The 144,179-nt window shown below is 40.6% G+C and overlaps 5 protein-coding genes across 25 annotated transcripts in view; 2 read left to right on the forward strand and 3 right to left on the reverse strand.

The window, feature by feature from the left end:
- Positions 1 to 5,679: 5,679 nt before the first annotated feature.
- Positions 5,680 to 12,365, reverse strand: wnt2ba (wingless-type MMTV integration site family, member 2Ba). 2 transcript variants are annotated; one of them, XM_081717486.1, is made up of 5 exons: positions 12,155 to 12,365; positions 9,125 to 9,345; positions 8,046 to 8,323; positions 7,512 to 7,776; positions 5,680 to 7,099 (listed from the first exon to the last, which is right to left on the reverse strand). In XM_081717486.1, exons 1-5 carry the CDS (start codon positions 12,160 to 12,162, stop codon positions 6,870 to 6,872), a joined length of 1,002 nt encoding a protein of 333 aa, XP_081573612.1. In that variant the 5' UTR covers positions 12,163 to 12,365; the 3' UTR covers positions 5,680 to 6,869. The 2 variants fall into 2 exon arrangements, with proteins under 2 accessions (XP_081573612.1, XP_026874989.2); XM_027019188.3 differs by having other exon boundaries at positions 11,864 to 12,365.
- A 3,107-nt stretch (positions 12,366 to 15,472) lies between these two features.
- Positions 15,473 to 31,203, reverse strand: cttnbp2nla (CTTNBP2 N-terminal like a). 3 transcript variants are annotated; one of them, XM_081717483.1, is made up of 6 exons: positions 30,854 to 30,883; positions 25,866 to 25,973; positions 25,665 to 25,739; positions 18,351 to 18,623; positions 17,952 to 18,059; positions 15,473 to 17,696 (listed from the first exon to the last, which is right to left on the reverse strand). In XM_081717483.1, the coding sequence occupies exons 3-6, from the start codon at positions 25,683 to 25,685 to the stop codon at positions 16,500 to 16,502; spliced, it is 1,599 nt and encodes a 532-aa protein (XP_081573609.1). In that variant the 5' UTR covers positions 25,686 to 25,739; positions 25,866 to 25,973; positions 30,854 to 30,883; the 3' UTR covers positions 15,473 to 16,499. The 3 variants fall into 3 exon arrangements, with proteins under 3 accessions (XP_081573609.1, XP_026874987.2, XP_081573611.1); XM_027019186.3 differs by lacking the exon at positions 25,665 to 25,739 and having other exon boundaries at positions 30,854 to 31,200; XM_081717485.1 differs by lacking the exons at positions 18,351 to 18,623; positions 25,665 to 25,739 and having other exon boundaries at positions 30,854 to 31,203.
- A 743-nt stretch (positions 31,204 to 31,946) lies between these two features.
- On the reverse strand, positions 31,947 to 52,524 carry phc2b (polyhomeotic homolog 2b (Drosophila)). Of its 5 annotated transcripts, none has more exons than XM_027019205.3 (15): positions 52,423 to 52,524; positions 44,609 to 44,909; positions 42,488 to 42,646; positions 42,196 to 42,273; positions 41,811 to 41,972; positions 41,384 to 41,533; positions 40,925 to 41,210; positions 37,035 to 37,399; positions 36,747 to 36,912; positions 35,116 to 35,318; positions 34,627 to 34,756; positions 34,329 to 34,455; positions 34,095 to 34,215; positions 33,469 to 33,745; positions 31,947 to 33,259 (listed from the first exon to the last, which is right to left on the reverse strand). In XM_027019205.3, the coding sequence occupies exons 2-15, from the start codon at positions 44,846 to 44,848 to the stop codon at positions 33,105 to 33,107; spliced, it is 2,619 nt and encodes an 872-aa protein (XP_026875006.2). In that variant the 5' UTR covers positions 44,849 to 44,909; positions 52,423 to 52,524; the 3' UTR covers positions 31,947 to 33,104. The 5 variants fall into 5 exon arrangements, with proteins under 5 accessions (XP_026875006.2, XP_026875004.2, XP_026875002.2 ...); XM_027019203.3 differs by lacking the exon at positions 52,423 to 52,524 and adding an exon at positions 47,484 to 47,613 and having other exon boundaries at positions 41,811 to 41,939; XM_027019201.3 differs by lacking the exon at positions 52,423 to 52,524 and adding an exon at positions 47,484 to 47,613.
- A 25,994-nt stretch (positions 52,525 to 78,518) lies between these two features.
- Positions 78,519 to 94,047, forward strand: slc2a1b (solute carrier family 2 member 1b). Its single transcript, XM_027019195.3, has 10 exons — positions 78,519 to 79,105; positions 86,291 to 86,386; positions 88,963 to 89,123; positions 89,290 to 89,530; positions 89,781 to 89,943; positions 90,147 to 90,334; positions 90,579 to 90,683; positions 90,802 to 90,903; positions 91,132 to 91,335; positions 91,489 to 94,047. The coding sequence occupies exons 1-10, from the start codon at positions 79,091 to 79,093 to the stop codon at positions 91,678 to 91,680; spliced, it is 1,467 nt and encodes a 488-aa protein (XP_026874996.1). The 5' UTR covers positions 78,519 to 79,090; the 3' UTR covers positions 91,681 to 94,047.
- A 9,740-nt stretch (positions 94,048 to 103,787) lies between these two features.
- Positions 103,788 to 144,179, forward strand: part of rap1gapb (RAP1 GTPase activating protein b) — a 51,699-nt gene continuing 11,307 nt past the window's right edge. For 3 of the 14 annotated variants that reach the window (XM_081717183.1, XM_081717187.1, XM_081717189.1), the window contains exons 1-5: positions 103,788 to 104,088; positions 108,454 to 108,604; positions 127,238 to 128,441; positions 131,712 to 131,747; positions 142,408 to 142,504. In XM_081717183.1, coding sequence (XP_081573309.1) covers positions 128,398 to 128,441; positions 131,712 to 131,747; positions 142,408 to 142,504 — 177 coding nt within the window. In that variant the 5' untranslated portion in view covers positions 103,788 to 104,088; positions 108,454 to 108,604; positions 127,238 to 128,397. Of the gene's footprint in view, positions 104,089 to 107,625; positions 107,685 to 108,453; positions 108,605 to 127,237; positions 128,442 to 131,711; positions 131,748 to 139,682; positions 139,793 to 142,407; positions 142,505 to 144,179 lie in introns of those variants that run through there. The other 11 variants (XM_081717193.1, XM_081717195.1, XM_081717194.1 and 8 more) reach the window with 9 other exon arrangements.

Here is a 144,179-nt window from a genome sequence, read left to right on the forward strand (position 1 = left end):
CGCTTCTGGCCAACCCCTCTGTACCAACAAACACCTGAAACTCATCCAGAGTGCAGCTGCATGAGTCTACTGGTTCCCTACTAGCTTTAAAACACTGATGATTTCCTACAAAACAGTGACTGGACCAGCTCCTACATACCTAATATAATGACTCAGACCCCATTCTGCATCATTCTGCCTTCGAGTCACTGGTACTTTTAGACTTTTAACAACCATAACTCAAGACACACAAGACTTCTCTGTCCTAGGAGTGTATACAGCTGAGTCAGTCTGTCTTCAAATGAAGACGGAAGACTCCCCTCTTCAAAGTCACTAAGCACTTAAATATGCATTTATTTATTTTTTTAAATAATTCTTTTACTGTCTTCTTTTCCATTTTAGCCTGTTAGTATCCTTATTACTGACCTATCTTTGGTCACAGGAGGGTTTGTAGTTGATGGAGACTACCAACTCCTTGTTCAGAGTGTCTTACTGAAGTTTGTCTGCCAAATGCTGTAACTGTAAATGTCAATGTGTTGGGAGTGTCTTCCTGGCACACATTAGGACCTCTGTTACTTACTGAAGCACATCTAAGCAGAATGGGGTCTCTGAACATTACTGCTGCCTTACATAGGCTGAAGTTCATCCACACTTCGACAGACGTTTCCACCATGATAATGCACCATTTCATAAGGCACACATCACAACTGCATGCTTCCAGAAACATGACATTACATTTTGATTGCTTCACTGGTCTGCAGGGTGTTCTGAGCTCAAGCTTGGGAAGCATGTTTGAGATTAGGTGGAGTAGGCTAGACTGCAGCCAAAGAATTGGCAGTAACTACACACAGAGTGAATTCTTGCTCACTTACCTAGTTCACTACTAGATAAGTGTACATGATAAAACTAGCAAAGCAGTGTATTAAAGTTAAAAGGGTAAAGAAACTAATTCAAAGCTTTTACTGAGTTCCACTTTAATGGTGTAATTTAGGTGAAGTCAAAGTTACTTTAACCATATATTTTGTGTAACTGAACTGTGAAAGAGGATTATCGCAGACCCATCTTAGATAAAGATTATAGAATAGGTTACATATGTGACAGGCTACTTCAAACATGTAAATTTGGCAACATTAGCATAAAAAAAGGTAAATTATTTCCTACCTTGATCATGTTTGATTAAATGCTGTACTTGATATCCAAAATGTTAATATGCTTGACACTGCAAGTGGCACATTTGTGTTCTCACAAATATCCTTTTTTAAAATTGCAAAATTAAAGGGAAATACTCCTGTAAGCATGTATTTATTACTGGTTGGGTACTCTTTCCTTTATCTAGATAGAGCTGCTTTTATGCACTGACATACACAAGAAAACTACTTATGCCATCAAAGTTCTTTGTATTACCTGCTGTTTCTGGCAGCCCTCAATAAAAGAGGGTCCTACAGAGTTTGAGTAACTGGCACGACCATCTTCTGTAAGATTTCAAATGAGCTGAAGAGGAAGAGAAGACAGTGTTAAACAGCATGCATGCAAAAAAGAAGAAGTATGGATTGTAGTAACTGGATGTGCATGCTGAATCTCACACACGGTAATGCTTAACCAGTGGTCTATTTACAAACAAACGCCATTTCAAGAGGCCAATGTCCTAGGAAATCAAGCCCAACGGGCATACTGACAAGGGCCTGTAAAGCATGAAGATGTGTCATCAGCCACCATTCTAAGTTTGTTTACAGCAGCTATGTCATAAATGGGGGATTTGGAACCTATCTAGCCTCTGAGCCTAACGTAGAATGAAATCTACTGGAATTCTAGAAATTTAGCTCCACTTGAGTCCAGAGGCATTTTCAGAGTGGCCCTTATTTACAAACTAAAACAAATTTTATGTGCAACACACAACTTACTAAACTTACTCTGATACTGCTCTCAAGGAATAGTAGTTGTCCTAATAATTGGTGAATTTTATATGTATACTCAAAATTCCATTGAACTTCCCAAGGTTTCCAGAGAAACAGGAGGTTTCGGACAGTGGTCCTTCATCAGCAAGCAAGCAAAGTACAGTTTGCAGTTTGGTACACCATCTTTTTGGATTTATATTGGAATTAGAGTACTGTTGTCATTGCACAGCAATTTATATATTTCTTGCATTGCCTCGCAATGACAATAAAAGCATTCAGAATCTAAGAAGATTCCAGGTAAGTAACTGCAGTGTGCTTTGCCTGCTGTGTGTGTGTGTGTGAGAGATTTTATATAAAAACACCTGTTAACACCCCAGATAAGAACCCCAAACTGTTTCTAGATTAGTGGCTGCTGTATGATAATCCAGCACTGCTTGTTTACAGGCCACACGTGTTCAATCTCCAAAGCCCATAAGGCCGCTGATGAGGAAAGTAAAGGCCTTGGATTCTTCTGACTACAGCTCCCTTGTGTCTTTGTTTGGCAATGGGAATACACATAGAACTGCATTCTTGCCAGATGACTCAGATAAGTCTTTTTATATGTTAATCTCAAATCGCCAGCCTGGTAAGATCTGTCTGACACTAGGGATGCTTAAGCTCCTAACTGCTCACCTCTAGGAGCCGTTCAATACCTAGAACACAAAGTTAATGTATATGTTAGATTCAACTCCTCTATATTTGCACCCAGGAACAAGCATGGGCTGGCCGAGTCATAAGATCCAACCATGAGAGGGAAGCAGTCTTCCCAAGGGGCCTTCCTGCTCAGATGCCAGTACAAGAAGAAAAATCAGTGGTGCTTATAAATGGGCTGATATTTCTGATGTGGCATCCACAAACAAACTACAAATATCAAAGGAAAGGTTTAAGATACTAAATAACAAGCATTCATAAACAAAGCAGTAAAAAATATTTTAAAATTGTTCAGGTGCAGTAATTTGAATTTCAATATAGCAGCCTAGTCAGAGGAAAACATTCAAAAGCTTACTTCAGTATCTCCAAGAAAAGATGTGAATTCATAGATATATCCTATGTGTCGTTATGTTATGATTGGCTGAACTGAAAATAGCTGTATGTACAGGAAATAATTTAAATGTAGTTACAAGGACCACACGAGGACATATGGACTGTCCCTTTACGTATTTATTGTTGTTACTTCAATCGAAAAATCAACATTAAAAACCAGGGATTTAAACTGAAATGTCTTAGCACAATTAGTGAAGTCTTTTGGCGAAAAATATGCTAATTAAATGGTGGGTTGTTCTGTTTAGGAAGATGCATAGGTTTCAACACTGACTGAACAGTACCAAGAAGACCACTTTACAATGTTCAAAGATAAACACCCTGACATGTTTTCCTCAAGTCTTTCTCAACACAGAAACTTTGACAAGAAGAGGTGTGAGGTTGGTCTGTTGAATGGCAGAAAATGTAAAAATGTATCTTGGGATGAGATCCTGAAAACAAGATTATGTAAAACATATCCTAATTTAGGTAGAGTTTGCCTTAAAGTAAGCACTTTTAGGGGACAGCATTCCTAAAAAGTTAAGTCAACTTAGGTTGAGAGACCAAAACACATTTTAATTTTAATATATACAACTCATTTATATCTGGCCCTAGAGTTAGCACTTGCTTATTTATTTATTTATTTATTTTTTTTATTTATTTTTTTTACAAGGACTGTGTTGTTTATGCCAGCATAACCAATGACAGTGTAAACCCAGCCATCCCCTTACCTGACAAAAGGTTCAGGTTGCTGTCATGGTTGATTGGCAGGCTAGCAGGAGGAACACGCCTACTCCTGCTAGGTATCAAACCTCTTACCTGCCCTGCTCACAGTCTCCAGAATACTGATTAGGTTCACCTGTTCCCTAACTGCTTTCCCCTTTATTTAAACCCACAGTTTCCAGGAGATGGGGCTGCACATTAGTGATCCTACGACACTTCAGTTAAGAGAAGTCTCTGTGTTCCCATTAAAGGAAGATTGTTGTTTTTGTTAAGTGCGTCCATCGTTGAAAGTCTGATGCAAAATAAACAGCATTACTTCGCAACCCCGCCTCTCACTTCCTCTGAGCAGCCAACGTCACAGACATTACAGTTGCTTTAGATTAATGGCGTCTCCATTTTGGACATGTATTTTTCTCCCAGCATGCCAAGCCAATGACTCCACATTCATTCATCTGTCTTAACTGCAAATTTAGAAACAACCATGTTGTCACACCAACGTATGTATCTAAACAAGTAAAATGAATGCTAGCCATGCTGTCCTGGTTATTTTTACTGTTCAATTTCAGTAAGCTATCTTGTTTTTACAGCAGTGATTTGACATTTATTATTGGTTTCACATAAGAACATCAGGATATATACACTGAAAAGGATAATTCATCTATAATTTTCGAAGAATTAATGTGGCAACTTTTACTATCCAGCACATAGTACATGATACATTTTATAATCTTATTTCATAAGATACAATGCAGTCTGTAAGTAACTGATCAGTGACATATTTTGCATTCTTATGGCTGTACATTCCAGCACATTAGATTTGGACACTGGTAGGGGATGTATGTCCATATTGGTTGAACAATGCAACAATTGTTCCCATTTTAAGAAAACTAATGGCAATTGGCCATTTAGGTGCAGTTGTTTCACGTCCAGATGTGTATCTTTGCATTCTTAGTACACTGTGAGGCTAAATAATCAGTATAATTCAGAGACATTGCCACATTTAATGCCTGAAGCTTCATACTGTGGTAAATCTTTAAACCTTCTGAATGTGACATTTTGGCTGAAATAGTTGCTCTAAGAAAGCCTTAGACATGGTCCAGCCATATTAAATATTCAAGACACTTCTCTTCAAGGTGAAAGGCTTCCCTGCTTGTCAATTAGTTTACACATACACATAGTACTTATAATGACAGGCTAATTGCTAAGAGTGCATGTCCTTGGAGGCAAAGTCTTTGGAGAAGTTGGAGGTTGTGGGATTGAAGGGATAGGGTGGACTCCCTCTGTGGGTAAATCTGTCAGAAAAAGAAAAGGCTGTACAGAAGCCTTAATAATTGCAAGGACACTAGTGAGTTTACAAAACAATCTGGAAAGCTACAATAGTGGAAAACCAAAAAATACTGCAGATCTTGAAGAAGACTGTCAGTGCTATCCTGGATTTAGTCATAGATAAACTAACACAAAGATGAGAATCATTAACATGACTGGTAAGATGCAAACCCAGAACAGAAGGGTCAGGTTATAGTATGCTAAGAAGCACATTTAAAAGCCTGTACAGGTCCAGGACAATGTTTTATAAGCAGATTGATATTAAGAGTATTGTGTCCAGAATGATGGAGTGATGAAAATGGGGAAGAAAAGCAACTACCCATGAGTCAAAGCACTAGAATCTCACCTGTGAAACAGTGTGCCAGTGGCATGTAGGGCTGCAAGTGGAGCAAAGTGAGTTGTTTTTAATGATGTGACAATGAAATTGTGCACCTTGCAGGAGAACAATGACCCAGTACACGCTTCCAGAGCAACTAAGGAGTTTTTCAGGGCCAAAAAGAAGGATGTCATCCACCCAGCCTATACCTGACAGAGCTAGAGTTTACTCATTGAAGACAAATCTAAGGGCAAAAAGCCTCAGTATAAAGACAAATGAAAACGCTGCAATACCAACCTAGCAAGATGCTCAATGCCTGGTAATATCTATGGGTTCAGACATCAAACAGTTATCAATTACAAAGAATGCGCAGCCAAGTACTACAAGTGGCAATTATATTTAATGTCATTTTGCCCACTTATTTGGGTGCACACATACAATAGGGTCTGCTGATATGGAGACAATGTATAAAAAGGGCTGAGGTTCCTATATGGTTCACCTAGTGAATGTAAATTCATAAACTAAAGCTGACATTGTACATTTAATCTCATAGTCACTGTTTCATTACAAATCCAATCTGCTGAAGAGTCAAAAATTAAGAAGCAAAAAATTGAGTGGGGAGGCGGTGTCCCTGTCCAGTTACAGAAATGAGATGTAAATGTAATCATCTTAGTGGTGTGCAAATTTGGAGTTTTGCATTTGGGATTTGGGATTTTTATTATTATTATTATTATTATTATTATTATTATTATTATTATTATTAATAATAATAATAAAAATAATAAAATAAAAATAAAAAAATAATAATAAACACTACTCGGGTAAGACAAGCCTGAAAAAATATTTGCTTGATCATAGACTTACCTAAACCACTACAAGAAAACAAACCTAGAAAGTGCTGATACTTAAAGTTTAAGTGTTTGGATATTACATTTCATTAACAAAATATGAAAATATATCCAACATCTATTACATAATAACAAAGAAGGTATGCTGAAAACGTCATCTTTGATCTATATGTTCCGTGTATTTGTCCCAGTCAAATATATAAAAATAAACAAATTAGAAGAAATACAACTATAGCATAATTTCATAATATATTACTGTGTCCCTCAATGTAGACAAATGAGTTACTTCTCCAGATTTGTTATTGGTACTGGACAAATCCATGCTGTGGAAAGAGTATGCTTCCAGTCAATTTTCAAATGGAAAATTTCAGTCCATTTTTGTAGAAGCTTTGTACCATTTCCAGTGTCTAATAGTCAATCTCATCAAAGAGTATAACAAATACTACAGTCTGTTCTTTTCAAAGAAGAAAATTGTATATGTATGCATGTAACACATATTCTGGGAGGCCATTCAAACCTAGCAACAGGAAACAAAATATCTAATACACTTTCTCATGACATGCAATGGCTAGTAATGTTCCAGATTTAATAATAGCTTCACTCCAGTCCAACAAGGTTCAAGGTTCTACAAAACAAGGTCAGGAAGCTGGGGCCATGCTTCCCATGTTGAGTGGTGCACTCGAAAACCTGACGAGAGTTTCGATGATTGGCAACACCCATGCGTCAAGTGAGATCCAACCAATCAGGTCGCTTATGTGGCTTGCAGGTGTGAACATCCACAATGTCTTCACAGTCCCTGCACTCCACTGCACAGCACCACTTGAATTTGCACTCACATTTGGTGACACGTTTGAGGCGCATAGTGTCATAGCCGCGGCCACAGCACATGACTTCACAGCCGTCCATGCCCTTGGAAGATTTGTTGCACACCCTCCCTGCAGTCCCCAGAGAACCTGAAACAGAAAAGCACAACAGGATCACGATAATGTGACACTGACATTAATTAAATGACATCAGTGAATATACGTTATTATCAGTTCCAAGTAATGGGTAGGCCATTCTGGCATGGCTGTGAATGAAAGATGGTTGTATGACATTTGAGAGACATTGTTGTTGTGGCCTTTGTTATGGCTTTTGAAAGTTTCCAGGCCTAAGAGATCTGTGAAAGATTTATGAGTCCTGTGTTCTTACATTCAGTAACAGATGCAGTTCCTTAGGTTAGCTCTCACAAACAGGACCTCCAAATCCTGAGATTGGAGCTTTCTACCTCTTGTCCAGTAATTCTAATTTTCTTTATCAATAAACCACAGCCATCCAAGAAAGATACCACAGTGTGCCATGTATCTCATGTAACTGTTCACCTACCTGCTGTTCGATCCAGAAGGCAATAATCTGGAGAGTTTTCCACATACACCAGGTCATTTTTGGTCGTTCCTTTGAAGTTCCTGTCAGCAGCCATAAATCCTGTGCCATCCTGGTTCATTGTGACCTCTACTGCTGTGTTGTACTTCTTCCTCAAGTAGTCTCCTGTGCGATGAAAATCCGACATAGCCAGCCAGCACGTCCGCAGGGAGCAAGAGCCGCTGACGCCATGGCACTTGCATTCCAGTTTCATGAAGCGCTTCACTGCCTAAAGAAAATTATGGTCAGTCAGTGATGAATACATAACTCCACACAACCAATGAAAAATTATTTTAATCTTGGATCTGGACTGGATCAGAAGAAGTAAACGCCCATTTTTCATTTGTCCTTGGCAATTCAGGGAGCATTGGTCTCTACTGCACTTTTTCCATCTGTGCATATTAAGAGCATTGGTTCAATATGAGGCTGAGAAGAGCGGTATTTCTGTAACTACCATCACCACGCAAGCCTCCCCACAGCCTTCCATACTCCCCTCACCATTCTGCCACAGCGGTTGTTGTGCAGGTTCATCAGTGCCCGGGCATCTTTTACCATCCTCTCTCTGGCGTCCACAAAAGCCTTGGCAAACTTGATGCCGTAGTTGATGTTGTCACTGCAGCCACCCCAGTCGAAGTCTCCCATGTCATCGCTGGTCTTTCCTCGCTTTTGGGAGTCACAGCCGCAAATCTTGAGCTCCCCCTGGCTGCAGGCCTTAGTGATCGCATAGACCACTCCCGCTGAGGAGATAGCATACACAAACGCTGCCTCTCGGCTGCCTGGTCAGGTTAGAAGGGAGAGAGAGGAAATAAGATCTGATCACTACAACAATAACAATAAAAAAAGAACTGCAATAGTCATACTGCTTCACCCAGATCTCTGCAGAGAACAGCTCCATTTACTGAATCATCTAATGCAGTTGATTTTTCTCATTTTACTTAATCATGAGCATGCCAGTAAACTTCTGCTATATGTCCCCACTGTGGGAAGACTACTGGAACCTAACCATCATCCTCTCAGATTTAAGCTCTTCACCTTCTTGGGCCCTGCTGGAGTGCGGGAGGCCCACCCCAGAGTTTCCTGCCATCAGACTGATTCAGAATGACAATTCTTCACCTCCAGGCTCTGGATGATTGCACTCGCAGCCTTGAGGTGTGTTTTTTTCCCCCTGTAGCGTAGCGCATGATGACCCCCATTTCCCTCATTTTTCATCCTCCCGCTTACACACTTAGCCAAAATAGAGGGTGATATGTCAAAGAGTGCAGCTTTGTCTGTCTGCCAGAGTCATCTTCACAAATATTTACATCTCCTATTACTGTTTATACATCAGCCGTGCAGTCCCCCCAACCCCCCCTTTTTGACCACTTGTATTTGGAGAATATCCACTCTCCCTCTCAGACCCTCTCCCATTCTTGGAAAGTTAAGAAACACCAGCTTCTTTCCTCACTTTTCGTCTGGCACAGCTTATTTATAAGCAAAGCATAATGCATCTCTGCACATGCTTGGAGCATTTTATTGCTGTCGTTCATGTCTTATGATTGTGCTATGGAGTGCCTAATGTAAACAAAGGTGGGACAAACTGCGGAGGATGACGCGGCCAAACACAGTGTGGTCTCGCTCTGGCGTGCTGCAGTTCCACCGGTGGTGCCGGAACTGGTGCTGGCACTCTCGAATCCAATCCTTGGCTCCCTGGCCAATGGCCTGCATCAGGTCTGGGTGCCTCTGGCACAGCTGACGCTGCTTGTTGACCAGGCCCGGAATGTTGTCACATATGACCCGTGCTCCCAGTGCACCAATGTACCTGTGGGAAAGGACATCCACAGAGAGGAAGGCCTTTGAGTCTGTAGGAATGAATTGTTACTGGAACAGGCTGAAAGCAATGCTGTAAACATTGTGACATACACATAGGGGATATTTGCCAGTGAATTTAATAATTATCAAGGTAACTAGATCAGTTAAGGTAGCATCGAGCTCAACACACCTCCAAAAAGCCTATGAGTTGAACTGAAAGTTCAGGAAAAGAGGCTGAACAGTGTAGTCATATTTTTTCCAGATTAAGCATTTTGATAAAATCAATCCATGCATGGCAGCATTGGGATTATAGTATCCTCCCAATGACAATGTTAATTCAAGTCAACAGTGCAGACACACACTGTGTGGTTTACACTGCGCTCACACAGCCTTGTGTCTTTCCCTGATCTCACGATCCAGTCAGTCGTAAAAATGTTTCTGAGACAGTGCTCAAATGAACCCACCGCTCAGTTTCCACTCCTCTTATGGACGTCCTTGTCCATATCACACGTACATACACACACACTGCTCCACAAGACTTATTCTTCTCCCCAGGAACACCAGGGAGGGCCTGCCTGCTCTGTAAGGCAGCCCTGTTTATCCTTCACACACACTCACTCACACACACGTACACACACACACACACTCACACATATTGTCTTTTTCTGCTGCAAAAGACTTATCAGCTGCATGCGCCTGGAATTGGGAAGGACTAATTCCTTTGAGCCATATATGCACTGTGCTTAAATTGATTGCTATAATAACAACAATTCCCATAATCTCATAAATTACTGGGGGATGAGGTGTATCACCACTGCTGACACGGCTTCGGGCACATGGTCATAGCTGTCTTACCGGCGAAACCTCACACCACCAGACCCCAACCGCATTATGTGGGGCAAAGACAACCCACCAAGACACCGCACTAAGACAACGCTGTATCTGGCCATTCATGAAATAGGTGTGGTGTTGCTGCCTGCTTGGTTGAGGGAGGGAACAACATTCACATTGGTGGCAGTGGAAGTGGTGGGGAACATCCACACAGAGAATCTAAAATTGGGTAGACTACTGAGACTTGTGCTGTTTACACAGCTGTAGGACATGGAGCAGCCGGCAGTAATGTGGTAAGATGTTTGGGGCGTGTTGATATTGCTACCACTGAGATGTGATGGAGGGCCCATGCATGCCGCAATTAGTGACAGTAAGAAACATTTAATTGAGAAATCATGCAATATTTCATCACATCTGTTGTTACAAAACAGAAAAGTATGAAGGAGATGAAAAAAACAACATGTGACCAAACTGAGATGTAGCCTTGAAATATGTCATATATGTCAACACACTGAAGTTGAATGCGTTTTTTCAGTACCAGTCAAGGCTTTCATTTATATTTTTATGAATGTAAATTTTCCACCCTAAAACAGGATGGATTACATTTTCCACCCCATTTCAAAGCAAGATTCCGTAATTTTGCAGATGCAAAAAGCAAAAAGACCTCTCCAAAAAAGAAATATATGATCTCATGTGACTTATACAGTTAAATAAGGCTTAACCACAATGAAAATGCCATGAATCATGAATTAGTTAAAAATATCACTTACATTTCATGGCAGTATAATGGTCAGGATAATGGTATCATTGCAAGTTTCTTCAAATGTGTTTCTGAAATACTTTGTAGTTAGGATATGTAATTAAAAAGTAAAGATTTATATAAGACTTAAAAATATTGAGTTACTTTATTATGTATTGAGTTAGATTATTTGGCATTGATGTAGAGGTAGATGACTTAATTCCTGGGATTTCCTTTAAGATAACTGGAGGTATTGGTGTTCACTTCTGATACAAGACTCGGTGTACCCGTGGTCGTGGTTTATTGCTACTTTTTGGCTAAACATTTTTTTAATTTTTTCCTATCAACCTTACTGTTACTAAGACATAATATTTATTTCAACACATTACTGCTTATGCATGTCCTATGCGAGCTCACGCTCTCTCTTAACCACAGACATGCTTGTGATCTGACGCCTTGTATTACAGCAAAAGCCACAAATTCTCGGTTTGACAGAGCGAGTGTCAGAAATGATAGTATTTACGTAGCTTTGCGCATAAAACATGAGCTGTATGCAACAAGGACAAACTCAAAATACCAGAATTACTTTTCTGATTGCAATGTAACCGCACATTTCCAACGTCATCAATCTGCATGTACGATTTGGCAATTCCTTAAAGTTTGCTATGTCCTAAGTCGATAGGCTACTGTATTAATTGTCACCGTTATTACATATTTTTTATTCGGGGAAGAATTTAGAGCAGTTTTGAATTTATGGTTATTGGTAATTATACACTTGGTTATTGATCAAATATTTTCAGAAAATAGAACTTTATTTGGTTCTAATGACATTGTATTAATTAGGTCTAAGATGCTTATGACCCGATTATCATACTACAGAAAAATAATATTAGCAAGAGCACCAGCCTTTGGTTGAGAGAGCTTGTTCTAGTTTTGCAGAATATTATCATGGACTTACCACCAGGACGAATCCACGCTCGGTGTGAACATCAGAAGTAGTAGGACAACTGGAAAGTATATCCTTTGTATTGTTGCATTTGGTGTAGTGTACGACGCAGATCCGTTACGCGAATTGTGAAAGTGCATACTTGCTGAACTGCCCGCGTTCGCCATTGAAGCGCACTGAACTTTATCAAGGGGGATGTAATGTTAAATAACACGATTTTTTTCTCTTTCCCAAAGCGCAAATTCAGCAGTTCAGTGTTTTCTTTAAATACTTTAGTTTTCCATCCTTCGTGTTTTAGCCCACCTGTCCATTATGTCCTTGGTGAAAGAAATAAAAAACTCCAGGATACTACTGGGAAAAGCGCACTAGTGTCCAAATAAAAACGGGAGCCCCTCCACCAGTGAGGTTAAAACATTACTTTCATAAACGTCTCTCCGACTTGTGATAGCTTAAAATTTACTTCCAGAGTAACTCAGTAAGCGCAGTATATCTGCGCCAACATCAGATTCAAAGGAATATCTGGCTGTGGGAGGTGGGCGCAATATTCTCCTGTCCGTCTGCATCCCCTCATTGGATAGATCAACACTGAGTGACAGGACTGCGTGTGAATAAATAAGTTCGTGTCAAGAGTGATTTCCTGATATTGTCACAGATAACAACTGCTTATTCCGCGGGGTCTCGCGTTAGCGCCTATTACTGAAATGGAGGAGTTTAACAGGATATTCATGTGCACTTGATGTGAAGCACAAGTACTAAAATGAAAGCTTCGTCCAAGGTAGCCACTAATGCCATTCTATGTAGTCTAGCCCGGTGTTTCTCTAGGTATCAACACGCCTAGAGCTTATACAAGTCTATATTTAGTGCAATGAATACATTCTCTGCGAAGATGGTTGACATTGTTCATTTATTTCTGGATGTGACATTGTCATTCTGTATAATCACCCCAACTCAGTGTCAGTGTTGTAAGTAGAAAAGTATTCTGCTGTACATAAAATAAATTCATATTAATTAATTATTAATTAATTAGAACTGAATTAAATATTTTGTCAAAACTTGGAAAAGGGACATTCACTCACTCACTCACTCTCTCTCTATCTCTGTCTCTCTCTCTCTCTCTCTCTCTCTCTCTCTCTCTCTCTCTCTCTCTCTCTCTCTCTCTCTCACACACACACACACACACACACACACACACACACACACACTCACACACACACACAATACAAAGACTAGCAGATAACTTATGTAGTATGTCCTCTGAGGTTACATAACTCTTGATTTGATGGTTTACTTCCAGTACACAAACTGTTAACTTGTGACCACGTCTTATTTTGGCCACATACTAAGCTGTAGTTTTACTATGATATCTCTTATAACAAATTGTTTTGTGAGGCGAGTGGGACATAATAACCATTAAACCCCAGTAATGTGTCTGGCTACATTGAGAAGAAGCATCGTAAAAGCAGTGAGAATATATACTAAAGTTTTATATATATTCTTTTTTAATTGCCCTTGGATTTCTAACCTCCACAATATACTTTTACTTTGCATTCTGCATCTTGGTTGCAGAAGGATTGGGCAATGTCAAGGATTTCATTAAAAATGACCAGACATGATTGTTGCATCATAATATAGAGCTGAGCTATTTGGCTTTGTAATCTTTGTATGATTGTTCTCTCCTGAGACTAGTCAGGAATGAACACACTGGTGGAATCGTACTCTTCAAAGGGCTAGCAGAGGAACATGGGGTTTGTGGCTGGGCTCAGTGTCAAATTATTTGCAGTACTCACTGCTAGTCTAATCCATGGAGACTGGGGTCTTGTTATTATCAACATTACAAAAATGCTCAAAATCTATATTAAAAGAATGCTTCAGTGTTAAACCGCAGTGCTTGGTTTTAGAGTTACAGATGATGCTGAAATCGTTCCCTGGAAATATGCCCTGTGAAAATCTATGAGAAGTCATTTTTTAGACCAATCTCTAAAACCAAGAATTTGATAAAACACCCTACACTACTTTAAACAACTTTGAATCCTGAATAAAATGTCTTTTGAGGTTTAACAATAAAGTATCCCTTTAAGTACCACGGGATCTGTCAAAAATGTTTTTGTTTGTGATTATGAGAGTTTTGAACTTTACCAGAGTTCATCTGGTAATGGGGAAATGTCAAATAGCAACTAATAAGATGCTCAGGTACAACAGCTTTGTTTTCCACTGCAGTGCTATTTAGGGAAGCAGGGACGCAGGGAGGGTCTTATTTCAGATCCAAAAAACAAACTCTTTTCTGATAGAAAATTGTCTTATCACAGAGGTTTAAGGAGGCAGGTATTACAGTGTATTTTACAACATTATTCCTGTATGTTGTGCCATTTAGTTCAACAGTGCAATGATGCAAGATATTCATGATGGTTGGGACTTACTGTGGCTCCAAGCCTAGCACTTACATGCAATGCCATGCTGACTCCTCTACACAACTGGCTCAGACTACAGTATTCTTCTGGCATCTTGATGATCCTTTGTTCCAGTGAACAGCAGGAATGCCAAACCCCGAAGATTCCAGAGTAAGTGTCCAAGTTGGGCTTTGACATGCTATTGGCATGTCCTGCTTCTTCCCAACAGATGTGGTGATGGAAATCCTCTTGGAGAGCCCAGCCGCTCCCAGCAATGGGAGGAAGGCACTACAGGCCAGGCATGCATCTCCGTTGGCCTCCCTGCCCTGACCCACTGTCCCCAACAGGAATGTTAATTGGTAAAATCCAGCAGAGGAGGTGACCACATCTTAATAAAGGACATCTGCTGAGAAACCGGACAGTCAGCAGAAATATGTGGTGTTCAGATTTTAACGAACAGCGTTGCGGTAAAAAATATAAATAAATAAGTGAGTGTAATGCGGGAGGTGCCATGTGCTAGAAGGTGTCAATGCACTGCTTGACTGTGATAGTTCCTCAGTCCAGAGTGAATAAGCTGGATGTTTATGCACGACTGGTCCTTGCTAACACTGCTGTGGCTGGAGGGAAGAGCAGCACATACTTTATGCATGTTTGCCTCTCTGTCCCCCAGGCCACACACACACACACACACACATACACACACAGTGGGGATTTGGGTTTGAAGGCGAGGCTGCTGCCTGGGTAAACTGTGATCCTCATCCCTGTTGGTTTCACATGGATGCCAGTAAGGTTCACAAATGTTTCGCAAACATAGCACCACCTGAGCAGCACTGGTGCAAGCGTAACAGTGAGGTGCTGCGTGGAGTGTGATCCATTTGCTCAAGGCACCAAAAAGGCTTTCAAGGACAACACAGATTACTTTCAATAATTATCAATTATATCACTCAACATTGTGAAGCTGTTCAATGGAAAATACAACAAGAAAACCTCATCTGATAGTAAGGAGTGAGCTACAACTGCCATGAGCTAATCAAATGGCGCCCCCAAGTGGCTTGATGTAGGAGGTGATTCCACATTTATTCAACATTTGATGATACGGGTGAGTGACATGCCAAAAATATGTCGCGATATGGCTGTACGATAAATGATATGCATGACATTTTGTTTCTCTGAGGTTTGTAAACAAGTTGGAACACAATTCTCCACCAAAACAAAGGTGCCACATTCAAAAGTGTCTGTGTAAAACTATTACCTTTTTATTTAATGTTACAAAAATAAACTATTTATAAAAGAGAAGGAGATAATATAAAATGGTAGTTAAAAAAGATTCTGGCATAACAGACTAACAACCAATCAGCTACTTACCAGTATGCATGTTTGACATGTATCATTCCACTGTTTTTTGTCTAAATCTTTTTTTTAATGGGACATGGAATTATCCTAAATATGACATCTGTGATATGCTCAGAAAAGCACATTCTGCTGCACAGAATCCAGTCATATCCCCCATTCTTTCCCAAGGGCGTGACGGAGTAGGTCTATTTAATATGCAGAGGAGTACTAAATATAATTTTTTTTATAACTCATATACAATTAATACAAGCACTGATATTAAAGAATATTGTGCGACCAGTGAAAAGATTAAACCACTACCAGCAAAGTGTATCACAAAAATAATACACTAATATGAATAAATCTCTGAGATTAACCTAATCAAATATGATAGTAAAGTCATGCATCATCATGTAATCTAATATTTAAAGCACTGAAAGAAAAACTGAAGGAGAACTTGAGAGTTAATAGTTGGCAATTAATATTTCATAGATACACTTATGCAAAAATGTTGTGAAAAAGCATGTCTGTCCACACATGCAATCTGTTACAAACATTACAGTGTATAAACTAAAAAACATTTGGGCAGGGGTAATATCCAGTTATAAATATTCAACTTTGTTCATAAAAAAGTTGTGCTATTAAGCTGAGCTTTAAGAAGAACTGATAAACGGGTTACTCATAGAGGACCTTATAAAACATACAAGCCTTTGACTCAAAATCATATGCAAAAAAACATAGTAAATGGTAAGGTGAAGAATGTTCACGCTGACAAAAAAGCTCAACAATATCTTAAAGTTTTCAGTCTGTTAATGTTGGGAAGAGTCCCAAAGTACCAACACACAGAAGATCAGCAGTCTGTGTCAAATGGACATATTTATGTGTTATTATATTATCATGGCATGAAGTTTGCACTGTCAAGCTGTTAGCTAGCCACTGGAGGACATCAACAGGTCTGGCTCTTTGGTGTTATCAGACGTAGTTTTATGGCCACAGTTGGCTGACATCTGAGCCAAAGGGGCTGCTCGGAGGGTGGCTGGGGAGGGCGGGGTCTCAGCCAGACCTGGTTTCTTAGGTGGGATAGGAGGTGGGTTGCCCCTCTCTGCTCTGGGGATAGTTGGGGAGCGAACTCCTGGAGAGAGGGCTCCGGGTGGGGCCATGGTGCGGTAGTCTGTGCCGAAGCCTGAGCTGTTGGAGGTGGCTGCTTTGCTGGGGCCTTGATGGGAGCTGAAGCGACTCAGGGCCTGTGTAACAGTGTTGCGGGCTGCCTGTTTGGAGGTGCTCCCCTCTGGTGGAGGGGCTGGTATAGTGTAAAGGGAAAGGTCACGTGGGGAGCAGGGAAGATGAACGCCAGACTGCGGGTCTTGCTCTGCAGTGGACTGGAACTTGTGGCGTGCCGCATGGAAACGTTGGTGGATGCCAGCCTGGTAGGCAGACTGTGGGTTTGGGGAGGAGGAGCCTGGGCTGCAGCATGATAGGCTATCAGTAATCTGATTAGCAAGCAATGGCGAGCTCCCATTGGTCAGTGCACTGTGGCCGGGACTAAAGGCAGGAAGAGAAGCTTTGTTTCCCTCCCCAATTTCTTCCTCCCGCTTCTCGCCACTCCCTCCATCTACTACAGTAGTGCAGTGGCCGTTCACCTTCACCTGGCTTGGACCTGGTGTCTCCCCAAACCCCGCCACAGCATCATCGCCCCCCAGCCTGCCTGACTCTGCCCTTCCCTCCTCCCCCATAAGCCTTGGCACCTCCTCCCTCAGCTTCTCTAGTTCTTCCTGGAGGCGGCCGCTGCGTGCCTCCTCCCTCCTGAACCGCAGCGCCAGCTGCTCGCGCTCCGTGTCGAACTCGGCAAGCAGCTCCTCCCTCTGCGCCTCCATCTGCATGCCACACCTCCTCTCTTCAACCAGCTCAGCCTGCAGGGCCTGAGTGGCAGCGCGCTCCCGTTCCAGCCGCCGGCTGAGCTCAGCAGCGCGCTGTGCCTCCTGGTGGGCACGCGAGGCTGAGCGCTTGCACTCACGCCCCAGAGCCAACAGCAGTTGCTTCTGTTGCCCACGCTCGTCTTCCAGCTGCTCATGCAGGCGCCGGTTCTCCTTCTCCATGCGCGACACTTTTGTACGCTCAAATTCCAGCTGGACACAAAGCAAGGCAGTCCTTAGCCATCTTGTCTAACTGCTGATCTGAAATGTTTCATTTAGTGTCATTTGTATGTTTATCTTATAAATAACTTTCTATAGAAAACAATGTTGATTTGATTGAATTAATTTCAGTTGGAATAAGATTCTCAATAAAACAAACTAAATGTGTAAATGACTTTCTTCCAGTATAGCATGACAGTAAACGAGCCTGTACAATGACAATTGCTCTATTGCCGCAAAGCTCTGTACCTGCTGTAGGAGGCGCTCTCGCTCCTTCTCTAAAATACAAGTGACATCATCTCCCTCAGCTGTATCCTCAGCATGCCTTCTCTTCTCTTCCTCTAAATCTGCAATAACCTGTCACCAGCAGAGAGATAAAACAATAGAAATCAGTGTCAGCCCATTAATACAAAAACCTCTCCTTGAAAGTGAATTCTCTTCTTGCCTGTCAGCCCTTCCCAATTCAGACTTCAGTGGGGAAAGGTGAAAAGTGTTACTGTGTCCATCACATTGATAAAATAGAGATGCAAAGACATCAGGAAAACTTGACATCCCTGAGTCAATATAAATAGCTTTTAAAAAAACCTTATGTATATTGGAAATTATTTCCATCCATCCATCCATCCATCCATATATCCCCACCCTTACCCTTCTGTGCCTGCTCTCGGCGGCCGCTAGCTGCTTCAACATCTTCTCCTGCATCCTCCTGCAGTGTCCCACCACCAGCCTGAGCATGGCCAAGGGATCAGAGCGCCCAGCAGCCCCACGTGCACTCTCCCATTTCTGGGGTGCACTTGCCCCAGCTCCCCTTGCCTGACCGGAGCCTTGGAGCACCTCGCCATCCCTCTGTAGGGCGAGGAATGGATCGCTGAGGTCGTACCTTCCGTAACGCTCCCATACATACGCGTCCCTCCGCTGGGCCTGGGGGGCCATCAGAGGATGAGGATGAGGACGGAAAAGAACAGCACAAAGTGCAGCACATATGGCAGTGTTTGGTAGCGTCTACCGTCAGAGAATATGACGCTCAACTTCTCAATACAAGGGATTTAGCATTTCTGGGATTATTAATGTTAGGGAAATTCTTAAGATTTTATCTAGCATCGAGAGACATATTTTTACAGAACACTTACAGATCTTGTACCAAACTGTAGCTACAACCTTGTTCGAGGATATAGATAGCATTTTAATAGTCTTATCTCTCTCACACTCTGAGCCTCTCTTTCTTCCCCTCACACACGCTTCTCTTTTTAAACAGGAAACGTGATGATGCAGAGCCCATGACCCTGCCAAGAGGAACATAAACCATCCTCTGAAACACAGAGTGTGTGGGTGTGTGTATGTGTATGTCCGCAGTCTTCTATGTTCATTTTGCTTAGACCAGGCACAAGCAGAAGCTCCACAGGGAGGCTGCACTGCGCCCTCTGTAGAATAAGGGGCCCCAACAGCATCACTGAAGCTGGCCCTCTGCTGTGACGAAGCAGCTCAAGCCAGCTGACCACAATGGCACAGCTACCCAGATGACCAAGGAGTCAACAGGCCATAAAGGGAGGCCTAAGAAGACATGCTCAGGAAAGAGGATGCCTCGGCTTTGCTTTAAGCTCTGCACATCATGCAGACAGGATTCAGGCCATAACACAAAAGTCCACCTAAGAAGCATGCCCGTGTTGGTGGGCTCACCTTCTGACCCTGTCTCAGACCAGCTATAGAAAATCAGTCTCTATTGCTGTGCTGGCCAGAGCTAACTCTGTGGCCAGATCTGGGAAACTCAAAGAAAGCGATAAATGCCTCTCATCATGAAAAAAACAAAAAACAACTTTACATGAATACTAAATGTTTTGTGGAATTTTGCCCATTGTAGAAATCATATTGCATTTATTTTTCCAGCTTTCTGATCTATACCTGAAAGGCACATGAAGACTTAAGAATGGTGATGAGCCTCCCTTCCTTAATTGATTGGCTAGTCAACCCTCCTGGCCCTATCTCTAGAGCAGATAAAGCAGGGCCTGCAGTACTGACACATACAGAGATTGTCCCTAGTATGGAAGAGAGGAAGGGGAATGAAGAGTGAGGGAGACAGCAGGCCCCATGATGCTGATCATCACAGAGGAGAGCTGAGATGGTAAGTATAAAAATGTAAATGTAAAATGTAAAGAGACATTCCTGTGAGAGCTGTTTCATATGTGTTCACGTGTTCAGCACAGTAACTGACCTGACCTTACCAAATGGTTGAGAGACCTGCAGATAAAGAAATTCCTTTTCAAAACAGCAGAAAATCATAAAGCTAAAGATGTCAGGTAAGTGGTTCTGACAGTTGTGCGAGGGGGTGGGTCCTTCATTTCAATGTGAGCCAGTCACAAACAGCAGATGGGAAATTCCGCTTTCCACTTAGATTAACAGCATGCAGTGATAACAGTTATCCACCTCACAGTGCCCTGACTTTGCAGAGTGTCTGAAAATTCCAAGGCAATTTCAAGTCCAAGGTAATTATTTTTTCACTCAAGTGAGGTGGACGAGACTGAAGCTCAATGAGATGAGGGTGCTTTAGACCACTGGCAGAGAGGCTTTAGACATTGCTCAGTAACATGGGTCTGCTCACACACACAGATGAGATATGCTTCAGACAACGTCCTGAGAAAGAATGTGGCATGACATTGTGATTTGACCAGCCTTAACTGAGCTATGGTACTCTTCAATGTAAATGAGCAAAGACTGCTCATTATATAAAGTCCCCCCTGGCCTGAAAACATCTATACAAAAGAATTCAAGGGGTGATAAGAAAATAAGGAAAACTATTTCTGAGGAGAATATGGTATTGTTGAAGACAGAAAAGACCATATGTCCCTTACACAAGTACAGGCATAATAAAATGTCTAAAAGTTTGTTTATGTTCAACCAGAGATGGTAGAGAGACAGTACAACTATTTGCTTGGCTATAATTATGTATACTGTAAAAGCTCTCCCTGTGCATTCTTTAGTGAAAGCTCTCTAACTTTATACAGAAGGAAAACTAACTCCACTGCAGGTCCGTGCATTAGGCCTTTAAGCTATAGCAACAAATCAGAGTTTGCTGTGCCTTGTCTGAATGAAAACGCACATCTTCATCTCACATCCTTTCACAAAGAAAACACCATGGCATCTGAAAGACCTTGCTGAAGTTCTGCAGTTGTACACCACATCACACCTGCCTTGCATCCTATGAAAATCTTTTTTTGCTTTTGTTGGAAAGTCAGATACAAATTAAACAAATAAAATTCAGTTTCCAAGTTTAAAGTCAACATAATTTTTAGCCTAGGTAATAGAATACAGACCTAAGATGAATAAAATGTTGCACTTCCTGTTGAAACCATTCTTCCCCTGTTTGAAAGGGAGCTATCATATGTTTGTGTGGCTCAGCGTCTCTGGACATGCCCTGCTGACTGACGTCTCTTATCAGTCATTCCTTTGTGATACTGTGCTCGACAAGCTCAACAATGGTTCAAGACTCTGATACAAAATCAGGAGCAGAGGCTTTCACCAAATCAAATCAAGTTAGCATTCAGTAACTTGTCTGGCGGAGATTAACCTTCTAAATGATTCATAACTGGTTGCTGTGTTTTTCCATGACACATCCAAAAACAAAATGTTTTTGTGTTAATTAAGGACTGATCTCAAAATTTTGTGACTAATTTTAAAGGGCTAAGAACTAGATAACTGATAATATTGGCCTATTAAACTGACTACAACAGTTTTTGTTCAACAGTGCTCTACTGACTCATATGATTAAGTTGTCAGGTGTCAAATACAATTACTGTGGTTCTCAATAGAAGCAATACATATATAATTTACAGAAATATTTTAATATTTTATGCAGAGACATTTTCATTAGTGCAGATAAATCTGTGGAACCTTAATAGTTGATTTTATTGTTATATCAGATGTTATATCAGTTGGGCCATGGTAATAAATGGTGCCTTTAAAGGGAATCAGTCAGTACGTGACTTTGAAATGGTGAGCTGGTTTTAAGCAAACACTAGTAAATGGTGAATTACTCAGATAGCCTCACTGGATGAGGCTGCCTCGGGGATGCCAGCACGGACCACACAGGGTGTGACTCGAACCATGACAGACGATGGCACACAGGATCTTTTTATTTGTCATTTATCATAAAGAAACTATGATATGGTCACATTGTAGCCTTTTGCCAAGAGAGCGTGACAACGACAAGGTTACCCCAATAAAGACCATGATCAACACAGTCTGTATTAACCATCAGCTATAAAGGAAGGGCCATAAGACCTGTCTCATCTGTTGAAGGCATCAGTGTTCGGGGCTGTATTTATAAATAAGACAAAAATGGAGAGATAGACATACTAAGCACTGACACGAGTGAAGTATTCCGGGCTCCAACCAGATGGGAGTGTTATACATGTTGCCTAGCAATCTCTGATAGCTTTGTAAATTCAACACTTTAAACTCTGACAGGAACTGAGTAATACAGCTACTCAACATTTAGTTAAATGTTGTGAAGTAAAATGCAGTACAAATCTTGCCATTTCTCCTTATGGAACAGAGGTGTTAGGAGATGTGGCACTGCTGTCATGGAAGAAACAATGTACTTCTCGTTTTTCCTTTGGTCACTGGTTGCTATAAGAGCTAAACATAAGGGTCAACAATACCAGAAAAAGACTGTTACTTCCACTTCCTTTTTTCACTTCCAGACAAGACATAAGGATTACTTCCACAGTCACACACAGGCCCAGACTTTTTGAGATCTGTGTTTCCTGTAGTTTTAAGGTACTGATTTGCAGAAGAATAATGTGTGTGTAATTAGTAGTTACTGGAGTATTATCAAACATGTCCGTGAACAAAGAAACACACAGACAAAAGTGTGATGATAAACCCACAATCCCTCTTCGCTGAAAGAGATACCTAAAGTCTCGAGTGCAAAAGTCTGTTCTGTGATCTGGTGGCTTCATATGCTGTTTTTCAGTTGTAAGTAAGCTTCTTTGTACTTGTGTGAGGGAGATGACAGAATGGACTTCAGTTTTCCCAACCAATGTATGGCAATGTCATGCCAGCATGCTGGAACATGTCCCCTCAAAGGCAACAGAAAACCAGTGAGGACATCGCAGCCAAGTTACCACGGACTCCATTAGTCAACTTGTCTGAAGATATAAAAAAGTAGCCTTTCTGACTGGTTATTTGATTAACAGGCCTCACAAGGCCAAGGAGCTGACAGGCAGGCATGCATGTACATAAATATACTGCTCACAGCAGTCTGCACCCACAGCTGAGGGAGAGCCTTCTGAGGAATTCATTTCTTTTATCCTTCCATCTTAGGTTCTTGTCACCATGCAGTCCACACACACACAAATACTAACAAATCTTCTCAAACACAAATGCCATTTATTGCTCCCCATATTCTCAGCACTCCTAAGCTTTTGCAAATGCCCAAGAAAGAACACCAAGCCAGGGAGGAAAATTCAGAAGTTCATCTGGAGTGCCATCTGATGACGTGTCTGAACACAAGTAGAGACATGCCGACATGAACTGGCAGCTACCTAGCCAGGCATGTTTACATGAAGCTTTTAAGAGAACAAAACTCCCCATTCTGGTGGCCTCCGTTGGAGGAAATAGCTGTCAGCGGAAAAGCTTCAGTACGGACTCAAAGTTCATTTGCCGAAGTCATTAGTCTCTCGCCAAGTTGTCCCTAAAGTCTGCCCCTCGCAACTGAACAAACTAACACCCCTGCCCCTGCCCCTGTGTGAGTCCACATCAGCGTGGAACTCAAGTGTTTTGTGCCTGGCTACTGAGTGCACATCTGATTCTGGCTGCTGGAACTGAACTGGGCTTTGGAAGCTGGTTTCCGTAAGGAGTGCAGCTTTGGGCCAACAGCTTAGCTGGAATGTACTATACTTCTTGGAGCGGGGGGATGACACATGGGAAAATAAGCTAAAGTCTAATTAATGACTAATGAGTGTTTTACAGTAATAAAAAAAGGAGAGCCATTAGATCTAGAATGCGGTAAGCAGATCAGCATTTCAAAAATGCTATGGGCAATTAGCATTAGGATACAATATTTAACTGTAGAATACAGTATCTAACGATTGTGCCATTTAGCCTTTATGTTTTACATTATATTCATTAGTCTTTAACATTCTTGCTGATGTGAGACAATTAAGTTAATAAGTTAGTTTGTTCTTGCCAGAGTGTTCTATCAAAAGAGGTACTATCATCATTTCATCCAACAGACACAGCTTTAAAAAAATCTTATGAAATGAATGAAAAGATGAGATGAAGGCAGAATGCATGGGTAAGTCCCTTCCAGATGAAGAGTGAAGAATTAAAACACAACAACTTTTCTTCTGCAGTACTCGAGGTTACAGATGTTGTGGCAAGCCACATGGCCATCCACGTGACAAGCCATGAGCCAGTAATGCAGATGTGATGAGAGAATTGCAGTGCCAGGTCTATGTTTACTGAAGATTTGAACAAAGTTTTAAGCAGACCAAATATGCTACAGCTGGATTGTGCTATGAATAAATACATAGTTGTGCTGCAGAGCTGAGGTTTAAAACCCAACCAGGATGTCAGCATTAACATACGAAAGCATGCAGTTAACAGATGTGCCAGATACACATCTGGATTTCATTGAGTGGTACTGCGGTATCTCTTCAGGCCATCCTGCATGCCATATTGTGCTCTAAATATGTCCGGTAACTATCAACTTAATGTCACTGAGAATCTGCTCATACAGTCTGAAAATCAAACTAGGTGAAATTCTAGCTCCAATCGCTTTACCGTATGGTGATGTAACTTCATCAACTACTATAATACTATAGTGTATTATAAACACTAAAAGTCTCTACTTCTTTTTCAAAATTTGAGGCTAGGTTTCAGTCCAGACAGTTCAGTTGGAACTACAAACCAAAAGTCTGGAGGCAATGCTAACTAGTATGTTTATTAACAAACAAACAAAAGGTATAACTGACTCTTCATTTGTTTTTGCTTAATATATATGCTGACTGGCCATAACATAAAAACCTCCTGGCTAATATCATGTAGGTCCCCCTCATGCCACCAAAACAGCTCTGACCCACCAAAGCACAAACCACTCTGTGGTGTCTGCCACCAAGACATCAGCAGCAGAGCCTTTAAGTCCTGTAAATTGTGAGGTGGGGCCTGCATTCCTTGTACTAGATTTTCCAGCACATCTCATATACTTGATCGGATTGAGATCTGGGGAATTTGGAGGCCAAGACAATACTTTGAGCTCTTTGTAAAGTTCCTTAAACCTGAACAGTTTTTGCAGTGTGGCATGGCCCAGTACATTGCTAAAAGAGCTCACTGTTAGGGCACACTATTGCCATGACACAGTGTACTTGGTCTGCAACAATGTTTAGGTAGGTGGTATGGGTTTAAGCAGGTGACCCTTGTCAAATTTGGCCCTTGTCAAAGTGGCTCAGATCTTTTTTGCTTGCCCATTTTACCTACTTCCAACACATAAACCAACTGTTTATTTGCTGCCTAAATATCCCACCCCTTTACCTCATCTGATTGGCTTTTCTCACTAAGTGCTTAAGTTCATCCCATAAGAGCTTAATCAATAAGAGTCATTTTCTATAGTATATGTATCTAAATTGTTCTGATGTTTTAAGTATGTTTTATCCTATTGCATATTAAACCTCTGTCTACTTATTCACATTCGGGAAAATCTGTGCTCATATACCTTTATACTGTAATGTACACTATATTAGGATAAGAATTATCTTACATTATCTTATATTTATCATCAGTGTTGAAGCTCTGGTCAGGTGTCACTGCACTCAGAAGACCACTTTCTGCAGCAACAGGCTTCAAATACCAGCGATCCACCCTCTGAAGCATATGACAAGTGTTCTCTAAGGACTTAGCAAATCATGAGGTGGCCGTGGTGCTGTTTTAGATACTCCTGACTGTGGTCTGAAAATGGAAATTACCCACCATGAATATGTGACACCCCATCCCCAGCTTGCCCACAGCAGTGCAGGGTCATGAAAGGCCATGGAGCATCTGGACCTGGAGGATGTGGAAATTCACCCTAAGGGCCTGAATGATGAGATCTCAGAACTTACCCTGAGGGCCTAGAAGACAAGGTCTCAAAACTCACCCTATGGGTCTGGATGACAAGGTCTCAGAACTCACCCTGAGGGCCTGGATGACAAGATCTCGAGCCTCCAGCTCTCCTTCCAGCACACTGAAGAGCATCAGCAAATCCTGCTTACTAAGGGTGTCCACATTCAGCCTGGACTCCTGGGAACATGGCACACAAAACAAGGGCTAATAAGCCATATATGTTAACTTTGAGAGCGCAAGAGTGGTACTGTGACACCAGGGGAGGTAGGAATAGTGGGCTGGTATCTGACTTCTCACAGCCCTTTGAGCTGGTGAAATATAGTTAAATCTGCAGATTTGATCTGTTTACTTGTTTTCCATCTTACAAGAGTTAATATGTTTAAAACTTGTGTACCTAAGAAACTGCATGTACATTGGAAATATCTAGGGACCTAGAATCATGACAATAAAGGTTGTATTTTAAAACAGCCACAGGGTACAGTCTGGGGTTATGAGATTGAGAAGCTCTCTGGACTTATCAGACTGTTCACTGAATCATTAAGCGGCAAATTACATTCAGCAAATTTCCCGACCATCAACATTGTTTAAAACTTCATTTTGGACACTGAAACACTAATGCTTTCAAGCTTTGTAAATGTACATTTTTGTACATTTTGTAAAAGTTTTTCTTTGAAGTTTAACAAATACTTTAATACAGTTTAAACATCAAGAACAATTCATTAAGCGGTGAAGGGATGTTAGGGGTCTAAGTCAACAGCAGAATTCTTGCGTGTTTAAACAGTTGCTAATCAAGTTCTCCGGTTTAATTAGAGGACAGCACAGTTCATATTTTAAGAACATATTTAGAGTGGTATCACCTGTGCATTTCTTACATATTGATCACGTTTACATTAAAGCTATTAACTAACGTTAGTTAGCTAGTTAGCCAGTTTATATTCGGCTGGTTAACCAGGTCTAGCTAAACGTGGGAAAGTCAGTGATCGGCAGTTTCAAAAATGTCAGTGTATCAGATCATATAGTCTTTAAAAAAATTCATTTGTAGTGTAGTTAAATTACACACAATTAGCAAACGTTAGCCTGCGCATTTTGTTATATTCTCATTGCTTGCTACATTATTGAATAAACTGTCAAATGAAAACAGTGACTGTTAATTTAAACAGTGAGTGAAGTGTTGGTGGGTTAGTAGATTTCACAGTTCATGAATATGCCATATAAAGTATCTTATCATTCACTACAGTCAATGCCAATTTTACATCTGTACAATGAATCATATATTAACAGAAAACTTTTTTTTTTTTTTTTTCCCCAGTTCATAGAGCTCATAAGTTTCTGATGAGAATGCTTTGAGGTTTATGAATTATGTAAGGATACAATAATGTCAGGTCTCACAAATCACAATCACAGTTCACAGTATAACTGTGCAAGATAAAGTATTTATCTTCAATTATTAATTGTGCAACTATAATTGTATCACAATAATTTTATTACTACTATTAATCAAAATAATTGCAATTATTCTTCTTATTATTATGCCAAACATGCAAGTGACTGCATTCAGATGTGTTGGATACTTAAATGCTTTTCAAAGCATTCTTAATGGGTTAGCAAAACTTCAGTTAAAGTGTTGAAGCAATGCCAGCCATCACATCAACACAATTACTCTTAAATGTACAAGACTTCTGAAGTTTCAGAGTTTCAAAATATGCTCCTGACTTAAGACCATTCAAACATGTAAGGCCAATTCTTACCAGAAGTATCTCTAGGCAGGGCTAAAATTAGGGAAGGCACATGGGAACAATTAGGTCAGGCAGAGGAGTGACCATAAGTAGTTTTGTTTGAAAAACATTCTTTGTGCATATATTCCAATGTTTGGCTAGTAAAGGAACTGTGTGTTATAGGCCAGCTTGGCACCAAGACTTCAGAAACGCAAAAGTGTCACACAAAAAGAGATGAGGGAAATCTGATGCTTATTGTGTAACTAGGAATCCCCCCTTATTTTATGTAAGAACACTGCAGTTTTTCAGCTCAGCTGTTAGTGAGAATTCCTCTGTTAGAAAGTCAGCAAAACTCAGGAATGCCATGGCCTGTTTTTTTCTATTTTGGTGGGATTTCTTCAGAGAGAGTGTTTTTGTTTAAAAGCAAAGTATATCTGAGATCTGGTGTGACCTTTGTGAAGGTCTTGTAGCTATTAGTTATAAATATATAAATACACACACACCCTCTAAAACATCTGGACAGTGCATCTCCTTCTCAGTCAATAGGTCCATGAGAAAGGCAAACCATCAGTGACGGGGGGCAAGTATTTTCCATTTTATCCTCCACTTTCAAAGCCACTTTCCAGACCATCAAAGATGCAAGGTTTCATGTGTTGTCTCAGTGATTCTGCCTGTCAAAGGCTAAAAAGGAGTGGGCTTCAGTAGGCTCTAAACAGACTGTAGAAGTGACTGCAGGTTTAATTACATATGGGAGGTCACATACTTCAGAGTCTCAGTGAGCATGTATGCAGATGAAAAGAAAAATTAACTGAATTTCTCTAATCACACCACTCACCACTCACCACTGAGCTTGTGCTCAAAGAACTTTATACCTGATATTTCTATGGTCTGCCAGTACACTGCTTTTTTGTTTATCTGCAAGATTATGTTTGGATTTGTATAGTCAGGCAAAGTTTCCACATCATGAAGTCATGGGGACCATGTTACATAATACAGTCTGAAACTACAGGGATACAGTACTAGAACAGGAATTCAGGAAGCACAAAAGTACAGCTCCTCCCTCCCCATCAGACAACTATAGCCCCTCCCTCTTCATCAGACAACTATAGCCCCTCCCACCTCATCATACTGAACATTTCCCCTTCCTCCCAAACTGCTAATCTCATTACAAGGGGTGAAAAATATTATTGCTATAAATATATGTAATTTTGATATAACCTGCAATATATTAAAACATATTGCTGAATACTTATTGGTATGCATTATTTTGTTTGTTGGAACATGTAAATGATTCATCAAAATATGCGTAAATCACTCACCTAGAATGTATGAAATGGGATGGGATGCTGATAATACACAATTAAAAATGCTTATATATCAGAGGACTCATTTGTATATTGCATATTGCCTTCTGTAAAAATTTGTTCTCCAGTCCAATACTGCCATAACTATTAAAAAATAATAGGCCTATACTGTTTAGCCCTATTTTATCTGTTGTAACATTCTTTGCATTAACAGTTACAGCAAGCATTACTGTTATGCTGTATTATTTAATGAGCTTGCACCAACTTGTCAACATTTTTCATACAAGCTACATACTCTAGTTTCTATTTTTTGTGGTTATTTTGTGGTTATTTGCTAACCAGCAGAACTGTGACTTTAGTGATTTAAGTGGCTGGCATCGTGTTTTTTGACCACACAAAAGGAAGTCATTAAAAACACTCCCCTCCCCCACAACAGCAAATATTTTTTCTTCTCCAGACATCTAGATAGGCATCTTTATAGACACTTCATGCCTCTCTGTAGATCACTTACAGGGCAAAAGGGAAGATTTGCAGTATGAGTAGGCTTGTATGAATAATACATATAGTAAATAAACCAAGCCAATTGTAAAAATGTCAAATATAAAATTAATTCTCCTCTGAATAAGTTACCTGGAAGTTTGTTCAAAATTAAAAGGTACATTGCTATTTTGTTATATAAATAAAAATATATTTTCATTTTAAGTATGGCTTTTATTAACAGGTAGATGTGAATTGTTATATTATAGGCTATTGCAAAGTATTTTTAAGGATAATGATGATAACACTACAGCACACAGGTCACTGATCCATTATAACCGAAAATTAGATCTCCCCTTAGAGGAGTGTTGTCTGTAGCTCCTGTTTAGTTCCAAAACCTGAGGTCAAACGTTGCTCCTGTGTCAGGTTCTAAATACTCTATTTCCAAACATTTCCTCGTTGAGTGTTGTTAAGTGTAGGCCTACATCATTTTCGGTAAACTAGATCAAGGAGATGTTGAAATCCAAATATTCCCACAGTTCGGTGTCCACCCCTACAATTCGCCTGAGGCTTAGGTGATTTTCATTTATGTTGGTTTAAAGACCATCTTGTAACGCTCCTTATATGGTTGAGTAATATGGCATTTCCTCTTTCGCCGTACTCTATTCAGGAGTGCTATAGCGTTAAAACATGTCCAACCGCTTAATCGGTGAATCGACATTCCTTCAGGCTCCGCAACACACCGCCATCCTTGAACCCAAGATCGCCAAAATATGTCAGCGAGTAGCCTAATGTAGTCCTGGGTTGGGAGCAGGCTTCTCCGTACGATGTGAACCGGCTGTTGATATGTCTACATACTAAGAACTTTAATAATGATTTCATTAATTCTTATTTAATTATTTAGTAATAATCCTTTCCCTACTGAAGTAACAGCAGTTCCACGATCTTAACGTTATCATTCCATAGTCCAGGAGAGGCTTGCTTTGGGAAAAATAACTCGGAAAAGTGGGTTTATTTTACAGCAATAAGGCAAGAACTCTTCCAAAAAAAATGCACAGTAATATCAAAGCTATATCAAGGCCAGTAATATTATAAAACTGTCATATCATAAAAAGTAAAAAGCCTATTACATCTTTGAGCGTATATTTGAAACAGTAACCATGGAGTCATATCATGAGCTGAATTCGGTATAGCCTGGACTACTACCCAGAGTAACAAAGGTTCCAGCACTATACCAAGAGTGAACTGGCACTTTGCTTTTAGACAAAGCTAGATACATCATTTGCGATGCTCAGGGTATTTAAATCTCGCGAAATGCAGGACAATATTGTCTAAATCTTAACCAAGATGGTACAGTAGCTAGCAAATTGTATTCTATTGATTTCCTGACAGTTAGAAAAGCCCTGCTAAAGGGCTGCACACTAGCCTATGTTGTATTAGCTGGGTAAAACTCTGCAGACTTTTGTAACTTACTTGCTCAGGCTGCATCACATGCGTATAAAATAGTTCCTGGCAAGCTATGCATTTTAAGTAGACTAACAGAGGAGGGAGGAATTCTTACTGTTGTCGGTGCCATTCCAGTTTTGTTCAGTTCCTACACCGGTCATCAAATTTTGATTTAGAGGGGGCTACATACTGCATTTCGAGAAGTAGAGGGAATGCGAATGAGTTAACAATTATTGACATCTAAGCTAGCCTATGGGCAAAAACTATTTCAAACCGTGGACCTATAGGAATGCTATCTGGGTAGCAGGAGGCAGAGACTAAGCGAGAAGTTCACTGTTTTGTCTTTCTTTGTGCAGCAAGCCACTTAATATTTCTTAATAAAAATAGATGTCTGTGATCGTGTGGATGGGAGAAGATAGGCTACCTATTTAAAAAATAAATAAAATAATGAATGTATTGTCAAGACGTTTTGTCCTGTACATGCCAAAAAAGGCTGTTTTGTGTTCTTAAGATTCTATTAAATCGACGACTCTTTAATTTTAACTTGGCACATATAGACTATTGTTTTGTACACACACACACACACACACACACACACACACACACAAACACACACACACACACACACACACACACACACATATATATATAATGTAATCCCTATGAAAGAAAGTAAATAAAATGATTTTAGCGTGTTCTAAGCATTGAATAACTTGTGCGCCATCAAGTGGTCATTAATGCTATAAACAATAGATGATTTCTGGTATATGCTATATAGAATTTGACTGGAGTGACTGATGGGACAAAAGGCAATTATAGTGTAGCTACACTTACTGGTCGCTTTATTAGATTCCTTATAGGTGCATGCTATAGGTCAAGAGTTAAAGACTGTAGTTTCTTGGTTGCAGTGTCATTTGTCAGCTACCCTTTTCTGCTGTGGTTTTTGTTTTTTTGTTTTTCTGGAGGGGGTGTAGGGTGGGGGGTTGCTCTAGGTTTTTTATGTTTCACTACCACTTCTGCCTGGGAAAATTCTGGTGATGACAAGTGTTGTAAAGCTTACATAAGTTCAGATGTGTAGATACCCACATTACCTACATAATATAGATGTGTAGATACCCACATAATCCAGATGTGTAGATTCACATATAACCTACATGTATAGATACCCACATACATCCAGAAAGTGTTGTGTAAAAAGTATGTGAACATTATTCATTTAAAAATGTTATATTACAAATTTGAATTCATTTGATAAATACAGGCATTTCACAAAGCATACTCAACAAAAACACAAAACATGATCACAATCCTGTCTAGCAACATACACATATCCTGGAACATGTAAACTGCATTTTATCATTCCAAATTCCCAAAGAAACAGGCAATTACTGACTGAGCGTGTTTGAGCTGCACTTTGTATACTAATGCAACTCGACGCAAAAGGACTCTTAATATGTATGACCTAATAAAGACATTGCTGAAAGGAAATACCCACATTATAAACTCAAGGCCCTCCATCATAAAAGTTTTCAGTGATACATGTTAAAATCGGACCACCTCAAAATAGTACCTATATTGTTACTTAATTCCTAATTCCTTCCATACATGATCATTTTTGGGGGTTTCTCACTCTCTCTCACTCTCTCTCCCTCACTCTCACATACACACACAAAATGAATAAATTACTTAAATCATAATTATGAAGAAAATTGGACATGTACAAAAAAAGAACCAAATAATGTCTGATATTAGCAATTATAATTACAAACTGTGGGAAAAGGAAGCCTGGGTTAAGGTATAAAATGATGGCAGAACAACTTCTGATGCTGGAATAGTTCACGTGGCTGGGTTAACATGCTTGGATTGGTTCTGGAAGATTAGCCCTCAGTCCATTTGCAAGCCCCATGCCAGTTTTAACTTCACACTTTTCACCTGCAGATGTACTCTAGTTACTGTAAATACAATTTGATTCCAGTTCCTTAGCCTGTTAGAGGGTGTAGAGGACTATGCCTAGTACTGTCTTGGTGGATGGACATTATTAATTGTGCCATTCTTCATAGGTAGTTCTTAAGGATTATTATTTCCTTTCATTTCTCAACCTTGAGGATGTATGGTTTAAGTTGCAGCCAACATATATTGTACTAGGACGGATTTAAAAAAATTGTAGTGCATTTGTTTTAATTAGGTCAAGTTTAGAGGACCTTAGAAGAACACACACCATTTTTCACACACATGCAGACACCAACACACACACACACGCAGACAACAATGCATACACACACACACACACACACACACACACACACACACACACACACACACACTAGCTCTCTCTCTCTCGTGCTCTCTCGAACCACGTGCTGAGGTTACGAGTCTTTGAGCATGTTAATGCGGGCAAAGATCTTGAGTGCTGGACCTAATTTGATATTCATAGCACTCATTAGGTGGTCCTCCTTCAGTAGCAGCATGGCCTGTCCATCAATCTCCTGAGAACGAAACTCATCAGCAATCTCTTGGCAGCCTGTCGTATTCATGGCAACAAGAAACAAGAAGTTTCTCTTAGTATAATGTATATAAAGGTAAGGCATAAACAACTGCAGTGTTTTTCTTTAGTGAAAACATTGCACACTCCTAAGTACAGAAATAGTTTTTTTAATTACCTGTTACCTATCTATTAACTATAACAAATATAACATGAATTTATGATAAGCAGCTCAAAGAGCCACTGACCTGGAAGTGAGCGGATGAACTCAAATACTTCCTGTACGTTCCAGTTGGTGGGGTCACATGGCAGGAAGTGTTGGCTGAGAAGAGGAAGCTCTTCCGGGTCAGGGGTAGCGACCCCTCGGGGTGGCCCCATGGGGCCAGAGCTGGCTGCAGACAGGGGGGAGGGGGGCTCCTCGTAGCTGGAAATGTCTGAGCAGGGGCTGGACTCTCCCTGGCTGGGCTGGGAGGGCAGCGGGGAGGACACAGACTCCCCCTGAGACTGCTGAGGCCCAGACAGCTTCTGCAGGTACAAACACACAATGTCACCTCTGAGGTGGCATGTGGAACACCCACAGATGGTTTTGCCCTAAATCATATATAGCATTTTTAATGTCACACCCAAAGACTATTGAGGTCTGTGTATAACCACTGCACTTGTCAAAAACAACTTCCTATAGACAAGAGAGATGCACCTGCACATTGGTTAAATTCTTCATAGGATATGCTATAGAATATCAGGTGTGATATTGTGAGTGCAGATAATTGCAGGATCATATCCAGCAAAACACAGGTAAAGTTCATCTTCAGTGCATGCTCCATGTTCTGAACTAAATCTAAATGTGTTTGAACAGCGTCGGGAAGCTGTTAACCTGTTTCTTTGCCTCTGTGCTTCGGCGACCTCGACTGTGTGACCTTCGCCTCCAACGACTGGCTGTTTTGGTCCTGTCAGGGTGGAAGAGACCAATCCGCTTTGTGCACCCGACGTTGTACCTGGTGAAGAGTAATGCAAGCTAGGATCCATAAAAGCCTCCGGCAGTCTCTCTTGCAGTGGCCCACCACTGTTGCATTACCTTGAAGGAAGCTTTAATGCTAAACCACTTTACCGTTTCGCACACACCACCGAACAGAAGCGCTTGGAGCCTTTAAACTTGTAGGCAAAGTCAACCCAGCCGCACAGCTCACATGTCAGCTTGGGCTCATCTGGCTCATCCTCACCCCGCCCTGTCAGCTCTGGGAGAACAGCAAAAAGCACACGCAGGAAACATGCAGGGGTCGATCTGATACAGGCTGATGTATTTGACACTCTTCAGTTATTCATGATTGTTTGGAAATAGCAACAATTCTAGCACATGCTGGACGAATTAGTAAACTAGCCCTCACACATGGTGGTGTATTTCCCACCTTGTGGTGCTGGTTCTTCAGGCTCTGAGTCGGTGGTATTGGGGGCATTGCTGAGGGGGGTTTTCTCTGGGTCTGAAGGCAACTGTTCTGCTTTCTTAAGGTTGTCAGTCTGAACCAGAGGCCTCTCAACCTGCAAATACAACATTCATTTAGCCAGCAACACACAGTTGCGCAAATGCACACAAATGCAGCTACACTATGATTTTATGTTATTTGAAGTTCAATGGAACAGAACTTCACAATAGATTCTGAAGTCCTGTTCTGACAAGCATGCCAATGAAAACGCTTGTAATTTAATTCACAATGATTGTACAATCACTGACCACAAGAGGGCGGCGTGAAATGTTCAATTCCCACAGTCTTTTGGGTATTGCTCCACAGTGGAGACAGACGGTGTTTGTTTGTGTCATCACTATACTCGTTAGCCTGGCTCTCTGAGATCTGAACAGAGTTGTTTTCCACTCTCAGAGGACAATGAAGCTTACTCACAGGGAATGGTTCAGCTCCCTCCTGGATAACAAAGCCCTCAATGACGTGTGTTAAGACGTGGGGTTTCACAATGGCTTGAGGTGGTTTGCTTTCCCCATTCTGTGGGGTGCTGCCTGTTGTAGCTGGCGTTTCATTCTCGGTTCCTGAGGTCATGGCCGGCGTCACTCCGGTCCCCGTGGTGGCACACGGCGTCTCTGCAGAGCCTAGATGAGAATTCTATGGTGTACTTCTCTCCATAGGAACCACAAAACACCAGCATCAAAAAAGTACAAGGCTGGTGAAAAGACCATGCTTCAAACCTGAACAGCTTTTGCAGTTGGTGTTGTTAACGTCTTACAATCATAACTGTATAAATGATAACCGAGACATGTAATAACTAGCCTGTGTTATGTCATTTATAGTTACAGAATGGAAGAACACTGAACAATGCAACACACACACACACACACACACACACACACACACTCACTCTCTCTCTCTCTCTCTCTCTCTCTCTCTCTCTCTCCTGGCACAAACCAAAACACTGGGCAACAGCATTAATTAACAGGCAAAGCTCACCGAGGTAGTACAAAACCTGCTTAGCTTTAGCAGCATTATCCAGTTCTGTCTGAAAACACGTGGGAAGTCTCATTCCATACTTTACAGAAGATACTGCCCTCTGCGCATATGGCTCGCACGGTGCCTGCAGCTCTTCCTCTACCTCACTCCCTCGCTGAAGACGGCTTCACTCTGCATCCACTTTCATGGGAATCACACACTTCTCTTCTACATCACCAGCCCCCCTCCCTCTCCTTATTTTGGCACCAGCCTCCCACTCCTGAAAGGAGCACACCCATTACAACAAATCCGGTTCATAATATGGGAGCAAGAAATGATTGTTTTTTTTCCCTTCTGCAGCTGTGGTTGCAACATCGCCTGAACCACCAAATTGATTTCTGAAAGAATAAACCCATGTTTTGCTTCAGCCACAGCTCCACTGCTCATTCTAAACTGGGAACTGAATGTCCTGTCACATTCCTGGCTCAAACAGTTGCAGGCGTTTATAGCCCCGATTATGTAGTGAATTAACCGACTTATAAGGTAGCCTGGCAAGTTCTGCTCATATTATCAGCTTAATCTTTTGAATGTCTGTTTTATTTTTAGATCTGAAAGTGGTCAAGCTATTTTGAACAGTGATGTATGTAAGCATTTGTGTGTGTGTGTGTGTGTGTGTTTGTGTGTGTTTGGGAATCTTAGTTTGGACTAAACTATGAATCCAGGAAAGCACATGCTATTCTATAAAAGGGTTTTGTGGCTTTCTCTTTTCCACTTTAGAAAAAGCAGCAGGAGTGACAGTGGAGAACGCTTGATGTTCTCTTTCAGGAATATGGATGCTCCTTATAGGAATCCAACAACAACTGAAAGACCTTTCTCTTGAAAATTATTACAAACAATTATTACAGAAAAGGCTATCAAGCACCTTTCTCAGATTTGTTATCAAGTATATTCATTCCTTTTATGGCTTTAAGTACATTAAGTATACTAAGCATTCAAATTAAGTGAAAGTCTTATGCTCAGTGAGTCCCCACATTTAGTGTTGCATTCTAGAAGTTCTAAGGCTCATGTCAATCACGCAGGGCGGGCCACTGTACCTTGTGTTTGGCAGGTGACGGTTCCTGTATCAGCTTTGGGTGGCTCTGGAGGGCCAATGTCTTGGGATGGCGTAGCTGTGGGGACCTGTGCACCCATTGGAGGGCAAATCTCCCTCATCACCAGAGATGTAGGCTTATCCTTACTGTCCTGAGCAAGTCTGGAGGACTGAGACAGAGGAGAGGAGATGAGAGGGTGAGTGAGGGTGGGCCAAACAAGAGAGATCTAATTTTTTATTTCTGGGTGTTCAAACTAGTTGTTGGGTGAGTCAGAGTAGAGCAGTAGCATACCTGGCTATGTGCAGGCTGAATTTGCAGGTTGATGGCTGTTAGCTGCACGGGCTGAGGTTTGGTCTGGCCCAGGCCTAACTGGGCCCCATGCTGGCTCACAGTGGAGTGGAAGATGGTGGCCTGCTGGCTTGGGGCCGGACACTGGCTGTGCGTTGGTGGTTTGGGCAGCACGGGCATTGGTCCTCCCACTGAGGAGCTCTGGGTGGAGCTCTGGATGCCCAGTGAGGCAGTCTGTGGGTGTGACTGGATAGAGGTGGTCTGCAATAATTGGGTCTGCATTCGAGGAGTGGGTGGAGCTTGGGGCTGAATGACGAACTGTTGTGGTTGCTGCTTGATCAAGGCTTGAGGCTGAATCTGGGCATATGCTGGCAAGAACACACATGTACACATATACATATATGGACATAAATGTCAAATTTAATATGATTGTATACTATTGCCAAGAGCTATTTGTGTTATCGCTTTGCATAACCTTAAAAGAACACAATGAAAGTACACAAGAAATTTAAATGATATTTAAATAAAAAAACAGAAGCACAAGTCTTTTGCAGAATGATGTGGTGGACAGTAGCAAAAATTGCATATTTGGAATGCAAATGTGACACATAAAACAAAGATAACCAAGTTACAGATGAAGAATGGAGACACTTGTCTATGAAAATGAAGACAAACAACCAAATTTAACTGTGTTATTGGCAGTGTTTTGTGCAAATTCATAATACTCAAATATTCTGGATTATTCGAGTACTGAGACACTACAAAAATGTGTGTATATATATATATATATATATATATATATATATATATATATATATATATATATATATATATATATATATATCACATACATACATACATACATACATACATACATACACACACACACATACATACACACACACACACACACACACACACACACACAACACTACACACTGATTACAAAAATGCATCTTATGAGTGTAAAATTCTACATCTATCCACACCCACCACCCCATTTACACTGATGAGGGTGCCACTTCCATCAGAGTGCCACTGCTCACGGCATATTCTGTGTGGAGGACCCCTCCACACAGTGTTGGCATAAGTGTACCCCTCCACAGTGTTGGCATTTGGCATTATGTGTTGGCATAAGTGTATCAGATACAGTTGTGTTCTTGGAGTTTTTATATGCATCAGTGTCACTGCCGTGTGAAAAATGGTGCACTGTTTAAATCTACTCTGGTACAGCAACTCTACTGAAGAAGAGCTCTAGCATGGCTAACAGAAAAGGTGAATAGAAACAGATGGACTCTAGCCTCTAACTGTCCCCCTTCAAACAGTTCCACATAAAGAAATGCTTTTAATGGAGTGAGTGGTGGACACACATACATGCAGACACATAAATGTAAATATCATTTCATTAAATCATCCATTTGAGTAGTCCACTGTAGTAAAGCTCCCCTTATTGCCTCTCTATAAACTGCTGTTCTCCATTTTATAACAGAATTCTAGTGTTTGGAGCATAACCACTGTATCTAGAAAAAAACTGCAACAGAACTCAGATTTGTTTTTGTACTGTACAGCTTTGTGACTGCATGATGCTGGAAATTGTGTTAAACTTTGCAGCTGACTCATCATGGGTCTGGCCCTACCTCAGTACAAACTGTCACTGGAGAGCCAACAGGTTAGCTAATTTGTAGTGTCAGTATGTAGCTGGTGTGTGTGTCTGTGTGTGAAGAGAGGGAAAAAAAAAAAAAGTGTGAGGGATGGTGGGGGGGGGGGTGTTTTTGGGGCAGGCAGGCCTTCTTTTACTGAATACTGGTTAAAAGTAGCAAAGCTCTGGGCCACTGTAAACCTCCCCTAATGACAAACAGAAAAAAGAAAGAATGTACTTTTCTCTGTTCTTTGGATGGCGTGGGATAGTGGATTCTGTAGCCTCCCTTCTATCGTTCTGTTTTTTTTTTGCTCTCTCCCCTCTCTGTCTCTCTCTCCCTCAGAGAAAAGAAGCTGATGAGTTAATCTCTTTAGACTGCGGAACACAGCCCTGGAAAACCCCAGACTTCCCGGCTTCATTTTTTTTCCAGCAAAGCCACAGCAAACATTAGTTTATGTCATGGACTACTTTATGTGGCCGTATAATCAAATATACAATGAATATGCATTTAATATGCAATGAATTCTTCTCTCTCATACACACATGCAGGCACACACACACACACACACACACACACACACACACACACACACACACACACACACACACACACACACACACACACACACACAATCACTACCACTATGTGCATACAGACTTTCTGTGTTCCTGTTTTTAACACTTTTGCTAATGTTCACCTTCATTTTAAACTGTTATTCCCACTTTAAAATCACATCCACCCACACAGTTTATGTACCCAAACCATGTATATGTATGTATGAACACACACAGACACACAGACACAGACACACAGACACAGACAGACACACACACACAGACACACACACACACAGACACACACACAGACACACACACACACAGACACACAGACACACACACAGATTTACATGTAATATGTGCTGTTTGCTTGGACAGAAGACATGCAGCCACGGAGGCCCTGCTGCCAAGCAAATAAACACCTTTCAAAAAGATTCAATGCATCCTGTACAATGAAGTGTTTCGGCTAAGAAGCTAACGGGACTTTAGACTCAGTGAACACCAAGCTTACACCTAACAGTCAGGAAAACAGAGAGCCAAACAGCTCTGGCTGCCCTCTGGAGTTTAATGCCATAGCAACCCAACCTGTGCACAATACTCAGAGCCTCTGTGTCTGTGGCTGTCCCCTACTGAGACTTCAAAAGAAACATAATTCATGTTGCCCCTAAACAAATGAGTATACACTCCACCTTTAACAGCCACCAACTTATACAATGGTGTGTGTGTGTGTGTGTGTGTGTGTGTGTGTGTGTGTGTGTTTCTAAACCCCTCAGATGAGAGATGAATGAAGTATTGGTGTTAGCCACAGGGCCTCTCTCAGTGAAGCTTGCTAATGGCTGCCACAAGTTTTCACACACCACCACCACCACAGGTAGGGGTCCTACCTGGGCCCAGCATTTGCTGACGTTACTCCAAATGGTGGAGCTGTGTGGTGTACACCGGGGCCAGCTCTGCACCTCAGTCTCTATGCCCCCAAGGATCTGCAGCTGCACTGAGCTAATGCAGATAACCATGCTGACCAAATGTAGTACTAATGAAGTAAAAGTGACCAAACATAGTAGTAATTTATTAATGCTCACTTGCTGGAAAGACCTGGCACTCATGTTAAGCTGCAATTCTCATTTTGTTTTGGACAGTATTATAGCACAAGGGTGAAATTGCAGGAGAAGGGCAGGTGTTCTAGAACCTTCAGCTCACCAGTACTAACTGTAGTGTGGTCAAGTCTAATTAATTAGCCCTAGGGTTTCTGGGAAGGGAGTCATTTCTTTCCGAGTCACTTTACAAAGTTTTAGAAGTTCTTCAAGCACAATTTAATAAATCCCATTGTGGCTTATACAAAATAATCAAAGCTATTAAGGAACTGTTAGCATTAAATTAAATTAAATGCAAATTAAGCCATGCTAACACTTATCTAACTTTTGTGCATTATTAGACATTAGCATTGTTGTTAGCATCATTTAGGTGACATGTTCCTCTAAGATCTGACTGTGGTTGGCAATGTGATCATGGCACTTGCCAATGTTTTGAGTTCCAGGCGGCCCAAAACAAAATGAGAACTCCAGCTTAGCATGAGCTACAGAGCTTTATGGCACATGAGCTACTATGTTTTAGTCAGCATTATTACACAGATGACAAACCACTTTTGTAAGTCGTTCTGGATATGAGCATCTGCTAAATGCCAAAAATGTAAATGTACCTGGTGCAATAAGGGGATGGGAGGACGTCACGCTGCGGCTCATATTTACGGCCTTGGCTTCCACTTCCCCCCCGCTGTCTAGCTTCTTTGGCCCATCCCCGCTGGCTGCGGTCAGCGGCCCCTTCCCTGCCCCGCTCCCCAAGCTGGAGGAGCTCTGGATGGGACTCTTGATGAGTGGTGTGGGCTGGATGGAGACCGAGGTCTGCTTTAGGCTCAGGGCCTGCAGGCCTGTGGATGGAGAGGAAGACGATGCCCCCTGCTGGCTACGCAGGGCAAGATTCTGCACCTAGGACAGATATTTGGAATATATATATATTCACTCTGTTTATGCAATTTGTGGGTGCAGTTAATGTACTGTGTAAGTTCAATGTGTAAGTTTCCACAGGTGAATAGGTTTTGTCTGTATGTGGCCTGTGCAAGCTGGCAGGCATGTATGTATGCATGTATGTATGCATGTACCTGTGCAGATGCAGACTGGGTGTTGCTGTTGGCACTGGTCTCTGACTGCAAGGCAGTCACGGTGGCTGTGGGAGCAAGGATCAGCTGGGGAGACAGAGGAACTGCACGACCCAGACTCCTAGCTACGTGCACCAGGTTGCTTTGCTGAGCCTGCAAACACACGCACACAGACACACACACACACAATTACAATTTGGCGCTAAGACACTTGGTCAAGTTACAAGTTTCAAGCTTATAGTTTTATATATTTTCACTCCAAATTTTAGGACAAATATTTTTACCTTCGCAATTCACTGAAAGCTATTTTCAGTCTTGAGTGCTGGCATGTGAATGTGGCCCAATATGTTACAGCTCTTGTCTGAGATAGTAAAAGAACTAGCAAGGCCCTGAAGATATTTATGTGTACTGTATGCATATGCAAGCTCACCATCTGAGCACGCAGGTACATCTGTGCCTGGCTGGCAGTGAGGGTGGGGCTTGAGCCATTGCCTAACAGCACTGCCTGCTGTGAGATTCCAGAAGGGGCGGGGTTTACAGTCTGGGCACGGCTTATTAACTGAGCAGTAGCAGGAGACGTGGTTAAATTAATCTGACAGAGAGAATATCACATATACAAGTATTGCAATCCATACTCAAATTGAACATCCCTACATATCAAAAGTGTCACTATATACTTAGTCTGCCTTTGGTATCTGCAAAGAATGCCTACTTTAACAGAGTATAATTAGAGTCTGAATTCATGAGCACCACAGCTATTGAGCTTGTCTTTAGCTGAAACTACCTGTAAAGTGCTGAGCTCTATGCAGACTTACCGTAGTCTGTGAAGAACCAGTCTGCGTGGATGACGTCCCATTCTGGGAGGAGTTTTGCCTCCCAGCAGCTATACTGGCCTGAGAGAGAGAGAGAAACAGAGAGAAAGAAAAAGTGAGCGAGAAAGACAGAGAAGGAGAGGGAGGAATATGGAGGTAGGAATATTACACAAGAAGCTGCAGTGTGGCCGATTGTGGAAGTAGGTGGCCACCATACAAGCTTCAAAGGCTCCACGCTCTCCACAAGCTGTACACGCTCCACATACTCCACACGCCGTATGGGTGAGGTTCGCACCTGCTGCACTGCGGCCAGGCTCTGGAGCTGCGCTGTGCTTAGGTGCTGCTGCTGGAGGGCTGCAGTCTGCAGCATGAGGTGCTGCTGCTGTGCTGCGTACATCTGTTGCAGGTACTGCGCCGCCGTGCTTGGCTGCCGGTGCAGGGCCTGCTGGATCACCTGCAGCACATGCACACCACATGGAGCACTGCTGGAGCATCAATGAGCACTTCATTACATGGGGAGAAAAGGGACATGGCCACGGACCAACCGTGACTGGCTGCCCAGGTTCCTCTTGTAATTTGACCTGTAAAGAGATTGCCTGCACCGTCAAAAATTCTTACATTTGATTCTCTAGATCTGGACACCTTAGTGTTTGTCGCCATCTTTTGGTCAAAAACGGAACAATGGAAGTATTCTAAGAAGTGCTGAAGGGAAACCTCAACCACGAGATCGAGTTGCATCATATCCCTTCATTCCTTTTCACTTCCTGTATTTCTAATGCATTCTTTAAAGTGCTGACATGGAGCACTATTAACACAAATGTGCTCAGACTGCAGCTTCCACACGGATATCCACACAGACAAAACAAGCAGGGCTGCACTGTAGCCTTCTTTTGAACCAGAAACATGGCTAGCTACATCAGAGCTGCAGAAACACGCACCTACATAGCAACTGAAATAGGGATTATTGCTGTATTCGTGCATTTACAAGAAACAGACATGATGCAATGAGCAGTGATTTAATCCTCTAATCAAAATTTCAGGACTTTTTGATCAAAGTATGATTCTTAAGATGTTATAATGAAAATGACAGTACAAATACTGAAATTTATATTCCAAAATATTTGAATATATGAACTGGCATTTCTTAGGACTAGCTAAGCCACTACTGAAAATGAAGCCAAGCTGCTGAACGCATTGCGATTGTCCCGAGACTTACAGCAGTGCGAGAGCTCACGGCACCATCTTCCTTCTTAGCTGCGATTTTCCTCCTGCTCTCCTCCTGCCACTCAGTGTCAGAGACCTGAGTCCTGAACGTCTTTTCTCTTTCTGCTGCGGCCAGTGGCTCCTCCTCGCACCTCCTCCTGGCCCCTCCCCCTGCCTGGGCTTTCATGCCGGACTGGCCTTTGCCATACAGTTGCTAGGCAACAGTTAGATGAGACTCTGTCCACAGTTCTAGGCTGGTGTACAGCTGAGCATGTCCTGAGCAGCTTGCATCTTCTGACCGTGCAGCTAACACACAGATGTGTGGGCATGTGGGATTCACATCCCTCATGTAGACTCAGATAGTTGCTCCATGCTTGCTTAATGTTGTTCTGCCAATGCTATTATTTTCATTATGTAAAATTCATAATTTATGTAAAATGATGAAACATAAAAAGTATGGCTGGCCCACTAGATTCATGGCTGTACCTATGACCCCAGCAGCACTGGATGTAAAATCCAGTCCTGAACAAGATTTCAATACGATTGGTTTGCCTGTAAGGTCAAAGGTCAGGGTTCTTGCAGACTAGAAGGGAGGTTTATGTTGAACAGTAACCATGGTAACCTGATAAAGTCATCTGTAAATGCCTGCAAAAGCTTTAGCTGCAATTATGGGGTACCCCAGCTACAAACAAACCCTATTAAAGGTAGAGCGGGCATAACAACAATGCAATCTATGGCATACATGAAGTGGCAAAAAGGTTTTTTAAAAAGAGTGAAATTAACGTTCTTTGCATATCAGGTCTGAACTCGGGTCCTGTGCTGCAGTCCTCTCCTCTCTGAGATGTCAGCCTGGGGAGATTTTTTGATGGCATGCATTTCCTAAAGTTGACCAGTAGGTGGAAACATATTCAAATTACTGAGACTGGCTCTGGTATATGGTCAGTCAGTATTCTTGGGAGATTTGTGTGACTAGGATATATAAGTTGGGTATCGGGGTTTTGTGTTACCTTTTTCCATTGGGACGTGATTTGCTTTTATATATTTTAATGGTCTTTGCTTTGGTGTAGTATTGTGAGAGTTTGCATTAGTCATGTGTATGAGTAGCTGCACATGCAATTCAAAGTGTCTTTAATAGTGAAACCCCTGTTTGTGTGTGTGTGTGTGTGTGTGTGTGTGTGTGTGTGTGTGTGTGTGTGTGTGTGTGTATCCTTACCTGTACAGTCTGTCGGTCAGGTATCCCACTATACACCGATATCTGCGGCACAGTCTGTCTGCTGCTGTTAGTACTGCTGGTGGAGCTGACACTGCTGCTGTTGGGGACTGTGGGGGTGGAGGTGGTGATGGTGCTGGGTGTGTTGGAAGTGCTGCTGGTGAGAGAGGAACTGGTAGTGGAGGAGCTGGACATGCTCGTGTTGCTGGCACTGGAGGCAGGAGGACCCTGCTCACCCTCCATGGTGCCACCCCGACGTCTCACCTTTGACCCACGACTGCCTCGCTGGCACACCCGACGCAAGCTAGAAAGAGAGAGAGAAGAGAGAGAAAGAAAGAGAAAAGAGAATGTCAAGACAAGTAAACCTGTCTGAAATTCAGAGTACACTCTTATCTCACTCAGTGTCTGCTAACTACTGTCATGTTAACAATAGCAGTGTCATTGGCAACACACTAAATGGATACTGACGTGCCCAAGTGTGCAAATGTATGTAGGTACCTTGGATACTGTGCCAGATAGACACTGGTCTCTATTTACTCATGTTAAAATGATATAAAAATAGGAATAAATGGAAAATAAATAGTAGATTTCAGTTTCAGCTTTGTTTATGAGCTGAATTTTGTTTACTACTACTATTACAGGTTCAGAGTTTTAAAGGAGTCTGTAGGTCACACATATAAAAGTTTTAATATGTTTCACGTTTAAAGTTACAAGCTGCTGTAGTATTAATTTATTACTGTTTCTGGGACATTTCTATAACCAGTCTGTAACTCAGTTTGATCATTTCCAGAAGATTCACAAATCATTATGCTTACATATCAAATCAAACAGTTAAACATCTGCCAGCACTGTGTAGAAAAGACTGGAGCATTCTTTGACTGAGTCTCTTCCTCCACAGTCACCATAAACATTGAAAAAAAGCAGAGTGGTGCTTAACAACGATGTATTCTATGGTGTAGATAAAGTGAAAAAGTCAAAGATTGAAAGGAAAGGGCTTTATGTAGCAGGTCTGAACTCAAGTAGACCTGGATGAGATGTCTGATATTTTTTGTGCCTTCACTTCTGAAGAAATGACAACCATGTTACTAGCTTTTTAATTGTATTTTTTCTCAGAAAAAGCAAATGCCAAGAACTGTGCCTCAGTTAACATTTTGGTCTGAAGTCTCACGTTATGGAAACAAGCCTGGGTAAACAGGGGAGAGAATTCTTTTAATTCTGCATCCCCACCTTATGGCAAGTGCACACGGTTCAGATTTTAGAGAACAAACAATGTTCCACCTCACTTGGCTTTTGTGATTTGTTTGAGAGTCTTGCTATTTTTATTCATGGTTGTGTTAGAATTTAGCAGCATGTGTTTTTATTAGAGACAGAGAAAACAGACGTATCACCAAAAGAGATTCACCGATGGGGAGATATTTCAAACTCTCATCGTTCTAACAATAGTCATAATCATAGCTAACCAGAAGTAATGTATGGCAAGTAGCCACTTCAACTGAAGAGTTATCCATCTTACAACACACATATACACACACACACATACATACACACACTTATACATATACATATACAAACACCCCCAGACACACAGATGCAGAGAGGCACACACACACACACGCGCTTATCTTGACTGTTCGGTTAATAGAATTGTGAATGCCCCCCCTCTTGGACTGAGCCCCGGGACCAGAGGTTAAGAGAATTAGGAAATGGAGAGAGAGAGGGAGAGAGAGAGAGAGAAAGAGAGATGGGGAGCACTGAACCGCTTCAGTTCATTTGCCACGTACACACGAGAGCTACAGTCCCTACAACCTGAAAGTCCCTTATCCCTCTACCTCTGCATACAATCCCCAGCCTCCCTTAAATGATCATCCTTATACGTTGTCTAAGTGGGACATCAAATAAGACAGTCTGTGTATCCATGTCCCCACAGACAATCTCCTGAGCTATGAAGAGTTAATGAATTATAGGCACGGTAATTAGATATTCTAAATATAAGATGGATCTTAGTACTGCACACTGATGGAAATGCATAAGGGAAATCATCCTCACAGGATGATTTGAATAGTATTCCTACGAAATGAGTGAAAATTGTTCGTTTGATGATAAAGGCGCAGCAACATATTGACCATTCTGTCTGCCAACAGTTCTTTGGTGTGGTAATTGCAGAAGTCACTTATGACTGAAATTAATGAATTAATTAAGTGATTTTATATACAGTACCATCGGTAGCATTACTATCATCATCCTCATTATCACCATCACGTATCACTATCCGCATCATTTGTAAACTAATTCTAAAACAACTCATTCTCTAAGTGTTGAACAAAAAACCATTACAAAACATCAAAGAAATCCAGCACCCACACATATAAATAGCTCAACAAAGAATACTGATCCGCGTATTATAATCGGCATTTACGCAGGTGCGCGGCGAACTCTCACGGTGAAATCTAGCTCCACGATTTCCTCCTCTACGTTCAACACACCACACACCTACAGGACACCCCACATAACACCGGTATCGCATGTAGACAGCTCGCAAAGCCACCCTCCGCTGACTCCACGCTCCTTTTAACAGCAGACACGATAGGGTGCACCCGAGGTGCGAGGGACCGGCAGCGACGGTGCAGACAGACAACCGTGTGGGATCTGACGAGACGCAGACTGGGAAACAACGATGGATTTAAAACAGATACACAACTTAAAGTTTGGGGACAGAGGCACAGACGGACAGAGTAGGAGATCACAGGACTCTGTATTTTGAAAGCTGAGAGAGTGCAGAACGCAAAGAGCGAAAATAAACATAGGCATATTTGACAGAGACGTCCGGGCCAGCCGGAGAGAGACGGAGCGCCTCGATGAGACAAAGCCCAGCTCCTACCTCCTGTGTGGGGCTGCACGGGCTCCTGTCGTCCCCGTGGTAAGCCCCATCCCCCGGGACCCTGTCGCTTCTTTGTCTGACGCGTGTGTGTGAGCGTGCGCGCGTGTATATCCCAGTTCAGCCTCCTTGCAGAGTGCATCCGCCGTGCCAGCCACCTCGCGCTCTCTATCGTGCTCACACGCGCAAAAGCACGCAAGCCCTCTGCCTCTTTCCACCCTGATTATGTGGTTTCCTAGCGACAGCCAAAGGGGGGGGGGGGTGCCTTTCGGAATCCCAATCTAGAGACCCATGCTGATTGGACAATCAGATTCCTCTAATGAAGCGGATAGTACTGATTTTTAAATCCTATTTCATAACTATAACCAACTCCCTTTAACAGAATATTTACTGGAACCAGTGAAAGGTTTTTGTGCATTCTGTTCTGAAGAAATGACAGGACTATGTTATTAGCTTTTTCACTGTAATGTTTACCAAAAAAATCTAATGCTAAGAACTGTTTTTTTCAATTAACATTTTGTAGAGACAGGTCCAATTTCAGTAAAGTAAAAATCCCAGTAATAAAGATCATTTAAAAACATTTGGTCTATGGCATATACTATTCAGTTTACCTATTAAACTCCAGGCTTCCTATTTGGGTGTTAATGTTAAAACACATTATTCGGTAACTACTGTGAATTGTTTTAGGTGAAAACTACAAGAAAACTGATATGAAATATTTGTAGTTACAAGAGTGAAGAATTAAAGCCTGGACTGACTCCTACATCTTGGGAATATAAGGGGTTAATTTGATGGACTATAATATGGAAAGGAGGACAGGCAGAAACTAAAACAAGAGATCTGAAGATGAAATTCCATTAAGGACGGCAAGTAAAATCACAAGGTCATTCTTAATGGCTCTTCTTAATGAGGCCTTTACTTGTTAATCAGAACTGCCATATTAATTGTAGTAAATGATTTTATCCAATGGTGGAATCACAGTAAACACTATAAAGAATGGTTTCACATTGTCATGAACCAATAGGCAATTGCATTTTTAGCACTCTACAACTAGTGTAGCACCTTACAATACTCAAAATAAAAAATACAAGAGATTTGCCTAGCTTCAGTGGAGTAAAATGGATGCTAAATTGAGCCACTTATTTTCTCTCGGTAGCATCTGATAGAAGCTGTGCCTGGTGAAATGGATTTCCCTTGCATGTGAGTAAAATATCATATTGATTGCAGTCAGGCAGGCATGAACGTCACTGATTGTACTTCACCTATTAGCATATAGATTAGCTGTTGGTAGGGGCATGAGAATAAATTATAACAGAACGTGTGGAAAGGCTGATGGAGAGAGGGAGAGACTGGGAATCAGGCAGAGTGAAACAGAGATGAGGAGATAAGGAAAAAGAGTATGGAAAAGGAGAAAAGGGAGAAAGAGAAGGTAGAGACATTAACAAATGTAGAATATAACAGATTAAGAGAAAGAGGATACAAAAATATATATTAGCCAGTTACTGAAACCGATAGTCGAATGAAAACAGATAGATGTATGGATGGAACAGGGAAGGATTGAAAGATGGAGAATGAATGGTAAAGAATGACAGAGGGAATAGAAAAAAATAGAGAGAGAAATAACGAGACTGGAAGGGGAGAGAGATGGAAAGACAGAATATTCTAAAGGGGTGGGGGAATAAAGAGAGGAGGCATAGATACAGTGAAATGAGGTGGCGGCGTGAGCCGCGGTGGGGGGAGTGCTGTCTGTCTGCTCTGGGTTTGATCCACATTAGCTACCCACTCAGCCAGGCAGCAGCAACTGAGTGGGGGCAGGGATGGACAGACATGGGAGGAGAGCCTGAGAGACAAAACGCACTCGCCATGGGCAGACGCTGACAGCGGGGCTTTGCAACTTCCTCCAACCCCAGGCCGGGCACCAGAGCAAAGGCAGCACATTTACACTGAAGGTGCAGTTAAAAGCTACCATGACACATTCATGACTCTGCTCACCTTTTCCAGCAGTTTCTGGCTTGTTCCTGCTGCTGTAGCAGGATAACGTGAGGGGCGCTCATCACCCTAACGTTACTGCTGCTGCTGAGCTCTTTGAGCCACCTCTTGGCAACTTTTTAACCATTAAATTGTGTGTGCTTCTTATGCACTTGATTAACTCTGCCCCTGGCTCTCAGCAAACTCCCAATACTTTATGGACAGAGCAAGTCATAGTCTGGACTTGGACAAGCAGGATGTTGTGGTTCTCATTTGCATCCTAGCATGTGCAGGGCTACTCCAAGTCTAGGCAACCTCATTGTTTGTTGACCTGAAAATGTTAAAATGTACTGAAAGTGGCAGCACAATGAAACTCAAGACCTAAAACAAGGATCGAACCTCACAGGTCGATACACCTTTGAAGCGCATCCTATAACAGGTGCCCACAGAAATGTACAATGGCACAAGTCTTGCTAAATCACCTCGCTAAGCTGGCACTTTCCTTAACTTTTAAATGAGCAATGGTGTAATTAGCCAGTGATGTACATCTAGGACAGGTGTCCTCATAGCCCATACTTTGCCCCAGGACCCCCCCTGAGGCTTAGCTAATTGGTATCCCTTGGCTACTTCACTCAGTAGGAGTGGAGCTTATGCATGCAGAGATGTGTATTCCCCACTGACTGTGTGGGTCCAGGGGGTAGCTGGAGATCAATGCAGGGAATCTTGATGGAGTCTGGATGAGGAGCCCATGAATAACGTATACCATGGGTTGGGTTACCAGGGGCCTCCTCATTTTTATTAATAGGGATAAGATTATAACAGGCAATAATGAGCTCCTCAGGACCACAAAACCTGATTTAAGGATCACTTAGGTGGGTGCAACGAAAAACTTGCAATGATGGTCAAGGAACAACATACTATATTCAGAATCTCACACATCACATATAGCACATACAAGTTATTTGTGTATGTGTGTATCATGCATAAGTAAAATGTTTCTAGAGTTATAGTATTATTATTAGTAGTAGTATTATTATATAATAAGTATATTTTTCTCTCACACACACACACACACACACACACACACACACACACACATTATATATAGGTGTGTATGTATGTATGTTTATTATTATTTATTGAATAATTCCTAATTTTTTCATCCAATCAGTGACAAAGCTATGGCTCTGTCATGATTTCTGAAAACTTATTCTGAGTTCTGAAGTTTGTGTAACTTTATATAAGCAGGTGCTTATTCATGACGTTTTTCTTTTCTTTAAAGCACATTTGTCTGTTTAATGGATTCCAGTCAGCTATGCTGGCAGCTCCTTATCACTTGGGAGTGCACGCTCGCCATGACGACAGCATGATGTTCTCAAGTGCTGATGTCCTTGCTGCAGTTGCACTGAAAATGTCAGCTGCTGTTCTAGAAGTGTGAAGCTGAAGCTCAGAACGAGAGTCCAGCAGGCAGAGGCACTGGAGGCAGAGGGCCAGCGAGGCCCACTGGAGAAGCATCAGCCTAGAGGGATTGTGTTGGCTCGACAGCACACAGACATGGATGAACCCAGCAACTCAGTGCTGCCACTGCACCTGACATTTGGACTTCTCTGCTGACGCTCTGTTGCCATGTATTCAGGAAGAACTCATTCATGCATTTTTGATATCTCTCTCTCTCTCTCTCTCTCTCTCTCTCTCTCTCTCTCTCTCTCTCTCTCTCTCACGGATTGATTCAGTGTTTGAGCCTTGGATAAAAGAGAGACACTTGAACCTCTAATTCCTTCATGCGAGCTGCAGTTAGTGCAGTTAGCTTAAGTCCCTCTGCAATTAGCTGCCAGCCTCTCTCCCCGTGCACATGGACCTCATCACCTTGAGCCCAGCTCAGTTATTCGATAAAAGCACTTTCACTGCAGAAGTGGGATGGTTCCATGGCCCTCTCTGTATGGCATTATTAAGTTCTCTTCATCCCAGCATCCTAGTTTAGGGTATAGATCTACTTCGTGCTCTGCTATAGCATCTGAGATATGAACAACAGGGTACATGTTAACTGACATATTTTGCAACAAAAAATACAAGGAATGATAAAATTAAGAAATCTGAAGTGCATTTCTGTAGATAACTCTAGTAAATCTGATGTAATGATCTGTAGAATGTGTTAGGATGCAGAGCTGGGTTGTCTGAGGTTGAGAATGTAGATTAGGGAATTCCTACTTGAATAAAATGCAGTTGTTTTGGGACCTGGCATGGTTACTGCATGTTTCTAATTCTTTTCAAACTGTGCTTTAATTTGGCTGAAAACCTGCCTCGGCATCGCCAGAGAAAACCGCACATTAAACACACACACACACACACACACACACACGCGCACACACACGCGCACGCATACACACACGCGCACACGCACACACAGATATGCAAATAACAAACATTCAGATTGACCAGTGTAGAGTGATTTGGTGGACACACAAATTTCAATCTGGTCCATGTAGGATACTGGCGATAACATGACCTAGCTCTGACCCTTGATGTCAGTGTCTTACACTCACATGCGCACACATGCGCGCTCTCTCTTTCTCTCTCTCTCTCACTCACTCACTCACACACACACACACACACACACACACACACACAGGTCTAAAATGAGTAATATTCAAATACAGCCTTAAAATATCTCCCTACATGCGTTAAGATGCACCATACACTGAAATGGGCTTTGAGAACACAAGCAAACCTCCTCCATAAAAACAATTTGGCAGAAGTGGGTCACTTCTACTACTGCCTCAGTGCCTGTCCATCAGCCTGTCAGATCTGGTTCGCTCGCTCCTTTCAAGAGTCTGGAAGCATGCTGGCTCTCAGCGAGAAAACAAACATACACACACAAACACACACGCACGGACATACTATATGTCTCCTTAAGAGTCAAGTTTAAATAAATGAAAATTATAGTCTTGCAGTTAATAAAGCAAAACTAGCTTACCTTTAGCGTAGGCCTTGTCTTCCCCCTGGGTTTGAGTTCTTCCTGATTTCCTGCTATCCTACACCATTTCTGGGCTGTGCTGTGCGCTATGCGCTCGCTACAGACCAGAGACAGGAGAAGGAGGGGGTCGGGGGGAATCCACGCATTAGCATTCCAAAGGTCACGTGTGATCTGATTCCAGCCAATCATTGCTCACCGTGCAGCACTCTAGCCCGCCCATTCCCTTTAAACCCCTCCCTGTCCCTCTTCTATGCGGCTGTCAGTCCACTTGCACTGCTAGTCTGTGAAAATCACCATAGCAACACTAAGAGATTTAACCCTTCCGTGTTTTTTATGGCGCCTTGCTTGAAACAGGCATGCTTAGATGGGCTGCAAATAAAACAAGGGGAGCTGAACAGCTCTGCTGATGAACATACAAAGAACATGCAAATGGCTGGTTTGACATTTAAATCACGATGTTTTTGAGTTAAATTTCATGCATTTTGATTTATGTCAGCCTTTTCTGCCTTTCTAACTGTTCAGCCTATTCAGCCTATTCTAATAAAATATAAGCAGCAGCAGCAGCAGCAGCAACAACAACAACAACAACAACAGTAATAACAGAAATTGCTTCATGGATACATATTTATTATACTGTAATATGTTCATAGATGGCTGATCAGAAGTTATATTTCTTCCCTCAGCAATCCAAAAAGAAAAATATGCTATGAGTTCAACAGTCCAAATTAAATCTGATTCCTAAGCCATCCAGATGGGGCATTAGAGCCACAAACAGCCATTTTCAGAGACCACATTACTGCAGAGTTGAAAGTGACTCAAATTATTTGCTTATCAAATCATATACTTAGAATATGTGAGACTGAAAAGGTTGTGAGAGGTTAAGAACAGAATGATGAAATACTGGTGCAATTGTTATGATTATGTTTTTCCTTTCCAATCAGCTAATTATTATTAAAGATAATATTTATTATTTGACCCTTCGTTTTGTGTTATTATATATCCTGACATTACTACTAAATAACCTAAAGGTGTGTTGCTTGCATTTTGACGATGGGGGAGGGGTTGCATGTACTGCATGTTTCAATGTATGCAAATGTATTCAAATGATGGGTTATAAAGATCACACTAAAATGCAAGCATCAGGGATGGGGGGTTAAGATGATTGGTTGAAGGTCTAATCTGTTTATCCTGATTGCTGCAAAGGTGATAGCGTTGCATGCCTCTGGTCATGTGTATGTGTGATATTTTTGAGGGGAGGTGTGAGACAATGTTAAAGCTCACCCCTGACCTGCTGTCTACTTGTGTGTGTGTGCATGTTTGTGTGTGTGTTTGTGTATGTGTGTGTTCTCCAAAAAAAAATACTCCAAAGTATTTCCACTGTATTCTGTAACCCACCCAAAAGGGTCATAACACTTGAAAAGCGACATGCTAAAATCCAGTACTGAAAGAAAATTCAATTAGCTCTGTGGAATTTGAAATCCATCATTTCTGCTAAAATGACTGCAGCAAAAAATAAATACATTTTTAAAATTTTGCACAGTCAAACAATATTCTACATCTATGGAAGGGCTGAATTATCCCATTGGACTTCAGTCTCCCATATTTTCTTTTCAATATCCTGGTATCAAATTTCCAATATGAAAAAAGGGGGTGGCAGTCATCACCATGCTAATACTGAATAATTCATTCGTAATATTTTGTTTGACCAGTACTTAATTATCTAGTCTCCAACTGCTCCCCAGATGCTGAATTTCCGGACAGGACGACCTGCTGCTTTAACCTCCCTTCCAGTAAGGCAATAATTCCCATAAGACCCACAGTGGGAGACTGGGTGGACCTGCCACAGGATCACATGTCACCCGCACAGAGGATTTGATAGTCGCCGACCAGAGAAGCAATGGGCCTCCAAATTGACGTGAGCATCATATTATGTGGGGATGTAATAGAGTATGCATTATTCATAGGAAGGTGGATGAAATATTTATGGTGGGGGGAGTGGATGGGGGTGCATTAATTTCCTTGTGCTACAGCTACATTGTGCTTAGAAATGTGTTCTGCTATATTCCTGTTGCTTGTTTAATAGGCCAATGCACTTCTGTGAGGTGAAAATAATTTAATTGTTACTTTTTTGTTGTTTTCAGATTTAAAAAATAATTTAAAACTTTTTTTTTTCCAAATGTGTAGTTAATTGAAACAAGAGAGGAAGGCCCTTTTTCAAGTTAGGCACTAGGATTCGCAGAGTGCACTCAACACAAATTCCATAAGTGGCCCTATATGAGTCTAGCCACAATGAGAAACAACAAATGCTGTCAATTCAAATGACCTTCAGGGATGGGTGACCTACACCAACAGAAAAAAAAAGGATACTGTCACTTTTGTTATAAAGAGTATCACTCATTTATAGAAAATGAGAGCTCTATAATATAAGCTACTGTACAACTATATTTTTCTTTTTAATCCGGATGCTGGTGTATGGGGACTCTTACAGAAGCACCAAAACTAGGTCCGTTATTGTCGTGTATAAATGCTGTCATCTAGTGGTCAACAGCTAGTATTGAATTTCTTATTCCTTTTTGTTTGTCTAAGTGTTCCATTTCAGTGATTTTTAAAAATTATTTATTTATTCATTTTACTGTACAAATTATTTCTAATCACACATTATATTTGGCTTCTAAAGGCTCTATTTGCCAGTAGTGAATAATATTGCATATGCAATAGTATGTTCATGTGTATGTTCATATGCTAGGCCTATTGCTAGACCAATGAATCACAAAATCTTAAATAAAAACAATTTGTCACCATAAAATGAATTCTTCCTTCACCAATTCTCTTATTTGTTTCCTGTCTTTTTCCTATTTCCTTTTGTTTTCTTTGTTTGTGTGTGTGTGTGTGTGTGTGTGTGTGTGTGTGTGTGTGTGTGCGTGTGTGTGTGTGTGTGTGTCGTAGGCCAAAACATGCCTTCCACATCAGGTTACAGGAGAAATACCTGTTGGAGGGCACTCTACTAAACTCATGACTTTATGGAATCTGAGCACCAGACAGTGGGAGCGTACTCTACTAAGCTCACAGCTTTATGGCATCTGAGCACCAGACTGTGGGAGCGCACTCTACTAAACTCACAACTTTATGGTGTCTGAGCACCAGATTGGTTGCAGCTGAACTTTTCAGACAGTAGCTTCAGTGTAGATATGAAGTCTTCAATCCTCTGTTGCAGCCTACATCATCTGTCAGTTTTCCCAGTAAGCTCGGAGCAGGGTTCGAAATTCCAGTGGCAGGACATTTCTTCATCCCTTTTGTTCTACCTCATCTTCAGTTACAATACAGAATTGTCAAATAACAGCATGCTTTTAATAATCAAGTCATGTTTAGCTCAGAATTCATGAGACAAAAATCTGAAAAGGGGTCTTTTGGAAAGAGACATTGAACATCTCATATGTTACTCTGTACACAAGTGGTTTTTCTTTGGCATCACATTCTAGAACATCTCTGCATTTTCTAGTTGTACTACTAGAAGAACTCGTTCAAATATGCAATCTGATTCAAATGCTGTAATTTAGGGTTTGGTTACTCCCTATAATTTATACCCACCCTGCTGAGATAATTAGGTCAGAAATTCACAGTCAAGATTGACAACTTGGAATTTGACACTATGCCTATTATGTGAAAGTTTTTCAAACTTCTCCTGGCATTTAAATATCATTATATTTGATAACAAGGAAAAGTAGGAGAGAGCTTTTCTATAGTATTTCTACATTCTACTTTGATTCAAGGCTGTATATTACACCAGTGACTAGGGACATACAATTTATAACTAATATAGTAACTGACTTTGTTGATGATTTTGGACACTTTCGTTTAACAAGCCTGTAGGGTTGATACATGTTAGTACCTAGTGAAGGTGATCAACAGGCATTCCTACCAGACCAATATGGACTTAGGCTAATAATAGGTAAGACAATACAGCCTGACTTTCTTACTGTAGTCTCTTACTAGACAGACTGACCTTTGTACTGTTGTCTATGATTAGACAATCTGACCTTCTTATTGTCATCTCTTTCTAGATTTGCAGACTCTCCTACTGTAATCTCTTAATAGACAGACTAGCCCCACTGCAACCTTCTCAAACACAGCTTCTACAGTCAAAATACTCAGGCAGTCATACAGTATAGCTTGTTCCCTTTTCTGCTATGTACAGTCACTACAGAAATATTATTTATTTTGAGTAGCAATACCTTTATATGGCCTTATATGATTTCATAACAATAGCACTGTTCCCCAAAAAACACCACATGCAGCAGTGCTGTGTAGCTAGCTGCAGCTCTGTTAGCATATGGATTCCATAAACACCATGGCCATCAACTGATATTAAATGCAGAAATAAATAATTCCAGTTGTTGTACTACAGACAGTAGATGTAATATTGTCCCCAGAGAACATGGTATCTCCAGTCATTTGTGTTACTGCAGTAATAAGCATTTTTACACATTTTATAGAACTTGGGCTCATTTTAAATTATATATAGTAGACCTAATGTGAGAGCATCACTATCCCACTTTATCCTCCCCAAGTTTTTTTTTTTTTTTTCCAGTTGACTGAATTACTCCAAGACAACAGGTAGATTAGTGCAATCAAGTAAGTGATACAAAATCATGGAAAGACTTTTAAATTAAGATACTGAATTACTCTGCATACAGGCTTTTAGCCATTTTTTTCTACATTTGTCAAAGTCAAATTTATTTATATAGAAAACATCTAAAACATCTTTTCTATTCTTTCCTTTACTGTCCTCATCTTTTGATCCTTCAGACCTCAATTCATTTTATAACAATCCTCCTCTTACAGTTGGTTTCAGACAAGAAAATCAGAAGAAATCTGCAGGCTTCTGGTTCCAACCATTGCTTTTCCTGTATCTTTATTGCAATTTCTTTTAAAGTCCATGTTTTTTCCCAGAAATTCACTACCTGGAGGCCTTCCTCTCAGTTTTCAATCTAGACAAACCAAATAAGGTGAATATCTTAAGACTATGTAGACAAAGATAACCGATATAATCTAACTCATCTTTGTGTTCATATACCTTGTCTGACTTTTTGAAGGGGTCATCCATTTTTTTTTCAGCATTTTAATAATGTTTGAGAACAGATTTGTTCTCCAGCTTCTATAAAGACATTGTAAATGGATCGCAGGTCTTTGGGTCTTCATGAATCCAGTGTGGCAGGATGGCACATATTTCCTGTATGGCTTTATGGGAGGCCACACACCATGCCTGATATTTCCAGTTTGTCGTGTGGTACAGCGCTGTGTGGCTGGGACAGGCCTGGTCCTGCTCTTGAGGTGCCCCCTGAGCAGTGTGGGAAACGTCATGCTCAAGACAGGTACAAAGATGTGAGTTTAATAACTCAGGACAGGGTGACAGGGATGACATATGCAACACCATGTGTGTGCTTGTTTTTGTTTGTGCCTTTGCATTAGTGTGTGTGTGTGTGTGTGTGTGTGTGTGTGTGTGTGTGTGTGTCTATGTGTGTGTGTGTTGGGGGGTGCATGTGTAGGTGGGCAGTTAGGTGTGGTAGGGGTGTGTGAAATATTGGTGTCCTGGAAAACAGTAACATGTGAAAGGTTGTTAAAGGTGATTAAAAAGGATGATACCATGATAATGAAGATGACTAAAGCATTTAACGGAATCTAACACTTTACTGAAAGAAACATCTAATCATAATAATTGCTTAATGGAATTGCTTCAATCTGTTTAATCTGTGTGATGCAATGTCATTTAATGCAGAGCAATTTGCAAAAAAGAATGAACATTACTCTGAATTCTAAACTGCTTTGCAGTATGAAACCATATAAGAAAAAATGAAAAAGCAAAGAAAATAAAAGCTAAACAAAGCATCCTGTCCACATCTGCGTGGCCTGTCACTTATTTCCAGTCACATGCCTTGTCCCACGTATATACTGGACCGCATTCTTATTCCTCCAAATTAAACTTTTAAAAGCCTGATATGTAATAAACAGAACAAAACTAGGTAAATGACAATGCTTTGACCTTTAGTTTTCAATAAATAATTTAATATATAAAGTATATAAAGTAAAGTATATAAAGTACATAAGAATACAAATATACTAAAATTAATCACTACACAAAAGTTATAAAAGCTTTTCACATCATGCTTTTATGCATTGATTTACTTATTTCTTAAAAACAATTTATTGATTGACTTATTTCTTAAAAACTTGAAAACTCATTGCTGAACCAGAAGACTGAAGAGCAAATGTCAGTCTAGTGCATTTATATACAGGACAATTAAAAATTAGAGGATGCACATTAAACAGAGTATGTTTCAAAAACAAATTTGAATAAAAAAGAGAGAATGTTGGCATGTGAGTGCTCCTGGTTGAAAGAGCATTACAGCAGCTCAGTGTATGTTTAAACGTTTCGGCTCCACGTAATGAAGGGGAAGACATGAGGCTTGATATATTTCTATGATGGCAACATGAAATGAATGTGGAGATAGTGTCAAATTCACATGGTAGAGCTTATAGAATCAATTTTAAACCTCAGATGTGACACAAACAAACACAAAAAGATCAAAGGGCCATTTACAGTCATTTGATCAAAGCTACCCTTTAATTAAGCCATGTAAAAACCCTTATAAAGCCAGACTCAGCTGTCCAATGAAGACCAGAACAGTCCCTGGTCATGTGCTTTCAGAAGTGCATTCATGTGCAGAGATGGGGGAACCTAGTGTATGAAGCAACATGCTGAGGTGGGGAACCCATCCCAGTTCTGGGACCTCTGTTGCCTCTAGACTTATATCCCAACCCAGTAACACACTTGAACAAGCAGATCAGGCTCTTCATGAGAGTTAGGTCATAGACCGTTAGGGCCGGGAGCAGCGCTGCCAGGCTGCAGGTACTGGGGATCAGCTCTTATCAGGAAATAGTAAGGTCCCAAAAGTGGCAGACATAAGTAGTGCATGATTTGTGGTGATGTTCAGTGCTGTCATAACACTTATGAATAACAGACAGTGCATAAATAAATCATCAGTACGTGTATACTGTTCCCCCCTTAGTCACATCAGAAAATCTTTTTCTCAATGATAATAAATCATTAGAGGGAGGAAAAATCTTAATTAATCAGGTGGGTTAATGGAAAAATTATCTAATTAAGGCAAAGGCAGCGTAGTTTCAGTTACCACAGAGCAAAGTCATTTGGCACATTCCTACATCTTTTCAAAGTCATTGCTTGTGTTTCAACACAACAGCTGCTGAAGTTGTGGCTCCTGTGTCTACATGACTATATGTTGTTTCTCAACTGGGAATGCATTTCTTTTCGTTTCTTGATATGATGAAAAGGCATATCCATGTAGCTTACTATCATAAAGATAAAAACAATTATAATTGTTCTTTGCATTCTTTTTCTTTCTTTTTCTATAGACTTTGTCATGATTACATGATACATTCTATAGAGCTAATGAGAAGGAGTGTAAGATACCACAACATTACAGCACAATAGCTATTACACTGAGGCAAATTAATGTGGAATGTCACTCTCTGTTCATTGCTCATTCCTTCATCAATGTTACCTAACAACTAAAGCAATCAAAACATAAGTAGAAGAAGAAGAGGAGGAAATGGAGAAGAACATGATGAAGAATAGAGCTACTGATAGAGCAGGTCTGGATTGCTATACTGGAATTTGGCTCTGACTAGCCCATGGGCAAAAAATAAATAAAGAATGGTTCCAGAAACAAAAGACAATATCTTCCTAGACCAACTAATCTCAACCAAATACAGCAAAGCTACACTTTGATGCCTATGTGTATTCCCGAGGGAATGAAAGCGGTGTGGAATGCACTTTGAATGCATCTTTTATCAATGCTGTTTGTTTTTGTAGGCCTCTTCAGAGCTCGTCTGCATTGTTGCAGGTTTACTTGGTTGGATACATAGCTGAGGTTATAGATACTTGGCCAGGATATTTTGTTCAAGCAAGGCCTGGCCCTTCCTCTTCCTTCACTTTTGAATGGGCACAAGAATGTTTTTGTCTTTTTTGGCATGTGCTTGAATGCAAGTTTTCATCTTTGGGAGTGAGCCTTCGTCACTGAAAACAAGTTTTCATCTTTGGCCATGATCTTTCACTTTTGAATCTCCTGCTCAAAAGTTTACTCTGGACAGGGGTGTCTGCCATATGCTGTAAATGTAAATGTTTTGAATGTGTGCTTTCACTTTTGAACATGAGCCGAACATGCCTTTGTACTTGGGCATGAGCCTTCTCTTTTATGTACAAGTCTTTGTCTTTAGATTCAAGCCTTAGTCTTTAGACTGAAGCCTTAGTCTTTGGGTTTAAGGGTTGGTGCCAGGGCGAGGCCCCCTCCGGCCACCAGAGGGAGGCCTTGAGTCAGGCACACCACTGATCAGGCTTAACACACAACAGCTGGGCTAGACCTTATATAAGCCCAGTAACCCAACCATTCAGTGCTGGGTCTTTGCCAAAGTTCTGAGCCAAGCTCCTAGCTGGTAACTTCAGCTATTAAGGTCTGTGCGCCACTGTGCCACACCTCACTTCTTGTCTGTGAGGGTGTTTGTGTTTTTACACCTCCCCTCTCGAGGCTTCCCTTAGCCATTCAAGTTCCTCCCCGTTTTCTGGTTTTGTTTGAGAAGCTTTAGTTTGGTTTTCTCCAGTGCATCGGGACTGCCATTTCTTCCCGTGGTGTCCTTTGTTCTCCCTTTTTCCACGCTCAGCATGGTGATTTATTTTTCCTTTTGTTTTACCAAGACCTAACTGTTCTGCACATGGGCCCACCATCATTAGAGCGTGGTTGCTCACGCTGTTGGCGTCATCACATAGCTGACCTGGGTTCGAGCCCTTACATTGGGTATAAGCCTTCGTTTTTGAGCATTGGGCCTTCATCTTTGAGATTGAGATTTCATCTTTCATCTTTGGGAGTGGGATTTCTCTGGGTGTGAGACTTCATCTTTAGGCACAAGCCTTCATCTTTGAGCATGTTCGTATTTAAGCATGATCCTTTGTCTTTGGGCATAAGCCTTCATTTTTGGTTGCGTGCCTTCGTCTTTGGGTGCATGCCTTTTGAGCATGAGAATTCACTTCTTTCAGCCACCTTCTCCCAGCTCAAACTTTCATCTTTCAATATTACATCTAACCCTCAGCCTAATCCTAACCGGTTTCTACTGTAGTGTCCTTGACTACTTCGCTAAACATCACTTGCCAAAATTTGAACCTTTTACAGAGAAAATTTACTCCAAGGCGTACTCTATCCTCCTTCACTACAAGTCAGGTCCCTCATTCCCTCAGATTATTACATAATTTTTTCATTACATTTACATTACTTCAAGAATAAAATATTTTAAGAATACCATCATTTGAAATTGTTTTTGAGAGTTCTTTGGTGTTGTCTGCCCTGTCTCTCTGCTACACCTTTCAAAGACTTATAAGGGCACATTTTTAATTAAATATTTAAATTTTCTCATATGAAATTCAGCTTGGCATTTCTTTCACCTTTCTGTTCTTTGGCAGTCTCATGTAAGAGTTTTTTCAGGCTTCCCAGAAAGTGAATGTTAGTTCCAGCTCTGGCTGATCCTTAGTAAAACCATATTATCACTCTGCATGCATGATTAGGTTGTCAAATTGTCAGACTTCTGCTAAACTCAGTATTGGCTTCTAAATCAAATCAAACCTGCCTGTGTTGGTTGATTTGGAGTGTGGATGTTTGTTCTGGAGAAGCAGTGTGATGTCTTCTTGTCACTAGCACGTGAAAGCATTTTGGGAAAGGCTAGGAGAGGTGAGGTGAGGGACCACCGTGTGAAAACTAGCTCTGTGATCTCCATCTTGAATGTGTCATGTGTCGCTTCAGGTCCATTGGTGAGCTCATAGTTTTCCTGGTGCCAACCCTTGCAACAGTGCTTGTCTTTCAAAGGCTTGCTTTAAAGGGCTGTGTGTGTGTGTGTGTGTGTGTGTGTGTGTGTGTGTGTGTGTGTGTGTGTGTGTGTGTGTGAATGTGAGAAGTAGAGGGAGAAAATCCTTACCCTCTAAACAGGCTATTTACTAAAAAGAAAGCCCCCCAAACAGCTTTTACAGAGACAAAGTCCTAATCATTCCCAACTCTAAGGTTGAGCAAAAATTGGGTTGGAGCGATATGTTCCTGCCCCTCCAAGCTGCTCTGTGGCAAGCCATGTCCTATACTCTAACAACCGGCATGCCCTGGCTTTGTGTGTTTGTTCCCATTAAAGCCAAATGTTTTCTTCCAAAGATTGTTTTCTCTCTGCGACCTACTGAATACTGACAGTCCTGATCCACATCAGCAGTTTTAGGATAATGTTACAGACGTTAATCTCTCCATTACTGAAGAAATTGTTAGTGATTCACATAAAAGTGACTCCAAACTACATCCATCACAGGGGGAGTTTATCTGGGGACAGTTGATAGAAAATGTGTGAAATGATCGTGAGCAGTGCTGTGGCTGCAGCTCTGTGCTGCCATGCACTGTAGCTGTACGTGCTTCAGAACATGCGTGTGGGTAGCTCTAGAGAGAAAATGGGTTCATCTGAGGTAAGCAGGAGACAGGAACTAGGCTGCATGCATTTACCAAATGTTACTAAGAGGAAGCAGTGGTTTTCAACAGAAGTAGCAGTTTGTCAGAATCACAACACTCTCCTTGGCATATTCAAACATAATTTTTTTTCCACTGGGCTGATTTTCAAATTTGGAGTTAAGTTATTTAGGCACACACATTTCTTGGAGCATGGCAGTTGGTATTTGTGGACATGCGTGTATCCCAGGCTGAGCTCCTCCAACATGACCACTTGAAGAAGCAGGACTGGGAGTTGTATGGGACAGGATCTGCATGCTGGCACGTACCTATTCATAAGTCAGCGCGTGAGTGTTAGCTGCCTTCTGGTTAACTGGTAGAAGAAGTGCCTATTTGTGAATCATCTTGAGAAAGAATGAGTGTGTCTGTGAGGAAATGAGCAAGAGAGAGAGATGGAGGTGGCCCTCTGCACGTATCTAATGGATTACTGAAAGAGCATGACGAGGAGGGTAGGAGGGAAGGAAGAGGGGGGACTGTAGTGATTGGTTCAGGCCGTCAGGCAAAGGCTAAGCTTGGGGGAAAGGGAGACAGACAGACAGAGAGATGTGAGGAGTGGCACGCACTCATTGCTTCCATTGGCCGAGGGTCATGTGTTCCTAAAGCCACACGTGTTTTACTTCCTAAGGTTCATGTTATTTTAGTGTTAAAACACTAAGGCAGTGCGTGATCAACAGGTGTTTTAAACACTACCTTTAATTTGTGTTCTTTTTATTGTGGTAATACTTTGTCACTGTTTAGTTTCTAGGTTAGCCTGTGAATTTTGGGAGATGACTTTTGATTTGAGCAGTAAAAACAGCATTTATATTTCAAAGCCAACCCAGTCACATGCAAGCCCATGTTCACAAGCACACACTCACACGAGTAGACACACACTCCATTTTTAGTGAATCACCAACGTCCTTCTACAGTAAAAGTGATGCAATTGCACATGATGATTCATTACTTTCTGTGAGGGAGTGTACAGTTACACTCCCAGTTACTTAGCTAATATAGGTCACCATCATTGCCATAGAGAGGAAACAGATAAGAAATACACCAACATTTTTGTAAAACATGGCACAGTGTCCTTCTGGCTATGGAGTAATACAGCTCACAACGGCCCATACACGCCTCCTGCACAGTTCCTTAGACACAACAGAACTCAACGGAATATAAACAGCTCTTTCTAATTGCAGTGGATGGCAAAGGCTAAAGATGCCAAGACATACTGCAATCATCCTTTATTCTTCTGTGCTGCTCCAGGCAAAAGCTCAGGCACATTTAGCTGGAGACGTTGGAGGATAACCTGTGGATACAAACTGACTTGACAGTGTGCGCCTTCAGCGTGGGTGTTGAGCAGGAGCTTTGGGCTTAGTGCTCACGCTTTGCTCTCGCTCTGCACTGAAGCTCCAGCCATTTGCAATCAAAGCGCAGGGCCATAATGCCGGCTGGCAGGCTGTTTTCCTACTAAGCTGAATGGATGGAATAAGCAGGGAGGATGTAGTGGCGTAGCTAGACATAATGAGAGGCAGGGAGCAGGGTGGGGGGAGTGCCTACGTGGGTAGGGGCTGGTGGCAACAGGCACCCATTGGTGCTGAGGCTCATGCTCTCATGAGCCATTGCATGATTATATTCATTAGGATGCGTGGTGCAAAAATTGTTCCCATTTGGGTGATTTAATGTTTAGAATAAATAAGATGTCATGAAGTGGACATTTGCATCTCTGTGTGTTAGTGTTAACAGGCTTGGCTGCATGCCATTTTGGGTTGGCTTGGTCTCATATATCTCCCTCTGTGTGCATTCTGGTATATAAAAGCACACTGTTAGCTTTTCAACTTGCCCAGTAAAAACACAAGCTGGAATCAGGGCTACAATTTTAAGAGGGAGGCCATGGCATTTACTGTTTATGTCAAAGATACGTTACAGCTTTCTGTATCTAAGCCACTACACAATACATGTGTCTAATACTTCTTTGTGGTTCATCATTAATAGTGATCCAGGGAAACCTCCATGATCGTATCTCCCATGGCTTTAGTACTAAAAGGCAACATAAGTCAGAAATTAAAGACACTGCAAAGACATTTGTTTTCAGAGTGAGTAAGAAAACCAGTACGTGACATTCTATAAAAAAACATCTGTGGTGCCTAGACCAAGGGAGCATGGGAAAGTATAACAGAGTCTTAAACCATTACAATAAAACCCTACTCTCACAAAACACAATTCACTTTATACTTAGCAGAAACTCTCATCCAAGACATTTAATTGGGATGATTGGTTTTCTTGACATTTTACATTATACTTTAGTTCAATCTGATGGTAATAGTATTTTTTTTTCTGCCTTTCTCTGCTCCTTATACATTCAGGTCATGTCCTCCACAATCTCTATGATCCCATATGGAGTCTTAGCAACATTTTGGACTGTTAAAGAGATCTGCTCCTTCATGGGCCAAAGTGTTGCTAAGACTCCACATGTAAGCCTGAAATATCTCTTTTGTGCACCACTAAAGACCAGGTCTGACAGGCATCTCCATACCAGTTCAACAATGAAAGTGATGAAGAAATTGTTGTATATAGAAACCACACAGATCTGATCTTAGCTGCCTCTTACCAGTCAAACAACATCTTCACTCAGAAGAATCTTAGAGTAGTGCTATAAGGGTGTCACAGGAGCATGGGCAAAAGTAATGACACAAAAGCAACTTTTATTTAAATAGTTGGATTCTGTATATTTGAATGTTAGATGCATTTTTTATGTGCAGTTCAGCAGCTAGTATTATTGTGAGAAGTGAGTAATAACACTTTTACTCATATATGGTACTTATATACCCATATATGGTGGTCCATATAAGGAAGTGAGTACTCAATATTTGCAAGTTAGCATGTGCCCTTAATAGTTACATGGTGAGTCATTGAATGGTGAGATCAGCTAAATCATATTTGGTTGAGAAAATCCCTTATCTGTAAAATTAAGGAATTGTCAAGCTTTCATAACAGATTTAAAAACAGGCAAAATCCTATGGCCATTGTTTGGTCAGGAAACAGGCTGCTGCCTGTTTAATAATCAGGTGGATTATTCAGGTCTTTGCATGGCAGATAACATCACTTACGTTACTGGACATTATACTTACTGTGACAAACTCAAAGAAAATATGTCTTGTGTTTAGACTCAGAAATAAAGCATGAAAGGAGCCCAAAGAAAAGAAGCACTAGTAAAAGAATTACAGGGTTTGATGTTTAGGACTGAACTCATAGCATCATCATATATGAGTAATGTTTATAGTGAATGATTGATTTGTTGGATTTGAATCCTCTGCTTGTCTCCCCTTCTGTCTCAAGATGAGACACACATGTGACAGCCAGCTGTCTCAGACCTGATGGAGCATGAAGCATAGATGGATCCAAGCACTCCATACCTGAGAATTTACAGTCCATGTGTTTTTTAAGTCTGGGGTGGGTTAATGTGTCCCTACCAATGTTGAGACAAACCTTACACCCTTGTGTAGATTGTTTCCTAGGCAGTTTTGCATTTTTATCTTTTAAATATTTGGAAAATTATTTAATTAATTTCCCTCAAAAGAACCTTCTATATTTTAGTATTGCAGTGTCTCTAAATGTGTTAAATAATCAAATTTGACTGATCTTTTATCATTGGGCACATGTTCTCACATAGTTATCCAGCTCCCAGCTCACTTAACATGCAGGAATGATAAAAGGAGATGCCACAATTAAGCCAATTATTATGTCAAGTGTCAAGTTTTAATGATAGTTATTGATCTTGTTATGGCAAGTTATCACAGCATACCAACCTAATTTTCAGTAAACATTGTGGGATACAAAAACTATTGTGAACCTCTCTTTCTGGCTAATGCAAAGGTTTATATTCTTTGTTTGTTTGCTTGGCACAATATGCATGTAGCTTGCTTTAATGCATAACCAATCTATGAAAAAAGGAACACTCTACCCCCAACATCTAAGTCTTGGTCTGGACTTGGTCTTGGAGGTCTGGAACACAGCTCTATAGAGCAGCATTAAGAGTTGCACCACAGTCCTTATCTGTTGCATTTACACCAATGTACTTGCATTGTGTATGTGTCCTTTAATCTCTTAGCCACTCACACTACTAATTCTGCAATAATGTGACAGAAACGGGCAAAAATACACAAAGAAATGTCTTGATAGCAGTTACAAATACACAAAAGAAATGTATTAAAATAAATAGTAAAATGCTGATGTCAGAAAATGTGTAAGATACATGTTAAGTTACATGTAATTTGTAATTCACAACAAAAAATAACTGAAAAACTTTTAACTATACTGCTTACTATAGACTAACAGCCTAGTAAGTCTGACATTTGTATATAAAATTAACTGAATTTAGAGAGGGGGGTGGGGTGGGGGAGAGGTTAAAAAAAATCAAATAGTAGAATCATATAATTTTAACTTATAGTTTATAGTTTGAATAGTTTTAGATTATATTAAATATAAATAAAATACAAAAATACTAATACAAATACAATGGTGATACAAATGACATCTAATATACAAATGATATGTTTTTCTCTCTCCAGTTAATAAAAATGTCAAAATACTCAAAACATAATTAAAAGCATATTACAAAAAGAATGTAATTAAAGTACTGCCCATCTTTGGCCTGTAAATGTAAAACCACTATACGTACAGTATATATACCAGTTAGATGTGTTAATTAGCATTTTTATATAACACTTTTTTTTAACAAAATATGACAGGCCTTTGCCCTGAAATCTCCTAAACCTGCTGCTATAATGTAGCCAGCCCTCATTTACAGACATTTTGCAAATCCCACTTTGATAACATCTGCAGGGTTTAAAATACTGATTAGACTGCTTAAATATGGATTGGGATCATGCCCATTGTTGTCTAAGGAGGTAATTCAAATTAACAACAAATTCTGAAAGGCCGTTAGACAGGCATGAATTCAATGGATATGTTCTATACCTGTTACAATATGATGCAAAGTTTCTTTTATTTGGCCATTGCATATTATTACCAGGCAACCTGGCCCTTCGTGGGTATGCCAACAATATGTGTCGATTTTCTAACCGAATTGATTTTCTCAAATCAATTGATTCTCTATTCTGAGCTAAAAACAATAATAACACTTAGATATTAGGCTGTCTTATGTGATAGCAAGGGAAATATATTAATGCTGTCAAACAAAAAAGGTTTGCTTGAGTACTATAAAATTTACAAAACTTACAAAATTAAATTACATTAAAATTTTTATGTTTGTAGCCCACTGAGTGCTTATTCATACTCATTTAGAGTACAAGATTTTAATACTCTTTCCATTACTGGCAAAGTATCCTTGAGTACCTCAGATACTTTAAATGCCCAAACATTGAATGATCAAACTCTCTGCCAGCGGGCTGCAAAATGAATGCTATATCTAATGTAGGCACTTAAAGTATCTTAAATGCAGTCAAAATAATCTGGTTATATAACCTAGCACCCAGCTCTTACATAATTCCAGTAAATCCTAGATTTTTAATACTCCATTCTGTGGTAACAAGAAGTGTAAACAAGCCAAGCAGGCTTATGGGTTTAAACTTGACCTTTGACCCCTCTGCAGTTAAGATGCACCATACTGTTTATTCCACTCAGATTATGCTTTCTGTATCAACTCCTTGTGTTCTACGATTTATATGGGCCCCTGGTGTTGTAGCCATGAAAGTGAATGCAATTTTCACGGTCTGATGCAGCTCACATGCCAGAGAAACCTACAGATGTGCAGCAGAGCTGGCAATGAGGAGGCAGTCACCCAAGACATGCTTACACAAGGCCATTGAGTCCTCCAGGGATAGGCAGAGATCAACAGGACCAACACTACAGCAGAGACTGGTTTTCATTTGGAGCGGAGTTTGCAGAAACATGAAATCATGTTAGGCCAGGGCAAAGAGATAACTTTGCTAATTCAGCTGGTTCAGGTTCCATTTAGTTGCTCAGCAGTCATCATTCCCGTTACTCTCATAAAGCTATGAATGCCAATTTTAGAATGGCTTTCAATTTCACAATAAGTAGGATGATGGCAAGGGGACTGGTTCAATTATAATGTAGTTCCTGCTGGTGCTTCTCCTTTTGCTCTCTGTTGTAATAGTTCTCTCTAGTGTAGCCTTATTTTAGGAGTATGCTATACAACAGGCACTCTTCAGTTTGTGTGCCAGCTTACATATATCAAACCAAGAAGTCATACTATTATACAAGGCTCCTTTGGGAGAAAAACTGCAGCATAACCAAGCCTTTAAGGCTAATTCTATAACATGTAAACATGCGTTCACATCATTAGAGGCCTCAGGTCTCAGGTGTGTCTCTTATTCCCCATGAGAAAAGAAAGCTTTTGTGCTACACTAATACTATAAGGTTTATCTGACACTTGATGCTTATTGGGGTTTTCTTTGCACTCTTTTAGGGGGTGAGGTGGGGTTTTGACTGTGTGTGCATGACTCACTGGCTTTCCCTCACTCAGCTGACATTGTCTTCAATTATGCCTTTATTAGCTTCCATCACTGTTCTGATAGTATATGTTGTATTCTGAAATATTTTAAGTACTGCCATGCAGGCTGCAAGAAAGCATATTTCTGTCATTCTTATTAAAGTACAAATTCTATTAACTGGTAAGGAGTTATAGTTTGTAATATCTGCTGAGGTTTTTGGTAAATCCAGGGGTGTAGGACATGAAGCAGTGTTCGCAAGGCACCGTAGGCACTCCTAAGGAGTATTTCACCCTCCCCTTTCCCACGAGTCAGCACTTTACCTATATGGGGTTGGGCTGAGGTGGAAAGAAGGGCACTGGGTGGTGTCTCGACACACAGTTGGTGCAAGCCTTAGATCAGCAGCCAACTAGGCAGCCAGTGCAGCGTTGTCAGAGGAGTTTAAGCAATGACCAAGCTCAGCATAGCAGTCCTGAGGGGCTGATGGGGGAGTGGAGCCTGTTGAACCAATTACTGTTCAACAGACCCTACAAGGCTGCTAGCTGGCTGGATGTCACTGGGGACAGCTACAAAGATGAATTCACTGTATGGCCTTGGTCACCCATAAAGCATGTGTCTGAACAACAGTGCCAAATGGGCTAAGCTTGTGTAGCTAGACTCAGGCAGTTCATCTCAATTTGGTGAAAAAGGTGTGAAAGGCGGCCTTTATAAGCAAACCAGTTGGGGTCCTGAACTGAGGTCCATTCTGCTTCATAGCAATCAATTTAGTAAGTGAACCACCAAACGCTCAATTCTAAATAACTCTTTTGTGAACAGCAAAAACGTATCTACCTGCAGGGAATTTTTAAACTGCATAATAATGTGTTATCCACATAGATTGACAGCTATTGTCCACAATACTGGAAATGAAGCTCAGCTTGTCATAACCTAACAGTTTCACTGCCAGAAATAATTCATTCTGTGGAATGTAAAAAGAAGGAAATGCAGAACTATATTTGGAGCCCAGTTTACCTAAGAAGCAATTAAAGTAATCAACAACAACTGCAGTGTTATTCAGTGGTAGTACCTTGCATAGCAGGTTCTGAAAAAGTGTACTGGCAAAAGTTTCAGATGGGCCCAAAGGTGAGATGATGAGAAACTTTTTTTCATTTAAGGTTAGCTATTGGACTCTGTCTGAATTACTAACTTTTCGACTTTTACAGTCAAAAACACAGTTGCAGTACAATACTGGGAATGCTAGAGTGGATACTTTTCTACTTTTATTTTTGACAAATGGAAGCTGCAGGTAAAGATGGTTCTGACAGTACACGAAAAAGGCAATGGCATTGAAGTAGAGGATGTCATCGACAGCTTATGTCATATAGAGCTTTGTATTGCTAGAAAGATGACCAATATATGAAAGGCATGTCAGTGAGCATAAATTACATGTAGTCACTCCTGGTATATCATTTTTGCAGTGTTTCATTAACTAGAGATTAGTTATTTTCGAGTTTCTTTGCACTCACATGGTGCTTGAGCTTAAGGGCCAATAAATCTAACCTCTATAAACCATGGGGATGCAGATGAAAGTGAAGAATTTAAAAAATTAGATAGAACTGAAATAAAATAAATAATTAAAATGAAATAAAAGTTGGTTGATTTAATCCATTAACCATTAAATACAGTGTTTAACAGAAACATTGATGCTGACTGTAACAATTTCCCTTAGGACAAGGCAAGAGGCAGAATGCATGTGCAGGGAGGTGGTTCATTAAATGAGGGAAACAATCATGGAAGGCAAAATCAACTGAGGCAAAGGGGAAAATGCAGAGGTAAGGTAACACATGAACGAGGCAAATGACAAGCCAAGGGTGATGACAATAATAATAAAAGCATAATACTGACACAACAGACAGACCAGACTTACCAAAATAACCAACAACCTAGAAGACAAAACACAAGGTACAAATAACCAGGACAATTAGGCAGTAAACCGACTCAGGTGAACATAGGAACAGGGAGAAACAAAACACGGACCGGAACGAAGGAGCAGACTAGGTGCGGCAAAAACAAAACCAAGGAACAGAGCAGGGATGCAAAGGAAAACAGACACGACCGGGAAACCACGGAAATAGGGACGCTAGGAGGGCAGCCATTCCTGACAGAACCCCCTACCAAAGCGCGCAACACCGGGTGTGCAAAAAACGAAACACAGGACTTGGACGAAGCACTGACGGAAACAGAATGGGCAAGACAAGGAGCTGGCACAGGAACCAGACTAGACACAGGAACAGACATGAGTTCAGGTTAGACAGAGAGCAGGAACCAAAGGGCTATAAGAGGCAGAGACAGAGCCAAAAGGAGGAGCTAGGGACGACAAGACCGGACTGGAAGCAGATGGGGAAACACATGGAGTAAGCAACGAAGAGACAGGTCCAGGGACAGGATTACTGCCAGGCTTAGTGGCAGGGCCCAGGGCACATAGGGGATCCAACACCAAACCCTGGGCTGGCACAGGAGTCAGGGCAGACCTAGGGACGGGAGTAGGATGGGGAAAAGCAGGTGGACTAGTAATGCGGTCGAAACGGAACTGATACGCAAGTAGGTGAAATAAGTTATCGACTACAGCAGGTTAAATAAGAGGAGTGAAATGAGGGACAGATGCAGGTGATTACTAATAAATGGGTGATTGTCAATTGTGGAGTGATTGTGAAGTCACAGTTGAAGGAACTTGCCAAGTCGCCTGAAGATGGTACCAAGATCTTAGGCTCACTGTCACATTGAATGTGTCTAGAAATTCCCTCCATACCCGGGATGAACTGCACCCCTCTGTCATAGACAATATCTTTCGGCAGGCAGAATTGGCAGAACAAATGCTGCCACAGGAGCATGTCTGTCTCTAGGGCTGTCTGGAGAGCTGGGAGTGGGCTAAAATGCATGATCTTGGAAAAGAGGTCGACCAAGCAGAGAACAGTGGTATTACCTTGTGAAAACGTGAGATAGGTTACAAATCAGGGCCTCTCCAGACTGGGCAGCAGGAGCAGATTGCCAGTGGGCAGAGAGCATGGGATTTTGCTTTTGGCACATATCACACACATGTTTGGCCACATCCCACTGCATATATAGTAGCGGGCTGTGAGCAGTTGTCTGGTGCATGTCAAGCTGGGCTGTCCAGTCCCCAGGAAGGTGAGGGCGCTCATGATGAGGGGAGTAGCACTGGAGAGGGACATATAGCCAGTGGCTAGGATATTGAAGACTGGGCTATGGCCCAATCAAGGTCCCAGTTCATGACCATGTAGCCTGCCTGTAGCCTGTCTGTAGATACTGCAGGTTTTTGTAACAGTAATGACTACAATGAGGTGCAGAGCACCATCCAGCCAGTTCTCTAAGGCCAATTTGACTGCTAAGAGCTCTCTCTCATCTATACCATAGTTCCTCTATGTTGGTGAGAGTTTCTTTAAGTAGTAAGCCATCTTAAGTTGGGGCCTAGTCTCAAAGCGTTGAGAGCATACTACTCCCACTCCTATATCAGAAGCATCCACCTCCAGTGTGAATGGCTTAGAGGTCCACCATATTCCCTGCCACTATGGCCACTAGAGTCCATGAGGTCAGAGTCTACTAGGGCTGAGAGAGAGAGAGCATCCCTTGCACATAACCATAGACAACAGAGAAAATGACAAGACAGCAGAAGGATTACTGCACATCCTATGACTGGGGGTATTGTTCTCTACAGCAGTAGGACAAAGCAGGCAGTTAGGGAGCTCATGGTTGCCACTTCCATAGTAGAGGCACAGGTGCAGCTGGGAGCTTAGCCTCCTCGCCTTGGGTGACAGGCGAGTGCTTGCCAGCTCCATGGGTTCAGCCTGAGGCAAGGTCTCGTGTGATGTTGGGGCAGATGTGTGTGGAGGTGAATTGCACTGAAGGGAGAGGTGTTTCTTTTCCAGGAGGTGGTCAAAAAGGGTGCCGTGTTCAATGATCTCATTCAGAGTATTCTTCTCCTCCATGCAGATGAGTTATGCCTAGAAGGCTCTCCTCAGGTTCTGCACAAACAGGTACACAGATGCCTCTTTTTTCTACTGGGTGGCGGATGCCATACTGCAGATCTCTAAGGCATACTCAGCTACTGAGCGGTACCATTGCTTGAGAAGCAGCAGGGCTCTTCCACAGGGACTAACCTGCCTTGGATGGTGAGAGCCAGGTTTCATCTGTCTAACGAAGGCAGGGTAGTCATGCCTTAGTGTTGAGTGGTGGTCACCAGCACATGCCCCAGGTCTCTCCCTGTGAGCTGGCTGATGATAAATGGCATGACTTGTCTTAATTCGACATAAAGGGCTGATAGGTGAAATATAGTCCACACTGTACTAAAAAAATCTGACCACCCTCTGAATCCCCACTGTATATCTTGATAGTGGCAATGTTGTAAGTCAGGGATTCTCTTGCAGAGGAGTTTGCTAGGAGATCCTCCATCCAGCTAATCATGCTGATATGGAGCTGGTGAATTTCCAGTTCTTGGTCAGTTGGCATTTGATGCTGTCATCCAAGTACTCTGCCTTGGAGGCTAACAACCTCCACCAAGGATGCCTCAATTGCTGTGCTGTCTTCTCCAGGCTTTGCATTTTGTGACATGTTGCAGACACAGAGCAAAACACAACTGAAAGCAACAGAGAACTGTTTTTAATGAAAAGTCCAAAAAAAGAAAAATACTGTAAACAGCAGAGTGGCAGACTCAACAGATGTCTGTAGAGGCTTGAATGCAAAGCACTGGAAATGGGCACATGTGGGACTTAAATAGGAGTAATAAAATGGAGGACAGGTGCAGATGATTACTACTAAATGGAGTATGTGAATGCAAGAGTGGTTGTAAAATGTGATTTTTGGTTCTTTGGCTGAATCACGACTATGGCGTAACATTTAGAAATTTGTTTATAAATTTAAAACAAAAAAGGCCTAACTCAAATAAATAGATGAAATGGGTGTTAGTTACATTTATTATGCAAACGAGGCAAACGAGTTTCAATGTATTTGCTATTTAGTTGAGGGCTATCATAGGCCTAAGGCTAAGCGCATCTGTGATGGGAGGCCAGTCTGTCAGCAGGAAGAAGATGTCCACTCCACTTCCCAATCCTTGGAGTATTGATTATGCGCACCTGTCCTCGCTAATTGTGTGTCTATTTAAACCCACAGGTACATGAAAACAGTGCTTCCCATTTGCTGACTATTCCTCAGCATCACTAGTGAACATTGCTGCGCTGCCTTCAACCAAAGGATTACTTTGTGTGTTTTGTTTATTTAGCTCTTCAGTTCTTTATTATCTATGGATAATAAAATGTGCTTCCCTGCAATCCCACCTCTTGCTTTCTCTGAGCCACTTGCGTCACAGCATCCAGATCACTATAAATCACCATGTTTATCTTTGGGAAGTTTATCTTTGAGAAGTATTATAGGTAAGGGAAAAAAAGATATATTTTAAGGTTAGATTTGAATACAGGGAGAGTTGCAGGTTGTTGGACCAGAGGGGGAAGAGAGTTCCAGAGTGGAGGAGCACATCTAGAAAAAGCACGATCACCACAGACGTGTAAACTGGAGGAAGGAACGGTAAACAGTCCGGCTTACTGTGGAACATCTGTGTGCGAGAAGGAGAAGATCAGACATGTATGAATGATCAAGGTTATTTAGGGCTTTGTAAGTGAGTGTGAGTATTTTAAATTAAATATGGATCAAAATTGAAATTAAATTTAACCTGGGAGCTATGTTCAAAGAGATACTTGCACATATCCATTTAAAAGAATTTGCTTGCAACATAACTGACCATTGCATAATGATTATAACTTATACACATAATATATTTAGATTCTCATTATTGAAAGTTCTAATGATCTTTTGTAGGGGAGATGTAATTAAAAAAAAGATTAATCTTAATACAATATCAATTATATAACAGTCTTTTCTTATCAACTTTAAATTAAACAAATAAATATACTTCCCTTTCCCATGTTCTACTCAAGAGCTAAGGGGTTTTGACCTCAGAAGCTGAATACACAAACAAATATTACAGACAGGACTATTGACGTACTTCCTATGACAAAGTGACTTTGAAGTTATTAGGTTTTCCAAAAAACCAAGTGGAAGTGCTAGTGTAACTGGAGGAAGACCACTCACTAGACTCAAGGTGATTATTTCTCTACTGATGGAGTAAGACTGACAAATTTTCTATCTTCTGACATTGGAAAAGTCACTATAAGTTTGAGTCTCTTGGAACCCCAGAGGAATAAGTACCTAAATCCACAGCTGCAAGAGCTGTCTGTATGGCACAGTCTGTACATTCCACATTATTTGGCAGACACAGTATGTGTGCTCCCTGGGACCCAAACCCATGACCTTGGTATTACTGGCACCATGCTCCACCTTCAGGAGCCCTATACAAAAAAAAAAAAAACCCAAAAAACCCCAAACTTTTGTTGTCTATGAAGAGTTTTTATGAATTAAGCAAGCTTAAAGATTCCAAAGAGCATCTCAATGACAATAAACAAAGTACTGCAGCCAGAACAAATATCAAGTGGATGAATTACTTGGAATTATTACCTGTGCGATAGACACTTAAGGAGCAAACAAGCCATTCAGTACATGATTATTTATATCATCAATTCCCCATCCAAGATTTCCTCTAAATTTCAATGGTATTATTGCACTCTTTTGGAGTAGCCGTTTGTGATTTTTGTGTTGGGTTTCAATTTAAAATTGCAATTGGAGTGGTTTAAACCTCATTAACACCAATCCTTTCAATAAAAATATTCGTCAGATCTTCCATTTTGCCTATAGTAATTTTTGACGCTCTGAGCAAATTCATAAGTTGCACCAACACCACCAGTGTTTCACTGCCTTCACCAATGTAAACAGTCAATTACAAAAAAAAATTGCATTTGTAAACTATAAGACGTAAGAAGTACTTTGCAGTGTGCCTTCACCTACACTGTGTCGAATCTGACTGACGCAGGACAGAGGAGCCCTGACGTGCACTAGGGCCAGTGATGACTGCTTAGGTAATTGGGTACGTGCTGGAGTCCGTAAGCCCATGAACGTGCATTAGGCTGATTGGTTTGGGCACGTTGATGAATTAACTTAGTGGACGTTTGACTGCTTAAGGACCTGTGGTAGGAATCCAGGTACTGTCAAGGAGCTAAGGAAAAAAGGTGCACCATTACAGGCATATTACAGAAGATTTCATTTTTTGATGCTGAATTGCATTTGAGGAGGATAAAATTAAATGAACACTATCCTGCTGGTTCCCAAGTACAATGTCACATATCAGTTTATTGTCAGCGATTGTTCAAAAGGGCACGTTAGAGTAATCTACCGCTCATAACTAAATGCGCTATAATTTATATTTGTAGATCCTGCGTCATATAAAATATGTATTGGAACGCAAGGATTGTAAATGTCTTCACGCAGGGGGTGAGCTCACTGAATTTGTAATATGTAACAAAGTGATGTATGATGGGGTCTTTAATGAAAATGACATGATACGTGTTCTGTTGTGTTATTAATTTCATTTTACTTTCAATTTCATCTTACACAACATATCTCCATAGCGGGTTTTACTCCATTCGCATTTTCCCAGAGGACAAAGGTGAGCGGTTTGGCATCGGCGCTTAAAGCGTTTGATTTAGTATACAATACTACATACCGACTTCAGAATGTGTATTGTCCAAGAAATGTTTGCTTTTGTTTTTATTCTGGTTTTAGAGGAACCTGCAAAGACAAAGAGGGTCTGAGTGGACGTGTTCTGTCGTATTTTTCTTCGTGTCTTCGTCTATACGATCACTGTACAATAGCACCCCCATTTCCTGCTAGACTGAACTGATTGTTTTGTCTGCATCTGTTTGGCGGATGCTTCTCCGGCACCTGAAACAAAAGAGTTTGCGTTATAATTAATTACTAGTCATCTTCCTGCTCCTACTCCTTTCTCATCCTGTGACACAACCAGACAGTACCAGACATACGCTGTTTAGGAACTCAGTTTCTTTTAAATAATGTAGTGTCATAGACATAAAATTCAGTTTAATACTCAAGTGAACGAAGGTAATTGCAGTAAATCTGGAGCTCTTGGGGGTTAATTATCCATACTATTCTTTTTCATGCAAATTTGGGCCTATTCCTCCCTTTTGGAGCATATCCTTTTCCACGATGCTTATAAGATGTCCATTATCACTTTTGCTAAGGCCTGTAACTTGCAGAAAGCTACTTGAGCTAAAAATAAAGTATTGCTCTATGAACGTGTAATTTTTTTTAAATGAGTTATTTAGGTTGAAAGCAAACAACTTTCAAAAGCTCTCCCACAGAAGTCGCCAAACAAGTGTAGTTAATTTTTTCAGTGATTTTAAAGATTACTGAAGAATCACCACAAGGCAAGATGTAACTGCCAGGATCTCATGACTTCAAACCAGTCGAACTGTTTAACCTTTTATTCAGCATGTTGGTCCAAACCAGAGCCCCAAAAGTTCTACCAGTGGATTGTAGGTATCCTTTTGATAGTATACAAAATACTAAATGATTGCTCTTTACAAAAGTTGATTTGGGGAAACAATAGTTACACCCAGAATTCTGTTTTTGGCTTTGTTTTGTAATTTTTACATACTTGATTTTTTTTAATAAGTTTGTTTTTATATATTCTAACTGTGCAAATACATTATTTTACTAGTTATTATTTAATTTCTTTTTTATGATTGCCTTCCACAAATTCATTCACCCACACGCTGAATCAAAACGGGAAAAGCGCTGCTCCCATCTACTTCTCAAGCGCAGCTCACGTCTGTCTGAAGAGTGTAGGAATGAAGGAAGTCACATCACGCGCAAGGAATTTTGAATACGAAGGCGAATTTAGCTGATATTGTAGACCTAAGTATGCTATTTCATTTATCGACGTAGATCAATTCATAGTAAAGTAGCATATAAGGCTTATTAATAGTTATTTTGACTGTACTGCTAATTTATGGATAGCTACGATTTTTTTGGTTCCTATGTGATGATCTGTAGAAAAAGCTAGATAAACATAATACATCTACAGCAAAGATTTAAGTTTTTGTGTGCTTGAAAAAGCGCAGTTAGCTTTTCGGTTTCCAGGAAATACAAAAATACAAAAAAGCCCACCTCATTTGATCAATTCCGCATTAAACACACCTCCTAATGGGGCGGCTCTAAACTCTTGCGTCAGCAAAAGAAAAATACATTGGATATTTAAGTTAGCCGGCCGGTCCCCTTAGCTAGATGCATATTTAAATCTCGGTCGAGAAATACTTCGGAACTTCATCATAAGGCAAAGAGATACGGCGACAAGAAAAGAAAGAAAGAAAGAAAGAAAGAAGAAGAACAGAACATAAGGGAGGAAAAACTAAACATAGATTTCCCCCCATTAGAATTACTCAGAAATTCAAGAAAGAAAATGTTTAAGGGCATTTAGTTGAGTCTTTTAGCGTTTAAGTATATACTTTACACTAGAAGAAAAGGTAAGCAGGTGTTTTTGGAATTATTGTGTAGCTGAACATTTAGCTCCAGACTTAGCTCGAACAATATCGGCTGAGACTTCTAGACCGATCTGTTGAAGACGGCGACATCACATCGTTAGCTGCCTCCAGACACTCCATGGAAGCAGACAAGGTAAAAACAAATGTTGTTAACCAGGACATGAAACGTTTATTTACTTATTAGCTAATTAGTTAACAAATTTAACTAGTTTGTTAGGGTGCTGGGGAAAATAACGTAAAACCAGCTGTGTCGCTGTGTATGTAATGTAACTTAGAGTTTAGAGTGTCTAAGTGAATTTAAGATATTCTGTGCTAGCGGGCTACTGCTTTTATAGCATTTTGTACAGCTACTGCTAGGTTAGTTAGCTAGGCTACCTAAAGTTGGTTTAAAGCAGGTAACATTTATTTTGTACATGGATAATGGCATTAATACTTGACTTATAGCTTTGGGGCATTTTTGGAAAGTCTGGTTAGTTGACAAGCGCTTGAGGGGATTATTGTTAATAGGCATGCAGCCGCTATTCTTCAACTCTTTAATTGAAATAAATTCGACCCAAGATCTGCCATCAGTTTAAAGTTATTCAATAAACTGGTCTATTCACTTACCTTTAGGTGACGGTGAGGTCGTGTTGATGCTAGATGCTTATCTCATGGCTCTCTTGTATTCAGTGCAGTGTTGTAGTTGCAAACCTTTTAGACTGACCGTTTAAAACCAAGCGCGTGCTAACTCAGTCTTTTCATAAAGTCTAAAGAAATAGGTTTTGTGTGTGGGCGTCTGGGCCATGCGATTGCCCAATATTTATATAGGAATGATTCAAATACAGTTTATATCAGGAGAATAATATGTGTGAAAATGAGTTTTACATTTAGCCTCATATTAATTAAAAGTGTAGATCGTATTTTCACATATGAATAGAGAAAATGAATGTATATTAATACCGTTCCCTTAAATCGATGAATTAAATTACCATACGGATGATTGCCCTTACGAAAGATCACTAGAATTACCATACATTGACAGGCTGGATTACATCAGCCTCATACGTGACTAGCAACACGTTTGATATGGCGATATGGCTAACCTAACCATGGTATCGTTCCACTGGTAAGTGGAACTTCCTTACTGGTAAGTTAGTTGTCTCTTCTTAGAACGAGCATATAGTTTTCATAGAGGATGACCGTGTCATAAAGAAACTTTTAATATTTTCAGTTATTTGGAATTAATTCAAGATGTGATGGGTGCTTTGTTGAGAACATATTTACATTTGGACTCTCCTCTTCCTCAGTTATGGCTTCAGATCTAAATTGTGCTTTACCCATATAAAGATAGCTCTATATTAGCCTTGTTAAAACACTGATCTCGACAGGAGGCTTGCTGGTGGACGTGCTGGGAAAAATGGAAGTGTCCTCGGGGAGAACAGCCTGTCCAGGCAGGGGATTACAGCTCAGCCACTGGGGTCACAGGCCCATTATCTTCCGATCGAACCAGCCAGTCTTTTTGCTCATGCTGGAGTTGTCACTAACTGCTCAAAGCACAATCCAGCAATAGCTTAATACCTCCAAATTGTGCACACATGTGCCTGGCTGTAAGATCACACTGCCAAGTTGCCTCCTGATTACCTCCTGTGGGTGGGGGAAGTGCTCCTTGGGTTGGATAGGCCTCTTTGTTATTTTAAACAGTAGATGCACCATGATGTACCAAGTGACACTGTGTAGCATCAGAAGCACTTGAGGGTTTGCAGGTGTTTTCTTTTTTCTTTAATGAATATAGGTTGTATGTATGGGGTGCTCTTATGGTCTCTCTTAATGTGGGCACAACGTCATTAGTTTGGGGCCCTCACCTCAAGATGAGTTAACTTTCAACAAAAGCCAGAAAGCCTGATGTATGACTTGATGAAACAGTCAGACATTTTATTTCTTAGAGAACTGGCTTTGTAGGCGTAATTCCATTTCTGCCGCTATGGGTTTTTTCCTTCACTCCTGCATGACCGTGCTTCACGCATGCACATCAACACTACTGCCAGGCCAGTTCACCATAATGAACACAAGTTAATATTTCAGGATTAAGCTGTTCCATTTAATCCAATTAGGTATTACATTAATGCATTTGCTTGAAAAAGTGGACACGGAACATTAGGCTACTTGTGTAATGTTTTTCAGGAAAGACAAGCTGTCATTTAAGGCAGCTAAAATGGGCATGATCCAAGCCATGGACATGGTTCTTTGATGTAAGCTCTGCTGTATGGAAATAAGGTATCATTGGTATAAACGTGGTAAAAAGCATTCCGCTCTTCAAGAAAATCTGGCACCCACTAGGCAGGCAGGGCTCCTAGGGTGTCTGCTGTGTCTGGAGAGAGGCGAGATTGGGGATGGAGGACGTGCCAACTGTGGTGTCAGACTCAGAGTGTGCCAGAGATGGAGGACAGAGTAGGTATGGGAAGAGAGCTCACATGATACTCTGTGCTAGGCCACTTTGCCCCCTGAGTGTGGAAGGCTCAACACTGCCGCTAAGCGATGTCCCTTAGTGGTACACACATCCTCTCCTTTGTGTTCAATACTTTCCGTCTCAGTGTTTAACAGCCTGTACCTTTTCTCCACTCATGTAGCTGGAATTAGTACATCTTATATTTTGTATAATTGTCATTTTTAGTAATTAACCATTCATAACTTGGACTAGAATGAATTAGGAAGCAGATATTAAGTTTTTTGTTCATATTTATTTTAGAAAATGTCTTTTGCCTCCACTTGTCTAGCTTGTTCATGAAATTGAATGGATCTGCTATAAGAATAAAAGAGGTATTGAAATTGTAACTATTCCAACACACCATATTCAGGCCCACATTGTCAGCTGCATACATGTACATGGTAGCAATTCAAGGTATTTAATGTTATAATATTCACTTTCTTCTTGATAAATGTAGTAGGTAACTTGCACTGAAATATAGAACTTTAATGCATTCGTTGTTAAATAGATTAAATCATATTTACTGGTGGCAAATCAGGCAGAGGGTGTTTCTATCTGGATGCTAACCTGTATTCCAACATGAGAATACATTTTTAAATTGAATTCTCATTAGTCTAAATTGCAGTCTGTCCTTTGTCCTTGTACGCAAATGCATACCTTGGGCAGGTAGCATTCCTTGTCCTTGTATAGAACAGCTCTGCGTCACCAACCAAGTGTCAACACTGCTTATTACTTCTTGCGTCCTCTGTGTATGAACATTGAGCGTTTCCATGTCGACTGTATCATATGACCTGGTATAAGTAAATTTATGCCGGAGCAATGATGAAATAAGAAGGATGTGGCCTATTCGTAGTATAGCCCCTGTTTACTTAAACTGAGAATGGTCAATTAAACCTAAGGACTTTTACTTTTGCAAATTTGCCATGCAGCCAATGTCAGTCAACAGCAAATTACAAGATAGAGGCTTTTATTTTGAGTGCTAGTATGTTTGATTTATGTACAGGATGAGTGATTGTTAAAGTGAATGCTGGTGTAAGCTCAACTTGCAGTAACTCAAAAACTGAGAGGTGTGCTCAAACAGAATTTTTGTATTCTTGTCTTAAATTAAGTGTGACAGAGTAGGCGAGTGCTACATCACTTTGACTCAGCCCAACACATGCAATTCCTGGAAGAGTAGGGGTTCATTTGCATACTTGTTTGGATTCATGGTATTGCGCTTGTCCAATAGTATGAACTGTTTCATGTCTTTTCCTCAGGGGAAAGTGTGGCCAGGCTTGCCAAAGTAGAACAATAAGACTGGACTTTTAAGAGGCTTATTATTTTAATTGAGTGTTACCTTTATACAGCTTCCATATGAGATCAGACCACATTGTGATAAAGCTAATAAACTTGGTTTTGTCATATTTAAAAAAAATGAATACATACACAAATTTGGTAATAGCATAGTTTTGGTAATGCGTTCAACACTTTCTGCCTTATTCTTACCTGTTATTTGAGAAAGCACACTGCCTATTGGCCAGAAAGCATGATCCCTTTCCATCCCCCAAGTTTCTTAGGAATTTGCAGTTGTCTACTGTAAACCACATTCCTGCTACCGGTAAAGGCTTGTGTGACTGCATCACCATCAGTTTCTTTTTTCATCTGACAAATGTGAAACTTTACAGTAACACCACAGTAGGGTAGATGGGGACAGGGGGGGAATGGGGATTGGAGGGCACTGCCATGATGTGAAGCGTTATCGCATTCCACACAATTGCTCACTACACTTGGAATGTTATATGTGTGTGGTGTTTTGCACACTGTGTGTGTTTGTGTGTGTGTTAGTCTGACTCTGTTGGAGAATGTGGGGGTCATAGGCTGGTATGTTCTGTACTCCTTTCCAACTCTGTGTGCATGTGATATTCAAAACTCTGGGCTTGCAAGTCTCCACGTGTGTTTAATGTTTCTTTTTGTGGGAGATGACCTTCTGGTAATGTTTAGATGTGACATAGGAATTTTGTAGATGAAAATGAACACACCCCTCTTACACAAGAGGAGAACTGACCTGTCCATATTTAGAATTCTCTATGTCCAAATCTCTCTTAAAGACACACACTCACACTCACACTCACACTCACACTCACACTCACACCCACCCACCCACCCCTACCTCCCATGAAATGTTTCTTTCTTCCTGCTTAAATCGTTCAGGAAAACGGGAAGGATGTAGTTAATTTTTAAGCAAAGTTGGCCTTTGTTTATTTGTTCATTTCAGATTTTTTATACTAAGAATTCAGCTTTGTAAATACAAATGCCAGGCCTTTTTATATGGAAGTGGTAACAATTTGTTACAAGTTTTTTTTTTCCTTTCTTGTACATTTGTTTAATTGAAAGAATGTTTCTTTAAGAGAACAGAATCTGTGTTTCTGTGTGACTACATCCTAGTGGAGCTGGTTAAACCACCTAGTCATGGACTGCATCACCTTTAGCACCTCTACAAACATGCAGCAATACTGGTTGACAGCCACCAATGGGTGTGTGTATTTCCTGTGACCTCTTTTGCCACTCAATGCTGAATTTTATAAGTATATGGGGGTGTTTTATGTTGGAGTATGAGATGTATGATTCCACTATGAGGTTGTGTTTTGGAAAAAGACAACCAGTATTTAGAGTACACTCTCTTTTGTAGAGACATAATTGTCTAGGGAAAATGACTAGACTGAAAAGTCTGTTTACAATTCCTCTGATATAGACACAGCACATCAGCTACAGAGAGCCAATCCCACTGATAAACCCTTACAGACAGCCCTTTAATGTAGCTCTTCAACACACACTCTGTGTATGAGTTCTCTCAGCGAGCCAAAGTGTAGGTGAAGCTGCCTGTTTAAGTGATCATATGAACTCTGTGGTACCTTATGTAAATAAACCAGTAACACTTGGATTTTAACAGCACCTCATCTGGTGAACAAGATATTTTTTGAAAAGAAGCTTGCGTTTTTAACATCATGTATTTGTTTACAGACACAAGTGAATACCAGTACTTTTTGTTATCCTAAACACACAATGTTTGTTGGGTTGTGCCATGTTAACTGTATGACTTCAACATCAAAAATCATTGTGAATTTGAGGTTAATGGTCAACCTGTATGCATTGTAAAGTTACTGCATGTTCAGTCTGTAAACAATAGAAAACTACTATATTTGGGCCCCACCTATTCTGCTAATGGAATGGAGGCATTATAGGGCCAGTGTTATACCTGTGTGGTAGTCTTCAGTAACACAATGGTTTCTAACCTGTGTTCAGAAATCTGGAAGCAGTTTACCTGTATTTATGTAATTGTTAGTTCATCTTCATCTTATCATGTTCTAATGCTAGTGTTTTTGTCTCCCAAGCCTTAGTATTGGGCTGCATTGGGTGGCATTTTCTTTTGCCCTGTTTTAGACTTGGGCCAGCAATCCCAACCCCTTGAGGTTGCATTGTTGTTACTCTACCTTTGGGCTACAGGTTTCAAGCTGCACTGGGATTTAATTCCCCTTACTGAGGTTAAATGCTCCAGTGTATTCTTATGGTTGTTTAGGTTCCTGGCATTTGGAAGAATCTCTGAACCACAGTACCCTATGCAATTCCACTTGTCAAATGTCCTTTATAATAACAGGAGTCCAGACAATGACTGCACTGGCCAGACACAATTCCTTCCCCCCATTAGGAGTGGGAGAAAAGATGTCCAAAGACATTCTAATTAGCCTTTCAAATTAGATTTGAAAATTTGAAAAACTTAAAATATACCATGGGTCATGTCACAGCTGTTCTACAAGTGCCTGGCCTTGTCTCTGAAGAGCAAATCTAATATCAGTACCCTTTTAACCACTCCATTGGATTAGTGACAACTCCTCCAGTACCTCTACTGATTGTACAACACACCACATTGCTTTACAATATTCTGAGACAGTACAAACCCTTTTTTTTTTTTAAACAAAATGAAATAACCGAAAATAAGCTACAGTTTGGTTTTTTGTTGTTGTTTATAGAATTTATCTTTTTAATATGGCTGATCTATTATATAGCTAATTCACAGAATCAAAATGTTCTTGGAAATTTGTGTGAGAGGATGACTCTTGGTTAAACTAAGATGGGTGCAGCTGAAGTATTCTGCCTGTGTTCATTCATTATTGTGATCAGCCATGAGAAGGAGATTGGGTGAGGGAGAATACTTGTTCAGTAAGCGCTTTCTTCTATGTTATAACAAGGCCCCGATTTCACCTTCCATGCTTGGCAAGCAGCAGTGTCTATAGTATATTGTGTCCATCTTAACCTGCCAGGCTATTGTGTCCATTTTACAGAGACCAGGCAATAGTGATTGAATTACACTTGTTTGGTTTTAAATCTGGAATTAGGAAGAGGCAGTCAGGATAGCTATACCAGCATTTCCTTAACGTTTTAATGTCTGTTTTTTATCTGTTTGGAAAGAAAGGCATGTTTTATTAGAACTAGATCAGATTTCACCCGTCATACAGTATTTACTCAGTCTAGGAACATGCTTGTTGGCTGTGAGTGATGTATTGAAAGCATGTCTGTTTTAAATGTCAAAGTTCAAAGATTTTTGTGTATTGCCCGATTTTCGCCCTAAATGGGTAGAATACATTTTTTTTCCTGAGTAATGAAACAGCCTTTTGAAAGAGAGAAATGGAGAAAAAATAAAAATAATATGGGTAATGCATTTTTGTTGTTGTTGTTGTTGTTGTTGCTTTTATAATTTGAGCAATATAAATTGTATCTTCAATGTGAATAGTATATTGAAGATTTCATTTAGCATTGTTAAATTGTTAAATGCCTTCTCTTTTTTTTTTTTTTTTTTTTTTTTATTGCTCCCTGCAGAAACTGACCTTCCAGCTGATGCTGGCTGTGGGAACAGCTGTGATTGGCTCACTGCAGTTTGGTTACAACACAGGTGTCATCAATGCACCCCAGAAGGTGAGCATTAAGTACATCCCCCCCCAACACGCACACTTACACACACACCTTTTTCCAAAGAGCACATGTACAGTCATGTAATGCTGATCCCCAGAACAGGATGAAGGAGAGAGAATTTTAATATATAGCATTTTTGCCTTTATGCAGGACTGTACAAGAGGACAGTACATATCCAATCACATATGTGAAGGGACACATTCTACACAAACACACATGCTACAAGGAAATGTAGCACTCGTATGACTGTTATAGGTGGTTATGCTTTTTTTTTTTTTAATTAGTCAAAGGGTCTGTTAAAGAAGCATTAGTGTTCCCGTTTCAAGCTAGCCAGGACTGTGTGTTCCTGGTGTCAAATAGCATTGTAATGGGCCTATTAAACTCCAGCAAACCAAGTTTAGTCATGCAGAGGTGTGGTGATTATGGACAGACTTATCAAACCTATCACTGACCAACCCCTCGACCAACCCCTCGACCAACCCCTCACGACTGCAGAACACTGCTGTAGCAAAGCAGCTCCAGTATACTAAGGCATTTCCTTAGTATGTTTTACCCTTTCCTATCTACAAGGGCACTCTTTTCCTCTTGTCCTCTTATTGTGCTTGCTTCATGTCACCAGTAAGAAGTAAATATAGGGCAGATATTACAGCATTTTGCTTGATCAACTTTAGTTTCTTGCTAGAGTTCTGCATCTAAAAGATTTAAACAGAGGTAGACATGGCATTTAGTGTGAGATCTGTTCAGCAGTGTAGTTGCTGTTCCACTGGGACACACAGAAGCGACCCGCTAACCTTGGAATGGTGTAGTTTGTTAGTCTTTAGAGGAAGCAAGGGGGGCAGTGGACAAGAGGGCTGTTTATGCCTGAATGAGGCCCTGCTAGCACTGATATAATGGACCTACTGTAAGTTATCCACACGTGCACACAGTTTTCGCCATGGCTTTACTCGTGGTGACGTTGCCGAGTGAGAGTTACACTGGTTTTGTTCTGGGAAGGAGAGCAGGGAGAAGGACTGAATGGATACTCACATCTGCCTTTGTGAGTGTGTCTCTCAAAATTTCATTTTACACAGAACCTCCAATGACTCCAATTACGCTGCACCTTCCAACAAACATACATACACAACCTTCTCAACACACGTGCACACATGCACAGAAACGTAACAAGAGAAAAGCCACAAGCAGAGTTAAATATTTACTATGACGACTACTACTGAGCCACAGGCAAATCAAAAACATAATGGTATATTTTCATGTTTTCATTTTTGCTAAATGTATATCTCTCAACTGTTTCTTAGATTTTAACCGCCTTTCAAAATGAGATCCTGTAAAATGTGTTGAAATTATAATCTTTTTTGGCCATCTCTGGATTTGTTCTGGTTTTGTAATCTTCACATGTCCTGGTTTACTGTTATTGACACCTCTTTGGTCCTCCTGTTGCAAAAAAACTGAGCAGACACCCTTCTATGGGTCCCCTGAAACTAGAAAAAATGGATGTAATTCTTATGTGCATTGTTAGTTCTGTTTGCATAGTGTCATGTTTTATGAGTGCACTGTATAATGTGTGCTGGGGAACATGTCCCCGACAGAGACACATGACACTAGGTAGACATGCACAGTAGTTTGAATTGTGAAAGAGAGGTAGGTTACCTTAGAGGATAACTTGATTAACTTCCAAAATGCCGAAACCTGATCTGAAAGGTTGGCCTGCTAAGCCTCCCAAAGCACACAGCACAACACTGCGATTCCACTATTATCCAGGCCATGCAAATATGTATCCACACTACTTTCAGGCTGTTCTTTCATGCTGCTGCTACAGGACTTTACATTTACTTGTACTATGATTGATTGGGGATGTATCAGTATAGAGTAAGTGTGGGAGTGAGAGGGAGGGTTCAAATTTCTCTACGGGGAGTTTCTGCTCGTTGTGTAGGGCTGAGTTGTCAACACTAGCATGGCACTGGGGCAGCAGGATTGTAACGTGACTTCCCTTATGCTGTGTTTTTATTCAGTAACACAAAGGCAAACACTTTACCAACAAAACACAGAGTTTATCGCCATCTGCAGGACCAATGTAGCCATTGCATTTGTATATTTCTAGTGCATTCAGGTGGAGCAGAATGTCCATTTCAAGGCAATACCCAGAGCTGTTCGCACACATAATCAGTATTTACATAATGTATTAAGCAACCTCTTCATTAGGTAGACAATAAATTATTCAGTGCTAGACCACTCTTATAAGATCATCACCTTCAGAGCAATCAGTAAATGCAGTGTACATATTCTTTCACTATCCCAGTACATGTGCGTAACCAATCACCAAGGTGGAACCCATGACCTTGGTGTTTGTGTCATGCTCTACCTATGCTACAGGGTGAGCTACAGGAATACACTTACCACACCCCTAGATAAGGGTGATTATTTTGGAGGTATAAATGTTGTGCTTTTTTGTTTGTTTTGGGAAAAACAATTGAGACACTTCATGAGGTGTGTGTATGTGTGTGTATGTGTGTGTATGTGTGTGTATGTGTGTGTATGTGTGTGTATGTGTGTGTATGTGTGTGTGTGTGTGTGTTTTGTAGATTATTGAGAGCTTCTACAATGAGACATGGTTTGACCGGAATGGGGAGCCCATCCCACCCTCTTCTCTCACCTCGCTGTGGTCTATTTCAGTGGCCATCTTCTCAGTGGGCGGGATCTTTGGCTCTTTCTCTGTTGGGCTCTTTGTCAACCGCTTTGGAAGGTAAACTTAATATACACTGAAACCCACAGGCTCTTATTTACGCATTTAGAATTGTATGATGTCTTGAACAATTGGTATACTGCACAATTTAATGACCCTGCACAAGATTATAGTTAGAGCTAAAACAGCACTTCCAATCTCTTCCTCTTCCTCTGCCTGCCTACAGGAGGAACTCCATGCTCTTTGCTAATGTGCTGGCCTTCATTTCGGCTGCCCTGATGGGCTTCTCTAAGGCGGCTGCCTCGTGGGAGATGCTGATCATGGGACGTCTAGTGGTGGGGCTCTACTCGGGCCTCTCAACTGGCTTTGTGCCACTGTATGTGGGCGAGGTGGCTCCCACCGCCCTGCGAGGAGCCCTTGGCACCCTACATCAGCTGGGCATCGTCATCGGCATCCTCGTGGCACAGGTGCGCCCCAGACACTGCTGTAGCCACATTGGAGCTGAAGTTCAAACACCCGCGTTACACTTGTTTGTGTTTAAGCATTCTAATGGCATAGCTGGTGCATGGAAGAATAGCAAATGTGGGAATTTACACACGGTGCAGTATCACCTTCTCCATAGCAGATGCTCATGGTGACAGTTATTTAAATAGACATGAGTTGTCTATTGGAAGAGCCGAGTGTGGGGCGTGACTGAAGTGGTTGGTGTGTTTGCAGGTTTTTGGCCTGGACGTGATCATGGGCAATGCTTCGGCTTGGCCCTGGCTGCTCAGCTTTACCTTTTTCCCAGCACTGATACAGTGCATTCTGCTGCCCTTCTGTCCAAAGAGCCCACGCTACCTCCTCATCAACTGCAACGAGGAAGACAAGGCTAAAGCAGGTCAGACACTTGCATACATACTCATATACACCTTCCAACACACATCAGCCAAAAAACCACTGTACTATATTGAATATTTGTAATACAAGTACCAAATCTTCTCCACTGGTATTGTTTCAGAGGATAACACTTTGTGTGTGTGTGTGTGTGTGTGTGTGTGTGTGTGTGTGTGTGTGTGTGTGTGTGTGTGTGTGTGTGTGTAGCATTGAAAAAGCTACGTGGCACCTCAGACGTAAGCGCAGACATGCAGGAGATGAAGGAGGAGAGCAGGCAGATGATGAAGGAGAAGAAAGTGACCATTGTAGAGTTGTTCCGCTCCCCACTCTACCGCCAGCCTCTGATCATTGCCGTCATACTGCAGCTGTCCCAGCAGCTGTCTGGCATCAATGCTGTAAGTACACACACACACACACACACACACACAGAAGCATACAGGCACACGCACACATTTAAATTCCTGTTGAGTGAAAAATGGCCCGTTCTACAGTCTGCTAAGACCACCAAAGGAAAGCTCAATTTAAAATGTTCCCATAGGAGAAACCTGATGGGATGTAGATTTTCTGTTTGGCTGTGTAATTGTTACTGTAGTGGTGCCATTATATTAACAATTTAGGCTGATGGTGTTATCTGTGCAGGTGTTCTACTACTCCACCAGTATCTTTGAGAAGGCTGGCGTGGAGCAGCCTGTGTATGCCACTATTGGGGCTGGAGTGATCAACACTGCGTTCACAGTGGTATCGGTGAGTTGCATGCAAGCATAAAGCCTGTGTATTGCAATGCAAAAATTGCAATGCAAATGTGCATCTGTGTTAAGTGCATGTCATGGATGTAACTGTTGTTCTGCCTTCTCTCCTGTAGCTGTTTTTAGTGGAGAGAGCCGGCCGCAGGTCACTGCACTTAGTGGGACTGCTGGGAATGGCAGTGTCTGCCATCCTGATGACAATAGCTCTAGCCCTGCTGGTATGCTGACACAAACACATTCATACTTGCATGTTCCAACCTGCTTCTCAGTAGGGGTTTTCTTTTCGCCTTTGGTGAAATTCAGTTGTGTCTCTGTGTGTGTGGTGAGAGAGCTGGGGTGGGGTTTTGGGGCAGGGTGCAGTGTACATGTTGATGGGTGTATGATATAATGTATGCTGTACCATCTAGTGTTTTTATTGATGTTTTTGTCCTCTGCCCCTCTCATAGAACCAGCTGCTCTGGATGTCATATGTGAGCATCATAGCTATTTTTGCCTTTGTGGCATTCTTTGAAATTGGCCCGGGTCCCATCCCTTGGTTCATCGTGGCTGAGCTGTTCGGCCAGGGCCCCCGGCCATCTGCCTTTGCTGTGGCTGGCTTCTCAAACTGGACAGCCAACTTTATTGTGGGGATGTGCTTTCAGTATGTAGAGGTGAGGCACATTATCATTGATCTGGTCCATTGATGAGCCTTTGATGATGTTTTTATTCAGATAGATAAGGAAAGAACTGGATGACCCTCTCACACAAGTTCTCTCTCTCTCTCTCTCTCTCTCCCCCCCCCCCCCCCTTTCTCGCTGTAACAGGCAGTCTGTGGCCCATATGTCTTCATCATCTTCACTGTGCTGTTGGTGGGCTTCTTCATTTTCACCTATTTCAAGGTCCCCGAGACGAAAGGCAGAACGTTCGATGAAATCTCTGCCGGCTTTGCCCAACGAAACGTGGAGAAGTCCCTACCTGAAGAGCTCAATGCTCTGGGGGCAGACTCACAGCTCTGAGCCCCGCCTACTTCATTCCCTCGCACTTGTTCACACAACTACTGAAAGAGAAGCGCATTGGCCATGGAACAGATGTGGTTCCCTCTCTGCACCCATCTGTGCAGGCCTGATCTGCTGCCCCCTTTAATACATGGACTTTTGGACATGGGATTTTAACTTCTTCTTCTTCTTAATTTTTTTTAAGAGATTAGAGTTTTAAAGTTGGATTAATATGTACATAAACATTATTTTCATTTTGCTTTTTCATTAAATTTGCTACCTGACTTGTCTATGTTTAGAATGAATTAATTTTCATAGTTGGTTCTTGTCTGAGACTGTTGACTGGTAAGCCTCCAGCAGAATACTGTTATCAAGGCTTAAACTGCTTTCATTCAAGTTCACCGACTGAAAATATGTAGTGAATTCCCGTATTACAGATTAGCTGTAACTATAACTGTACTTTTAACTTTGGTGGTTAGACATTCTGACTTGTTGTATCTTGTAGTGATCTCCAGCCCTCCCTACACAGAGAATGGGCATGTCAAGGCCAGAACTACAGCACTGCAGGCAGTCGAGCTTTCACCCTTCAGCCTCCTCTAAGACTTTCTAAGAGTAGGTGTATAGAGATTAGGGAGAAGTGTGCAGTGCTGTAGCCAGCCAGGACTGGAGTCTTCAGAAATGTCATTGGCACTTCTATTTAGCAGTTCTATTTATTTCACAATTTGTTTTTTATACATTGCTGGATAAATACAAGTTTATTTCAATAATAATTTTTGAATATGCTGTTCTATTCTGATAAATAATGTTTTAACTGCTGTCTCCATAAACTAGCCTAAAATTCTTTCAATTGCACTGAAACTGACAACAAAAATATATAAATTATTTAAATAATGTATGTCCACATAATGTTGAGTTACACTATATAGCAGTACATGATGCATACTGTATGTCATTCAAGAAATTTACAAGTGAACTTAAACGGTTAACACTTTACTATCAGTGCATTACTAGGAGACCAGCTCAGCACTAATGACTAATAAGATTCAGTACATTTACAGAATAAAGATTAAATATTGGGGAACTAAATTTTAGCCAGCATACTTCCAGCATACCAGCATCATCCATGGTATAAGAACCCTAAAACAAAGTAGATTTCTAGAAAGAAATTTCCACGACAACAGCTCTAGAACACCTGTAGAAAGAAAATTCCTTGCTTTGCATCTTGAGGCTTCAGGCCTGAGGTGAGAAAGGGACCAAAAGTGGGACTCACTGTTGTGTGAGACCCATCAGCAGCTTCAAAGAATCTAGCTGGATAATTTCAGCCAAGCCTTGTTAAAGACAGCACGAATGCAGATATTGAATTTGGTAATCTTGTTTCCGTTAAAAGGGAGTTTTGGAGTGTTTTACATGCATTTGCAGCCTAAAGCATGCTGTTACAGGTTTGTCCTTACTTTGTGACACTTTGACTTTATATGCAGACCTCATTATAACCAGCAGAACATGGATTGCCAAATTTGGTAATAAGCAAGAAAATTCCTGTTACTAAAGAAAGATTGAAAGTGGCACTGATCTAGTTTTGCTGTTCTCGGCTGTGCACCCATTCCCACCCTAGTGATGAGCCAAAGTTTGATGTATATTATTTCAGGCAAGAATAAGAATGACTGACTCATAATGAGTTCTGAATTCATTATTAGTTCTCACAAGGCCAGTATCAGGGTCTCATAGCATTTATGTAATCAATGGTGCATAGTTGGTGGCATGTTCCATTATTTTCACACCAACACCCCAAAGCATTCCAGGGATTTTCGAGAGCATACATTGAGCGTGTTTGTATATGTAAGCTTGTTTTACTTCTGTTGTCTTGCACATGTATAGGGCTGTATTAGTACAGTTGTATGAGTGTTTCCACCAATGTCCTGTTGCCATACCTACGGCTTGCCTCTGTAAAAACACATTTATTACAAACAATTTATTATTGTATTATTGCACATGAAACAAAATGGAATGAATATATATATATATATATATATATATATATATATATATATATATATATATATATATATATATATATATTAAAAAGGTGAGCTCATTATTGATTTTAAAGTGTTAAATATGTAAATAAGAAATCTAAACATCTGTAAAGCCTTGTAGTTTGATTGTTCATTTCAGTCTTTTGTTTTCATGTTATGCCCGCTTGCCTTTTTTTCTTAGATGCATTGTCATAAAGTGGTCAATACTGTAGGTGTAGGATTAGATCTCTTTTGTTTACTGGTAAATAATATTGTGTATATATATTAGTTTGTCTAATTTATTTAGTTTTTACTTTAGTGAAATGGGGATTTAGAAACCTACATATGTGGTGGTAAATAAAGAAAATGCTTATTATTTTTGTTTTATTTGTTATTGTCATCCCCCTCTCAGTGCATTTTGCTATGGAATGATTCTTTTTGTAAGATACTAGGATGTGTCAATTAAATACTAATAACGTACCGAGCATTCTGAACATATGGAGGTGTGGGACATGTTGCTACAGCTCGGCGCACTGACCCCTGATTCAACATTAACCCTCAACAAGCCTTTATTTAGAGGAGAGAGGAAGACAAGTTCTGGTGTGTAACAGTAAAACCTTTACAAATCGTTAGCCGAATTTACGGCATGGCCGTATCTTGGCAGGATCGGTAATGTTTAGTTCTTTGCTTATCGGGATGGTGGCCTGCAGTTCTTTGCTTGTCCTCATGGTGTCCGTGTATACCAATATGTTCTACTTCAGTATGATGACTTATAACAAGATCGTCATACAAATACAAATAAACCTGACTAGTAGGCCAAGTACTGAGAAATAATGCAGGTAATCTCTGTAACGACATAAACAAATATTTTATTGTAGATTTAAGAGATTTTATATACAGGTAGACCCGTGGCTCTTATAGAAATCATATTCAGTTAAAACATCAAACTATAAGATTTACAACACAACGGTCACCGTGTGACATGATTTACTAAAACGAAGAAAGAAGGAACTGGTGGAATGTTTCTCCTTTACACAATTGATGTATTTTTTTTCAGAATCAAAATACATTTTATTTCACCAGGTATGTGTTCCACATATGAGGAGTTTGCTTTGGTGACTGCACACATGGGTAACATAATAAAGAGTCTGAGCAAACGCAATTGACTGTTAAATACTATACCCTTATTAAAAGGTTTTATAATTAAAATAGGAATAGCATAGATATATCAAGTTATCAACCATCAAAGTCATATAAAACTATATCTACTAGAGACTAAAAAACGAAACTTAATTCAAGGAAATTGTGTATAACGTGATCCCAACATCGCATAAAGTACCATGTAAATAGCATGCTAATATGGAATAAGAAATAGCGGGGTGGGGCTAATAAAGACTTAAACGAAGCTCCTCAATGAAGCTGTCTATTAAACCGATTCAGATTTGATCTAAACTTCTGTCACTCAAATTCCATTGATCACAAAGCTTCTTAATATCGGACAGTTCGATAACCCCGCAATTAGTGTTTCATACCGATGTACATCAAATTTAATCAGTGCAGCAGTGGGTGAGCGGCGCTATAGCAGATCAGAAGGAAGCGAGATATCAGCTCTAATGCTGACCGGAAGGACCACAGGCTCGAAGCGGCTCAGTGTTCTTGTCTGCTAGAGACGGTACAGAAAGTCGTGCTCCAATTTCAAACACCTCAGAAATACAAGGGAAGGTAGTTCAGAAGCCAACGTTTTAGCGGAGAAACTGACCATGTTGGAAATGCCAGTGCAGTGCATAGGGTTTGGATATTGTATGGAATTATCAATATACAAAAACAATAAACCACGTGAAATGAAATAAGAGCTGTTTTTATCAGTGGTCTGTTGAGACCTTTGTAAGATACAGTTACTGTACTGATTAAAGTTATAAAGGATGGAGACAGAATTTTTTTTATGTGATCTCAATAACTGTTTTTTTAAGATGTAGTGTATCCTGCACTTAAGGCTCTATTAGTAACAATATTTACAGGACTTGACTTTAACTACACATTTCACAAACACCCAACTTCAACCATACTGGGTTTTCATTATTTTAGCACCATTGCTATTGGGCTTGCCAAACTGATTATAAGCATTATGCTACAATTACATGAGACTATTAGAGCTTACAGTGTTTCAGTGATTTTTTCCCCCCCCCATGATTTAGTGAAAGAACATTTTGGACATAATCCATGGCACACACAGAGGAAAAGAGCCCACTTCTCAAAATTTGATTGTCAATAACATGCTGCTGTTACCAGGGCAACGACTGTGTGTCTGTGGATACCCAAGCGGTTATGGATAGATGTGAAGTCACTTCAAAGAGAGCTTTGGAGAGCACATAGGCAGAAGTGATATCTTATGATCTGACTGCCCATGTGGATATCATGTATGCAATAAAGCCATTGACCAGGTGTATGGTTTATTAATTGCATCAATATAAGATTTATTAGATATCTTTCAACAGCGTTTCTGGGGTAAACTTTTTTTAGACGAACAATATGACTTTGGTCACTTTGGTACTTTCTAACTTACCCCTGTATCATAGCACTGTGCACCGAAAGGCTATTTTGTACAATCACCCAGTTACAACCAACCAGACACAAAGGTTTTCTCTTTCCACAGGAGAGTTTTTCAAGGTCACACCCACTTCCATGGCCTTAATCAGATGTGTAAGAGCTCCACCCACAGTGTCATGCATATGGATGTTTTAGTACATGAGGTGGTAGCAACCTTGGGAACAGAGTAAGGAGGAGAGAAACAATCACATACACAGACACTTAATGAGTGTAAGTCTGAGGAAAAAATGTAGCATTTCCCACAAGGACTCTGAACATTTTAATTTGCTGCAAGGACACCATGAGTGCACAGAAAATATATTTAATTGCATTAAATCCTTTCTAATCAAGCTGTACACTGAATTTTAATCGAGAAACTAAATATAGGGTGATGGAAAATGTCTAATAAATGACGAAAGTGTCTCTAGGTGTAACACTAGCCTGAGTGCCGTTGGGCGTGGAACAGGACGCTCAGACTCCCTCGACGGTGACAGTGACATTTATTTACATACAACACAGACAGTAACGGTGGCACTCATAACATTCACAGATAACATAACTTTATAATAGGCACGGATAACTCACATGAAACTGAAGACGATATACATAGGCATTACATCTACACAGACATTCAACATTACAGGGCTACAATGACCAACGGGGAGGTGCACACTGACAGTGGTTTAAATAGACATACAAACACTTAACGTCTTAAACCCTGTACAGATGTGCGCCCTCATGGAGGGTGTTGCTACAAACAAACAAACCCCCTGCACGCAGCAGGCCATACCACGTGGCTCGTGGGGGAGGAGCGGTCCATAACACTAGGTATATTATGTGTGCATGTATGAGGAAGAGAGAAACAAACAGAGAGAGAGAAAGAGTGAGAGAGAGAAAGCTTTGGCTCCTTGGCCTTGAAATACCTCTAAGCAGACTGTTCATTTTGTTCTATTGAATCATACTTAGAGATTTCCAAGAAGTTGGGCAATACCAACAAAAATCATGTTATTTCTGTGGGCTAATGAGAGATAGCAAGTCTGTAATTCCTCAGGCATAAAAGGGGGTTTTCTGTATTAGACTGTTTGTGTGTCTGTATATGCCTCTGATCTAGAGTGACAAATACAGACTGTGGGCTTACTGCTTGGCTCATCTTGGTATGCTTCCTATGGCAAGTGTTTGTCAAACTATCCCGAGTAGTGAATATTGATGATTAGAAGGATGGATGGATAAAAAGATAAAAAATAATGAGAATATATGATAAGTCTAAATTCATAGCAGCACATAGACTCATTAATGTTTATTCTTTGATTGAAGGAAAGACAAGGGAAGATAGAACAAAACAGCAGACTGAAAATAAGGGTCAGGGGGTCATTCTTCAAGAGTGGCTCTGGTTTGTCTCAGTCTTGGTCCCTGTGAAAGACTATGGTAGAGTGATGTTACTCACAGTTGCCTTTCATCACTCCCTAAAGTCAGTATGAACAGAAAACAGTTTTTGTTTGCACCTAGATTTGCAGATTCACATATTAACAGAACAAGCTGTATCCATAATATATGCTCATAATTAACATCCAAAATATATAAAGTTACATTTTATTATTACAGCAAGTAAGAGCATATTTTTGGCAACATCAATGTAACATTAATGTCTAGAAAACTCTATATTACAGGAAAAACAAAAAACAAAACAAAAATGGAGACTGAATCAGTGCTAAGAAGAAATGGATATGTTATAGCAAAGAATCTGAATGTTCTGAAACTCATACAGGGAGAACAGCAATGTGTCAGCCCTCTCTGTGTGATCACACAGCGTCTAGGCATTTCCATGGTACCTTAGGTGTGATCACAATGTGTGTCTGGTCATCTGATTCAACTGTCCATCTGTTAATCCTGGTTTCATTGCATAAACACACTCACACACACACACACACACACACACACACACACACACACACACACACACACACACACACACACACACACACACACACACACACACACAAAACAACAAACATTATAGAGTGAAATGAGTAGCTAATTAGAAATGACTATGCCATTAAAATGCAGAAAGTCACCTTTAATTAAAATTAATTTACAGGCATTTCTTCTGAACTGATGTAGCCATCTTATTTCAGTAGGGCAAAAGTAATTAACATAGAAATGAACAATCTCATTTAAAACTGTCATGCTTGATACTTTTTTTGTTGTCTGTGAATCACAGACATTGCTCGGTATCTAGCTATCCTGCTGAGAATCTGTCAGGCCCTCTCCTGTTCCCGCTTAATAAAGAGGGTTTTTTTGCTTTTAGTTTTATCAATGAAATCTATGCTCAGCTGGCATCAAATTGGGTCAGTTGGCTTGTTTGACAATCAAGAACATTCCACTTTTGGTCTTGAAAAACCTAGGTTTTTCCAGTATGTTCAATGTCATTGTCTTGCTTTAGATTAATCCTTATCCAATTAGTTTTGAGGCATTTAGTTGGATCTGGACAATTTCAATGTTACTATGCACTTCAGAATTCACCCTTCCAATGTCCCTTGAAGTGACATCATGAGTAAAGACATCATGGCAGCCATACCTGCCCAAGCCATGATACTAACTCCACCATGTTCCACAGGTGAGATGAACATTTCCATTTCCTCACACTTTCCTCTATCCATCCTTTTTATGCCAGCTATTCTTCATTCTGTTAATTTGCATGACTTTAATCTCAAACTTTTGCATGTACCTTTGTACAAACTGTGGTCTTTCTCTTGTTAGGGTTATGAGTGATGTGTATCTTGTGGTAAACCCTTTAAGGTAATGCTGGTGAGTACTTCTCTTGTACATCCTGGATAGTGTTGTGGATCAGTTTAGATGAGAATGGTTTGATTCTAAAAGTCCAATGTATGAGAACAGAAACTTGGGTCCTTCTCTCTAATGCTCTTAATGAACTTTGTGTGTGTGTGTGTGTGTGTGTGTGTGTGTGTGTGTGTGTGTGTGTGTGTGTGTGTGTGTGTGTGTGTGTGTGTGTGCGCGCGCATGTGTGGGTATGGGTGTGGAGGTGTGTGAGCGTATGTGGGGGTTGTAGGTGTGTATAAGTTGGGTATATGTGCTAATGCATGTGTTTTTCAGCACTCTAAAAATATATCTTTGAGCATATGTCCACATGTGTCTTCTCCACATAGTGTGGTGGAATATCTTTGTTGGAAGGCACCAGGGCCATTCGACCCACTGATGTCTCTTTCAAAAATAGCAGCAGGAATTCAGAACACATGTACATGCTGTCATTTTACCAAGCTGCTGCTGCTTCACCATCCGATCCTAATTGTAATCCTGCACTGGTTACATACTGCTAGCAAGACCCAGAAGACTCTTGGGGGTGTGCTTAAATAATCAGCTTTAGAACACTTAGCAGCAGTTTTTTTCTTGGTATATTTCGTCTGTAGTCTCTGCAGACATTTCTTCCATTTTAAAGCTTGGTTTATTCAACACGTATGTGGATGTGAACATATGCATGTTTAAGGCTGGATACATATTTTCACTGTCCTACAGTTTAGTCAGGCATTAGTTTAGTCATAGCACATTTTTGAAGTATTTGCTGCATATTTGTAAGCTTAAAAAAGGGTTAAAAGCTTCTTTGCATGCAGTGAATAAGGTTTAGATGCACGAGCTGGGTTAACCTTGGAGGTCTTATGCATTTTTTTGGCTTTTACTTAAGTTGCACTTAGAAAAAGCATTTGAAACAAACTTTCAGTCTCAGTTGCAGCCTGTGTGTGAGGGTGACTTCAAGCAAGCATTTTTTCAAACCAGCATGTTCTGTCTCTGGAGAATCGATAAACCATCACTGTCTTCATTTGTAGGACACAATGTTCCATGAGACTGCGAGAAAAGGATTTAACTCAGTAAATGTGTGTGACTCATGTAAGCATCATCACTGTGTTAGTGTGCTCTCCTTCTATCTCTCTCTGTCTCCCTCACACACCAGCTCTCTCACTCGTTCTCTCTCAGGGTGTGTCGAGTGCTGATCTGTCCCACTCCACTGCCTGTGTTATTGCTGGGGCTATTAACTTGTCTACAGCATTGGCCTGTTTAGATCATTATGAAACCTGAATGACTCTTATGCTTCCACATTGCATCATGGTTTACCTTAACAGGGTGCCACATGGCCCACTTCATCAATGCATGCCTTTTATCTCCACCTAGCAATTTAGCAACTTTAAATGAAAAAAAAAACAACAACGGGCAGACAAGTGATTAAAGTGAAGATGAGCTGCTCTCCCTTAGTTAAAATGTAAACAGCTGCATCAGTTAAAAGGTAGACATTTTGCAAGAACGATTTTAACCTAAAGCAAAAGAAATTGGGTCAGTTGAAAACACAGGATTTCATCTTCAGGAGGAAATGCAGAAACACCATGCACTATTATATGTAGTGTTTAATTCACTCCGTATATTATGAGGCAGTAGTGTCAGTGGTAAGTCTTCCTTTAACTAAAATAAATTCCAATTAAATTCCACTAGTGTTTGTTATTTCAGCTTTTTAATGGCAGATTCATTGGAAGAAATTCAAAAAACCCTACAGGAAGTCCTTTCATATTTGCGATCCAACTGGATTCCTGATCATTTATTGGATTTTTTATATACACTGAAGACCTGAACAAATACTGTACCGTACCATATGTTCTTAGATGTGTTACAAATCAATTCTATTAAATACCTGGAGGTACTGAAGCAAGAATTGCAATTAACATGTTACAGGAAAGACATGAATGTCAAAAACGTGATTATTTAAGCATACAGTTTCATTTAAAATCATTTGCTTGGAAATGTATAGGAAATTTCTAATAGTCCTAAATATCTCACAGTATTATTATACCCTGCCCTGACATCAAACTGATAATAATGTGATATGATGCTTAATTTTTTAAAAAACATTTCTAATAATTTCTAGACATTTCAACAATTCCCTGCCCTTATTTAACTTTACTTAAACTATATAATCTTGGAAAACTACATTCAATGCAACAATAAGCACATAGTTTTCAGTGCAAAAAAAACACAAACTACCAGACTTCTGAGGGAAAAATAGAGGAAATTCACTCAAGTGCTCTAGATGTTTACTTGACAAAGTTTATTATTGTGTACAACAGCATGGCTATCACAGCAGAGTAGCTATCATACACTGGTCCACCGACACTAAGGCATTGCATTTGCTCCTCAGAACTGGCAGATTGCTGCGGACCACATCTATCATCACACAAGCCTATATTTACCTTTCACTGAGAACTCTAAAGTTCCAGAATATGACATCACGTTCATTGGTTCAAAAATGCAGTGGTAACAGTGATCTGCCCGTCATCATAATTTGCTGCGAGAGAGCTGTGGAATGAGGCCTGGGAATCCCAGCGCCAAGCTCTCTCTGCTGCTGGTGCTACGCTCCAATTTCCTAACACCAACTCCAACTCACTGGAGCCAAAGCCATAGAGGTGTATGACTGAGAAGCACTCAAGCTGGCATCTTGAAGCTGACATCTTCACAGCATCACTCAGCTCCCTAACTCTCCAGACCTCTGCAACTTCTGTGAGCTGTTCTGTGAGGATGCTACGTCAAAACTATGTGATTAGCTGCGATGTTATGCAGTCTGTCATGTCTGGGGGAAGCTATGACGCACTTCAACAACTTAAGGAACGATGGTGTGGGACAGAGGCCTGCTATGGAGGAGTGGTTTGTTTCAGCCTGGCCTATGAAGGAATTGAAACCTGTTCAGTCCTCAATAAATGTGGATAGAAATATGAGGAGAGTAAGATTTTCAGTATCCTCCTGTACTTGCTTTTAAGAACTGAAAAAATTCAGCTGTGTTCATCTGGAAGGAATACACAAGCCTGATGTGTGTTGCTCTGGAGTGATGGTGCAGGTGAGTTTTATTAGGAAATGAGTGGGGGAAATACTTTATTGAAAATGAAAGCAATACCCAGACAGATAATTAGAACTCTGAAAGATAAACTTGTGGTTTGGATTCCTAATAGTCTTACCAGACTGCCCAATTTTTAGCGCATCTCTAGACATAAACAGATAAATTCTCTTTCCTTCTTCCTTGCCATCTAGCTCTCCCCTTATCTGTCTGCGTGTCTTGGCTTATCAGAAGCATTACTGTGCTTCTCCAGTTCCGATTGCAGGTACATATCGATCTTTCTATGATAGGAGAACATGGGGCTGCCCACACATGGCTCCAAAAATGACTCATGTGTGGGAGGCAGGGGAGGCAGGAGGCTGCCAGAAGGAATAAAAGTATTCACACACTCCCCCGGGGAAAGGCCATACTACACAACATATCCGAACTTTCTCAAAGCAAGCTCCACTACACTCAGACAGAATAATGACATTTATTGGGAGAGATTCTTTTTGACACAAATAAGTCATTGTCATCTTTGTAATTAACTTCCATTAAGTTACCTTGGAAACAAATCTATAAAAGCTCTGCTCAGTTTCCTGACTCAGCAATTCAGACTCTTCTTACAGTACACAAGTGGAACACTAGATGAAATTAGCAAAATCTTTAAGAGCTAAGTAATTATACTAATTATGGGTTTCTGTGTGTAGTAGCTACTAACCTCTATACTATTTAAAGGGGCCAAGTGAAAACATGATTGCCGGTCAACATGGTTTATGAAACTCAGAAATACAGTAAAAACTGTAAACATTCCCAGTTTGGAAGTCAATGATTATAACAGGAAAGAAATCAGAACTAGATCTATTGTTCTGTTTGGATGCATGTGGATATATGATTGGCTATATTATTTACTCCTTAGTTATCTGAAGTCATGCAGCCTAATTTACTCCAGTGTTGTCCTATCAATGTATAGCTAGTCAGTTCATTGTAGACTTCAGTGTGGTAATTGTTCAAAACACAATGTATTCAGTAAACTGAAGTTTATTATTAGATTTTTGTCCATATTAAACACAATGCAAGTCTTCTTTTTGTTGGCTATTGGTTCTGGAATACAGTTTCCAAACACTTTACTAGGAACAGCTTTCTTGTAAGAGCTATGTGGTGAGCTGTGGTCCTGGGTTGAGATATTGACCCCTGATGAACTAGGTAGAGGTGGCTCATGAATTGTGCATGATGGACTGCACCTGTAACCTACATAGGTGTGTATGTGTGTGTGAGCGCGTGCACACACACACACACACACACACACACACACACACACACACACACACACACACACACAAACAGACACACAATATAATGTTTCTAATAAAGGGGCTGTATAATGTAAATGCCATTCAGTGCAGCCTCATGTAAATAGGAAACAATAGCCACAGACACTGGTAACATTCCAGTTCACGGTTTCTGGATAATCTTTATTCATCTGCGCTCTTAATTCATATTTCCAACTGAAAAAAAAAATCGTTCAGTGAGGCAAATCGGTTACATGTTAAAATTGTTAGAATTGTGAAACAATGACACGATGCACTTGAGTGAGCTGATGCGCTTCACGAGAGTAAGCACGTGACAGCGCATCCTATTATGTAGCTACAATAGAAGGAGGAAGAGCCGCGGTCTCTATAAGAATCTCAGCTGATAACCTGTGAGGAGAGCCAGGTTCTATGCATCTGTAACTGAGAATAATTGGCTTTTTAGGGCTACGTATAGCCTTCTGAGGGGTACGAATTTAGCATTTTGACAATATTAACTTGAATTTGGTTGACTGCGAGGTAGAGTATTCTTGACTCGGACAGCGTGGAGTAACCTAGACCTCTCTAACACCCGTACACACTGCTCCATCCCTTTCACGGCGGCGAGTCGAAACAGCGCGAGTTTTTTTTAAATAAAGGTTTTGCACAACTAAAGGTAAGAAAGTAAGGTGTTTTTTTTGGCATTTCTGGACAATATAACACATGTCTGTTTGCAGCCTAATTTTCATGGTGGTATTAAAGCTTGTCATTTTTCTTCAATGAAAGAATGTAAAGAAAACTTGCTTCGTGACAACCTGTCCGATAAGCCCGTATAACAGAGTATAACAGCCTACGGCAGAATCCCATTCCTCAGTGATCATAAGTACATAGCCGCTGACGCAGGGCTACTCTGGACAAAGAGGAATCTCGTGTGAAGTGGAGCATAATTAAGCTTTCATTTCTGTAGTTTATGTCTTATGAAACCCCTTCAGTACCACTTTGAATGTTGAGACGAACCTATATAGTAAGGGTTGTCAAGCTGTAGGCTATGTGAACTCCTATCATTGTTTCTGAGTCTTTTTTTATGTGCTGGTACAGTTAACATATAAGTGCCTGTAATCGAAACAAAATGATTTCACCTGTCTAATTGTTCATGAGTCCATTTCGGGAGTGGTGGGATTTACCGTGTGAATATGTGTTTCTTCACAATAGCAGCAACAGCCATTTTTTTTCAATTTAAATATCTAAACATCTCCGTTTGCTTTCCCCATAAATTCTCCAGTGGTAGCCCTCATACTCTCTCCTTCTCTCTTTACAGACATTCAGCACAGCCTGATTCAGTGTTGGCTTAATTGCTTGTGTAATGTGTCTGTAGCCAGAAGTGTCTTAAGCTTTGCTGAGCATGGAGAGAGCCGCCCAGATTGTGTTTGCCCAGTGGACTGGCTTATTAAGGCAGGAAGTCAGCAAGAGCAATACGTCTGAGCAGATAAACGCATGGCTTGGTACATTTCCTCATTTCCTTGCCCTTTTCTCTGTACTTCTTTTATCTCTCTTGCTTTCCACTGATGTATTCCATCTCTCTCATTCCCTCTCTTTCCCTCTTTCATTGCCCCCTTCACCTTCTGCCCAGGGCTAGTCGTGCTGCATGGGTTAACTATGAAAAGAGAGGGACATCCGTGGAGGTGACACAGGGCTTGGGTTCTTGGTGCCAGTTGCTGATTGTTTGCTGTCTCTCTCTGTGACCTCACCAGTGTAATGGGACTTCATATTTTTCCAATGCAAAAAGATGCAATTATGGCAGCTAGGTTTCAACAACCAGTCAGGCATAAAGGTTCACCATGCTTGCTGATATTTAAGAGAATAACAGAGTGGATGGATAGATGGGTGAATAGATGATTGGATGGATAATTAGATAGTCAGAGAGTCAAAGGTCAATCAACGCTGTTTTATCTGAACACTTCTGCCTGTAAATAGAACACAACTCACATTACCTATTGCGATTAATTAAATTAAGGTCACCCCAAGCTTGAAAGAAGAGCATTTGCAACATTTAACATAACTTTGGGAGGAAGCCATGCACAGCGTTTACATGCCCAGATTCCAACGGAGCTCTTTTTTTTATACTGAAGCTTGCCTCATTGTCCACACATACTGTCCTTCTTTGTGGACTACTGTGAGAACACACTACATAATGCTCTTGATTGCAGTATTCACGTTGGTTGTTATTGGCGATACACACACATGCACACACATTTCATATATGAATGTACACCCAAACATTCAGACATGTATGTGCACATGCTTGCACACACCCACACACCCCTACAGACAGGAATTCATCCCCTGGCCAGTCTCCTCCTATGAGGGGTATCTTAGGAGGCTTTAGATCTGTTAGTCAAAGGAAGCTTTAATGGTTACAGACAAGGGCACTCTTTATTGTGTTTTTGCCTTTAAGCGAGGCATATTTCTAGCAAAGGCAATCGAGGCCAAGGATGCTGACTGCATTGGGGGAGTAAGGGATGTATGCTCTTCCTTTGTAGAAGTAAAAACAGCACTTCCGTGTACACTGGAATCACATTACGGTAAAAGGAAAGCATCTTCATGTCATCCTCATATTGCCTTTGCATGCTTTAACAAACACTAGGCTTCCGGAGACATGGACCGAAAATCAATCTCCCCTCGAGCTTTTCTGGTGCCGTTCTCTCCTTTCTCACCAGTCCAGTATAATCACTTAAGACATGCCATTTTCCATGGTTCCCTGTCCTCTGCAAATCTAATGTTAAACACAATCAGCATGTTCTCTGTGTCCAGAGTTATCCCCCTTCATAAAGAGATTGCTTTTCAGTTGCTTTTGCGGTTGTAGAATTGCTGTTCCTATTCGTTTGTGCTGTAATGGAACAGAAAAGTGTCACATACTGGATTTAGTGGTAGTACACTTGGAAGATGTACAGTTCAAATTATTCTTGGAATCAGAGAAATTAGATTGGTCCTAAGGTCTGGATTCGGAAAGATGATTTCTAATGATTTCTGCATCATTTATAACACAGACGAAATGGATTCGGATCATGTTGGAAAAACAGAGCTCTGAGCCAAGACGCTCAGTGATAAATACAGGTGAAAGCTCTAAATGGTATATATAGATGCAATATTATTTTGCTTTGTTTGTGAGCCTTCAAAGTATATCTTATAGCAACTTGATGAATAGGATAGCTGCATTTTGAAAATTAAGCATTTAACAGATAAGGTCTTGAAGAATTGGAGAAATTATTTGGTAAAAACGAAAAAAAAAAGTTCTAAATTCCTATATCTTTATTTTCACTGACAGAAAGTTTATTATAGTTGTCTGTTGTTTATTTTTTAATTTGGTGTAAAAATTGCTATGCAAATAAAATTGAACTGAATTAAATGGTGTATGTTGAGAATGGGGATTTAATAGGCCTGAAGGTGAATTTTGAAAGGGGCATTGTACATAGGTCTTCTACCCCCTGAAGAGAGGATGAGGAGACGCTTATGTGTAGATTAATTGCTCATTTATCTTAGCTTGCATTTGGCTAATATAAATCAAATTTAATTTTGAACCTGTTACGTCCTACTATAAATTCTGTTTATTTATTATTTGATGTTTATGTACTTCTTGAGATTTAGTCATAAATTAATTATCTAGAATGCTAAGAATGCATGTTAGATTTATGTGGATCTGATCTGTATTACAAGAATATTTCAATAAACACATGACAAGAATCAAACAAAAAAAAAAGGAAATATTACTCCTAAAATCTAACTGGCCATATTTAATGTGAGTGCCTGTACTGAACTGAAACACTGTGCGGTTGTTTCAGTAGAAGACTGATTTTTTTAGAACACTGATGTCTCAAAGCAGATTCTGTCCTCGTGAAATACACTCAAATACACTCAAAAGAATGTGTAGCTGGCAAGGCTGATTGAATTTCTCTGAAACCAAAGGGTCACTATGATCATGGGGAAAAAATATAACTCTTCACACTGTGGGACATTTTGATGGTACCCAGGGAAAAACATTTTTGTGTGTGTGTGTTTGTGACTTTAGAAAAGGGTGCAGAATGTGAAATCATTTGTAAAGGTGCTTACCTACATACCAACACACTCACTCTCTCTCTCTCTCTCTCTCTCTCTCTCTCTCTCTCTCTCTCTCTCTCTCTCTCTCTCTCTTGTCCCTCCTCTAATGGTGAGACAGCTTATACAGAGTGAAGTTGTCATTTTGGCTAGGTCATTGGAGCACAGCTCTGGGGCTCTGTGAGTAATGATCCCTCAGCCTAATGGCTTAAATTGCAACACATGGGGGAACCTATAGAGGTGGTGTGATGGGAGCAGGCGTACTGCTCAGTGCCCAGTCCGCGACACTCTCTCTGGCTTTCCTTCACTCATACCCCCTCTCTCTGACTTGCCTCTGTTCTTGCTGTGACCTTTCTTTGATCTCTGTCTGTTCCTTTATCGCTCACCTCTTCTCTTCTTCTGGACTGCAGTCGAGCACTATCAGCCTGACCACAGTGGTCAGTTATGCTTTTTGATGGATTGTTACATTTTCACTTAAAATAAAATGCTCTTTATTTAGTCTTCTTATTTCCCCTTATCTAAATCTCAACACACCATGATTCTTGTCTTTTCTCTCTCTCTTGTCTCTCCCTCTGTCTCATTTTTTTCTCTCTCTTTTCTCTCTCCTCTCTCCCTCTCATCTTTTCTCTCTCTTGTCTCTCCCCTTGTCTCTCTCTCCCTCTTTTGTCTTTTCTCTCTCTTGTCTCTCCCTCTGTCTCATTTTTTTTCTCTCTTGTCTCTCCCTCCCTTTGATCTTTTCTCTCTCCTCTCTCCCTCTCTTCTTTTCTCTCTCTTGTCTCTCTCTCCCTCTTTTGTCTTTTCTCCCCCTTGTCACTCCCTCTCTCTCTCTGCTGCAGTGCTACTACGTTTCCTTATGTTTCTTGTCCAGCCCTGCATGAAATGATTAAGTAATGTATCTTCTTGTTGCTCTGATACTACCTCCTTTCACATGTGCACTTTTTTCCTGCAGCTGCTTATCTGCAACGTGTATTCAGATGGAAGGCTCTGCTGTTGAGATACACACTAGATGAAGGCTGCCATGTTTAGCATCATTGCACAGTATCGCGAGCGTGTATATGGAGTCAGACGTTCAGGGTTGAAGCCACAAGCCATAAATACCGGTGCGTTTACAGCTGTGGATGTAATGAGTGGTGTTGTGCTTTTGATGATATGATAATTATTTTTGTCATATAATGTCCAAAGGGGATCATTTGGCCTTCATTGAAATGTGCATATAAATGAGAGGCAGATGGGGGCTGGGGGGTGAAACAAGGTGAAACCAAATCGCATTATGGTTTTTTTTTGGCTAGCTTGAGTTTTCAACCCTGTGAAGCCCTGGTTATAGTTTTGATATATATGCAATATATGTGTGTGTGTTTGTATGTGTGTTTGTATGTCAGGGCAGAGTGGTTGGGGGGTTGGTCAGGCAGTCTTCAAATTCATACTGAAGACCCATCTATTTAAATGACCACTGATCCTGCACCTACATTGAGTAACTGAAACTCTAATACATATTGTAAGGTATTGTTTATTGCACTGTATGAGAGAGAGCTTTTATGTGTTTTGCACTTCTAGGCATCAGCATTGATCCCTGTGTTTCAAAAGCATTCTAGTTCAATGGTATCTTGAACTCTAACCTAATGTATTTGCTAGGATGCATTCTATGAGTAAATGACAAAGCACTTTGGCAAGTCACTCTGGATAAGAGTGCCTAATGCCACAAATTTAATGTAAATGTGAGTGTGTGTGTGTGAGAGAGTAAAAGAGAGTGAGAGACTGGGAGACAGGGATAGAAGGATGGAGGGAGGAAGGGAGGGAGGGAGGGAGGGAGGGAGATTGTGATTACATAATTGTCCTCTGGTCCACAGCCAAAACAAATTTTTGCAAACAAGGTATGGGATTCACTGACTGTAACATAATTTGATTTATTATAAGATGATTTAAAATTCTCCCATAAATAGTATTCTTGAGCATTCCTGTCCTGCCAAAGCTTTGCTTCAGACTAAATTTTGTTATTTCTAAAATATGCTTTACTTTAATTTTCTGTTCATCCATGTATACCTATGTTTGTATTCATTTCTTGATTAGTTAATTGCAGGAGCCAAAGCTGCAGTTTTGAATCATACTGATTTTTGTAGCCTGATTTTATATTTTATGAAAATGGGTTTTTATTATGAAATTAGGTCTTTCAATTACATGAGTGCAAGTAGTTGATTTTGGTAGAAGTAACCAGTCATCTCTCATCCTGTTATGCTAGCTAGTATATAGAGTTTATTGAGTGAATGGTTTGCAGTGCTGTAGATTGAATTCCACTTTTTGTGTTTCAGTACCAGATTTAATGATCCTTTGCATTGGGTAATAACTCAACTGCGTGTTCATTTTCAATGGCAGTCCACTTCATACTTGCCAAGTAGATAATAAGCCTCAGTGAGTGCTATTCTGCCTGGTGAGGATGGCAGCATACAGGCTGAGTGCTGTGATGCCATCACAGGATAGCAGGCTTCTCAGTGCCAACATGTGCTATTATCACAACTGTTTTCTTACCATGTCTTTGGCAATTTGAATGCCAGTGTTATAGAAATTAGGCAAGAGTGTTTGTCCTTGGCTGTGTGTGTGTGTGTGTGTGTGTGTGGATACTTGTCATGCTGAAGGGATAACCTAAAATGCACGCACATGTGCGCGTACACACACACACACACACACACACACACACACACACACACACATGCACACACATACACACCTTAGGGCTTATGAGTCATGCTCATGAAAGACTAGTGTGCCCTTTCCACTTCTCTACCACATGTCCAGCACTCCCTCTCACTCATCTTTGACTTTGCTCTGCTATTTGTTAGATTGTGCACATCCAGGTTCAAATGTACTCTTTTTTTACCTTCATCTCTGCATTTACTACTTTGATGCCACCTTTCCCACAGATGTGCAACATCTATATATTTATACCATGGTGTAGTATATAGAGTGAGAACCCAGAAACCAGACTGAATGAATTAGACTTCTAGTGGTGCCAGCTCCTAATGACCTAGCAAGAGGTCATTTTCTATCGGGAGCAAAGTACGTCCTATGTAGTAGATCGTATTAGTGTACTAATAATGATTGAGCTGTATTTAGCTTTGCTATTCTCCTCTCTCATCTCTGTCTACAGTTTCCTTTTGAGGTTTTAAAAAACTCACTGTCCAAGGACGTGTGAAAAGTATCTGCTCTCTCCTTCCACATCCACTTCTTGACAAAGAAGAGAAATGGAGTATAGCAGTAGGAGAGGTGTGGAGAAATGGGAGCAAGGAGCCAGAGGCAGGAGGGTTCTGGGCTCAGCGACGGGCTAGGCTGGAGTGATAGTCTGAGAAGAGAGAGAGGGAAGGAACACTGTTACCTAGCATCTTGGGACTGGGCGCCTGTGTAATGCATGCTCCCACGCCTGGCTGCACACAGCATGTTACCGAGGTAAATACAGCTAGGTCCTATCAGTGGTTCAGGCCAAAATAAGTCTATTAAGTAAAGGAGGTCTGAAGGGACTGAGTGGCTTACATATCTCAGATATTATTTTCACAGTAAAGTGTGCATAGGCAAGGTCTTTCGCACACACCCATGAGGGATCTTCCAGTTTACTATACACACATATGCACACACACAAACACACACACACACACACACACACACACACACACACACACACACACACACACACACACACACACACACACACACACATACACAGAGAGAGAGAGAGACAGAGAGAGAGAGAGAGAGAGAGAGAGAGAGAGACAGACATGTGCACACACACAGACATACACACACTTAGGGAAGTGAAGAGTGAAGAGACAGAAACAAAGCAATTACCTTAATGCCATAACCCCTGCGTGATTGTATGGGCTGGTACTGGACCACTGCTGTAACTTGTGCTCATTCAGGCCACCTATGGGCGATGCAGCCTGAGCTATAGAGTGAAGAATTAACTGAGAAGACCTTGCATGTATAGAACAGATGGGAAAGGATGAGTGTGCAGCCTCAAACAATCACACATGACAAGCAGGACCTAGGTTTTCAGCCTTGGTGCTGGAAACAAGCCCTGAAGCCTGTTCTTCTACCATGCATCTTTAAAATCCTCAAACTAGAATGTGACATCGTCTGCAAACACTGTCTTCATCGATGTTTAAAATCTTAGAGTTTTGTTTCATTATTCATGTTCCTCCTGCACCTTTATGCAAATAGAAAACACTGCATTATTCATTAAATACTGTTATTAGCTTCATGTTGCCACAAAGCTCTTTGAATTATTTATTTCCAGCAAGGTCTCTGCTCTGTAATTCTAGGTCGGAATAACTGCCTTTCACTCATGAATGCAGTGTCTTGTTCTAGTCTGTTTTTGCTCGTGATCTGTATAAACCTATTCTGCCAAAAGTGATTAAGCTCCAATGTATATGGTGTAATTTGCTCTTCATCTTAGTGCAACAAATGAGAGTGGTTCTATGTGTAGGAAGGCCTAAGTGCTGTATTCCAGCAACACTGTACTCACTTCCCAAAGTGGAGAAGTACACACACACACACACACACACACACACACAAACACACACAGAGCTTACAATAATGTTAAGCAATGCATCAGTACTCTTTTTCTAAATGAAGCCCTTAGACTGCTGCTGTCAGAATAGCCTGTTCTGTTAGAATATTTGTGAAATGTATAATATAGCTTTGCTTAGCCTAAAAGCTGCAGCCCAAGCAGAGATTTGGTTTTATGTAAGCCACAAAAAGGCTTCAGAGAGGTGCTTGTGAGCTATGGCCCCTGAAGCCTCTTTAATGTTATCCTGTATAATATAATACATGGGTTATAGGGTCAATTTTAACATCCCTTACAATGACAGTATTGTGGAAAATTATGGAGGAAGATGCGCACATCCACAGAGACACACGCCAACACAGAAACAGTCACGCGCAGTATGACAGCCTGCTGTGTTCTGTGTTTTTTAGCACTTAAATTCTAAACAAAAACAGCCCAAATAGAACATGCAATTTACTGTATGTGCCATCTGTGTGTTGATACACATTGTAAACTTGTTGACATTTTACTGGATTAGAACATACACACAGACAGACAGACCGACAAGTCTTCAGCTCAATAATATACTATACTGCTGTGTACTGTTTACTAACACTTAAAATCTTAACAAAACAGCCTGTTGGTATAGAACAGTCAACCATATGTCCCAATCTGTGTACTAATAGACATTTTGAACTTGCTGACATTTCAGTGGATTCAAAATTCATAAACTCTCACTCACTCTTCTTTTCACCTTTTAACCTTAAGATCCTTGAAACAGCATACAACTCACCTATTAGACACTGACTAGATATGTCAAAAGACACACATTCAGTTTTAGGCTGCTCATTGTACAATTAAGTATCGTTGTTTTGATTTGTAAGTTTGTTCAATGAAGTTTCATGGAATGATGCAAATTCTAAATTTATCACATATTTATACTATATGACAAAAGTATGTGGATCCCCCTCCACATTAATGAGTTCAAGTAGGTCAGCCACACTTATTGTTAATAGGTGTTTAATATAAAGCACTGAGTCATACCATCTCCATAGACAAACTTTAAGGCTCAGCGACTTTAAGTGTGGCACTGTCACAGGATCCCACCTTTGCCACAAGTGATAGCTCTATTCAAATCCACTGTAAGTACTACTATTGTGAAATGGAAGTGTCTAGGAGCAACAATAGCTCATCTGCGAAGTGGTAGACCATGCATACCCATAGAGCTGCACTGCAGAGTGCTGAGGTTTTCTGCTGCACCACTCACTGCATGGTACCAAACTGCCTCTGGAAGCAAGAACAGCAGAAGACCTGAACTCTGAAGTAGTGGAAATTTTGTGGAGAGAAGAATCATCAGTCTGATGGATGAAATTGGGTTTGGTGGATGAATGCTACCTAACAGAATGCATAGCGCATAGTGCACAAAGTTTGGTGCTTCAAGGCTATTTACAACAGAGGGTCAATCAAGATGTTTAAAAATATGAGGTCCATCCAGGGCCTTGGGGTAGGGAGGTGGCTGGCCTGGATAGGAGCTAAGGGAGAGCATAGATGGGCTGAGAGGGGGTGTAACATATGTAGTTCCATGGGCCACTCTTCCATCCTGTGGCTCACTCATTCAAGGCTCTTCTGGCTCCTCAGTAACACAATGAATGAGAGAGAGGGGACACACAGCTCTGGCACAGCTGTAAGTGGAGCTGTGGATATCACCGTGGTGTTCTTATGGTGGTTGGAGACAGTCCAGTGAGTGCATGAAGGTGGAATCATTAGGGGCCACAAGACATGCTTTATTTCCTGGCCCTGTCCACTGCCGTGTGGCTTCTGCTGTCCAAAACAGAGGTCCTGATGCTCATTTATCCTCCAGCCAGCACCTTGGACAGCTGCCTCGCTGCTGTAGAGACTCGCACATTTGGGCAAGAAGGGATTGGCCCGCCACTGCAGTATGGAGTTTTAAAAAAAATCATGTTAAATGCGGAAAGGTTCAGTGCAACCATATTTTTAAAACGTGTGATAGAAAGCTCTAGAAGGACGACTACTACTGAATAATTATGTGAAGCCATTGTAATTAACATATTCTAAAACAGATTATTTAAAATGGGTTCATATTGCACCAGGAGGTAAGTGAAAAAGACATGAATTTCACTTTTGCCCTGTGCAAAATATGCCGCATTATGCAATGCATTTAATAACTCTAATCATTCTTCATTTTGGAATGCCCTAATGGCTCCCAAGATCCTTATTTCCCATTTAACAAGCAGCTATGCAAATATATTTGTAATGGGGGTACTATAAATCAATTATCCAATTAGCTGTCACTCTCTGACACACATAAACTATAAATGCAGTATGTATAAACTATTAATAAATGTTTCTACAGTCACAGGTTTAGGTCTGTTCTTGCTTGCATAAACTGGCATTGACATGTTCCTGTGATTGTTGGATTTTGTAGGAGAGCAGTCACTTTTCCACAGTTCCATAATTGACATTCACTTGACTCATTTGCACTGTTTACCACTACATTGCAAAGAAGCATTATTCTCTCCTGCAAAGACTACAAAATTGCTTGGAGTGTTTCCTAAGCTCTGATACATCTTTTCCCCACAACTACCCCACCTCTTTGGAGGACCGATAAGACTTTGTGGTAATACAGAGCTCATGAATCGATGGGGTGTTATACCTTGGAGGACATATACTAATTGAGATGCATGTGGATACCAAAAATAATAAAGAAGGAAGGAAAACTACAAATAAAAATAACTGGCAACAACAATAATATATTTAGAATATAAACTATAACTATAAACTACAGCTATTTACAATTAACATTCTGTCTTATAGATTTGTGTGTGTGTGTGTGTGCATGTGTGTGTGAGCATGGGTATGTAAGCATGTACGGGACAAAGAAGGCCCACCAATATGTGGTATAGTTGTGGGTGTATGGTGTATTTATGAGTGTTGTGTCTTGTGTGGTTATTCTTTTTAAATTGGCCACTGTTAGAAGATTCACTGATGTACGAGGGTACCAAGTACTGTCCAAGTTCCCCTGAATTTGGTGGTTTGGTTTTTGGTAGACATTAAGAGATTTTTTCCCACTGATATTGACATTTTTTTACTGATTAATAGTAATATAATGTTTTTTCCTTGATTTCCTTGATTTTCAACAACAGTACTCTGTTTGCCTTGGTTAACCTGATTGCTGATTTGTCACCAAACAGAGTGAACAGTAAGCAGGGTGGATTAGTTCAACAGAGATAACTGACCCAGAGCATGTTGCCAGAAGTCACCTTGTGTGTACAGTAAGCAGTGCAAAAATATGTTATTGTCTACTTTTTAATGTATAAGGTAAAGGTTGGTGTTATTAGTCATGCTAAATATGCATCTAGATGTGTCAGTGGGAGTATCTGACCTCCCCTTTTTGTCATTGGCACAGAAATTGTTGGATTTGATTATTAATCTCTAATCTTTGGATGAGAGTTTGTTTGAGGAGGGGATACTGTGAAAGTCTGAAATTTATGTTGGGGAGTTCTGATGGTACATACGGCTGTGTATTAATGGGGCCATGTGTCTGAGATGTAAAAAGCATGTGAAGTTCTTGTTCTGAAAAATGTAGTTGAATTGTGTAACATCTTTTTGCTTATTGGCAATTCAGGGTTGTAGCATATGGGTGAATGTTTGGTGAATGAAAGTCCAGTGTCTTTGAGTGTTTGGAAAATTTCCACCAGGCTATCAAAGTTGATAAAATCACTAGGCTTTTAAGATAGGGGTGATGTTTGATTGTTGGACTCATAAGTGGTGAGTCTGAGATTTGGATTTCATTGTTTAGAGTTTGTTCTACTTCTCTCCATGGTTAGTCTGCGTGATTGGTTTTTTATTAATTTGACTATTTACAGTCAAATGGATTGGCAAGAAGATATTGTTGAAAGGAATTGATGTCTACCTGAGATTTAGGTGTTTGTAATGTGGGTAGTTTGATTGTAGGTGGTTTGTTTTTCCAGCAAAATTTGGAGATGATAGAAAGAGTTTGAATAGGTAGAAAGAGGTTGAATAGGAATCACTGAAAATAAGTAGATTACTTTTGGTAATTACTGTCATTTTGATAGTAGATATTCTGTCAGTGTTGTTCAGTTCATGTTGAGTGGGAGGGTGGCTGATTTGGCCCAGTTAATAGAACAAATGGAGATGTTGGAATATTTTTCAATAGTTTGCATAGTCAGTAGAATTGATGAGAGAGGATTTTGCAGGAACAGTAATATATCATCTGCATGTAAGATGATTTTGTGCTCTGCATTGTGGGTCTGAATACCTTTGATATTTGTATTTTGTCATATAGCTGCTGCTAATGGTTCTACAAATACTGAGAATAAAAAAGGTTAGAAGGGGCATCCCTATCTAGCACCTCTGCGTAATATGAAATTATATGATATGAGTCCGTTAGTATTGACTGTGGCCTTGGTTTTGTGTAAATAGTTTTAAACCATCTTATAAATGATTCACTGAGCCCCAATTTATGTAATGTGGAAAACAAAAAATTCCAATTGAAGGCTTTCTCTGCATCTTGTGTAACTACTGTTCCTGATTTATAAAGTTATGTGTTGTGTATCAGGTTAAATATTCTGCGGTCACTAGTCATTGAGTGTTCTCCTTTGATGAAGCCAGTCTGGTCAAGGTGTATAAACGATGGAATAACACTTTCTAATGTGGTGGCTAGGATCTTGCTTATATTTTTGTCTATATGAATGAGTGATAATGGACAGTAACTGGAGGGGAGGGTAGGTTCTTTGTTGGGTGGAGGGAAATAGTGGCAGTATTAATTTCAGTGGGTAATCTCTTGTTTTGTTTTGTTTCATTTTATTTGTCAATCTGTTGAAGTGGTCAAGTATTGGCCAAAAGTGCCTGTAGAATTCAGCAGGAAAATCAATGGGACTCCATTGTTATTGGCCATCTGGTGTAGGGCATAGGAAATCCTGTAGATGTTATTAGTTTTCCTAGTGTGCCTTTTTGTTCTTTAGTTAATTTTGGAAGGTTGATATTACTGAGAAACATGTTGATATCCTCTGAATTGGATCTTTGTCTAATGAATATACATTTTTGCAAATTGATATAATAATTGATTTTTCTTCTCTGGTACCTGCTTGATCTATTCCACTGTTTTTGATTGTTGCAATCATTGTTTTTTACATTTCACAAGATTAGCTAAGAATTTTTCAGATTCGTTACTATATTCAAACTTTCATGTCACAGTTCAAGAATTGTTCATGTTAAGAAAAATAAGTTCTTATTTATAATTCCTTATAATGTAATTTGTATTTGTTTAATTTATTTTGTGTTTTTTCTGTGGGGTTGTTTAATATCATATTCTATAATTCCTTGATTTTCTGTTCTCAGATACAGAAAATTAATCTATCTTTCTTTTTCTTATATGAAGAAAGGGATATTATTTTGCTTCTAAGTATGGCTTTCCTGGCTTCCCAAAGCAATGTTGGTGGGGTTTCTGGAGAATCATTTACTTCTAGGAAGGATGCCCACTCTCTTCTGACATATCCATTCTAAACATTTTAGTAGGAATGTATTAAAGCACCATCTGAAGATAGATTTGTGTTTGAGTTATATTCAATGTAAGTGAAACAAGGCCATGGTCACTGACTGTAATGGGCTGATATTGTATGTTTGAGGTGCTAGGTATAATGGAGCTACTGATTAAAAAGAAGTCAGTGTGACTGATAGGGGAACTGGTGAATGAAAGGAGTTACACTTAAACTCTGCCCTTTGGAGGTTGGCTGTTTGAGGCGCCATCCGTTGCAAAGCTCAAAATCAGACATGAGTTGCTTTATAATTGCCAACCCTGAAACATCTTAATTAATCTTGTTGGGTCAGAAAATGACAGAGCTTTATAATTTCATACAAACTGTCATAGACTGCTCCTCCCCCATAAATCATGTAAGGCTCGCTGCAGGGAGATCCATACATGTACTGTGAATATCTATTTTGTAACCATGCCCCTTTGGCATTGCATGCACATGCACAGGGTTTATTGTTAAGTGTTAATGTGTCTATTTAAACCCCTGCCCATGTGTGCTCTCTTAGTTGGTCATTGTCGCTACATGCGTGTTTAACTCCTAGCTCTGTGGCAGTAACGTTGGTTTGTGTTGTTCCTGTTAATGTGTATATGTCTTTGTTTAATGTTAAAGATATAGTCATGTTTACTGTAAGTGTTGTGTGAGTGCCACCTCTGTTATATGTGTTATATGTGTTATATGTTAATAAACATGTTTCACCGACGAGGAAGTCTGTGCATCCTGCCCTGCACCCTGCGGCACTTGGGCCAGCTTTGTTACACAAGCGCTATTGTACATTACATCGATATAGATGTGTGAATACAAGATGTTCCGTAGATACCCATATTGGTTTTTACATTTTGAAAGTAAATTTGATAAAGAATTGACAGATCTGACAAAAATGTAGAGCTGTTTGTTACTAAGTGACTAATATATAACTGATAGCTTTGCCAAAGATGGTAGGCTGCCCTTATCTTTAGCAGCGGGTTTAAGAAGCCTGGCAGTTGATTCATATTATTTATTTTTTGTCTTTAGCCCTATAGACTATAGAATTAGAAGTGTGGGTTACCAGAAGACCTAGGTATGCCTGTCTGCTCTTAGGACTGCATGACATCGGAGTGTTCTGCAGGATAATTTCTTTTCCAATCCCTCAGTTCTACTAATGTATAGCTTTAAACTCATTTAACTGCTTGGGGTCAGGAAAAGCAAAATAGGCGGAATTTGACAGAATTCTACCTTCTGAAGTGCTCCTGTCTTTTGACTGAAAGGGTTGTTGTTGCATTTCTGCTGGAGGAAAATGAGGAGAACTTAAACACTCAACACACTAAACAGTCCTAAATGCCAGAGTCTGCCACCATTTATCAGTGTATCCCTAGCACTTTTGCACAAACCCACCCCAACAGACATCAGACATCTTCTCCTCTCTTTCTCTTTGTCCTCTGCTATTTGGTTTGTGCACCTTTCATCTGTTAGCACTGCTTTATTATCTTCTCTGCCTATCTGTCTCTTTTTCTGTCTTTTTCTGTCTCTCTCTCTCTCTGTCTCTCACACACAGACACGCGCACGCACAGAGAGAGAGAGAGATAGAGAGAGAGAGAGAGAGAGAGAGAGAGAGAGAGAGAGAGAGAGGGCAGCCTTCAGCCCAATAACATTCTGCTGGTTACTGTTTACTAACACTCAAAGTTTAAGCAAAATAGCCTGTCAGTTTAGGACAGACAACTCTTTATATGTGTTGAGCCAGTGCTGGAACTGTATAGCTCAGAGCTGCAGATGTCTGCTCTGGGATTGTCCATCAGCCTAACTCGGTCCGCCTGTGCTAGATGTGATGTAAGCTCTGTCACAACTGCACATAATTTCCACATTTCTTTTTACTATAATTGAAGGTTGCCATCTAGCAGTGAGTTTCCTCAAATCTCTGTGGAGCAATCAGTGGTAGTCAGTAAAGTGCTTGGTCCTTTTATACATAAGTGATGTATGCCAAGATATTTCTTTTTTTTTTCAGGTTTTGCCAAGATATTTCATTGTGATGATAGAACGTTCTGTATATTTGGGAATTTGAGTTACATAAAGCTTTTTGGTTATTTCACATTTTTGAGCTTTGGATTTGGTGCTATTAACGTTTCATAAATACGTTATGAAAATCCATGCAACGATGCATATTATCTAATAATAGACACTGGAGTTTAATACTTCAGTTGTGAGATTCTAGAACAAATGTTATATTTCCTATGGTTTGATTCTTTCGTCGGCTGTAATGACATCTTTTTTTCTATAATGAATGTTTTTGCATTTATGCATAATTGCAATTCCATTTCCTAAAACCATTCATTTAACAAAAACTATGCTGGAATGATAACCTTGGCTCCATTCCACAAAAGTACCAGAATTGTAATAATTTGTTTAAAGCCATAATCACTCTGCTATGCATCTTTCTGCTACGATACCTTTGAGAGAACAAGCTGAGTTGTCTGTCTAGGGCTGTCAATTCTGGTTCATTTGGAGGTAATTTATATTGTATGGGTGCAGAGAGACTTGCAAAGTAGTGTTCCCAGTGCTAAATTGGTGTTTTAATTTTTTATTTGCATCCTGTTAATGCTTGTACTGTATAAACTGAACTCACATCAGTGTATTTCAAAGTCATTCAGCACTGATTTAATTTAATATTTGTGGGCATAACAATGTTAGTGTTTTCATTTTTGCTTCAGCATATGTGAGGAGTATAAAAGTGACCAGAGTCAAACTAAGCTGCAGCCCACAGGTCAGTGTCACCTGGCACTGTAGAGAGCTATTGTAGTAGGGTGGAAGTTCACCCTGCTGCTGATGATGCCCAACTGTCCTGCAAGTCAGGAGAGAGGAGATTTTAAAGAAACTGACTTTGTGTGTCTGTGTGTGTACACACTTGTGTGTCACAGAGAAAGATAGATGAGAGATGAGTTTTATTGAACTCAGTTATTGTGGGAAATGACAGTTTACACAAACATAAATGCACACACACACACACTTTTTTTCTCTCTGCATGTCTTCCTCTGTCATGCGCACACACACGCGCACACACACACGCACACGCACACACACACACACTCACATATATATATATATATATATATATATATATATATATATATATATATATATATATATATATATATATATACACTTCCTGTCAGAACGCCATCTGTCTTGTTCACCCCAAGTGTACACCCAGTCACCCATAATCATTTCAATTAAATTCTTCTGTTTGTGCTCCCTGCACTTGTCATTTCACATGCCATTCACTCCCTGTTTACATTTTTTTGTAACTTCTACAAGTTTTAAGTTGCCTTTGTTCCCATGACAACCAATTATGTTAATGGTGATGTCTATCAGATTTTAACATGCATGACATGTTAAACATCCGACAGAATGGGTGGGACACAAAAGCTTTTTGACTCCATCTAGAAAACACTTAAACAATGTGCTATACTGATACGGGGAGCTAAGGTTGTGTTTCCAGCATCTCTGTTTCACATGAAAGCAGGCCTATATTTTAAGTCCATTTCTTGATCATTGGTGACAAACAGTGTCACACGTCTTTTGAACAGCTCTTCATGAGCTTAAGCATCATCAGCATGGTACTTATCTGTAAACACACGTACTTGATGCACGTAATAACCAGAACCAGCAGTAATCAGAGCTTTAGCTCTTTCATCTTCTGCAATGTCAGGGAACATCACACTGGACTCCACAACCATGCTGTTTGGAGTCAGAGGTATGCAGGATTTTTAAACTGTTGAAAACACTTTACTTATTTATATGTGTAGTGACTGGAACCAGAGCTTCCACTCAGCTTGATTCAATAGTGAAACTGCACGCAGATGGTGTCTGGATGAGCAAAGCAGCAGTTAGTCTTCATGTGCATTGCGGAGTAAATTCATCACTAAAGTGGTGCTGTTGCCTTGCTACTTAAAGGGAAGAATGCTACACAGCCAAAAAGAGACAGATGCCCAGCCATCTGCATTACATTTCCCAGCCCAAACCTTCAAGTGAGTGTTGTCCTGGTGGGAGATTATTTTAAGTTGAGATGTAGGGAATCATTGTACATATGCCATAATCTTGGATCCAGTTACACTATATAGAATGTAATGCAATGTTCAAATGCATGTACTGGTATACTGGTGCTGTGGTAATGTTTGAATGACCGAGGGTAGATTTTACTTCTTATTAGGCAGTCAATCTCTTTTTATCTACCACCTGAGATTTATGTTTGGAGCATTGTATATAATTCTTGCGCGCACACGCCAAGAGAGAGAGAGAGGCAGAAAGACAGAGGGACAGACAGAGAGCTAGAGAGACAGACAGAGAGAGACAGATACAGACAGAAATAGAGAGACAGAGACAGAGAGTGCTAGTCTCAGGCTCTCCCACGTCAGCCTAGCAACAATGGCATCACCATGGCTGTTTGGTGAGAAGTGCCCGGACGATGCCAGGAACAGTGCAGCCAATAGCACGATGCCAAGATGTGGGTTGCATGCTCTTTCTGTCTGATCTCCACAGGCGCCTAATTCCTGCTTTTGTCCTGCCCTCATTTGCTTCCTCTAGGAGTCTCTCTCAGCAAGAGGCACTCATGTTCTGTGGGAGTGGGTCCATTTAGCTAGCTGTGTAAAATAATTTAGCTGTTGGTTTCCCAGTTCTGTCTTCCAATGACATTTAATCTCCATTTAGCTGAAGAAGCAAAATCTTCAAATCATATTGGCTTTTTATTATTGAATTTGTGGTTTTTACTAAACTCACAAAACCATTACTAAATTTCTTGCAGGTAAATGAAAGCAGTTCAAATCAAATCTAGTCAAATTGAAAATATCTAATTAAAGCTGTTATCCTTTCAGACTTCAAGAAAAAGAATCGAGTGGATATATCAGATATGTTTTTAAAAAGAAAATCCAATTTTACTACCAGTCTAGATGAAGCCTAGCTGCCATAGCACCTATATTTACCAAATAGTCATTTTCAAATCTCTCGCTGAAATTCTAGCTTGCTTTTATAGAGCTGCATATACTGTGTTCCATTGTCCTGCAAATACACTCTCTCTTCTTTCTCTTGTATGAGTTGATTAGATTACAGCAGATTAGATATACAAACAAATACAAACACTCAGTCGTATTCCCTTACCTCTCCTTAACTCTGTATGGCACAATCATGCACACATCCACATCCACAAGCACACACAAATTGCACACATGCACACACACACTCCTTTGCTCTGATGTCTAGTGGCCACCAGCAGAGTTCTCTCACAAGTTCAGGCCAAACCCACAGCAGGGGTAGAGATCAGTCAGGCTGAATGCTACACCCATGAATACACATGCAGCGGGGGCAGAGATCGGTCAGTATGAATGGTCAAGCCTGAAACACGGCCACAGGCTTTAAAGAAGACACTGTAGTGCAGTAATAGAGCATGCGGAGGGCAGAGTAGCTACAGGGATCACACACTGATGCGAAGTCAACACTTCCTCAAGACCCTTTCATTGCATTTTTTTCCTTTGACCTTTGGTGAAATTGTATTACCCTGGTGATTAGCATGTGCCAGAAGGACACTTGGGGAGATCAGTCTTGTATTAAAGTGATGTAGCAGCTGCAGTTCCCCCTCCTATATCCAGAAAGGCCACAATCCTTTTATTCGGTTACTTGTTATTTCTTTAATTTCTTCTTGCCTTTCAACACCATGGACAGCAGCAATAAATTGAGGTGTAAATCTATAGAAGCCCCATGCTGTTAGCATTCAACGGAAAAGCAATGTGTATATGGTATGTGTGTGTGTGTGTGTGTGTGTGTGTGTGTGTGTGTGTGTGTGTGTGTGTGTGTGTGTGTGTGTGCGCGTGTGTGAGATCTCACCATTCTGTGACTGGCTGGGATACTGAAAGCCAATGTGACTCCAGAGGGTACTGTTTGTATGTGTGTGTATCTTGCCAGAGGAAAGCAGGGTCCAAAGTCTCACCACAGCGATGTGTTGCTGGGTAACTACACCTGCCTTATTGCTGAAGGCTCTTTATAAAAGAGGATCTCTTATGCACTGGCCCTTCTATATCATCTTTGTTCCCTCACATGAAAAGCAGTTCACTGATCAGTTTGGTTCTATCTGCTTAGGAATGATTCTTGGACTCTAATTATGCTGCAACAATATTTTTCAGGTTTTTGTGACTAATGAACATTAAAGACACAGTATTACATTTACATTACATTTGATTGGAAATGAAAAGGTTAAAATGCAGAATGTTAGCTTTAATTTAAATGAATGAACATCTGTGTTGTGTGACCTATATAGGAATCACAGTGCCTTTTAGACATAGTACTAACACTACACAGAACTCTAAACAACTGGACAAATGGCTTGTCAGTGGTTTATTGGCTAGATGTATGTACTTTTATCATTGTAAAGGCACAAGAGCACTAACAAAGGTCAAGTGTTGATTCTAGCTTGTTCAAGGATTGTACAAAGAATTTGATGTTGTTTAACACAAAGGAATTTGAAGTTTTCCTTCTAGCTGGTTCTGGCTTTGCACAAGGAATTTGGAGTTTTTTAACATAAAGACCAAAGAAGAGCCAGGGCCAGTATTCCTGCTTATCACGGGTCTGAAAAAACCCCCAGAATAAATCAGCAACATAGTCAAAGCCTTAGGTGCATCCAACTCTTGCATTGCTAAGTGCTTTTGTGAGCTTGGCTATAAAAACAAGTGTCATGATCAGTCCCTCCCATCTTCCGTGTTCCATGTTTTCCCTGTCGTGTGTTTTTTCAGTTCCGTTCCAGAGTTTCGTTTTCTCCGCCCCTCGTTTGATTTTCAACACCTGTCTCTCGTTTAGTTGATTGTATTTAAGGCCTGCCTTGATCCGGTAGTTGTGGTTGTTTTTTTTGGACTCGCGCGCGTACACATATATAATTTTGAATCATTGCATTTGTTAAGTTTGTACCCTAGTCTTCGTGTTTCTTAGCCCCGAGTTTTCCTAGCGTCTTTTGTTATAGCCTGCTTCCCGTTTGCCTGTGTGTTTATTTGTTTTTTAATCATGTATCCCCGTACTCTCCGTGTCGGCTGTTTGACCCTGGACTGCCTTAACAACTCTGTTTTTGGCTTCGCCCATAATAAATCTCGCTCTTCTCCGCACATGCGTCCGCTTCCTTAGCGCTCACCGTTACAAATAGAGGGAGACTACAGTAGTGGATGACAGACTATCAAATAAAAAGACTTACAGGTGAGCTTGCAGACCAAGGCCAGTCTACAGCTGTTTAAAAATACATTTAAAAAACCTGGCGCAGAGTCTTATGGACGGGTAACATAAAGATTAACTGTAACTGAGTGATGGAAGGATTGTGGAGGAAAATAAGCTCTTCTGATCCAGGTCGCGCCATTTGGGATACATGGTGGCTTGGGTGTACAGCACTATGGATGTGACTGCAGCAAGGTCAAATCTGAAGGGTACATTTTGAATTGAAACCAAACTCCTCCAACCCCTCACACTGTAGAAGATGAATTAACACAGGCTACATAATCCACTATGGGGGCTAAACAGTGAAATCGACCAACCCAAACCTATGGATGATGCACTGTGCTTACTGAGGGTTTTAAAAAAAAAAGTTCATGAAACAAACATGTACTGAAAAATTGACTACATTACAGACCCTGCATCACCAGGGAATTTAATTAGAATTTTAATTGGACTTGCTTTTGTGACAATGTGATGCTTTCCGGAGCTTTTCACAAGCCTAGTCCTGTCTTGGTATTTCTCTCCCTGATGTGGAACCATGCTGCTTGGTCTCCATGATGTGGAACCATGCTCCTTGGTCTCCTCATTACTGATTTCTCCTGTGGTTGATGGAGAACTACCTACTGGAAACGGAAAAGTTTGTTGGTGTGTGTATTCATGTGAATGACTCTTACAGACATTGACTAATTGACTAACCCACCACCCCCATGTGCATCACGTCTCCAAACTTACACAGAGTAAATAGTCTGCATGTCCCATCTGCTACAGGACATGCTAAAGGTGCAGGAAATATAAGGAGAGAGATGTGTGGGGAAAATTGCAAAGGCTTGTACAGCAAGCTCGTATAACTTTAGTACATCCAAACACCAGAAAATGGAAAGAAACATAGATATATGTTAAGAAAGCAAGAAGTTCATATAATGTTGAATTGGAAATAAATCATGCAGCTCTCCTGGAAATACACACCTACAATCTTAAACAAACTGCTAAAAACAAAGGCAGGAGACAACTCAGAACACACTAGACACGAAAGCTAACCTACAAGTAGAGCACATTATAACACGTACCGCAATTGGCTTTACAGAATTAGTAACAGTACTCAAATTATGGATCCACACATTGAGCATACTTGGAGGATGATGGGCCAATCATGAGAAAGTACAGTGGTCTAACAACACTGAGCTAGCCACAGGGTCCACATTATACTGTGGAATGACATAAGATGGCCAGAGTATAGTAACAAGAAGTACTTCTAACATAAACCATTATGGATATCTTCTTGTTGGTTGTATTTTATTGTTTACAGATATGAAGGCATTTTTTAAACCCCTAATAGTTCTTTTGAATGTGTAATTGCCTTTATCTGGGTTGGTATCAGTGTTATGGAATTAGCTTTGCTCTGATACTGCATGACTAATGGAATGACCCTGGTGCTGCTGTGGCATTTAAACAGGATTACGGAACACTACCCAGTCTAGACACCGTCTGTCTGGGAGAGTGGCAGGTCGAATACCAATGGGTAAAAAAAACAGGCCCCCCATTAATTCACCAAATGAAACTGACTTTGTGTCCTTGAGTGTCTCTCTCCAGGACTGCAGTTATATTTTAACCCTGACCATGTGAGTGAATGATATGTAGCTGGGCTGAGGCACCGTGTTGTGGTGGTGCATGGTCCTTGTCATGGCTTGCTTTGTAATGGAATGTTGCTGTATGTATGGGTCTATATAAAGAGTAGGCTTCTACATAAAGGGTGAAAGTTCAGACAGGAGTGGGTCTGAGAGTACTGATATTGCCTTATCTGTACCTGACCGGATACAAAGAAACTCTATAGATCATATATGAATTTGGAGAGCTAGAGATATGGCTAGGTGGTCTACCCCTTTCATGAATGTTCTTTATCAGTGTTACTAATAGATATGCACAACTCCAGAGTTGTTCTGATTTACACTACTACAGAAGTACACAATGGCCACCATAGTGCTTTTATGTAGATAACTATTATACAAGGCATAACATTCATATGTATTGTAATTTAATAAGCCAGTGATTGTTATTGAAAATGTATTATTGGTATCAAATCTCCAGTGGTGCCAAATACCATTCAGTACCATGTCAACTATGAAAAATGGTTTTATTGTTAAACAAATCAGTGTGGGGAGTTTAAGAAATTAACCGCTGATTTTGTACATTTATTGTGATTGTGGTGAGGGTGACTGTCACCCCGGAAGGAGAGTAATGTGACTGGAGTTGTTTATTGCCTGTAGGACCTGGGTTCAAGTCTCAGGTGGGGTTTCTGTGTTCACCCTTTGCCACAATGATAAATCTTAATATAGGCATAACCTTTGGGAGTTTTTTTTTTAAATACATTTTGTATTAAAACAATTAATCTAAAGAATTGCTTTGTTTCTTTTCAGACACTGAGGGTGCTTTAAGGACTTTGAGGAGAAGGACAAAGTGAATGTCTGCTTGTGGCTTGGGAGGACTCACTGAACTGGTTTATGAGAGCAGAACTCGCTTTCAGTCGAGTCTAATAGAATGTCCAGTCAGAGGATGATGATGGACATGATGTCCTGTCCAAGGCAAAATGAGGACAAAGAGACTGGATAGAACAATGTGAGGACTGAGTTTCAACTGAGTTGCTATTCATTCATACTGTATATGCACACAAATATACAGACCCACAAAAATGCCTGTCACAGCGATTCTCTTCTTTGTGATGGGTCAAATTTGCTTTAGAGTGCTTTGCCATAGTGTTTTTTCTCTAAGCTAATTAGTTCATGATGTCATACAATTTAGGCCAGCTTGTGCTTTATCATTACTGAGAGGTGCACTTGTGATGAATGAAGTTATGACAGGATGCACACTGTGCCACCATAGTGTGCCCGATAATGACATCTGAGAGAGAGGAATCATTTCACACACACACACACACACACACACACCCTCATCTCTGTCAGCTGATTAGAGGAGAGATAAAGTGTTATGCAAAGGCCAGTAGTGTTCACTAAACACTGTCATCACGGGATTACTAGGGTGTTTGCATTTATGTGTTGGTATCTGTGCTTTTCAGCATGTTTTGATTGTGAATTAAAATCCCTAGCATCTGTTACAATCTTTGACAGACCTTTGCCCCTTTTGCCCCAGACATTTCAAGTCTGGTTTCAGGTTTGGGGTTTGGCATTCCACCTTTGAGCAGTGCCACTAGTTTGGATTACCACCAGAAGTAATGCTATAAATCCTCATGGCAGTGAACACTGAGAGAAGCCTCGAGCCTGCTGGACTGGCGAAAGACCTCCTTTGTCACTAAAAGGCAGTGACTTCACATCCAAACACCTGCTCGTAGCCACGGATACCAGTGTGACTGGACACACCTCTGCTGCCTGCTCAGGTGGAGAGAGGGAGAGGAAGGAGAGAGAGGGCAGCCAAGGAGAAACACAGAGTAAGAGGTGTACGGCATATGGGTAAACTAATTCAGTCAGGTAGTCAGAGAGAGAAAGACAGGGGGCAGAAAGAGAGTAACTCCATGTTATGCTTGTAGCTGTGTTAGTTTGGATGATCTCATCTTTTACACACCATGCCTTATAGGAAGAGGAGCTTCACTTTTGGAGCCTATGGAGGGTAAGAGAGAAAACTTTATAAGAGAGTGTGTGTGCATGAATGTGTGCGTGAGTATGTGTATGTGTGTGTGTGAAGGTTTGTATTTACATGCCCTCTAATACCAGTACTACACAGGGCACACTGAATAAAAGATTCCAAGTAGTCTAAGAAGCAGTGCCTTTTTGAACATTATTCAGACACATCAGTTTGCAGGGGCACAGTCTGCTATGAAGGTCAATACTAAACAAGACCGTGGCACGTCATGGCAGTGTAGTATGTATGTGTTGGCTGTATAGTAATGAGACAACATCAAGGACATGGAAAATGTGCCTGCCTTCCTCTTTCGCTTGCACTGAGTTCAACAGGAGAGCACAGGAACTTCTGCTTTAGCAAGGTCTGTTTAAAGGGCTGGTTTTGGGGCCCTGCCTCATGGAACTGGGACTTAACCCTTAACCCAACCCCCACCCCCCACCCCCCTCAACCACATCCTCTGTAGCACCACAGAAGGTAAGCCCTCCTTTCAGTCATAGCTTCCTTTTAAATATTGACAACCCAAGGATCCACTCTTGTTTCGAGTATGCCCATAGACTGCATGAGCATTGGCCCATAATGTTGCAAGTGTCAATAGCTGTTGTTGTTGTTGTTAGGAAGGCACTTTGCTACTGTGATAAATACAGGCTCTTGGCCAGAACCATAACTGCATTTCTGAAATGTGTAGAACAAAGTAAACATTGCTGTCAAACAGTTCATCTAATGCTACTTTTTAAAAGGCAGTTCCAAAGTTACTTGAACTTATTCAGCCTGTCTCTTTACAATAAGGACTGAGAAATGGAAATTGACAGAAACCAATTAGCTGTCACCACCTTCTTCATTTCAGGAATGTTTCGGAGGAAATTGCTATTAGCAGATAATGACAGTTTTGTGAACAATATTTTTGTTTGTGTGACTGTGCACTGCACCAGACTTGAAATTTATAAATGGCTGTGCCTTAATGGCAGAACCTGTTGCTCTCTGTGGTGTTATATTCACACATACTGACTGTTCACATACTAACTGCTTCTGTCTGAATCACCTTTTTCTTTGGTGTTAATTTACCCAGTAATGAAAACACTGTTAATGTAATAAGTCCTGATTCAAATAGACACTTCCTCCTAAGTGCACAGTGTATGTATGTGTCAGTCTGCATGTGTGAGGGGGAAAGGTAGACATACTGTGAGAGAGTATTTCTTTATACAAGAACACTTTCACACATACAAAACTGCATTGATTACATACAGGAACTCTTACCAACACAACTGCATATATGTATTGTATTCCACAGTTTGAAGGTCTTTTTATAAATCATAGCGAACATATTTAGATATTACACCGAAGTGACATTTTCAGGGATTTACTGGAGATATTGGGGTTCGATTTTCATGTGTTCTGTACTCTCAGCTTTGATGTTTGGAGCAAAAACACATTAAACACAAAGCCTCATAGTGGCATATTCACTCTTAAACACTCTGTGCTGTGAGTCTGCAAACACTGCAGACACTGTCTACTTGCATGGTTCACAGAAACTTTGAAACATTGTGTGAACATGAACATGAAAATATTCTGTAATCCTCTAAAGCCAATATGTTTCAAGAAATGGAAGCTCTCCTTGCCGCACGTTAGTTGGAGTCTGCGGTTCGGCTGTTTATCCGGACTGTTGACACAACAGCATCTCTTTCCACCTTCGTCAGCAAGATCCATGTGGACAGCCCAACGGTTGCTTGACGCCAGCCTACTACTGAGCGGCTCTGACATTTCGGCAGGGCAGATGCAGGCCCTCCCTGCTGGGCTCTGGACATTCCTATGCTGGGCTCACCTTGGACAGGCAGGACTACTCAGTCAGCACTTAGCATAAGCTTCCACCCCTAGCCTCCAGGACAGCATGCACTCAGGATCTGACAAGTGGAAAGGAGCACAAAATTTGCAGGAAGTATGATTTGTGCAATGTGGAGAATGATTTGTGCAATGTGGAGAACACAGATGGAATCGTGGACATAAACACAGAAATGTGCATATATATATATATATATATATATATATATATATATATATATATATATATATATATATATATATATATATATATATATATAAGTTCTTGTATATAACATATATAACAAGATGTTTAATAAACATAACATGCTTAATAATGAAAGCTATACTGGGTGTTAGTTAACATAGTCCTAGAAATCTGATTGGGAAAAAATCGAAAATGAGGAAAAAATAGATTTCATAGGACCCTAAGGAAGGCCTTTGACAGCACAGAGCCACCCAGTGGTACATTTAAACAACTACCAAATTTAAAAATACTCCCTGTACTGTATATGTAGAGTTTTTTGTATGGAGAGTGTGTATGTGTACTGGACAAATTTCTAGCCATATACACCATTAAAGGTTTGTGAATGAATTTAAATCAGGACACCACATATAAGCATATCAAATGTATGTATAGTCAATGGAACTGCCCTCAAGATTGCATGTTCTTAAGAGCCACCTCACCTGAGTTTCAAATAAAGGGTTTGATCCCATTGTTTTGTGAGGATTTAAACAATGCAAATACCACTTCCTCCCTCTAAGGTTATTATTAGCTTTTGCATCTGTATCTCTAGCTGTGAAAGTGAACTTCACCATTAGAGAATCTCAAGCTTTACCTCTACAGCCACTGAATGTGCTTTAAGCAGAATGGAGCAAAATGCCATTTGCCTCATAAAGCTGGAACAGCCTCCTCAGGAAGACTCTATCTTTACCCGTTCTCATTAGCATTCTACTGCAGAGCCTTGGATGCTGCTCAATATTTCAAGTCTGTTTTAAGTTCAATGCTAAAACCTGGCAAAATATATTATTCCACAGTGAATGCTCATTAATATTTTGAAGCATAGAAACTCACTTGTTGCACATTAAAATGAGAATGAAGCTAATATTCAACCTTTTCAGTTAAATCCACTGGGCTTGTAGAAAAGACTGTGTCTCAGTGCTTACTGATTAGAATGTCAGATTATGTCATCTCAGGAGGCTAGCTGATTTATTAGTATAGGTTTAACTATTGGGCACTAAAGGACATCAAGTGTTAGGACTAGGCTGAATGTAGATCCTATTGGAATGTAGATCCTATTGGATCTGTGGAGACTGGTCCAGTGAGAGTGCTTTATGTAAAGTATAGAGTCCCACTTGGAGTATGGAGTCCTTTTGTACTTGTTTCTGTTCTTTAAAATATATTTTGTTTGGTATAGTAAAAGCTATTTCTTTGCCTTGCAGAGTGGATAAATCCTTTTCCAGAGCTAGAGGTCCATGGTGAGTTGCCACTTCTCTCCTGTTGTTTCTCTACTGTCCTTTTACTCAGCTGTCAGTGTCCTAAACAGTGGCAGACTCAGGTGGAAAAAAAACTAAAGTAGCACCTCCTGCATAACACAGGAGCCCACTAGTGTGCAGGAAGCTATGATGCATCATGCATGATAAAACAGTCTTCATCCAGGATTCAAATTAACAGTTAGGCTTTATTGTGTTTTGAATGTAAGCAATGTTTGAGAGAGAAATTCAAAATCTTTAGCAAAATATTTGCTGACTCCCCTGGACTGTTGTCATGGCACCCACTTTGGCAAAATGCCAGCCCTGGAGGGCATGTTGTAGGGGAGATTGTAGGGAACTGTACTTAATTTTCTTTACTGGGATTTTTGTCATTCCATTGCAAGGGCAATTTATTGTGTTTTCTTGCTTGGAAGGGCATTTTGTGAGTTTTTTACTTTTCCACTGAAGGGCACCCATAGTGTTTTTTGACCATTGTAAGGGCACCTTATATGGAACTGCATTAGGTTTTCTCCACTAGAAGGGCACTCATTATGGCGACACCATTAAGACACCATTTTCTTGCTCTACACCACAGTAATTTATTGCTTGAAGGGGAACCTTAGAGATCTTTTCCCATGTCAAGGGCAACCAATAGGACAGTTCCTCTTGATTTCACCACTCTAGAGCGTCATAGGGATTAATTTTAACCATGCGGGTACCAGGGTTGGGGGTGGTTTAAAGCCTAGTGAACTCACCATCTGTTAGCTTTAACCTGTGGTGCATAGTATAAAGCATGGGGTTCAAGAACAGATCTGCATGAAATCCACCAGGCCTGGGGTACAAAAACAGCTCTGCATGAACTCCATCAGGCCTGGGGTACAAAAACAGCTCTGCATGAACTCCATCAGGCCTGGGGTACAAAAACAGCTCTGCATGAACTCCACCAGGCCTGGGGTACAAAAACAGCTCTGCATGAACTCCATCAGGCCTGGGGTACTGTCATGAACACTAGGACACAGGCAGGCATGGATCCAAATACAGAAGAGTTTATTAGAATCAAAAAACATATGGGCTGTGCGAGGAGTTGGTGGGATCGAAGTCAGTAACCAGGAGATCACGATGCAGACAGTAGTCGGTCAAATTCAAGGTCAAAACTGGTAGGTACAGTCCAGAGTGATCCGAAATGCTAGGAGTGAGGTGTAGGCTAGGGAGGAAACAGAGGTCGGTAATCAGGAAAATCAACAGCGGAAGAGAATGCTCGGTCTGCATACTAGAAAAGCAATACTTCACAAACTGGACTGGGAGAACAGGAGTCTTTAAAGGAAGCAGATGGAAGTAAACAGGTGTTGCTTATTAGTACTCAAGAGAGGGTGATCTAGGCCTGGGTATGGCAAGACTAGTGGGCTGGGTCGATTCGTCAGAGGTACAAGAACAGCTGTGTATTAACTGTCAAGTCTAGAAATAGAGTGGATTTCTACAACAAACACATCAATATCTAATAACCACTAGCAGTAACATTAGATAGCCTTTTCTCCTGTCATGGAACTAGTTCCTGTGTATCTTTGTTTTACATGTGACTTCACACTTATTTCACAGGTAATAGCTATACACTCAACCTGTAATGGCCCGAGTGCCGCAGGGCGAGGGGCAGGACACACAGACTCCTTTGATGTGGACTGACATTTATTAACATATAACGAAAACAACAATGGCACTCACACATGACATAAACGGTGAACATCTACATACATATAACTAGCGTGAACAAGGACAACCATATACAGAGACAAACATGCACAAAGGCAAACATATCAAAGACCGACAGCACTGCACTCCACGACATGGCTTTATATACACAAAGACAAAACACTAACCCAGTGCAGGTGCGCAGACGTGGTTACAAATAAACAAAGATCCTCCCGCTGCACATGATGGGTCAAACCACGTGACTCGCAGGAGGTGAGCATTCCGTGACACAACCACTGACACCAAAAGCAATGCTATTTCACGATAAATTTACAAGTGTTTACTTATCCATACAGCACGTCGATGGTTTTGAAGTATTATACAGGCACTGTGTACATTTATCTAATGACTTAGGAAGGGAGCAAGAAACTGTAGAAGGGAAAACAGAGGGATAATATCTCCCAAGCCCATTTCTGAGTTTTACCCCCTACCTTTTGTTTCAAGTGTACTCTTGCCCCTTCTCCTACACAATTGGACATCCCTTAAAGAACCTGATACATCATCAGTAGTCAACGGCGTTTATGTAAAGAGACTCAGTGGGTGATTGCCAGATATTTGTAATATGCTGTACTCGGCTGTGGTGATTTCTCTTGCATGGGCTATATGATCCATTTGCACTTGTCCCCACCCCTAGATGTGAATGCAGAAAACAGAGGGGTCGTAGGGGCAATGGGTGAAATGGGTTTGGGCCTGTGCGTGAGAGAGAGAGAGAGAAAGAGTGAAAATGTTATTATGATAGGAGACAAGTTTCTATGTGTTTCACCCCAGATAAGCCTGGTAGCACATGCAGAAACCTGGACGAGACAACTCAACATGCCGTCTTTCTTTTCTTTACATTTCTCATATCTGTACGGCACAGTTAAACACACACACACACACACACACACACACACACACACACACACACACACACACACACACACACACACACACACACACACACACACACACACACACACAAACAAACAAACACACACTGTTGTTGTTCCACTGCATTACCATATATTCCCAGCATAATAACGTTCCTTTCTGTTTTGAAGTCTGTTCTTTATTGGGCAGATAAATAGCCAAGAGTCATTAAAAATTTCACTGGATTATTTTGGCAGCTAGTCACCATGTGAGCTATGCTCTGTCTGTAGTTTGTGTTTATATAAATTTTGAACTGACCTTTCAATACATCACTTCATGTTTTTTGTTTAAAAGCAAATTATTTTTCTGCATTAATGACCTGGTACTGTGAGTCAGGTGTTTATAGACCTTTTCATTGGCCCTGGAACTGGTTAAAAATGAGCTCAACAGACATTGTATTAAACCTTTTTTTCCCGAAGGGTTGTATTTGTTAAAGCGGAAAAGGGTTATAACTGTCTATTGTTGCTTCTTTGTTCAAGACAATTCTCCTAGCATTTCAGATGTTGATTTCACACACTGCAAAGAATCCAGAAAATTCTCTAGCAACCCCTGAATCATCTTTGGGATTGAAGTATTGCTTCACACCCAAAATGTCTTCAAATATGTCCTAGTGTAAAAGCATGACTAAACTGCTACATTAACATCCTTGAACTGTCTCTCCAATGGACATGTATGAAACCTTACTGTCTCTTTAAGATTAAATACTTTTCCCTAGCCCTAACCCTTCATAAAACAGAAGCCAAAACCAGCACTGCTGTCAGAATTAGCATTGATAGAAGACACAGTGCTCAGTTTGTCATTCTTCTAAAGCATAATTTGTCCTTACTCTCATTAGAATCAATCAAAGGCCTTGATCTGCCCTTGGCTGCTTCAGTCATGGGCCAGTCAAATGCGACTTTGCCCACTGCCAGGCCTGAGACAAAGCACTGGGGATATTTGTTGGCATGCCCTCAGTTCTGTCCTGTCTCACCCATTGTCTTCTACCTTTAATGTCAGTTTGATTTCTTAAGGTGAATGACATTTTTATTGAGTAAGTAGCCCAACTCTCCCCCCGCTTCACATGATGTCAGCTAAGGCATATCAGTCAACAGTACTGAAATGACATGTCAATTATATTTTTATTATTGCTGTTCATACTCTTAAGCTGTTTTAATGATATTGAGTTATATTCAGCTTTAGAGATTTGCATTTTACTTGTTTGATCTAGTCACTATCCTTGTGCTTTGTTCAGTCTGCTGTGCAAAGTAACCTGAGGTGCACTTTCCCAAGGACACGTGCTTGAAACTCTTTCCAGAGAAAAACAGCGTGGTCTCACCCTGGGCTACAGTTCCCTCCCTCTGGAATATGGAATAAATATATATATATACATACACACATACACATACACATATATACATATATATACATATACATACACACACACATACATACATATACATGCACACACGCGCACACACACACACACACACACACACACACACACACACACACATATATATATATATATATGATTTCAACATTTTTATATATATATATGTATATATATGTGTGTGTGTGTGTGTGTGTGTGTATACATATATACATGTATTTATTTATATTTATATATATCATTTATATATATATATATATATATATATATATATATATATATATATATATATATATTGAAATCACAGGTCCAGTTACTAGAAAATACAAGTTCAGTTCAAAATGTGTGGAGTGCGTGGAATATGTGTTTTGTTATAATTTGATATTCAATATGCAGCTAAAGTATTTAATGGATGAAAAGCAAAAAATAATTAGGAACATGTTTACGATTACTGCATTTTATTACTCTTGTCAATCAGATAATTTACGAGCGCATGACAAGACTGAGACTATTAATGTGTGCTGTCTTCCGTGATTTCTCATAACAGTTATGTGAGATGGCAAAGTGGTCAATTATCTGCTCAGTTGCCTGCAGATGGTTGCTAAATCCTGGACTGGAAACTGGATCTAAGGCATGGAGTTAAAGATTTCTGTGCTACAGAGAATCCAGGGAAAATATTTAACTATGTTGAATATGTTGAACTATGTTGCTTTTATTGTTGGGCTTCATTGATATTGTGTAAACAAAGGACTTGATATTATAAGACATTGTTTGAGTATGATGATGCGAAACAATGTTACCAACCAGCTACACTGTGGTTTGAGCACTGGCTCAGATAAAAGGCCTATGTCATATACTGTGAAGAAGTAGGTGACTAGTGATGTCATTACAGTCAGAGCTCAGCATTATAGAGGAAATGTTACATAGATGCCTTGACATAAGACATTTGAGAGAAAGGAAGTGTTTCGCATGTTCTGTCTCTCAGGTGCCATCTCTGTCACTCCACATGCCATTCTGCAGAACTCCTGTTTGTCCTTTACACTGAGAGTACTGTCGCATTCTCTCCCAGCAGTTACTGTGTGCAGGGAACACTTCACTATAGTGAATATGATAGATGTTCCTGGACTGTTTTCCTGACTGCATGAAATGATTCACTCTGTATCCAAATGTTGAGGATCATTATGAGTGAGTTGGAGTTTCTGCGTCCTGCTCATGGTGCATAAAGGAATAGGAAGGTTTGAAAGAGTCCTGATGTTAGCTTGTGTGAAGCTGGACAGCGGGGATAGTAATTAGGCGAGACTGGGAATGAACAACCGGTTCCTGTTCTCATCCATAACCAGTTCTATCCGATTGAGCTGCCTGTGTGACTATATTAGAGGGTGTGCTAGAAACATAATAGTTGATTGCAGTGAGATGGTTACTGGTACTGGATACATATGGTGTAGTTCACTGAGGGGTGAACCTTTATCAGCTGCATGATGATTATAAGAGAAGATGTGAGGACATCTGCAGTATGTTGAAAGTTGTTATGTAATCAGTATTATTCTTTCACTGAGTTCATTTTACACTGTGTGTGTGCATGCGTGTGTGCGTGTGTTTGTAGCAGGCAGAGAGAAATGGTGCAGCAGCTGGCAGACAGCCAGAGAGAGACAGTATCTCATCAGACCATAAGAAGTAGAACACAGTTCATAATCTCAATATCTTGGTAAACAGGTGTGTCAGGTCAGCAATGTCATAGGTTGTGAAATGTCTTATTTGAGTATAATAATCTATAAAAAAAAGTTAGGTTAAAATTCTGTCATCGCTGTCAATGGTTTGCGTTTTCTGACATTTGAATTCTGGCCTTTGTTAATACTCAAAAAGTATACACTGTAATTTCTTATATTAGAATTATCATATTTTTGTGATGTTAATGCAACAAGTTGTACTCAGTCATAATTGTAAGTCACTTTGGATAAAAGCATCAACTAAATTCCATAAATGTAAATGTGCTTGGTTTTCATGTGGATGATACTGTTAAGTCTAACCTTAACCAGAGAGAGCCTGTAATTTTTGCTAGTGTAGTCTCACAATTGAGACATAAATTTGCCAAGAGAAACCAGCCAAGGGTATATAGTGAATGGAGAGAATTCATTTGTGTTTTTTCTTTATGGAATTGGATTTCAGAAACAATTCCAAAGCTATAAGATGCCTGAGAGGTTCAAGATGGCATTAGTTGACTGAATTGAGAGCATGTCAGAAATTTATAATCACCTTTCTAAAACTATGCTCACTCTAGTCTTGTAATAAGACAGTCCAAGCACAAGAAAGTGGGTACATAGACTCAGATTTACAAGAAGGAAAGCATGTAGACTGGACCCATCTTCCATCCAATGAAGTTCACACCTCATTAACTTGTTCAGTTACTGCCGAAAGAAGGGGTTGGGAGAAAGGGCTGGGGGACTGGTGTTGTGTGTGCAGGTCTAGCTCTCCCTGTAGTTGGATGTGTTTATGTGGCAGAGGGAAAGATGAGGCAAGTGAGAATTATTTAAAAAACACAGTAAAATCTATTCTTCATTTGAAAAATATTTTATCACCACTACCATAATTATTTGCATTACAACCTAAAATTACTGCTCAGCATGTCTGCCTTTACGAAGTGGCTTCCACACATTTACCTGCCAAAAAGGTTAACAGGCTTCAGGTTTCAGCCTTCTTACTAGCATGACTTGGGCCTTATTAGACTTGATGCTAAAACACTTATCCAGAATGATCTGGCAGTGGAAAATGCCTTGGCTATTCACTCAATTTATCTGAACTGTACAGCCCTAATGGGTCTTGACATATTTGAAAAATGCATTAGCATAATTTACTTTTTCTTATTCTGAGTTTATTTCAGAGATAATTTTAGATTAGTTGCGTAAGATTAGTTAGACTAAGTGTTGAGCCACCGTGGCTGAAATATGGGGAGAGAGAGCGAGAAAAACGGCATAACCTTGGATCAGTCTGGTGTGGAACACCTCCGCCCTGCTTCTTCAGCGCACAGGGAGCAGCAGTTGGGAGAGACACTGGGGGAGATGCTGAGGCCGAGGAGGAAGCAGCTGCAGGAGGCTTGGCCTCCCTGGACTTCTCCTGTTTCAAGCACATCACCTGTGGTGAGAGCCCAGGAGACACAGAGAGAGAAGGAGTCAAGTTACCAGGCTTGCAGAGGAAGTAGTGGGTGTAAGCAAATGTCCAGGAAGAGCTTGCTTATTTCTAATACCCACATACTGTTTGACAGCATTTTGTATTTCTCTATACATTTAAGGCTTGTGATTTTTGTGAGAAAACAGAAAGCTATTAGAAATGGCACGTTGTCCTATAACTGCCTCTAGACTGCTCAGATGCTGTTTTCTTTGAGCTAGTTCTGAGCCCTGGGAACTTGCTAGGCTCTAACGGCCTAAATTAGAGTAGATTAGAGGACTGAGTTGTACCCTGATTAGAATGCTTTTAAAAGTACTCATGCTTGCTTGGATAGTACATGCACACACATATACATGCACGAAAACACACACACAAACACACACACACACACGAACACACACCCAACCATGCTCGTGCACACACATTCGCACATGCACACCCAAACGCACACACAAATAGACACAAAAGCAGGCACACTAGCACAGCACAGGGAAAGCAGGCATATTCGAAATAGTGCTCACTTGACAGGGTTAAGATTGCCTGTTGCAACAAAAGAGAATGGTAAACTCATATAAGAAAGAAATATAAAATGTTAGAGTGCACTTCCTAGATAATATTAATTCATAATGAGACTGTCTCAAAGGGAGACAGTAGACCAGGAAGAAGTAGGAGGAGATTGAGTGCCTGAGAGAAACAGAGCGAGAGAGAGAAAGAGAGAGCGACAAAGACAGAGAGAGAGAGAGAGGCAGAGACAGAGACAGAGCAGGAGAGAGAAAGACCACTCTGCATGTCACCTTTGCGCTTTGGCTGCAAGCGACAGAACTGATTGCTCAACAGTGATTTGTGTTCTCTGCTCAGCTACGGAGTAAGTGATCCTCCCCCCTCCTTCCTACACCCTCCCTTTCTGTGATAAGATCAACTGTCAGTACTAAGGACTGCAGTATTATATAGCATTAGAGGAGACTCAGATCAATCAGACAGCAGTAACGCAGTAGTCAGAAAAGAGTCAGATAAGTGATTCTATGCCGTGCAGTGTGTCTTTTGAGAGACATGCTTTCTAAACTGAAAGCAAGTTGGTTATCATTTCTGATTTACTATGGACATCTTATAGGAAGGTGTGTGTGTGTGTGTATGTGTGTGATCATTTATGCATGTTTGTATGTGTGCACATAAAGTACAACAAGCAATTTTTTCATATGCAGTTCATTACTTTTCCTAAGGAGTCCCAGTATAGTTTCATAATTTGGCAAATGGTGTAGTGATTTTGTTTCTCTCTCGCATATACACACACATTGCTCAATCTCCAAGGCTGCTCGGGTAGCTCTATGCTAATTCATTCATTTGTATGATCAGGTGCCTGTGCTTTGCATGGTGCTCTGGAACTTTGCAACTACTTTATACCTTTCTCCTACTTTCATTATGTTCATAGTATGTGAAACACTAGAACACTAGCTGGCTAAATTATGTTGGGTGCTGTATATATTTAGTGTGTGTATGTATTTAGTCACTCATAATAGTTGAAGGAGAATGAAAAACACACTGTATGACAGTCTGTGCCTGTGGCATGTTAAACATATAGGCTAGAAAATACACACACACACATACTCACACACCTGCACACATGCACTCACACACCCACACACAAACTCATGCAAACACACACACACACACACACACACACACACACACACACACACACACACACACACACACACACACACACACACAAAACCACATACACTCATATATCTCTTTTTTGGCATGTGTGTGACTAGCCCAGGCTGTCTTCAGGAAGCTATTCTGCTCCCTCATCTGTCTGTCTCAGCTGGGAGTGGCTGGTGCATACTACCAAGTAACAGTACTGACGTTCTGGTTGGGGAGGGGCATTCACTTTGACTCAGCATGTCCATCTGCAAATGCCCACAGCTGAAGTGCTTTCAGCTTTACACAGAGCATGCACAGTGGAAGGCAGCCAAGACACAGAGGGAGTGCAGTAGAAGGCACCTATTACTGAAGAGAACAGTAGAAGACTCCCAACACCGAGACAGAGAGAGACAGAGAGGACATTAGAAGAAACCCACCATTGAGAGAGAGAGAGAGAGAGAGAACAATAGAAGACACCCAACACTGAGAGGGAGAGAGCAGTAAAAGACACCCAACACAGAGAGAGCAGTAGAAGACCCCCAACACTGAGAAGGAAAGAGCATTAAGACACTCAACACAGAGAGAGCAGTAGAAGACACCCGACACTGAGTGGGAGAGAGCAGTAGAAGACCCCCAACACTGAGAAGGAGAGAGCAGTAGAAGACCCCCAACACTGAGTAGGAGAGAGCAGTAGGAGACCCCCAACACTGAGAAGGAGAGAGCATTAATAGACACCCAACACAGAGAGAGCAGTAGAAGACCCCCAACACTGAAATTGCAGCAGAGATCTGTAGTGATTTAACTTGATAGAAGAAAATTAGCTAGCTTTTGTTTGAAACACCCACCTACCCAAAAGTAATGGACACTGTCACTACAGTTTTGCTTTTTTGTCGAGACAATATAGTCACCTGCCTATCCAGACTTGACATACTCCAAACGCACTTGCACTCTTGTTCATCAAACTTGCTTGATTTTACATTCTTAGTCAATTATCTGTGACACTTGAAATGTCTTCCCTTCTAACAGTGTTGTGTTAATGTAGTGTATACTATGTAGTATATATCGTACACTAAAACATTTTCTTGTACTAAGTATATTTTTGCCTTGGCAGGATTGTTGGTTTTGTAGGCTGGCAAAGGTCTTTTGACCTCACTTAGGTATGGTGGTTTCTAATGCTCCATACATCCAAACAGAAATTACCAAGTCAACCCACTTGTTCCCCATGTTTGGAAATCCGGTTTTGCTGATTTGGTTTCATTTGTTTCATGTTATTTGATCTGACACATCAAATATTTACCCCAAGCCTTTAATATTTGCAATCATTTTGCCTGTGCACTTAATAAACATTGAACTGAGGTTATGAAATCTGACCACATTTGCTAGCCACAGTGAATCACATTTTGTGGACTTGAATCTAAGGGGAGATTTAATTGGTTTGGTATTAGCTGGTAATAGCTTAACTAAATGTATTGCACCGATGCAGTACTGGGTGAAGTAATGCCTTTGGACTGAGCTCCTGAGTTCAGGCCCTGGCTAATTATAGACCTGACAGCATGAGCCAAAAAAGGGCAATTGAGAAAACTAAGAGCTTATTCTCCCACCCACCCAGTGTTTTGTGTACGTACACACACACACATATACCTTTGGAGCTTTGGGCACCTCTATTTGTCGTGGTCACACCAATTCTATGACACTTATGATGTCATGAGCATCAACACATGCATGCAGTCAGTGCTGGGCAGATGGTGGCCCATGTAACCCATGTAACCTGTGGGGGTATTTGTGGGAAGGGGTTGTTGTTTCTTGCTGACATAATGTTTGTTTGCTTGTCTCCAGGAATAAAGATGGCAGCATCCTTCAAATATATGACACGTTAGAGCCTTCTCTGCTGCCCCCCTCACTGCTCCTGTCCCCTGCTCCTGTGCTTCTGAAGGTAAGATACGTCTCCTTAGTCCTCTGGCCCTTCAGTCTCTGGGACTCTGTCCTCTGTCCTGGACCTCTGCGCTGCATGCAATGCTGGGGCTTGACTGCTGCAAATGACCAGTTGGTTTACTTGTGCAGCAGCAGTGTCATCACTGATATGACAAACTTGTATTCTCCCCCCAGGCCTGGATACTGCCTCTATTACTACACTCATCATGTTTTTGTTTTTATTTTATGATTGAAACTATAGTAATAGCTAACTCTTCTTTTCCTCTTCCCTTAAAAAAAAAAAGCCCTGACAACACCTGTTCTTTCATCACCATTTTGTCCTTTTCCTCTCTTCCTCTGATCCTTTCTCTCTCTTTAATCTTTTGTGTGCGTTTCCTGCTAAGGGAGTGGTTTTGTTCCAGGCCTCTGCTAGCCTAAGCAAGCAACTGCCACCATAACACCTCAGCGACATCTGGAACCAATGCAGTTCACAGATAGCACATACACAAGAAGGTAGCTAGTACACACAGCAAATACATCTATCTGTGGCTATTTGACTTGAAAGATGAGGTAATCCCCTGGAAGTCTAGACCTTGAGCCTGCGTAGCTACAGTGGCTGTAAAGCCTCAAGCATCCATCAGGGGGCTCTTTCTGCCCTTCAGATGGTCAATAATTGAACGTTCACAGACTGTTGGCCTAGAGGGTTATATCCCTTTCCTCATTTATCCCAATGAAAAAGCCTGGTTGGTTTTCTAAAACTGTCAATGGGGTGGTGTTGCGTATGCCATCTTTGTAAGCTGCAGGCAGATCTTTTGTTCTTGCACTCTCTTGTGAGATGTCCTATCCTCCATTAACTCCTGAGTGCTCCTTTATACCACCATCAATGCCTGCCCAATCCACCAGCTTCATTAGCACTGGTGCTGCTGGCTACTCTGAGGCATGCCAAGGACGCATTTAGGGCTGTCACTGAACGATTGCTTAGACCTTGTGAAATTTTAAACAGTAGTAATTCTTGGTCTATTATTGATGGAGTTGATTATAAGACAAAATCATCAAAATTGGTACAGTTACAGTTCTAATGTGCATTCATTTTATGTAGTTGTTGTGGATCCTCTAAGGCAATGGTAACCAAGTGGACAGCTCAATTACAAATTGTATTCGTATGGGATTCCAGATTTCCAGAATGGATGGTGAAGATGACATGTTCATAATTTAGAATTGGTCAGTGAAATGACATTATGAAAATGTGTCACATAATACACTATGTTAGATTGTTCATTGTAATTATGGAACATGATTTGTGGCCAACAGCAGGTATTAGTAGGTGGCCATTGGTCATTCTGTCTCCATGGAGTCCGTATGTTTTTTTTCTTTTTGGCATTGTGTTATTAATTTATAAGCTCTTTAAACTAGTCCTAGAAGCCTTAGTACCTAACATGAAGCACACAGATTTCTAGCAATTGTAAATTTAACTACTGAGGAGGAGTTTTCATAATACACTGCAGTATGCAGTGTGGTAATGTACTAATGTACTGATTTGACTTTAGGCTAACATCAATAATGTTGAAGTGTGGAAACTGATATCCTACGTGTTTGCTCTGGGCCTCATATTTGATCATGTTCACCCTGGTGTCAGTGTTGCATATATTCTTCATGAGCTGTTAAGGAACAGGATGTTGCATTATAATGCTAAGCTT

Source organism: Electrophorus electricus, chromosome 7, assembly GCF_041902795.1.
Source record: "Electrophorus electricus isolate QZ-2024a chromosome 7, ASM4190279v1, whole genome shotgun sequence".
In the NCBI taxonomy this organism is placed as follows: Eukaryota; Metazoa; Chordata; class Actinopteri; order Gymnotiformes; family Gymnotidae; genus Electrophorus; species Electrophorus electricus.

Coding starts and splice junctions, on each gene's coding strand:
- wnt2ba (XM_027019188.3), bottom strand. CDS start 12,018: ATGGCGAACGCGGGCAGTTCAGCAAGTATGCACTTTCACAATTCGCGT. Junction 8,324..9,124: donor TGGCCGCGTCATCCTCCGCA/GTTTGTCCCACC, acceptor TAACCTGACCAG/GCAGCCGAGAGGCAGCGTTT. Junction 7,777..8,045: donor ACAACCGCTGTGGCAGAATG/GTGAGGGGAGTA, acceptor AATTTTCTTTAG/GCAGTGAAGCGCTTCATGAA.
- cttnbp2nla (XM_027019186.3), bottom strand. Junction 18,624..25,865: donor TTGTCATCCAGGCCCTCAGG/GTGAGTTCTGAG, acceptor ATGGCCCCCCAG/GCCCAGCGGAGGGACGCGTA. Junction 18,060..18,350: donor CCGAGAGCAGGCACAGAAGG/GTAAGGGTGGGG, acceptor TGCTGGTGACAG/GTTATTGCAGATTTAGAGGA.
- phc2b (XM_027019201.3), bottom strand. CDS start 47,533: ATGGGGCTTACCACGGGGACGACAGGAGCCCGTGCAGCCCCACACAGG. Junction 44,910..47,483: donor CGTGCAGCCCCACACAGGAG/GTAGGAGCTGGG, acceptor CTCTCTTTCTAG/CTTGCGTCGGGTGTGCCAGC. Junction 41,211..41,383: donor CCCAGTCTGCATCTGCACAG/GTACATGCATAC, acceptor TATCTGTCCTAG/GTGCAGAATCTTGCCCTGCG.
- slc2a1b (XM_027019195.3), top strand. Junction 89,124..89,289: donor TTTGTCAACCGCTTTGGAAG/GTAAACTTAATA, acceptor GCCTGCCTACAG/GAGGAACTCCATGCTCTTTG. Junction 89,944..90,146: donor GGAAGACAAGGCTAAAGCAG/GTCAGACACTTG, acceptor GTGTGTGTGTAG/CATTGAAAAAGCTACGTGGC.